At 36.7% G+C, this 123285-nt stretch overlaps 1 protein-coding gene and 1 pseudogene across 1 annotated transcript; one reads left to right on the top strand and one right to left on the bottom strand.

Annotated features, from left to right (window-relative positions):
* Positions 1-2245: 2245 nt before the first annotated feature.
* Positions 2246-106697, bottom strand: LOC145780679 (uncharacterized). The gene is made up of 40 exons (XM_082592299.1): positions 106549-106697; positions 106396-106457; positions 102934-103125; positions 93568-93738; positions 92214-92405; positions 89769-89939; positions 87520-87711; positions 85075-85245; positions 82827-83018; positions 80376-80546; positions 78128-78319; positions 72582-72752; positions 71223-71414; positions 68778-68948; positions 66533-66724; positions 61728-61898; positions 60377-60568; positions 57931-58101; positions 55687-55878; positions 46323-46493; positions 44962-45153; positions 42517-42687; positions 40268-40459; positions 37823-37993; positions 35579-35770; positions 33133-33303; positions 30889-31080; positions 28443-28613; positions 26199-26390; positions 23753-23923; positions 21507-21698; positions 18811-18981; positions 16567-16758; positions 14121-14291; positions 11877-12068; positions 9431-9601; positions 7187-7378; positions 4741-4911; positions 2494-2685; positions 2246-2274 (listed from the first exon to the last, which is right to left on the bottom strand). Exons 1-40 carry the CDS (start codon positions 106695-106697, stop codon positions 2246-2248), a joined length of 6966 nt encoding a protein of 2321 aa, XP_082448425.1.
* Positions 106698-117661: 10964 nt separating this feature from the next.
* LOC145780678 (uncharacterized) lies at positions 117662-118315 on the top strand (annotated as a pseudogene).
* The last annotated feature ends 4970 nt before the right edge of the window (positions 118316-123285 follow it).

The raw sequence follows: 123285 nt of genomic DNA, 5'->3' as shown, positions 1-123285 counted from the left end.
CAGACACGTGTTTAAGCGGTGGTCGAATAAATTTGTGGCAGAATACGGTGCGATACTGATGAGCCCAGCCTCATGGGCGAAACACGTGTCTGTCGCTGTCAATTCTTGCTACAAATCGGCTGCCGAGAAACATATGTGAGCATATTTTGCAATTTTAAGTCTGCGGTAAATTACCAACAATTATTGTCGCTTCTACATTTTTCTAGACCCTTACTACGTTTAGCATATATGCAGTTTTGTTTTTTGGTAATAGTCAGAAATAAACTGAACTGAATCTTCTTTTGGCATCGACGACCTCGGATGAATAATTAAACCAGGTATTCCAATGATATGTTATATAAATGATTGTTTTTGCCTTGTCGTTAAATTGTTTCAGATGAGTTTGTCTTTGTTCGCCGGGTGCCCGCTTTCCAAAAAAAATTACCAGTATAGAGAGATGGTCTAGCTTTGGCTTTCTTATCACATGGCTAAGAAATTTATATTATCAAAGAAATGGTTCACTATATAACTGATAAATTACAAATACACTAGGAGTTTCGGCTTCTTTTTTCGTTGTTATGACCATTGTTTTAGTTTTTTTTTCATTTAGTTCCATGCAAGCCATGGTTCCATGTCAAATATTTTGCTCTTCGTACACACAATATCCAATATGTTCTACAGTTTTACTTCTGAGTCAGCTATCAAAACGGTGTCGTCAGCATATCGCATGTGGTTAATGTTGTTTCCTCCGATGCTAATACCTCTTTTATTATCAATATGTATTAAAATATTTCACTGCATAATGAGAAAAGGGCAGATGATAGCGCACAGCCTTGTCTTACTCCTTTTTGAATGGGTGCGTTGTCACTGCAATCTTTATTGATCCTGGTAGCAGCTAATTGTCTGTAATTTAAATTTAGGATAATTCTTAGGTCTTTGTCGTCAATTCCAATTCGGTCGAGCATGCCTAACATTTCATTGTGTTGGACTTTATCAAAAGCTTTTTCATATTCGATGAAGCACAAGCACAGATCTTTTTGCATTTCGATTGATCTTTGAGCAAAGTTTTTCACAATGAAGACAGCATTCCTTGTTTTTTTTTTTATCAGGCATAAACCCATATTGGCATTTAGCTAGATAGATCAGAACTGACGATAGATCAGAACTGACGATGCACTGAATAAGTGCGAAATATATTTTCTGTAACATCTACTGACAACTGATCCCTGTTACCTTAGCAATTGAGGTTTTAGCTTTCTAGATATGGAACAGGGATCGTTTCAGAATAAGACTAGGTCAGAAAGCGAGGCAGACTCCGACGAAGCTCAGCATCAGCCAAGAGCAGTTAGCTACATATTGGCATTTGTTTATTTGTGGGTATAATTTGCTTCTAATTCTGTTCATGGTGACTCTCAGCAGTAGTATGAGACATTAGGCTAATTGTACGATATCTTGATCAAGTTTGACACACACAAAGCTTCGAAAACTATACTAAAATAAGCTTTCTATATATAAGGAGGTTAACGGTTTGTGAGATATAGCCTACTACATGATTTTCCATTCAGGCACGTTTTAAACCTTTCAAGGGTTTGCCACCTTTTCCAGTTTATTAACGTGCTGGTAGGTCTATAATCGATTTTTGTAGTAAGTATCTTTTTCGTCCCGCACTCGTTAATGACGAAAAATAAAATGACTCATTGATTGAGTTTAACAACCTTGCTAGGTTAGCCCTGCTGCCAGACATGACAGATCAATCATGTCATTAAACAATGCTTTAACAATTGTTTAACTGTGACGAAACAATAAACCAAATCAACATTCAACAATGCTTAGTTGTGACATAACAATAAACCATAGACCCTACATAACAAAATTTCAATCCGATAGAATCATTGTGTGTGCATAAGAGAAAATAGTAATGAATGAAATAACGCTTTTGTTTCCGCCAGTATCAGGAGGGCGGAATTAAATAATCCAACGGGCCGGATTTGGCCGCGGGCTGTAGTTTGCCCATATCTGTTATGGCGCATCATCAGTTTACTTTTTTAACAATACAGCTGTAAGAAAATGTAGTCTACTTAGCTTAGTTTAATGATTTTTCATTCAATAAACTATCCAGCCACGACAGTAAATAATGTGCTGTTTTTCACAAGCCTTAATTTTTAAAAAAATGCAACGTAGGCTCCAATTTAAATTCAAGTTTATCTAATTTGAACGCCTTAATAAGGATCATTGAATAAAATTTTGGAATGCCAGAATAACATTATCAGAAACTCAAAATTTCATTTGTTTTTTCTGAAACAGCAAGACAAAGCTGAAGTAAACATTTTTATGGTAAAAATTATTTTTCATCACTTTTGCTATCGACAAGTGTTTGGCAAGCTTAAAGCAAGGCAATTGCATCAGGCAAAGTTTTTAAAACACTTTTTTCTCTGCTGCATGCATTAAACTGTTGTTAGCTTCCTCTAACGATTGCACTTAGCCAACTTAAAAAACGTAAGGTTAAACACTTACTGCACTCAGGTAAATTAGTATTCGCCATAGATATTGACCAAGTCCCATCGTTCTGACACCTTGTTGGGGTACTGGGTACTGTTTCTCCGGCATTGCATACGTATGATACTTCTTCATTTATCATATAAACACGATTGGTGTCACGTGGGGGTACTTGACTAGAGAAATCCAACACATCGGGCGGGCCACAACCTTAAAAGTACATAAAAACGCTTCAACATAGAATAAAAATATATTTTTGATTTGAAGCACAAGTTAATTTTAAGATGCAGTTATTTCTTGAAGAGGTGAGGCTACATTTCACAAGCAACATCCCTGTATACTACTCAAAAAGTTTTAAAAACTTAAAAATAAACATTATAACAATGGGTAAGTATAGCAAAACAAAGCCGTCATTTTGAAATCCGGTCTCACAGGTAACAACGGCGTAATATATAATATGTAATTAACCTGACGTTGAATTTAAACTATCATTTTCATTTTTGTTATGTTCATACAACAACAACGTGTGGTATTTCTCGTGGAGCACAGTATTTATCATTAATATCTATGCTCTTAAATGTTTCTTTTAAAGATCACCTACTAAATTACTTAAGACTACCTAAGATTCTAAATGTCATATAAGACTAATACATTGATCCATCATCCAATAAACGCATCTGTAGTAAAACATGGCTATATTCACGTTTCTAATTTGGCCTATTTACAAACTCATACAATATGCAAAATACGAAAAAACCGCATAACATACAAAAGTGAAGATTTTTGCGCAATTCTTCCAGAGAGTCTTGGTTTATCTGAATTTGGCAAACATTTTTGAAAAAATAATTTACTGAAAGTAGCCGACAGTTCCTGCTTAATATGGTTGTTATCAGTGCCGGTCTTTGGGGTGTGCAAGCCGTGCGATCGCACAGGGCCGCAAATTAGGGGGCCCGCAATTTACTCAGAAAATGCAGTAATTTTTGCCATTTCCAATGGAAAAAATTCAATTCGATTCACAAGCAAGTACCGGTATCCTTGAAGTCAGTTGAGGCTTTAGGAATTAGCAACAAGAACACATGGAGACTCAGCTTTATTTCCGAAAAATGCCAGAGAAAACATAATCTTATCCTTTTGCTATGCCACCGGACAGCACCATTTTACAGTTAATATTCATACCCAAATTTCTGTTGAACATGCGCTCAGAATGCACCAAATTCAAAGTATTTTTTCAAAATTTTTTGGGGGAGGCCTCCCAGACCCACTCCACTTGGTGTCGCCTTTTCGCCCACCGGCCGTCAAACCCCCCTCCCCTTTCAAAATACTTTGCTACGCTACTGAATTGGATCATTGTCATTGGGGCACGCAAAGCACATTCCGCACAGGGCCCGAAATACCCTAAGACCGGCACTGGTTGTTATCATCGTGTGAGAATAATAATAGTCACAAAGCTAGAGAACCGAACTTTTAACTGACCAGTTGAGTATTATATACCATACACCTCTCAAGAATCTTCTTAATCATTAGCGTACACAGAAAATGTTTATTGGGGAGTTGAAATAATGCATGAAGTTACGCATAAAAGAACTATGATAATCAACTTTTACTCCACGACAGAAACAAATCTTGGCTTATATAAGGTTACAAAATGTAGGTTTGTAATTATGCTTATCATCAGAGGAGCAAGATTGTTCATTAAATCTATTCGACGTTACGCTTTTTGGTTGAGGACCAGACAATTTTTCCACCCCTTCCACGTTGGGTGTGTATTTATTATGATTGTATGGATGGTTTCTGACTATGTGCATGTATATTACACCAGGCTGTCTCGTAAACGACAGTCTTGCAACGGATTACTGTTTCTGCTGCGCAAAGCCGCAAATAATTTAAGAGAGTATAGAACTGTTGAAATATTTAGTTGAATGCTTGCTCTTCTGCTGTGCGGTCGGAAACATTTAGAGCTGTCCCGATTCTGAATCAGTTGAAGATGTAATGATGCTTGAATGCTTACTGGATCGTTGAGGTTGTTGCAGTGTTTCCAGAAAATTTTTGTGTTAATAGCAACATTTCTGGGAGCATGTATTGTCACAGTAAAAGGAGTAAATAATCGTCACTATTATCACGGCATGGCATACATGTCTGCGTTACTATTGTCGTGTGTCGGCGGTCACTCATCTTCAGTGCTATAGATGCTAATATGGTGAAAACGAAGAACTAACCACTCACTACAATAGACTGCAATACATAAAAAAAAAAGAACAAACTTACCACACATTTGAGGCGGGTCGTTATTTAATCCATCATTGTCACAAGTTGCCATGCCGACAGAATCAGTATTGCAAAAGTACTCAACCGGTGTACCGATCGTATAGCCGACCATACCCATAGCCACAGCTGGGGAGGTTGTGCAATCGAGAGTCGCGCACAAGTCGGTGCATCCTGTCAAAACAACAATATGAAAACTTCATCTCGCGTACCTACTGTACTGTAAAAACATTAAATACAGTTAATTCTAAACTGTTTAGCAAGGTTTTAGTTACGAATTAAAACCCAACCGATGAGCAATCATTTCGGGAGCCTATATGGAACATGTGAGCATATTTTGCAATTTTAAGTCTGCGGTAAATTACCAACAATTATTGTCGCTTCTACATTTTTCTAGACCCTTACTACGTTTAGCATATATGCAGTTTTGTTTTTTGGTAATAGTCAGAAATAAACTGAACTGAATCTTCTTTTGGCATCGACGACCTCGGATGAATAATTAAACCAGGTGTTCCTATGATATGTTATATAAATGATTGTTTTTGCCTTGTCGTTAAATTGTTTCAGATGAGTTTGTCTTTGTTCGCCGGGTGCCCGCTTTCCAAAAAAAATTACCAGTATAGAGAGATGGTCTAGCTTGGCTTTCTTATCACATGGCTAAGAAATTTATATTATCAAAGAAATGGTTCACTATATAACTGATAAATTACAAATACACTAGGAGTTTCGGCTTCTTTTTTCGTTGTTATGACCATTGTTTTAGTTTTTTTTCATTTAGTTCCATGCAAGCCATGGTTCCATGTCAAATATTTTGCTCTTCGTACACACAATATCCAATATGTTCTACAGTTTTACTTCTGAGTCAGCTATCAAAACGGTGTCGTCAGCATATCGCATGTGGTTAATGTTGTTTCCTCCGATGCTAATACCTCTTTTATTATCAATATGTATTAAAATATTTCCCTGCATATTGAGAAAAGGGCAGATGATAGCGCACAGCCTTGTCTTACTCCTTTTTGAATGGGTGCGTTGTCACTGCAATCTTTATTGATCCTGGTAGCAGCTAATTGTCTGTAATTTAAATTTAGGATAATTCTTAGGTCTTTGTCGTCAATTCCAATTCGGTCGAGCATGCCTAACATTTCATTGTGTTGGACTTTATCAAAAGCTTTTTCATATTCGATGAAGCACAAGCACAGATCTTTTTGCATTTCGATTGATCTTTGAGCAAAGTTTTTCACAATGAAGACAGCATTCCTTGTTTTTTTTTTTATCAGGCATAAACCCATATTGGCATTTGTTTATTTGTGGGTATAATTTGCTTCTAATTCTGTTCATGGTGACTCTCAGCAATAGTATGAGACATTAGGCTAATTGTACGATATCTTGATCAAGTTTGACACACACAAAGCTTCGAAAACTATACTAAAATAAGCTTTCTATATATAAGGAGGTTAACGGTTTGTGAGATATAGCCTACTACATGATTTTCCATTCAGGCACGTTTTAAACCTTTCAAGGGTTTGCCACCTTTTCCAGTTTATTAACGTGCTGGTAGGTCTATAATCGATTTTTGTAGTAAGTATCTTTTTCGTCCAGCACTCGTTAATGACGAAAAATAAAATGACTCATTGATTGAGTTTAACAACCTTGCTAGGTTAGCCCTGCTGCCAGACATGACAGATCAATCATGTCATTAAACAATGCTTTAACAATTGTTTAACTGTGACGAAACAATAAACCAAATCAACATTCAACAATGCTTAGTTGTGACATAACAATAAACCATAGACCCTACATAACAAAATTTCAATCCGATAGAATCATTGTGTGTGCATAAGAGAAAATAGTAATGAATGAAATAACGCTTTTGTTTCCGTCAGTATCAGGAGGGCGGAATTAAATAATCCAACGGGCCGGATTTGGCCGCGGGCCGTAGTTTGCCCATATCTGTTATGGCGCATCATCAGTTTACTTTTTTAACAATACAGCTGTAAGAAAATGTAGTCTACTTAGCTTAGTTTAATGATTTTTCATTCAATAAACTATCCAGCCACGACAGTAAATAATGTGCTGTTTTTCACAAGCCTTAATTTAAAAAAAAAATGCAACGTAGGCTCCAATTTAAATTCAAGTTTATCTAATTTGAACGCCTTAATAAGGATCATTGAATAAAATTTTGGAATGCCAGAATAACATTATCAGAAACTCAAAATTTCATTTGTTTTTTCTGAAACAGCAAGACAAAGCGGAAGTAAACATTTTTATGGTAAAAATTATTTTTCATCACTTTTGCTATCGACAAGTGTTTGGCAAGCTTAAAGCAAGGCAATTGCATCAGGCAAAGTTTTTAAAACACTTTTTTCTCTGCTGCATGCATTAAACTGTTGTTAGCTTCCTCTAACGATTGCACTTAGCCAACTTAAAAAACGTAAGGTTAAACACTTACTGCACTCAGGTAAATTAGTATTCGCCATAGATATTGACCAAGTCCCATCGTTCTGACACCTTGTTGGGGTACTGGGTACTGTTTCTCCGGCATTGCATACGTATGATACTTCTTCATTTATCATATAAACACGATTGGTGTCACGTGGGGGTACTTGACTAGAGAAATCCAACACATCGGGCGGGCCACAACCTTAAAAGTACATAAAAACGCTTCAACATAGAATAAAAATATATTTTTGATTTGAAGCACAAGTTAATTTTAAGATGCAGTTATTTCTTGAAGAGGTGAGGCTACATTTCACAAGCAACATCCCTGTATACTACTCAAAAAGTTTTAAAAACTTAAAAATAAACATTATAACAATGGGTAAGTATAGCAAAACAAAGCCGTCATTTTGAAATCCGGTCTCACAGGTAACAACGGCGTAATATATAATATGTAATTAACCTGACGTTGAATTTAAACTATCATTTTCATTTTTGTTATGTTCATACAACAACAACGTGTGGTATTTCTCGTGGAGCACAGTATTTATCATTAATATCTATGCTCTTAAATGTTTCTTTTAAAGATCACCTACTAAATTACTTAAGACTACCTAAGATTCTAAATGTCATATAAGACTAATACATTGATCCATCATCCAATAAACGCATCTGTAGTAAAACATGGCTATATTCACGTTTCTAATTTGGCCTATTTACAAACTCATACAATATGCAAAATACGAAAAAACCGCATAACATACAAAAGTGAAGATTTTTGCGCAATTCTTCCAGAGAGTCTTGGTTTATCTGAATTTGGCAAACATTTTTGAAAAAATAATTTACTGAAAGTAGCCGACAGTTCCTGCTTAATATGGTTGTTATCAGTGCCGGTCTTTGGGGTGTGCAAGCCGTGCGATCGCACAGGGCCGCAAATTAGGGGGCCCGCAATTTACTCAGAAAATGCAGTAATTTTTGCCATTTCCAATGGAAAAAATTCAATTCGATTCACAAGCAAGTACCGGTATCCTTGAAGTCAGTTGAGGCTTTAGGAATTAGCAACAAGAACACATGGAGACTCAGCTTTATTTCCGAAAAATGCCAGAGAAAACATAATCTTATCCTTTTGCTATGCCACCGGACAGCACCATTTTACAGTTAATATTCATACCCAAATTTCTGTTGAACATGCGCTCAGAATGCACCAAATTCAAAGTATTTTTTCAAAATTTTTTGGGGGAGGCCTCCCAGACCCACTCCACTTGGTGTCGCCTTTTCGCCCACCGGCCGTCAAACCCCCCTCCCCTTTCAAAATACTTTGCTACGCTACTGAATTGGATCATTGTCATTGGGGCACGCAAAGCACATTCCGCACAGGGCCCGAAATACCCTAAGACCGGCACTGGTTGTTATCATCGTGTGAGAATAATAATAGTCACAAAGCTAGAGAACCGAACTTTTAACTGACCAGTTGAGAATTATATACCATACACCTCTCAAGAATCTTCTTAATCATTAGCGTACACAGAAAATGTTTATTGGGGAGTTGAAATAATGCATGAAGTTACGCATAAAAGAACTATGATAATCAACTTTTACTCCACGACAGAAACAAATCTTGGCTTATATAAGGTTACAAAATGTAGGTTTGTAATTATGCTTATCATCAGAGGAGCAAGATTGTTCATTAAATCTATTCGACGTTACGCTTTTTGGTTGAGGACCAGACAATTTTTCCACCCCTTCCACGTTGGGTGTGTATTTATTATGATTGTATGGATGGTTTCTGACTATGTGCATGTATATTACACCAGGCTGTCTCGTAAACGACAGTCTTGCAACGGATTACTGTTTCTGCTGCGCAAAGCCGCAAATAATTTAAGAGAGTATAGAACTGTTGAAATATTTAGTTGAATGCTTGCTCTTCTGCTGTGCGGTCGGAAACATTTAGAGCTGTCCCGATTCTGAATCAGTTGAAGATGTAATGATGCTTGAATGCTTACTGGATCGTTGAGGTTGTTGCAGTGTTTCCAGAAAATTTTTGTGTTGATAGCAACATTTCTGGGAGCATGTATTGTCACAGTAAAAGGAGTAAATAATCGTCACTATTATCACGGCATGGCATACATGTCTGCGTTACTATTGTCGTGTGTCGGCGGTCACTCATCTTCAGTGCTATAGATGCTAATATGGTGAAAACGAAGAACTAACCACTCACTACAATAGACTGCAATACATAAAAAAAGAACAAACTTACCACACATTTGAGGCGGGTCGTTATTTAATCCATCATTGTCACAAGTTGCCATGCCGACAGAATCAGTATTGCAAAAGTACTCAACCGTTGTACCGATCGTATAGCCGACCATACCCATAGCCACAGCTGGGGAGGTTGTGCAATCGAGAGTCGCGCACAAGTCGGTGCATCCTGTCAAAACAACAATATGAAAACTTCATCTGGCGTACCTACTGTACTGTAAAAACATTAAATACAGTTAATTCTAAACTGTTTAGCAAGGTTTTAGTTACGAATTAAAACCCAACCGATGAGCAATCATTTCGGGAGCCTATATGGAACATGTGAGCATATTTTGCAATTTTAAGTCTGCGGTAAATTACCAACAATTATTGTCGCTTCTACATTTTTCTAGACCCTTACTACGTTTAGCATATATGCAGTTTTGTTTTTTGGTAATAGTCAGAAATAAACTGAACTGAATCTTCTTTTGGCATCGACGACCTCGGATGAATAATTAAACCAGGTGTTCCTATGATATGTTATATAAATGATTGTTTTTGCCTTGTCGTTAAATTGTTTCAGATGAGTTTGTCTTTGTTCGCCGGGTGCCCGCTTTCCAAAAAAAATTACCAGTATAGAGAGATGGTCTAGCTTGGCTTTCTTATCACATGGCTAAGAAATTTATATTATCAAAGAAATGGTTCACTATATAACTGATAAATTACAAATACACTAGGAGTTTCGGCTTCTTTTTTCGTTGTTATGACCATTGTTTTAGTTTTTTTTCATTTAGTTCCATGCAAGCCATGGTTCCATGTCAAATATTTTGCTCTTCGTACACACAATATCCAATATGTTCTACAGTTTTACTTCTGAGTCAGCTATCAAAACGGTGTCGTCAGCATATCGCATGTGGTTAATGTTGTTTCCTCCGATGCTAATACCTCTTTTATTATCAATATGTATTAAAATATTTCCCTGCATATTGAGAAAAGGGCAGATGATAGCGCACAGCCTTGTCTTACTCCTTTTTGAATGGGTGCGTTGTCACTGCAATCTTTATTGATCCTGGTAGCAGCTAATTGTCTGTAATTTAAATTTAGGATAATTCTTAGGTCTTTGTCGTCAATTCCAATTCGGTCGAGCATGCCTAACATTTCATTGTGTTGGACTTTATCAAAAGCTTTTTCATATTCGATGAAGCACAAGCACAGATCTTTTTGCATTTCGATTGATCTTTGAGCAAAGTTTTTCACAATGAAGACAGCATTCCTTGTTTTTTTTTTTATCAGGCATAAACCCATATTGGCATTTGTTTATTTGTGGGTATAATTTGCTTCTAATTCTGTTCATGGTGACTCTCAGCAATAGTATGAGACATTAGGCTAATTGTACGATATCTTGATCAAGTTTGACACACACAAAGCTTCGAAAACTATACTAAAATAAGCTTTCTATATATAAGGAGGTTAACGGTTTGTGAGATATAGCCTACTACATGATTTTCCATTCAGGCACGTTTTAAACCTTTCAAGGGTTTGCCACCTTTTCCAGTTTATTAACGTGCTGGTAGGTCTATAATCGATTTTTGTAGTAAGTATCTTTTTCGTCCAGCACTCGTTAATGACGAAAAATAAAATGACTCATTGATTGAGTTTAACAACCTTGCTAGGTTAGCCCTGCTGCCAGACATGACAGATCAATCATGTCATTAAACAATGCTTTAACAATTGTTTAACTGTGACGAAACAATAAACCAAATCAACATTCAACAATGCTTAGTTGTGACATAACAATAAACCATAGACCCTACATAACAAAATTTCAATCCGATAGAATCATTGTGTGTGCATAAGAGAAAATAGTAATGAATGAAATAACGCTTTTGTTTCCGTCAGTATCAGGAGGGCGGAATTAAATAATCCAACGGGCCGGATTTGGCCGCGGGCCGTAGTTTGCCCATATCTGTTATGGCGCATCATCAGTTTACTTTTTTAACAATACAGCTGTAAGAAAATGTAGTCTACTTAGCTTACTTTAATGATTTTTCATTCAATAAACTATCCAGCCACGACAGTAAATAATGTGCTGTTTTTCACAAGCCTTAATTTTAAAAAAAAATGCAACGTAGGCTCCAATTTAAATTCAAGTTTATCTAATTTGAACGCCTTAATAAGGATCATTGAATAAAATTTTGGAATGCCAGAATAACATTATCAGAAACTCAAAATTTCATTTGTTTTTTCTGAAACAGCAAGACAAAGCGGAAGTAAACATTTTTATGGTAAAAATTATTTTTCATCACTTTTGCTATCGACAAGTGTTTGGCAAGCTTAAAGCAAGGCAATTGCATCAGGCAAAGTTTTTAAAACACTTTTTTCTCTGCTGCATGCATTAAACTGTTGTTAGCTTCCTCTAACGATTGCACTTAGCCAACTTAAAAAACGTAAGGTTAAACACTTACTGCACTCAGGTAAATTAGTATTCGCCATAGATATTGACCAAGTCCCATCGTTCTGACACCTTGTTGGGGTACTGGGTACTGTTTCTCCGGCATTGCATACGTATGATACTTCTTCATTTATCATATAAACACGATTGGTGTCACGTGGGGGTACTTGACTAGAGAAATCCAACACATCGGGCGGGCCACAACCTTAAAAGTACATAAAAACGCTTCAACATAGAATAAAAATATATTTTTGATTTGAAGCACAAGTTAATTTTAAGATGCAGTTATTTCTTGAAGAGGTGAGGCTACATTTCACAAGCAACATCCCTGTATACTACTCAAAAAGTTTTAAAAACTTAAAAATAAACATTATAACAATGGGTAAGTATAGCAAAACAAAGCCGTCATTTTGAAATCCGGTCTCACAGGTAACAACGGCGTAATATATAATATGTAATTAACCTGACGTTGAATTTAAACTATCATTTTCATTTTTGTTATGTTCATACAACAACAACGTGTGGTATTTCTCGTGGAGCACAGTATTTATCATTAATATCTATGCTCTTAAATGTTTCTTTTAAAGATCACCTACTAAATTACTTAAGACTACCTAAGATTCTAAATGTCATATAAGACTAATACATTGATCCATCATCCAATAAACGCATCTGTAGTAAAACATGGCTATATTCACGTTTCTAATTTGGCCTATTTACAAACTCATACAATATGCAAAATACGAAAAAACCGCATAACATACAAAAGTGAAGATTTTTGCGCAATTCTTCCAGAGAGTCTTGGTTTATCTGAATTTGGCAAACATTTTTGAAAAAATAATTTACTGAAAGTAGCCGACAGTTCCTGCTTAATATGGTTGTTATCAGTGCCGGTCTTTGGGGTGTGCAAGCCGTGCGATCGCACAGGGCCGCAAATTAGGGGGCCCGCAATTTACTCAGAAAATGCAGTAATTTTTGCCATTTCCAATGGAAAAAATTCAATTCGATTCACAAGCAAGTACCGGTATCCTTGAAGTCAGTTGAGGCTTTAGGAATTAGCAACAAGAACACATGGAGACTCAGCTTTATTTCCGAAAAATGCCAGAGAAAACATAATCTTATCCTTTTGCTATGCCACCGGACAGCACCATTTTACAGTTAATATTCATACCCAAATTTCTGTTGAACATGCGCTCAGAATGCACCAAATTCAAAGTATTTTTTCAAAATTTTTTGGGGGAGGCCTCCCAGACCCACTCCACTTGGTGTCGCCTTTTCGCCCACCGGCCGTCAAACCCCCCTCCCCTTTCAAAATACTTTGCTACGCTACTGAATTGGATCATTGTCATTGGGGCACGCAAAGCACATTCCGCACAGGGCCCGAAATACCCTAAGACCGGCACTGGTTGTTATCATCGTGTGAGAATAATAATAGTCACAAAGCTAGAGAACCGAACTTTTAACTGACCAGTTGAGAATTATATACCATACACCTCTCAAGAATCTTCTTAATCATTAGCGTACACAGAAAATGTTTATTGGGGAGTTGAAATAATGCATGAAGTTACGCATAAAAGAACTATGATAATCAACTTTTACTCCACGACAGAAACAAATCTTGGCTTATATAAGGTTACAAAATGTAGGTTTGTAATTATGCTTATCATCAGAGGAGCAAGATTGTTCATTAAATCTATTCGACGTTACGCTTTTTGGTTGAGGACCAGACAATTTTTCCACCCCTTCCACGTTGGGTGTGTATTTATTATGATTGTATGGATGGTTTCTGACTATGTGCATGTATATTACACCAGGCTGTCTCGTAAACGACAGTCTTGCAACGGATTACTGTTTCTGCTGCGCAAAGCCGCAAATAATTTAAGAGAGTATAGAACTGTTGAAATATTTAGTTGAATGCTTGCTCTTCTGCTGTGCGGTCGGAAACATTTAGAGCTGTCCCGATTCTGAATCAGTTGAAGATGTAATGATGCTTGAATGCTTACTGGATCGTTGAGGTTGTTGCAGTGTTTCCAGAAAATTTTTGTGTTGATAGCAACATTTCTGGGAGCATGTATTGTCACAGTAAAAGGAGTAAATAATCGTCACTATTATCACGGCATGGCATACATGTCTGCGTTACTATTGTCGTGTGTCGGCGGTCACTCATCTTCAGTGCTATAGATGCTAATATGGTGAAAACGAAGAACTAACCACTCACTACAATAGACTGCAATACATAAAAAAAGAACAAACTTACCACACATTTGAGGCGGGTCGTTATTTAATCCATCATTGTCACAAGTTGCCATGCCGACAGAATCAGTATTGCAAAAGTACTCAACCGTTGTACCGATCGTATAGCCGACCATACCCATAGCCACAGCTGGGGAGGTTGTGCAATCGAGAGTCGCGCACAAGTCGGTGCATCCTGTCAAAACAACAATATGAAAACTTCATCTGGCGTACCTACTGTACTGTAAAAACATTAAATACAGTTAATTCTAAACTGTTTAGCAAGGTTTTAGTTACGAATTAAAACCCAACCGATGAGCAATCATTTCGGGAGCCTATATGGAACATGTGAGCATATTTTGCAATTTTAAGTCTGCGGTAAATTACCAACAATTATTGTCGCTTCTACATTTTTCTAGACCCTTACTACGTTTAGCATATATGCAGTTTTGTTTTTTGGTAATAGTCAGAAATAAACTGAACTGAATCTTCTTTTGGCATCGACGACCTCGGATGAATAATTAAACCAGGTGTTCCTATGATATGTTATATAAATGATTGTTTTTGCCTTGTCGTTAAATTGTTTCAGATGAGTTTGTCTTTGTTCGCCGGGTGCCCGCTTTCCAAAAAAAATTACCAGTATAGAGAGATGGTCTAGCTTGGCTTTCTTATCACATGGCTAAGAAATTTATATTATCAAAGAAATGGTTCACTATATAACTGATAAATTACAAATACACTAGGAGTTTCGGCTTCTTTTTTCGTTGTTATGACCATTGTTTTAGTTTTTTTTCATTTAGTTCCATGCAAGCCATGGTTCCATGTCAAATATTTTGCTCTTCGTACACACAATATCCAATATGTTCTACAGTTTTACTTCTGAGTCAGCTATCAAAACGGTGTCGTCAGCATATCGCATGTGGTTAATGTTGTTTCCTCCGATGCTAATACCTCTTTTATTATCAATATGTATTAAAATATTTCCCTGCATATTGAGAAAAGGGCAGATGATAGCGCACAGCCTTGTCTTACTCCTTTTTGAATGGGTGCGTTGTCACTGCAATCTTTATTGATCCTGGTAGCAGCTAATTGTCTGTAATTTAAATTTAGGATAATTCTTAGGTCTTTGTCGTCAATTCCAATTCGGTCGAGCATGCCTAACATTTCATTGTGTTGGACTTTATCAAAAGCTTTTTCATATTCGATGAAGCACAAGCACAGATCTTTTTGCATTTCGATTGATCTTTGAGCAAAGTTTTTCACAATGAAGACAGCATTCCTTGTTTTTTTTTTTATCAGGCATAAACCCATATTGGCATTTGTTTATTTGTGGGTATAATTTGCTTCTAATTCTGTTCATGGTGACTCTCAGCAATAGTATGAGACATTAGGCTAATTGTACGATATCTTGATCAAGTTTGACACACACAAAGCTTCGAAAACTATACTAAAATAAGCTTTCTATATATAAGGAGGTTAACGGTTTGTGAGATATAGCCTACTACATGATTTTCCATTCAGGCACGTTTTAAACCTTTCAAGGGTTTGCCACCTTTTCCAGTTTATTAACGTGCTGGTAGGTCTATAATCGATTTTTGTAGTAAGTATCTTTTTCGTCCAGCACTCGTTAATGACGAAAAATAAAATGACTCATTGATTGAGTTTAACAACCTTGCTAGGTTAGCCCTGCTGCCAGACATGACAGATCAATCATGTCATTAAACAATGCTTTAACAATTGTTTAACTGTGACGAAACAATAAACCAAATCAACATTCAACAATGCTTAGTTGTGACATAACAATAAACCATAGACCCTACATAACAAAATTTCAATCCGATAGAATCATTGTGTGTGCATAAGAGAAAATAGTAATGAATGAAATAACGCTTTTGTTTCCGTCAGTATCAGGAGGGCGGAATTAAATAATCCAACGGGCCGGATTTGGCCGCGGGCCGTAGTTTGCCCATATCTGTTATGGCGCATCATCAGTTTACTTTTTTAACAATACAGCTGTAAGAAAATGTAGTCTACTTAGCTTACTTTAATGATTTTTCATTCAATAAACTATCCAGCCACGACAGTAAATAATGTGCTGTTTTTCACAAGCCTTAATTTTAAAAAAAAATGCAACGTAGGCTCCAATTTAAATTCAAGTTTATCTAATTTGAACGCCTTAATAAGGATCATTGAATAAAATTTTGGAATGCCAGAATAACATTATCAGAAACTCAAAATTTCATTTGTTTTTTCTGAAACAGCAAGACAAAGCGGAAGTAAACATTTTTATGGTAAAAATTATTTTTCATCACTTTTGCTATCGACAAGTGTTTGGCAAGCTTAAAGCAAGGCAATTGCATCAGGCAAAGTTTTTAAAACACTTTTTTCTCTGCTGCATGCATTAAACTGTTGTTAGCTTCCTCTAACGATTGCACTTAGCCAACTTAAAAAACGTAAGGTTAAACACTTACTGCACTCAGGTAAATTAGTATTCGCCATAGATATTGACCAAGTCCCATCGTTCTGACACCTTGTTGGGGTACTGGGTACTGTTTCTCCGGCATTGCATACGTATGATACTTCTTCATTTATCATATAAACACGATTGGTGTCACGTGGGGGTACTTGACTAGAGAAATCCAACACATCGGGCGGGCCACAACCTTAAAAGTACATAAAAACGCTTCAACATAGAATAAAAATATATTTTTGATTTGAAGCACAAGTTAATTTTAAGATGCAGTTATTTCTTGAAGAGGTGAGGCTACATTTCACAAGCAACATCCCTGTATACTACTCAAAAAGTTTTAAAAACTTAAAAATAAACATTATAACAATGGGTAAGTATAGCAAAACAAAGCCGTCATTTTGAAATCCGGTCTCACAGGTAACAACGGCGTAATATATAATATGTAATTAACCTGACGTTGAATTTAAACTATCATTTTCATTTTTGTTATGTTCATACAACAACAACGTGTGGTATTTCTCGTGGAGCACAGTATTTATCATTAATATCTATGCTCTTAAATGTTTCTTTTAAAGATCACCTACTAAATTACTTAAGACTACCTAAGATTCTAAATGTCATATAAGACTAATACATTGATCCATCATCCAATAAACGCATCTGTAGTAAAACATGGCTATATTCACGTTTCTAATTTGGCCTATTTACAAACTCATACAATATGCAAAATACGAAAAAACCGCATAACATACAAAAGTGAAGATTTTTGCGCAATTCTTCCAGAGAGTCTTGGTTTATCTGAATTTGGCAAACATTTTTGAAAAAATAATTTACTGAAAGTAGCCGACAGTTCCTGCTTAATATGGTTGTTATCAGTGCCGGTCTTTGGGGTGTGCAAGCCGTGCGATCGCACAGGGCCGCAAATTAGGGGGCCCGCAATTTACTCAGAAAATGCAGTAATTTTTGCCATTTCCAATGGAAAAAATTCAATTCGATTCACAAGCAAGTACCGGTATCCTTGAAGTCAGTTGAGGCTTTAGGAATTAGCAACAAGAACACATGGAGACTCAGCTTTATTTCCGAAAAATGCCAGAGAAAACATAATCTTATCCTTTTGCTATGCCATCGGACAGCACCATTTTACAGTTAATATTCATACCCAAATTTCTGTTGAACATGCGCTCAGAATGCACCAAATTCAAAGTATTTTTTCAAAATTTTTTGGGGGAGGCCTCCCAGACCCACTCCACTTGGTGTCGCCTTTTCGCCCACCGGCCGTCAAACCCCCCTCCCCTTTCAAAATACTTTGCTACGCTACTGAATTGGATCATTGTCATTGGGGCACGCAAAGCACATTCCGCACAGGGCCCGAAATACCCTAAGACCGGCACTGGTTGTTATCATCGTGTGAGAATAATAATAGTCACAAAGCTAGAGAACCGAACTTTTAACTGACCAGTTGAGAATTATATACCATACACCTCTCAAGAATCTTCTTAATCATTAGCGTACACAGAAAATGTTTATTGGGGAGTTGAAATAATGCATGAAGTTACGCATAAAAGAACTATGATAATCAACTTTTACTCCACGACAGAAACAAATCTTGGCTTATATAAGGTTACAAAATGTAGGTTTGTAATTATGCTTATCATCAGAGGAGCAAGATTGTTCATTAAATCTATTCGACGTTACGCTTTTTGGTTGAGGACCAGACAATTTTTCCACCCCTTCCACGTTGGGTGTGTATTTATTATGATTGTATGGATGGTTTCTGACTATGTGCATGTATATTACACCAGGCTGTCTCGTAAACGACAGTCTTGCAACGGATTACTGTTTCTGCTGCGCAAAGCCGCAAATAATTTAAGAGAGTATAGAACTGTTGAAATATTTAGTTGAATGCTTGCTCTTCTGCTGTGCGGTCGGAAACATTTAGAGCTGTCCCGATTCTGAATCAGTTGAAGATGTAATGATGCTTGAATGCTTACTGGATCGTTGAGGTTGTTGCAGTGTTTCCAGAAAATTTTTGTGTTGATAGCAACATTTCTGGGAGCATGTATTGTCACAGTAAAAGGAGTAAATAGTCGTCACTATTATCACGGCATGGCATACATGTCTGCGTTACTATTGTCGTGTGTCGGCGGTCACTCATCTTCAGTGCTATAGATGCTAATATGGTGAAAACGAAGAACTAACCACTCACTACAATAGACTGCAATACATAAAAAAAGAACAAACTTACCACACATTTGAGGCGGGTCGTTATTTAATCCATCATTGTCACAAGTTGCCATGCCGACAGAATCAGTATTGCAAAAGTACTCAACCGTTGTACCGATCGTATAGCCGACCATACCCATAGCCACAGCTGGGGAGGTTGTGCAATCGAGAGTCGCGCACAAGTCGGTGCATCCTGTCAAAACAACAATATGAAAACTTCATCTGGCGTACCTACTGTACTGTAAAAACATTAAATACAGTTAATTCTAAACTGTTTAGCAAGGTTTTAGTTACGAATTAAAACCCAACCGATGAGCAATCATTTCGGGAGCCTATATGGAACATGTGAGCATATTTTGCAATTTTAAGTCTGCGGTAAATTACCAACAATTATTGTCGCTTCTACATTTTTCTAGACCCTTACTACGTTTAGCATATATGCAGTTTTGTTTTTTGGTAATAGTCAGAAATAAACTGAACTGAATCTTCTTTTGGCATCGACGACCTCGGATGAATAATTAAACCAGGTGTTCCTATGATATGTTATATAAATGATTGTTTTTGCCTTGTCGTTAAATTGTTTCAGATGAGTTTGTCTTTGTTCGCCGGGTGCCCGCTTTCCAAAAAAAATTACCAGTATAGAGAGATGGTCTAGCTTGGCTTTCTTATCACATGGCTAAGAAATTTATATTATCAAAGAAATGGTTCACTATATAACTGATAAATTACAAATACACTAGGAGTTTCGGCTTCTTTTTTCGTTGTTATGACCATTGTTTTAGTTTTTTTTCATTTAGTTCCATGCAAGCCATGGTTCCATGTCAAATATTTTGCTCTTCGTACACACAATATCCAATATGTTCTACAGTTTTACTTCTGAGTCAGCTATCAAAACGGTGTCGTCAGCATATCGCATGTGGTTAATGTTGTTTCCTCCGATGCTAATACCTCTTTTATTATCAATATGTATTAAAATATTTCCCTGCATATTGAGAAAAGGGCAGATGATAGCGCACAGCCTTGTCTTACTCCTTTTTGAATGGGTGCGTTGTCACTGCAATCTTTATTGATCCTGGTAGCAGCTAATTGTCTGTAATTTAAATTTAGGATAATTCTTAGGTCTTTGTCGTCAATTCCAATTCGGTCGAGCATGCCTAACATTTCATTGTGTTGGACTTTATCAAAAGCTTTTTCATATTCGATGAAGCACAAGCACAGATCTTTTTGCATTTCGATTGATCTTTGAGCAAAGTTTTTCACAATGAAGACAGCATTCCTTGTTTTTTTTTTCATCAGGCATAAACCCATATTGGCATTTAGCTAGATAGATCAGAACTGACGATAGATCAGAACATAGATCAGAACTGACGATGCACTGAATAAGTGCGAAATATATTTTCTGTAACATCTACTGACAACTGATCCCTGTTACCTTAGCAATTGAGGTTTTAGCTTTCTAGATATGGAACAGGGATCGTTTCAGAATAAGACTAGGTCAGAAAGCGAGGCAGACTCCGACGAAGCTCAGCATCAGCCAAGAGCAGTTAGCTACATATTGGCATTTGTTTATTTGTGGGTATAATTTGCTTCTAATTCTGTTCATGGTGACTCTCAGCAGTAGTATGAGACATTAGGCTAATTGTACGATATCTTGATCAAGTTTGACACACACAAAGCTTCGAAAACTATACTAAAATAAGCTTTCTATATATAAGGAGGTTAACGGTTTGTGAGATATAGCCTACTACATGATTTTCCATTCAGGCACGTTTTAAACCTTTCAAGGGTTTGCCACCTTTTCCAGTTTATTAACGTGCTGGTAGGTCTATAATCGATTTTTGTAGTAAGTATCTTTTTCGTCCCGCACTCGTTAATGACGAAAAATAAAATGACTCATTGATTGAGTTTAACAACCTTGCTAGGTTAGCCCTGCTGCCAGACATGACAGATCAATCATGTCATTAAACAATGCTTTAACAATTGTTTAACTGTGACGAAACAATAAACCAAATCAACATTCAACAATGCTTAGTTGTGACATAACAATAAACCATAGACCCTACATAACAAAATTTCAATCCGATAGAATCATTGTGTGTGCATAAGAGAAAATAGTATAATAATGAATGAAATAACGCTTTTGTTTCCGTCAGTATCAGGAGGGCGGAATTAAATAATCCAACGGGCCGGATTTGGCCGCGGGCCGTAGTTTGCCCATATCGGTTATGGCGCATCATCAGTTTACTTTTTTAACCTTACAGCTGTAAAAAAATGTAGTCTACTTAGCTTAGTTTAATGATTTTTCATTCAATAAACTATCCAGCCACGACAGTTAATAATGTGCTGTTTTTCACAAGCCTTAATTTTTTAAAAAATGCAACGTAGGCTCCAATTTAAATTCAAGTTTATCTAATTTGAACGCCTTAATAAGGATCATTGAATAAAATTTTGGAATGCCAGAATAACATTATCAGAAACTCAAAATTTCATTTGTTTTTTCTGAAACAGCAAGACAAAGCGGAAGTAAACATTTTTATGGTAAAAATTATTTTTCATCACTTTTGCTATCGACAAGTGTTTGGCAAGCTTAAAGCAAGGCAATTGCATCAGGCAAAGTTTTTAAAACACTTTTTTCTCTGCTGCATGCATTAAACTGTTGTTAGCTTCCTCTAACGATTGCACTTAGCCAACTTAAAAAACGTAAGGTTAAACACTTACTGCACTCAGGTAAATTAGTATTCGCCATAGATATTGACCAAGTCCCATCGTTCTGACACCTTGTTGGGGTACTGGGTACTGTTTCTCCGGCATTGCATACGTATGATACTTCTTCATTTATCATATAAACACGATTGGTGTCACGTGGGGGTACTTGACTAGAGAAATCCAACACATCGGGCGGGCCACAACCTTAAAAGTACATAAAAACGCTTCAACATAGAATAAAAATATATTTTTGATTTGAAGCACAAGTTAATTTTAAGATGCAGTTATTTCTTGAAGAGGTGAGGCTACATTTCACAAGCAACATCCCTGTATACTACTCAAAAAGTTTTAAAAACTTAAAAATAAACATTATAACAATGGGTAAGTATAGCAAAACAAAGCCGTCATTTTGAAATCCGGTCTCACAGGTAACAACGGCGTAATATATAATATGTAATTAACCTGACGTTGAATTTAAACTATCATTTTCATTTTTGTTATGTTCATACAACAACAACGTGTGGTATTTCTCGTGGAGCACAGTATTTATCATTAATATCTATGCTCTTAAATGTTTCTTTTAAAGATCACCTACTAAATTACTTAAGACTACCTAAGATTCTAAATGTCATATAAGACTAATACATTGATCCATCATCCAATAAACGCATCTGTAGTAAAACATGGCTATATTCACGTTTCTAATTTGGCCTATTTACAAACTCATACAATATGCAAAATACGAAAAAACCGCATAACATACAAAAGTGAAGATTTTTGCGCAATTCTTCCAGAGAGTCTTGGTTTATCTGAATTTGGCAAACATTTTTGAAAAAATAATTTACTGAAAGTAGCCGACAGTTCCTGCTTAATATGGTTGTTATCAGTGCCGGTCTTTGGGGTGTGCAAGCCGTGCGATCGCACAGGGCCGCAAATTAGGGGGCCCGCAATTTACTCAGAAAATGCAGTAATTTTTGCCATTTCCAATGGAAAAAATTCAATTCGATTCACAAGCAAGTACCGGTATCCTTGAAGTCAGTTGAGGCTTTAGGAATTAGCAACAAGAACACATGGAGACTCAGCTTTATTTCCGAAAAATGCCAGAGAAAACATAATCTTATCCTTTTGCTATGCCACCGGACAGCACCATTTTACAGTTAATATTCATACCCAAATTTCTGTTGAACATGCGCTCAGAATGCACCAAATTCAAAGTATTTTTTCAAAATTTTTTGGGGGAGGCCTCCCAGACCCACTCCACTTGGTGTCGCCTTTTCGCCCACCGGCCGTCAAACCCCCCTCCCCTTTCAAAATACTTTGCTACGCTACTGAATTGGATCATTGTCATTGGGGCACGCAAAGCACATTCCGCACAGGGCCCGAAATACCCTAAGACCGGCACTGGTTGTTATCATCGTGTGAGAATAATAATAGTCACAAAGCTAGAGAACCGAACTTTTAACTGACCAGTTGAGTATTATATACCATACACCTCTCAAGAATCTTCTTAATCATTAGCGTACACAGAAAATGTTTATTGGGGAGTTGAAATAATGCATGAAGTTACGCATAAAAGAACTATGATAATCAACTTTTACTCCACGACAGAAACAAATCTTGGCTTATATAAGGTTACAAAATGTAGGTTTGTAATTATGCTTATCATCAGAGGAGCAAGATTGTTCATTAAATCTATTCGACGTTACGCTTTTTGGTTGAGGACCAGACAATTTTTCCACCCCTTCCACGTTGGGTGTGTATTTATTATGATTGTATGGATGGTTTCTGACTATGTGCATGTATATTACACCAGGCTGTCTCGTAAACGACAGTCTTGCAACGGATTACTGTTTCTGCTGCGCAAAGCCGCAAATAATTTAAGAGAGTATAGAACTGTTGAAATATTTAGTTGAATGCTTGCTCTTCTGCTGTGCGGTCGGAAACATTTAGAGCTGTCCCGATTCTGAATCAGTTGAAGATGTAATGATGCTTGAATGCTTACTGGATCGTTGAGGTTGTTGCAGTGTTTCCAGAAAATTTTTGTGTTGATAGCAACATTTCTGGGAGCATGTATTGTCACAGTAAAAGGAGTAAATAATCGTCACTATTATCACGGCATGGCATACATGTCTGCGTTACTATTGTCGTGTGTCGGCGGTCACTCATCTTCAGTGCTATAGATGCTAATATGGTGAAAACGAAGAACTAACCACTCACTACAATAGACTGCAATACATAAAAAAAAAGAACAAACTTACCACACATTTGAGGCGGGTCGTTATTTAATCCATCATTGTCACAAGTTGCCATGCCGACAGAATCAGTATTGCAAAAGTACTCAACCGGTGTACCGATCGTATAGCCGACCATACCCATAGCCACAGCTGGGGAGGTTGTGCAATCGAGAGTCGCGCACAAGTCGGTGCATCCTGTCAAAACAACAATATGAAAACTTCATCTCGCGTACCTACTGTACTGTAAAAACATTAAATACAGTTAATTCTAAACTGTTTAGCAAGGTTTTAGTTACGAATTAAAACCCAACCGATGAGCAATCATTTCGGGAGCCTATATGGAACATGTGAGCATATTTTGCAATTTTAAGTCTGCGGTAAATTACCAACAATTATTGTCGCTTCTACATTTTTCTAGACCCTTACTACGTTTAGCATATATGCAGTTTTGTTTTTTGGTAATAGTCAGAAATAAACTGAACTGAATCTTCTTTTGGCATCGACGACCTCGGATGAATAATTAAACCAGGTGTTCCTATGATATGTTATATAAATGATTGTTTTTGCCTTGTCGTTAAATTGTTTCAGATGAGTTTGTCTTTGTTCGCCGGGTGCCCGCTTTCCAAAAAAAATTACCAGTATAGAGAGATGGTCTAGCTTGGCTTTCTTATCACATGGCTAAGAAATTTATATTATCAAAGAAATGGTTCACTATATAACTGATAAATTACAAATACACTAGGAGTTTCGGCTTCTTTTTTCGTTGTTATGACCATTGTTTTAGTTTTTTTTCATTTAGTTCCATGCAAGCCATGGTTCCATGTCAAATATTTTGCTCTTCGTACACACAATATCCAATATGTTCTACAGTTTTACTTCTGAGTCAGCTATCAAAACGGTGTCGTCAGCATATCGCATGTGGTTAATGTTGTTTCCTCCGATGCTAATACCTCTTTTATTATCAATATGTATTAAAATATTTCCCTGCATATTGAGAAAAGGGCAGATGATAGCGCACAGCCTTGTCTTACTCCTTTTTGAATGGGTGCGTTGTCACTGCAATCTTTATTGATCCTGGTAGCAGCTAATTGTCTGTAATTTAAATTTAGGATAATTCTTAGGTCTTTGTCGTCAATTCCAATTCGGTCGAGCATGCCTAACATTTCATTGTGTTGGACTTTATCAAAAGCTTTTTCATAGTCGATGAAGCACAAGCACAGATCTTTTTGCATTTCGATTGATCTTTGAGCAAAGTTTTTCACAATGAAGACAGCATTCCTTGTTTTTTTTTTTATCAGGCATAAACCCATATTGGCATTTGTTTATTTGTGGGTATAATTTGCTTCTAATTCTGTTCATGGTGACTCTCAGCAGTAGTATGAGACATTAGGCTAATTGTACGATATCTTGATCAAGTTTGACACACACAAAGCTTCGAAAACTATACTAAAATAAGCTTTCTATATATTAGGAGGTTAACGGTTTGTGAGATATAGCCTACTACATGATTTTCCATTCAGGCACGTTTTAAACCTTTCAAGGGTTTGCCACCTTTTCCAGTTTATTAACGTGCTGGTAGGTCTATAATCGATTTTTGTAGTAAGTATCTTTTTCGTCCCGCACTCGTTAATGACGAAAAATAAAATGACTCATTGATTGAGTTTAACAACCTTGCTAGGTTAGCCCTGCTGCCAGACATGACAGATCAATCATGTCATTAAACAATGCTTTAACAATTGTTTAACTGTGACGAAACAATAAACTAAATCAACATTCAACAATGCTTAGTTGTGACATAACAATAAACCATAGACCCTACATAACAAAATTTCAATCCGATAGAATCATTGTGTGTGCATAAGAGAAAATAGTAATGAATGAAATAACGCTTTTGTTTCCGTCAGTATCAGGAGGGCGGAATTAAATAATCCAACGGGCCGGATTTGGCCGCGGGCCGTAGTTTGCCCATATCTGTTATGGCGCATCATCAGTTTACTTTTTTAACAATACAGCTGTAAGAAAATGTAGTCTACTTAGCTTAGTTTAATGATTTTTCATTCAATAAACTATCCAGCCACGACAGTAAATAATGTGCTGTTTTTCACAAGCCTTAATTTTAAAAAAAAATGCAACGTAGGCTCCAATTTAAATTCAAGTTTATCTAATTTGAACGCCTTAATAAGGATCATTGAATAAAATTTTGGAATGCCAGAATAACATTATCAGAAACTCAAAATTTCATTTGTTTTTTCTGAAACAGCAAGACAAAGCGGAAGTAAACATTTTTATGGTAAAAATTATTTTTCATCACTTTTGCTATCGACAAGTGTTTGGCAAGCTTAAAGCAAGGCAATTGCATCAGGCAAAGTTTTTAAAACACTTTTTTCTCTGCTGCATGCATTAAACTGTTGTTAGCTTCCTCTAACGATTGCACTTAGCCAACTTAAAAAACGTAAGGTTAAACACTTACTGCACTCAGGTAAATTAGTATTCGCCATAGATATTGACCAAGTCCCATCGTTCTGACACCTTGTTGGGGTACTGGGTACTGTTTCTCCGGCATTGCATACGTATGATACTTCTTCATTTATCATATAAACACGATTGGTGTCACGTGGAGGTACTTGACTAGAGAAATCCAACACATCGGGCGGGCCGCAACCTTAAAAGTACATAAAAACGCTTCAACATAGAATAAAAATATATTTTTGATTTGAAGCACAAGTTAATTTTAAGATGCAGTTATTTCTTGAAGAGGTGAGGCTACATTTCACAAGCAACATCCCTGTATACTACTCAAAAAGTTTTAAAAACTTAAAAATAAACATTATAACAATGGGTAAGTATAGCAAAACAAAGCCGTCATTTTGAAATCCGGTCTCACAGGTAACAACGGCGTAATATATAATATGTAATTAACCTGACGTTGAATTTAAACTATCATTTTCATTTTTGTTATGTTCATACAACAACAACGTGTGGTATTTCTCGTGGAGCACAGTATTTATCATTAATATCTATGCTCTTAAATGTTTCTTTTAAAGATCACCTACTAAATTACTTAAGACTACCTAAGATTCTAAATGTCATATAAGACTAATACATTGATCCATCATCCAATAAACGCATCTGTAGTAAAACATGGCTATATTCACGTTTCTAATTTGGCCTATTTACAAACTCATACAATATGCAAAATACGAAAAAACCGCATAACATACAAAAGTGAAGATTTTTGCGCAATTCTTCCAGAGAGTCTTGGTTTATCTGAATTTGGCAAACATTTTTGAAAAAATAATTTACTGAAAGTAGCCGACAGTTCCTGCTTAATATGGTTGTTATCAGTGCCGGTCTTTGGGGTGTGCAAGCCGTGCGATCGCACAGGGCCGCAAATTAGGGGGCCCGCAATTTACTCAGAAAATGCAGTAATTTTTGCCATTTCCAATGGAAAAAATTCAATTCGATTCACAAGCAAGTACCGGTATCCTTGAAGTCAGTTGAGGCTTTAGGAATTAGCAACAAGAACACATGGAGACTCAGCTTTATTTCCGAAAAATGCCAGAGAAAACATAATCTTATCCTTTTGCTATGCCACCGGACAGCACCATTTTACAGTTAATATTCATACCCAAATTTCTGTTGAACATGCGCTCAGAATGCACCAAATTCAAAGTATTTTTTCAAAATTTTTTGGGGGAGGCCTCCCAGACCCACTCCACTTGGTGTCGCCTTTTCGCCCACCGGCCGTCAAACCCCCCTCCCCTTTCAAAATACTTTGCTACGCTACTGAATTGGATCATTGTCATTGGGGCACGCAAAGCACATTCCGCACAGGGCCCGAAATACCCTAAGACCGGCACTGGTTGTTATCATCGTGTGAGAATAATAATAGTCACAAAGCTAGAGAACCGAACTTTTAACTGACCAGTTGAGAATTATATACCATACACCTCTCAAGAATCTTCTTAATCATTAGCGTACACAGAAAATGTTTATTGGGGAGTTGAAATAATGCATGAAGTTACGCATAAAAGAACTATGATAATCAACTTTTACTCCACGACAGAAACAAATCTTGGCTTATATAAGGTTACAAAATGTAGGTTTGTAATTATGCTTATCATCAGAGGAGCAAGATTGTTCATTAAATCTATTCGACGTTACGCTTTTTGGTTGAGGACCAGACAATTTTTCCACCCCTTCCACGTTGGGTGTGTATTTATTATGATTGTATGGATGGTTTCTGACTATGTGCATGTATATTACACCAGGCTGTCTCGTAAACGACAGTCTTGCAACGGATTACTGTTTCTGCTGCGCAAAGCCGCAAATAATTTAAGAGAGTATAGAACTGTTGAAATATTTAGTTGAATGCTTGCTCTTCTGCTGTGCGGTCGGAAACATTTAGAGCTGTCCCGATTCTGAATCAGTTGAAGATGTAATGATGCTTGAATGCTTACTGGATCGTTGAGGTTGTTGCAGTGTTTCCAGAAAATTTTTGTGTTGATAGCAACATTTCTGGGAGCATGTATTGTCACAGTAAAAGGAGTAAATAATCGTCACTATTATCACGGCATGGCATACATGTCTGCGTTACTATTGTCGTGTGTCGGCGGTCACTCATCTTCAGTGCTATAGATGCTAATATGGTGAAAACGAAGAACTAACCACTCACTACAATAGACTGCAATACATAAAAAAAGAACAAACTTACCACACATTTGAGGCGGGTCGTTATTTAATCCATCATTGTCACAAGTTGCCATGCCGACAGAATCAGTATTGCAAAAGTACTCAACCGTTGTACCGATCGTATAGCCGACCATACCCATAGCCACAGCTGGGGAGGTTGTGCAATCGAGAGTCGCGCACAAGTCGGTGCATCCTGTCAAAACAACAATATGAAAACTTCATCTCGCGTACCTACTGTACTGTAAAAACATTAAATACAGTTAATTCTAAACTGTTTAGCAAGGTTTTAGTTACGAATTAAAACCCAACCGATGAGCAATCATTTCGGGAGCCTATATGGAACATGTGAGCATATTTTGCAATTTTAAGTCTGCGGTAAATTACCAACAATTATTGTCGCTTCTACATTTTTCTAGACCCTTACTACGTTTAGCATATATGCAGTTTTGTTTTTTGGTAATAGTCAGAAATAAACTGAACTGAATCTTCTTTTGGCATCGACGACCTCGGATGAATAATTAAACCAGGTGTTCCTATGATATGTTATATAAATGATTGTTTTTGCCTTGTCGTTAAATTGTTTCAGATGAGTTTGTCTTTGTTCGCCGGGTGCCCGCTTTCCAAAAAAAATTACCAGTATAGAGAGATGGTCTAGCTTGGCTTTCTTATCACATGGCTAAGAAATTTATATTATCAAAGAAATGGTTCACTATATAACTGATAAATTACAAATACACTAGGAGTTTCGGCTTCTTTTTTCGTTGTTATGACCATTGTTTTAGTTTTTTTTCATTTAGTTCCATGCAAGCCATGGTTCCATGTCAAATATTTTGCTCTTCGTACACACAATATCCAATATGTTCTACAGTTTTACTTCTGAGTCAGCTATCAAAACGGTGTCGTCAGCATATCGCATGTGGTTAATGTTGTTTCCTCCGATGCTAATACCTCTTTTATTATCAATATGTATTAAAATATTTCCCTGCATATTGAGAAAAGGGCAGATGATAGCGCACAGCCTTGTCTTACTCCTTTTTGAATGGGTGCGTTGTCACTGCAATCTTTATTGATCCTGGTAGCAGCTAATTGTCTGTAATTTAAATTTAGGATAATTCTTAGGTCTTTGTCGTCAATTCCAATTCGGTCGAGCATGCCTAACATTTCATTGTGTTGGACTTTATCAAAAGCTTTTTCATATTCGATGAAGCACAAGCACAGATCTTTTTGCATTTCGATTGATCTTTGAGCAAAGTTTTTCACAATGAAGACAGCATTCCTTGTTTTTTTTTTTATCAGGCATAAACCCATATTGGCATTTGTTTATTTGTGGGTATAATTTGCTTCTAATTCTGTTCATGGTGACTCTCAGCAATAGTATGAGACATTAGGCTAATTGTACGATATCTTGATCAAGTTTGACACACACAAAGCTTCGAAAACTATACTAAAATAAGCTTTCTATATATAAGGAGGTTAACGGTTTGTGAGATATAGCCTACTACATGATTTTCCATTCAGGCACGTTTTAAACCTTTCAAGGGTTTGCCACCTTTTCCAGTTTATTAACGTGCTGGTAGGTCTATAATCGATTTTTGTAGTAAGTATCTTTTTCGTCCAGCACTCGTTAATGACGAAAAATAAAATGACTCATTGATTGAGTTTAACAACCTTGCTAGGTTAGCCCTGCTGCCAGACATGACAGATCAATCATGTCATTAAACAATGCTTTAACAATTGTTTAACTGTGACGAAACAATAAACCAAATCAACATTCAACAATGCTTAGTTGTGACATAACAATAAACCATAGACCCTACATAACAAAATTTCAATCCGATAGAATCATTGTGTGTGCATAAGAGAAAATAGTAATGAATGAAATAACGCTTTTGTTTCCGTCAGTATCAGGAGGGCGGAATTAAATAATCCAACGGGCCGGATTTGGCCGCGGGCCGTAGTTTGCCCATATCTGTTATGGCGCATCATCAGTTTACTTTTTTAACAATACAGCTGTAAGAAAATGTAGTCTACTTAGCTTAGTTTAATGATTTTTCATTCAATAAACTATCCAGCCACGACAGTAAATAATGTGCTGTTTTTCACAAGCCTTAATTTAAAAAAAAAATGCAACGTAGGCTCCAATTTAAATTCAAGTTTATCTAATTTGAACGCCTTAATAAGGATCATTGAATAAAATTTTGGAATGCCAGAATAACATTATCAGAAACTCAAAATTTCATTTGTTTTTTCTGAAACAGCAAGACAAAGCGGAAGTAAACATTTTTATGGTAAAAATTATTTTTCATCACTTTTGCTATCGACAAGTGTTTGGCAAGCTTAAAGCAAGGCAATTGCATCAGGCAAAGTTTTTAAAACACTTTTTTCTCTGCTGCATGCATTAAACTGTTGTTAGCTTCCTCTAACGATTGCACTTAGCCAACTTAAAAAACGTAATGTTAAACACTTACTGCACTCAGGTAAATTAGTATTCGCCATAGATATTGACCAAGTCCCATCGTTCTGACACCTTGTTGGGGTACTGGGTACTGTTTCTCCGGCATTGCATACGTATGATACTTCTTCATTTATCATATAAACACGATTGGTGTCACGTGGGGGTACTTGACTAGAGAAATCCAACACATCGGGCGGGCCACAACCTTAAAAGTACATAAAAACGCTTCAACATAGAATAAAAATATATTTTTGATTTGAAGCACAAGTTAATTTTAAGATGCAGTTATTTCTTGAAGAGGTGAGGCTACATTTCACAAGCAACATCCCTGTATACTACTCAAAAAGTTTTAAAAACTTAAAAATAAACATTATAACAATGGGTAAGTATAGCAAAACAAAGCCGTCATTTTGAAATCCGGTCTCACAGGTAACAACGGCGTAATATATAATATGTAATTAACCTGACGTTGAATTTAAACTATCATTTTCATTTTTGTTATGTTCATACAACAACAACGTGTGGTATTTCTCGTGGAGCACAGTATTTATCATTAATATCTATGCTCTTAAATGTTTCTTTTAAAGATCACCTACTAAATTACTTAAGACTACCTAAGATTCTAAATGTCATATAAGACTAATACATTGATCCATCATCCAATAAACGCATCTGTAGTAAAACATGGCTATATTCACGTTTCTAATTTGGCCTATTTACAAACTCATACAATATGCAAAATACGAAAAAACCGCATAACATACAAAAGTGAAGATTTTTGCGCAATTCTTCCAGAGAGTCTTGGTTTATCTGAATTTGGCAAACATTTTTGAAAAAATAATTTACTGAAAGTAGCCGACAGTTCCTGCTTAATATGGTTGTTATCAGTGCCGGTCTTTGGGGTGTGCAAGCCGTGCGATCGCACAGGGCCGCAAATTAGGGGGCCCGCAATTTACTCAGAAAATGCAGTAATTTTTGCCATTTCCAATGGAAAAAATTCAATTCGATTCACAAGCAAGTACCGGTATCCTTGAAGTCAGTTGAGGCTTTAGGAATTAGCAACAAGAACACATGGAGACTCAGCTTTATTTCCGAAAAATGCCAGAGAAAACATAATCTTATCCTTTTGCTATGCCACCGGACAGCACCATTTTACAGTTAATATTCATACCCAAATTTCTGTTGAACATGCGCTCAGAATGCACCAAATTCAAAGTATTTTTTCAAAATTTTTTGGGGGAGGCCTCCCAGACCCACTCCACTTGGTGTCGCCTTTTCGCCCACCGGCCGTCAAACCCCCCTCCCCTTTCAAAATACTTTGCTACGCTACTGAATTGGATCATTGTCATTGGGGCACGCAAAGCACATTCCGCACAGGGCCCGAAATACCCTAAGACCGGCACTGGTTGTTATCATCGTGTGAGAATAATAATAGTCACAAAGCTAGAGAACCGAACTTTTAACTGACCAGTTGAGAATTATATACCATACACCTCTCAAGAATCTTCTTAATCATTAGCGTACACAGAAAATGTTTATTGGGGAGTTGAAATAATGCATGAAGTTACGCATAAAAGAACTATGATAATCAACTTTTACTCCACGACAGAAACAAATCTTGGCTTATATAAGGTTACAAAATGTAGGTTTGTAATTATGCTTATCATCAGAGGAGCAAGATTGTTCATTAAATCTATTCGACGTTACGCTTTTTGGTTGAGGACCAGACAATTTTTCCACCCCTTCCACGTTGGGTGTGTATTTATTATGATTGTATGGATGGTTTCTGACTATGTGCATGTATATTACACCAGGCTGTCTCGTAAACGACAGTCTTGCAACGGATTACTGTTTCTGCTGCGCAAAGCCGCAAATAATTTAAGAGAGTATAGAACTGTTGAAATATTTAGTTGAATGCTTGCTCTTCTGCTGTGCGGTCGGAAACATTTAGAGCTGTCCCGATTCTGAATCAGTTGAAGATGTAATGATGCTTGAATGCTTACTGGATCGTTGAGGTTGTTGCAGTGTTTCCAGAAAATTTTTGTGTTGATAGCAACATTTCTGGGAGCATGTATTGTCACAGTAAAAGGAGTAAATAATCGTCACTATTATCACGGCATGGCATACATGTCTGCGTTACTATTGTCGTGTGTCGGCGGTCACTCATCTTCAGTGCTATAGATGCTAATATGGTGAAAACGAAGAACTAACCACTCACTACAATAGACTGCAATACATAAAAAAAGAACAAACTTACCACACATTTGAGGCGGGTCGTTATTTAATCCATCATTGTCACAAGTTGCCATGCCGACAGAATCAGTATTGCAAAAGTACTCAACCGGTGTACCGATCGTATAGCCGACCATACCCATAGCCACAGCTGGGGAGGTTGTGCAATCGAGAGTCGCGCACAAGTCGGTGCATCCTGTCAAAACAACAATATGAAAACTTCATCTCGCGTACCTACTGTACTGTAAAAACATTAAATACAGTTAATTCTAAACTGTTTAGCAAGGTTTTAGTTACGAATTAAAACCCAACCGATGAGCAATCATTTCGGGAGCCTATATGGAACATGTGAGCATATTTTGCAATTTTAAGTCTGCGGTAAATTACCAACAATTATTGTCGCTTCTACATTTTTCTAGACCCTTACTACGTTTAGCATATATGCAGTTTTGTTTTTTGGTAATAGTCAGAAATAAACTGAACTGAATCTTCTTTTGGCATCGACGACCTCGGATGAATAATTAAACCAGGTGTTCCTATGATATGTTATATAAATGATTGTTTTTGCCTTGTCGTTAAATTGTTTCAGATGAGTTTGTCTTTGTTCGCCGGGTGCCCGCTTTCCAAAAAAAATTACCAGTATAGAGAGATGGTCTAGCTTGGCTTTCTTATCACATGGCTAAGAAATTTATATTATCAAAGAAATGGTTCACTATATAACTGATAAATTACAAATACACTAGGAGTTTCGGCTTCTTTTTTCGTTGTTATGACCATTGTTTTAGTTTTTTTTCATTTAGTTCCATGCAAGCCATGGTTCCATGTCAAATATTTTGCTCTTCGTACACACAATATCCAATATGTTCTACAGTTTTACTTCTGAGTCAGCTATCAAAACGGTGTCGTCAGCATATCGCATGTGGTTAATGTTGTTTCCTCCGATGCTAATACCTCTTTTATTATCAATATGTATTAAAATATTTCCCTGCATATTGAGAAAAGGGCAGATGATAGCGCACAGCCTTGTCTTACTCCTTTTTGAATGGGTGCGTTGTCACTGCAATCTTTATTGATCCTGGTAGCAGCTAATTGTCTGTAATTTAAATTTAGGATAATTCTTAGGTCTTTGTCGTCAATTCCAATTCGGTCGAGCATGCCTAACATTTCATTGTGTTGGACTTTATCAAAAGCTTTTTCATATTCGATGAAGCACAAGCACAGATCTTTTTGCATTTCGATTGATCTTTGAGCAAAGTTTTTCACAATGAAGACAGCATTCCTTGTTTTTTTTTTTATCAGGCATAAACCCATATTGGCATTTGTTTATTTGTGGGTATAATTTGCTTCTAATTCTGTTCATGGTGACTCTCAGCAATAGTATGAGACATTAGGCTAATTGTACGATATCTTGATCAAGTTTGACACACACAAAGCTTCGAAAACTATACTAAAATAAGCTTTCTATATATAAGGAGGTTAACGGTTTGTGAGATATAGCCTACTACATGATTTTCCATTCAGGCACGTTTTAAACCTTTCAAGGGTTTGCCACCTTTTCCAGTTTATTAACGTGCTGGTAGGTCTATAATCGATTTTTGTAGTAAGTATCTTTTTCGTCCAGCACTCGTTAATGACGAAAAATAAAATGACTCATTGATTGAGTTTAACAACCTTGCTAGGTTAGCCCTGCTGCCAGACATGACAGATCAATCATGTCATTAAACAATGCTTTAACAATTGTTTAACTGTGACGAAACAATAAACCAAATCAACATTCAACAATGCTTAGTTGTGACATAACAATAAACCATAGACCCTACATAACAAAATTTCAATCCGATAGAATCATTGTGTGTGCATAAGAGAAAATAGTAATGAATGAAATAACGCTTTTGTTTCCGTCAGTATCAGGAGGGCGGAATTAAATAATCCAACGGGCCGGATTTGGCCGCGGGCCGTAGTTTGCCCATATCTGTTATGGCGCATCATCAGTTTACTTTTTTAACAATACAGCTGTAAGAAAATGTAGTCTACTTAGCTTAGTTTAATGATTTTTCATTCAATAAACTATCCAGCCACGACAGTAAATAATGTGCTGTTTTTCACAAGCCTTAATTTAAAAAAAAAATGCAACGTAGGCTCCAATTTAAATTCAAGTTTATCTAATTTGAACGCCTTAATAAGGATCATTGAATAAAATTTTGGAATGCCAGAATAACATTATCAGAAACTCAAAATTTCATTTGTTTTTTCTGAAACAGCAAGACAAAGCGGAAGTAAACATTTTTATGGTAAAAATTATTTTTCATCACTTTTGCTATCGACAAGTGTTTGGCAAGCTTAAAGCAAGGCAATTGCATCAGGCAAAGTTTTTAAAACACTTTTTTCTCTGCTGCATGCATTAAACTGTTGTTAGCTTCCTCTAACGATTGCACTTAGCCAACTTAAAAAACGTAAGGTTAAACACTTACTGCACTCAGGTAAATTAGTATTCGCCATAGATATTGACCAAGTCCCATCGTTCTGACACCTTGTTGGGGTACTGGGTACTGTTTCTCCGGCATTGCATACGTATGATACTTCTTCATTTATCATATAAACACGATTGGTGTCACGTGGAGGTACTTGACTAGAGAAATCCAACACATCGGGCGGGCCACAACCTTAAAAGTACATAAAAACGCTTCAACATAGAATAAAAATATATTTTTGATTTGAAGCACAAGTTAATTTTAAGATGCAGTTATTTCTTGAAGAGGTGAGGCTACATTTCACAAGCAACATCCCTGTATACTACTCAAAAAGTTTTAAAAACTTAAAAATAAACATTATAACAATGGGTAAGTATAGCAAAACAAAGCCGTCATTTTGAAATCCGGTCTCACAGGTAACAACGGCGTAATATATAATATGTAATTAACCTGACGTTGAATTTAAACTATCATTTTCATTTTTGTTATGTTCATACAACAACAACGTGTGGTATTTCTCGTGGAGCACAGTATTTATCATTAATATCTATGCTCTTAAATGTTTCTTTTAAAGATCACCTACTAAATTACTTAAGACTACCTAAGATTCTAAATGTCATATAAGACTAATACATTGATCCATCATCCAATAAACGCATCTGTAGTAAAACATGGCTATATTCACGTTTCTAATTTGGCCTATTTACAAACTCATACAATATGCAAAATACGAAAAAACCGCATAACATACAAAAGTGAAGATTTTTGCGCAATTCTTCCAGAGAGTCTTGGTTTATCTGAATTTGGCAAACATTTTTGAAAAAATAATTTACTGAAAGTAGCCGACAGTTCCTGCTTAATATGGTTGTTATCAGTGCCGGTCTTTGGGGTGTGCAAGCCGTGCGATCGCACAGGGCCGCAAATTAGGGGGCCCGCAATTTACTCAGAAAATGCAGTAATTTTTGCCATTTCCAATGGAAAAAATTCAATTCGATTCACAAGCAAGTACCGGTATCCTTGAAGTCAGTTGAGGCTTTAGGAATTAGCAACAAGAACACATGGAGACTCAGCTTTATTTCCGAAAAATGCCAGAGAAAACATAATCTTATCCTTTTGCTATGCCACCGGACAGCACCATTTTACAGTTAATATTCATACCCAAATTTCTGTTGAACATGCGCTCAGAATGCACCAAATTCAAAGTATTTTTTCAAAATTTTTTGGGGGAGGCCTCCCAGACCCACTCCACTTGGTGTCGCCTTTTCGCCCACCGGCCGTCAAACCCCCCTCCCCTTTCAAAATACTTTGCTACGCTACTGAATTGGATCATTGTCATTGGGGCACGCAAAGCACATTCCGCACAGGGCCCGAAATACCCTAAGACCGGCACTGGTTGTTATCATCGTGTGAGAATAATAATAGTCACAAAGCTAGAGAACCGAACTTTTAACTGACCAGTTGAGTATTATATACCATACACCTCTCAAGAATCTTCTTAATCATTAGCGTACACAGAAAATGTTTATTGGGGAGTTGAAATAATGCATGAAGTTACGCTTAAAAGAACTATGATAATCAACTTTTACTCCACGACAGAAACAAATCTTGGCTTATATAAGGTTACAAAATGTAGGTTTGTAATTATGCTTATCATCAGAGGAGCAAGATTGTTCATTAAATCTATTCGACGTTACGCTTTTTGGTTGAGGACCAGACAATTTTTCCACCCCTTCCACGTTGGGTGTGTATTTATTATGATTGTATGGATGGTTTCTGACTATGTGCATGTATATTACACCAGGCTGTCTCGTAAACGACAGTCTTGCAACGGATTACTGTTTCTGCTGCGCAAAGCCGCAAATAATTTAAGAGAGTATAGAACTGTTGAAATATTTAGTTGAATGCTTGCTCTTCTGCTGTGCGGTCGGAAACATTTAGAGCTGTCCCGATTCTGAATCAGTTGAAGATGTAATGATGCTTGAATGCTTACTGGATCGTTGAGGTTGTTGCAGTGTTTCCAGAAAATTTTTGTGTTGATAGCAACATTTCTGGGAGCATGTATTGTAACAGTAAAAGGAGTAAATAATTGTCACTATTATCACGGCATGGCATACATGTCTGCGTTACTATTGTCGTGTGTCGGCGGTCACTCATCTTCAGTGCTATAGATGTTAATATGGTGAAAACGAAGAACTAACCACTCACTACAATAGACTGCAATACATAAAAAAAGAACAAACTTACCACACATTTGAGGCGGGTCGTTATTTAATCCATCATTGTCACAAGTTGCCATGCCGACAGAATCAGTATTGCAAAAGTACTCAACCGTTGTACCGATCGTATAGCCGACCATACCCATAGCCACAGCTGGGGAGGTTGTGCAATCGAGAGTCGCGCACAAGTCGGTGCATCCTGTCAAAACAACAATATGAAAACTTCATCTGGCGTACCTACTGTACTGTAAAAACATTAAATACAGTTAATTCTAAACTGTTTAGCAAGGTTTTAGTTACGAATTAAAACCCAACCGATGAGCAATCATTTCGGGAGCCTATATGGAACATGTGAGCATATTTTGCAATTTTAAGTCTGCGGTAAATTACCAACAATTATTGTCGCTTCTACATTTTTCTAGACCCTTACTACGTTTAGCATATATGCAGTTTTGTTTTTTGGTAATAGTCAGAAATAAACTGAACTGAATCTTCTTTTGGCATCGACGACCTCGGATGAATAATTAAACCAGGTATTCCTATGATATGTTATATAAATGATTGTTTTTGCCTTGTCGTTAAATTGTTTCAGATGAGTTTGTCTTTGTTCGCCGGGTGCCCGCTTTCCAAAAAAAATTACCAGTATAGAGAGATGGTCTAGCTTTGGCTTTCTTATCACATGGCTAAGAAATTTATATTATCAAAGAAATGGTTCACTATATAACTGATAAATTACAAATACACTAGGAGTTTTGGCTTCTTTTTTCGTTGTTATGACCATTGTTTTAGTTTTTTTTCATTTAGTTCCATGCAAGCCATGGTTCCATGTCAAATATTTTGCTCTTCGTACACACAATATCCAATATGTTCTACAGTTTTACTTCTGAGTCAGCTATCATTACGGTGTCGTCAGCATATCGCATGTGGTTAATGTTGTTTCCTCCGATGCTAATACCTCTTTTATTATCAATATGTATTAAAATATTTCACTGCATAATGAGAAAAGGGCAGATGATAGCGCACAGCCTTGTCTTACTCCTTTTTGAATGGGTGCGTTGTCACTGCAATCTTTATTGATCCTGGTAGCAGCTAATTGTCTGTAATTTAAATTTAGGATAATTCTTAGGTCTTTGTCGTCAATTCCAATTCGGTCGAGCATGCCTAACATTTCATTGTGTTGGACTTTATCAAAAGCTTTTTCATAGTCGATGAAGCACAAGCACAGATCTTTTTGCATTTCGATTGATCTTTGAGCAAAGTTTTTCACAATGAAGACAGCATTCCTTGTTTTTTTTTTATCAGGCATAAACCCATATTGGCATTTGTTTATTTGTGGGTATAATTTGCTTCTAATTCTGTTCATGGTGACTCTCAGCAGTAGTATGAGACATTAGGCTAATTGTACGATATCTTGATCAAGTTTGACACACACAAAGCTTCGAAAACTATACTAAAATAAGCTTTCTATATATTAGGAGGTTAACGGTTTGTGAGATATAGCCTACTACATGATTTTCCATTCAGGCACGTTTTAAACCTTTCAAGGGTTTGCCACCTTTTCCAGTTTATTAACGTGCTGGTAGGTCTATAATCGATTTTTGTAGTAAGTATCTTTTTCGTCCCGCACTCGTTAATGACGAAAAATAAAATGACTCATTGATTGAGTTTAACAACCTTGCTAGGTTAGCCCTGCTGCCAGACATGACAGATCAATCATGTCATTAAACAATGCTTTAACAATTGTTTAACTGTGACGAAACAATAAACCAAATCAACATTCAACAATGCTTAGTTGTGACATAACAATAAACCATAGACCCTACATAACAAAATTTCAATCCGATAGAATCATTGTGTGTGCATAAGAGAAAATAGTAATGAATGAAATAACGCTTTTTTTTCCGTCAGTATCAGGAGGGCGGAATTAAATAATCCAACGGGCCGGATTTGGCCGCGGGCCGTAGTTTGCCCATATCTGTTATGGCGCATCATCAGTTTACTTTTTTAACCTTACAGCTGTAAAAAAATGTAGTCTACTTAGCTTAGTTTAATGATTTTTCATTCAATAAACTATCCAGCCACGACAGTAAATAATGTGCTGTTTTTCACAAGCCTTAATTTTAAAAAAAATGCAACGTAGGCTCCAATTTAAATTCAAGTTTATCTAATTTGAACGCCTTAATAAGGATCATTGAATAAAATTTTGGAATGCCAGAATAACATTATCAGAAACTCAAAATTTCATTTGTTTTTTCTGAAACAGCAAGACAAAGCGGAAGTAAACATTTTTATGGTAAAAATTATTTTTCATCACTTTTGCTATCGACAAGTGTTTGGCAAGCTTAAAGCAAGGCAATTGCATCAGGCAAAGTTTTTAAAACACTTTTTTCTCTGCTGCATGCATTAAACTGTTGTTAGCTTCCTCTAACGATTGCACTTAGCCAACTTAAAAAACGTAAGGTTAAACACTTACTGCACTCAGGTAAATTAGTATTCGCCATAGATATTGACCAAGTCCCATCGTTCTGACACCTTGTTGGGGTACTGGGTACTGTTTCTCCGGCATTGCATACGTATGATACTTCTTCATTTATCATATAAACACGATTGGTGTCACGTGGGGGTACTTGACTAGAGAAATCCAACACATCGGGCGGGCCGCAACCTTAAAAGTACATAAAAACGCTTCAACATAGAATAAAAATATATTTTTGATTTGAAGCACAAGTTAATTTTAAGATGCAGTTATTTCTTGAAGAGGTGAGGCTACATTTCACAAGCAACATCCCTGTATACTACTCAAAAAGTTTTAAAAACTTAAAAATAAACATTATAACAATGGGTAAGTATAGCAAAACAAAGCCGTCATTTTGAAATCCGGTCTCACAGGTAACAACGGCGTAATATATAATATGTAATTAACCTGACGTTGAATTTAAACTATCATTTTCATTTTTGTTATGTTCATACAACAACAACGTGTGGTATTTCTCGTGGAGCACAGTATTTATCATTAATATCTATGCTCTTAAATGTTTCTTTTCAAGATCACCTACTAAATTACTTAAGACTAGGCTACCTAAGATTCTAAATGTCATATAAGACTAATACATTGATCCATCATCCAATAAACGCATCTGCAGTAAAACATGGCTATATTCACGTTTCTAAATTGGCCTATTTACAAACTCATACAATATGCAAAATACGAAAAAACCGCATAACAGACAAAAGTGAAGATTTTTGCGCAATTCTTCCAGAGAGTCTTGGTTTATCTGAATTTGGCAAACATTTTTGAAAAAATAATTTACTGAAAGTAGCCGACAGTTCCTGCTTAATATGGTTGTTATCAGTGCCGGTCTTTGGGGTGTGCAAGCCGTGCGATCGCACAGGGCCGCAAATTAGGGGGCCCGCAATTTACTCAGAAAATGCAGTAATTTTTGCCATTTCCAATGGAAAAAATTCAATTCGATTCACAAGCAAGTACCGGTATCCTTGAAGTCAGTTGAGGCTTTAGGAATTAGCAACAAGAACACATGGAAACTCAGCTTTATTTCCGAAAAATGCCAGAGAAAACATGATCTTATCCTTTTGCTATGCCACCGGACAGCACCATTTTACAGTTAATATTCATACCCAAATTTCTGTTGAACATGCGCTCAGAATGCACCAAATTCAAAGTATTTTTTCAAAATTTTTTGGGGGAGGCCTCCCAGACCCACTCCACTTGGTGTCGCCTTTTCGCCCACCGGCCGTCAAACCCCCCTCCCCTTTCAAAATACTTTGCTACGCTACTGAATTGGATCATTGTCATTGGGGCACGCAAAGCACATTCCGCACAGGGCCCGAAATACCCTAAGACCGGCACTGGTTGTTATCATCGTGTGAGAATAATAATAGTCACAAAGCTAGAGAACCGAACTTTTAACTGACCAGTTGAGTATTATATACCATACACCTCTCAAGAATCTTCTTAATCATTAGCGTACACAGAAAATGTTTATTGGGGAGTTGAAATAATGCATGAAGTTACGCTTAAAAGAACTATGATAATCAACTTTTACTCCACGACAGAAACAAATCTTGGCTTATATAAGGTTACAAAATGTAGGTTTGTAATTATGCTTATCATCAGAGGAGCAAGATTGTTCATTAAATCTATTCGACGTTACGCTTTTTGGTTGAGGACCAGACAATTTTTCCACCCCTTCCACGTTGGGTGTGTATTTATTATGATTGTATGGATGGTTTCTGACTATGTGCATGTATATTACACCAGGCTGTCTCGTAAACGACAGTCTTGCAACGGATTACTGTTTCTGCTGCGCAAAGCCGCAAATAATTTAAGAGAGTATAGAACTGTTGAAATATTTAGTTGAATGCTTGCTCTTCTGCTGTGCGGTCGGAAACATTTAGAGCTGTCCCGATTCTGAATCAGTTGAAGATGTAATGATGCTTGAATGCTTACTGGATCGTTGAGGTTGTTGCAGTGTTTCCATAAAATTTTTGTGTTGATAGCAACATTTCTGGGAGCATGTATTGTCACAGTAAAAGGAGTAAATAATTGTCACTATTATCACGGCATGGCATACATGTCTGCGTTACTATTGTCGTGTGTCGGCGGTCACTCATCTTCAGTGCTATAGATGTTAATATGGTGAAAACGAAGAACTAACCACTCACTACAATAGACTGCAATACATAAAAAAAGAACAAACTTACCACACATTTGAGGCGGGTCGTTATTTAATCCATCATTGTCACAAGTTGCCATGCCGACAGAATCAGTATTGCAAAAGTACTCAACCGTTGTACCGATCGTATAGCCGACCATACCCATAGCCACAGCTGGGGAGGTTGTGCAATCGAGAGTCGCGCACAAGTCGGTGCATCCTGTCAAAACAACAATATGAAAACTTCATCTGGCGTACCTACTGTACTGTAAAAACATTAAATACAGTTAATTCTAAACTGTTTAGCAAGGTTTTAGTTACGAATTAAAACCCAACCGATGAGCAATCATTTCGGGAGCCTATATGGAACATGTGAGCATATTTTGCAATTTTAAGTCTGCGGTAAATTACCAACAATTATTGTCGCTTCTACATTTTTCTAGACCCTTACTACGTTTAGCATATATGCAGTTTTGTTTTTTGGTAATAGTCAGAAATAAACTGAACTGAATCTTCTTTTGGCATCGACGACCTCGGATGAATAATTAAACCAGGTGTTCCTATGATATGTTATATAAATGATTGTTTTTGCCTTGTCGTTAAATTGTTTCAGATGAGTTTGTCTTTGTTCGCCGGGTGCCCGCTTTCCAAAAAAAATTACCAGTATAGAGAGATGGTCTAGCTTGGCTTTCTTATCACATGGCTAAGAAATTTATATTATCAAAGAAATGGTTCACTATATAACTGATAAATTACAAATACACTAGGAGTTTCGGCTTCTTTTTTCGTTGTTATGACCATTGTTTTAGTTTTTTTTCATTTAGTTCCATGCAAGCCATGGTTCCATGTCAAATATTTTGCTCTTCGTACACACAATATCCAATATGTTCTACAGTTTTACTTCTGAGTCAGCTATCAAAACGGTGTCGTCAGCATATCGCATGTGGTTAATGTTGTTTCCTCCGATGCTAATACCTCTTTTATTATCAATATGTATTAAAATATTTCACTGCATAATGAGAAAAGGGCAGATGATAGCGCACAGCCTTGTCTTACTCCTTTTTGAATGGGTGCGTTGTCACTGCAATCTTTATTGATCCCGGTAGCAGCTAATTGTCTGTAATTTAAATTTAGGATAATTCTTAGGTCTTTGTCGTCAATTCCAATTCGGTCGAGCATGCCTAACATTTCATTGTGTTGGACTTTATCAAAAGCTTTTTCATAGTCGATGAAGCACAAGCACAGATCTTTTTGCATTTCGATTGATCTTTGAGCAAAGTTTTTCACAATGAAGACAGCATTCCTTGTTTTTTTTTTATCAGGCATAAACCCATATTGGCATTTGTTTATTTGTGGGTATAATTTGCTTCTAATTCTGTTCATGGTGACTCTCAGCAGTAGTATGAGACATTAGGCTAATTGTACGATATCTTGATCAAGTTTGACACACACAAAGCTTCGAAAACTATACTAAAATAAGCTTTCTATATATTAGGAGGTTAACGGTTTGTGAGATATAGCCTACTACATGATTTTCCATTCAGGCACGTTTTAAACCTTTCAAGGGTTTGCCACCTTTTCCAGTTTATTAACGTGCTGGTAGGTCTATAATCGATTTTTGTAGTAAGTATCTTTTTCGTCCCGCACTCGTTAATGACGAAAAATAAAATGACTCATTGATTGAGTTTAACAACCTTGCTAGGCTAGCCCTGCTGCCAGACATGACAGATCAATCATGTCATTAAACAATGCTTTAACAATTGTTTAACTGTGACGAAACAATAAACCAAATCAACATTCAACAATGCTTAGTTGTGACATAACAATAAACCATAGACCCTACATAACAAAATTTCAATCCGATAGAATCATTGTGTGTGCATAAGAGAAAATAGTAATGAATGAAATAACGCTTTTGTTTCCGTCAGTATCAGGAGGGCGGAATTAAATAATCCAACGGGCCGGATTTGGCCGCGGGCCGTAGTTTGCCCATATCTGTTATGGCGCATCATCAGTTTACTTTTTTAACAATACAGCTGTAAGAAAATGTAGTCTACTTAGCTTAGTTTAATGATTTTTCATTCAATAAACTATCCAGCCACGACAGTAAATAATGTGCTGTTTTTCACAAGCCTTAATTTAAAAAAAAAATGCAACGTAGGCTCCAATTTAAATTCAAGTTTATCTAATTTGAACGCCTTAATAAGGATCATTGAATAAAATTTTGGAATGCCAGAATAATATTATCAGAAATTCAAAATTTCATTTGTTTTTTCTGAAACAGCAAGACAAAGCGGAAGTAAACATTTTTATGGTAAAAATTATTTTTCATCACTTTTGCGATCGACAAGTGTTTGGCAAGCTTAAAGCAAGGCAATTGCATCAGGCAAAGTTTTTAAAACACTTTTTTCTCTGCTGCATGCATTAAACTGTTGTTAGCTTCCTCTAACGATTGCACTTAGCCAACTTAAAAAACGTAAGGTTAAACACTTACTGCACTCAGGTAAATTAGTATTCGCCATAGATATTGACCAAGTCCCATCGTTCTGACACCTTGTTGGGGTACTGGGTACTGTTTCTCCGGCATTGCATACGTATGATACTTCTTCATTTATCATATAAACACGATTGGTGTCACGTGGGGGTACTTGACTAGAGAAATCCAACACATCGGGCGGGCCGCAACCTTAAAAGTACATAAAAACGCTTCAACATAGAATAAAAATATATTTTTGATTTGAAGCACAAGTTAATTTTAAGATGCAGTTATTTCTTGAAGAGGTGAGGCTACATTTCACAAGCAACATCCCTGTATACTACTCAAAAAGTTTTAAAAACTTAAAAATAAACATTATAACAATGGGTAAGTAACTAAGTATAGCAAAACAAAGCCGTCATTTTGAAATCCGGTCTCACAGGTAACAACGGCGTAATATATATAATATGTAATTAACCTGACGTTGAATTTAAACTATCATTTTCATTTTTGTTATGTTCATACAACAACAACGTGTGGTATTTCTCGTGGAGCACAGTATTTATCATTAATATCTATGCTCTTAAATGTTTCTTTTAAAGATCACCTACTAAATTACTTAAGACTACCTAAGATTCTAAATGTCATATAAGACTAATACATTGATCCATCATCCAATAAACGCATCTGTAGTAAAACATGGCTATATTCACGTTTCTAATTTGGCCTATTTACAAACTCATACAATATGCAAAATACGAAAAAACCGCACAACAGACAAAAGTGAAGATTTTTGCGCAATTCTTCCAGAGAGTCTTGGTTTATCCGAATTTGGCAAACATTTTTGAAAAAATAATTTACTGAAAGTAGCCGACAGTTCCTGCTTAATATGGTTGTTATCAGTGCCGGTCTTTGGGGTGTGCAAGCCGTGCGATCGCACAGGGCCGCAAATTAGGGGGCCCGCAATTTACTCAGAAAATGCAGTAATTTTTGCCATTTCCAAAGAAAAAATTCAATTCGATTCACAAGCAAGTACCGGTATCCTTGAAGTCAGTTGAGGCTTTAGGAATTAGCAACAAGAACACATGGAGACTCAGCTTTATTTCCGAAAAATGCCAGAGAAAACATGATCTTATCCTTTTGCTATGCCACCGGACAGCACCATTTTACAGTTAATATTCATACCCAAATTTCTGTTGAACATGCGCTCAGAATGCACCAAATTCAAAGTATTTTTTCAAAATTTTTTGGGGGAGGCCTCCGGCGGTCACTCATCGGCGGTCACTCATCTTCAGTGCTATAGATGCTAATATGGTGAAAACGAAGAACTAACCACTCACTACAATAGACTGCAATACATAAAAAAAGAACAAACTTACCACACATTTGAGGCGGGTCGTTATTTAATCCATCATTGTCACAAGTTGCCATGCCGACAGAATCAGTATTGCAAAAGTACTCAACCGTTGTACCGATCGTATAGCCGACCATACCCATAGCCACAGCTGGGGAGGTTGTGCAATCGAGAGTCGCGCACAAGTCGGTGCATCCTGTCAAAACAACAATATGAAAACTTCATCTCGCGTACCTACTGTAGTACTGTACTGTAAAAACATTAAATACAGTTAATTCTAAACTGTTTAGCAAGGTTTTAGTTACGAATTAAAACCCAACCGATGAGCAATCATTTCGGGAGCCTATATGGAACATGTGAGCATATTTTGCAATTTTAAGTCTGCGGTAAATTACCAACAATTATTGTCGCTTCTACATTTTTCTAGACCCTTACTACGTTTAGTATATATGCAGTTTTGTTTTTTGGTAATAGTCAGAAATAAACTGAACTGAATCTTCTTTTGGCATCGACGACCTCGGATGAATAATTAAACCAGGTATTCCTATGATATGTTATATAAATGATTGTTTTTGCCTTGTCGTTAAATTGTTTCAGATGAGTTTGTCTTTGTTCGCCGGGTGCCCGCTTTCCAAAAAAAATTACCAGTATAGAGAGATGGTCTAGCTTGGCTTTCTTATCACATGGCTAAGAAATTTATATTATCAAAGAAATGGTTCACTATATAACTGATAATAGGGGTAGGCTATACATATGGGGTATCTCAAAGTCAATTGGTGACACCTTCAAGTTATTCAGTATGCTCAGCTGATTGTTTTAAGACCTCAACCGGGTCATTTGAGTTATTTTCCAGACAGTGTCGGCAAAAACAGTGTTTCGGATTGCACACTATGAAAAATCCCAGATTTTACGCCAAAAAGCTAAATGCAGTCTTGAGAAAAGTACACACCAATACGCAAAGTTTGCAATTTCACTTCAGATATTCAATCGGTACTTGCAAACACATGTAGCAAAGCGGGCATCACATTTAAGCAATCACGGCAAGCTCTCCAAACAATCTCAAGGAGTTTTTACAACCATACATATTACCTCAAGGTCGATGATGTTCCAGGATATGTGCCTCCAACAGATGGAACTATGTCAAAAACATCTCGTTTATCAACGGACTATGAATCCTACAAGCATGTGTTGCCTTCTCTACAAGTCATTGATGGTATAAAACATTTACAAGCGATTCAAAGCAAGAAAAATTGTGCCCTTGCAATATTGGATGCGCATGACGAAGAAACAATAACAATACATTATGATAGTACCACAAGAAGAATCACAGGAGAATGGACATCCATAATAATGAAGTTCAGTGGTGGTAAACCATTTTGATTAAGACCTCTATCTTTTGCGGTGGAAACCAGAGAAAATATCACAAGATCAAAGTAAATCCGATTAACACGAAAGAACAAGGCGAAACTGAACCTGACCTTGATTCTAACTAAACAGTGTGACTCCGTGAGAGACCTTCCAGAAATTCCATTAGAAGAAGACATGTTGACTGCATTGCATTTTACATATGACAACGATAATTAATCAAGAACTGGGAGATGCTGATCTACAACGATCCAGGAAGGGAGATGTTGAGGTAAATGAGCCGTGCATTGTAATTTGGGGTGCTGGGAACAAAAGAAATTGGCATCTTGGAATTTGTATGAAGAACAATGGTGATACAACTTACACAATTGAGCATTTAGAAAGGGTAAGTCATCCCAATGACAGTGGGAATCAGAGGTAGAGATATCCAAGCAGACCTGATGTCCAATGTGCTGCGTCCATACAGATAATGCCATGTAATATACTTGGTTCATGGGATATGTCAAGAAGGAATATGACATTTTTCTTGGATAACTGCCACATCATTGAGGGATAATTCAAAGCATTTTACTACAAGTAGTTTCCTACGTAGTACTATTATCATAAATCAGTATAACTAGTATACAGAACAGTATAGGTATACTTATTAAATACTACCACATACATTGATTGCTTGCAGAAGCACAGTGGGCATTGCTAGTAGTGAATCCGATATTTTTACTATGTTAACCAGGCCTGCAAATTCGTCTTCAGTGGGGCAAGAGTCAAGCGTGCTTTAAATAATGGCGAGAATGCATATTTGTTTATTTTAGTAAAAAATATCACTTTTGCGTAAGTCTAGTTGGAATCTGGCGGAGTAATTACGTGAGTGCCGGCGAAAGTGCGGCTCTAATACTCTTCTTGAGTTTGCAAGACTGTAAACCAGTGTTTCTCAACCTTTTTTAGCCATTTTACTACCCCCCAACAAAAACGATTAATTACGAAAAGCAAATATAAAACAATAAATACTACAAAAAGTGCTCAATGCAAAGCAAAAAGCCAAGCAGAGCGATATAATTACGTCAAATATAGGCTAGTTACCAGTCTCTAAAACCCTTACAGCCTGTTTTACCCTAAAAGGGGGATCATCAGAAGGTCCTTATTCAAATATAATTATATTTCTGTTTTCACCCTTTTAGGGTGAAACAGGCTGTAAGGGTTTTAGAGACTAGTAAGTAGTAACTATATTTGATGAAAAGCAAATATATATTTGCGAGTCCTATAGGCCTACTGGTAGTCAGTGTGAACCCTGGGCTTGGTAACAAAGTGCCAGTTTCTTCACATCCGGTGTAAAGCCAGTGAAAAACATTCGAAGGTCACCTCTTATGGACATGTCAAGTGGGTTTCGCTGTTTGGTATGTAGCAGAACAACACAGCTGAATCACTTTTCCACCAGGTATGAGGTAGGAAATGCTACCACGAAGATACTAGCTCTTGACGAAATCGTTTACCCTTGACGAAATCGTATACCAGTCGAAAAGCCGAGGTAATCATACCGCCCCCCCCCCTCCTGCAAAATCAACCCCCCCTGGGGGCCGGTACCGCCCCTTTTGAGAACCCTGCTGTAAACAATGACCATCTTGAATGTCACCACTGTAAACAGTAAGGCCAATTGCTGGCTTATGGCGACATTATATACTGTATTAAATGCATTATTATCGTTAAAAGTGTCATTTTTGATTTTATGCATTCCGGACACCGTTTTTGCCGGCACTGCCTCAGTTTTTCTCCAAATTTATTGAATTATGGCTTAAAATGCTCAGGAGACAATATACTTCAAAATAGGGGTGTCACCAAAATGACCCAGAATGATAACTTTTTTAACGATATGTACAGCCTACCCCTACTGATAAATTACAAATACACTAGGAGTTTCGGCTTCTTTTTTCGTTGTTATGACCATTGTTTTAGTTTTTTTTCATTTAGTTCCATGCAAGCCATGGTTCCATGTCAAATATTTTGCTCTTCGTACACACAATATCCAATATGTTCTACAGTTTTACTTCTGAGTCAGCTATCAAAACGGTGTCGTCAGCATATCGCATGTGGTTAATGTTGTTTCCTCCGATGCTAATACCTCTTTTATTATCAATATGTATTAAAATATTTCACTGCATAATGAGAAAAGGGCAGATGATAGCGCACAGACTTGTCTTACTCCTTTTTGAATGGGTGCGTTGTCACTGCAGTCTTTATTGATCCTGGTAGCAGCTAATTGTCTGTAATTTAAATTTAGGATAATTCTTAGGTCTTTGTCGTCAATTCCAATTCGGTCGAGCATGCCTAACATTTCATTGTGTTGGACTCAGGGCCCGATTAACCATGAGGCACACGAGGCACAGGCCTCAGGCCCCCTGGTTTTGGGGGCCCCCAATTTTTTTTACATTAATACCGTAGGCGTCAATACTTTTATAGGTTTCAAGCAGTGCCGTGTCAAGGGGGGCCCGGATCCCAGGCCCACCATCTCAAGGGGCCCACAAATAATAGATTTTTGCATTTCAGAAAAGTGTTTTTTGAGTTGCTAAAGTTCACTGCATGTACTTGTCCATTAAGAAGATGATGTAGGCCCTTATTATACTAAAACATCTCAAATTTGGGCCTATTTTACAAATTTGGGCCCTAACTACACTGAAACATCTCTAAAAACACCATTGCTATCTAAAAACAAAATGCGATAAAGTTAGTAACATGTTCTGCAGAAATGTATTGGATGCAATTGAATATATGAATTCAAAAAGGGCCCAATTGCCACAAAGTGTTTTTGGCACAACTGTTTTAATTATTTTGGTCATTTACTTTTGTGGTGAAACTTCGATAATGATTACATGCTTAAACATACTGGTAAGAAGCATCATACCTAAAAAGTTCACTCATTGAGGATTCTGTGGAGAAACTATAGAGAAGTTGAAGTGCAATTGCTGTAGTTGGGCCCATTTCAAAATCAATGGAAAAATTTATAGAGTATTTTTTATGTGTTTACCAATATGTTTGAAAAATCTGGCTGTTTTTTTTTAAGTATCATTTAGAAGACATTGAAAGAAATTGGAAAGCACAAATAGTGAAATAAAAAAAAAAAAAACAACTGGAGGGCCCTTTTGAATTCACATATTCAGATTCTTTTCATCAATAAAAGTGCTTTGTTTTAAAAAATTGTAAGCTGTAAGCAAAATAGCATTTCAGATAGTTTAATTATCATTTCAATTTTAACATTTACAATACCATAATTATAAATAGTATAGCTTTGGTAGAGAGGTACTTTTTAAAAACCATAGACAGACAATCGATAACAACTTAATAACATTGAATTGCATAATTCAAAATTAATACAGAAATGAAATAGATACATAATTTCGAACGTTTTCGGCAAAACTTTCTGCCCTCTTCAGGAAAATATCTTAATTCATCTAAACAAAACAGTTATTCGTGAAATGTTAATAATAAATGACTGAAATTCAATAAAACTGCACTGACCTGCGTACAAGCAACAACTGACGAACAAACACAAAAGGTGGTAGCAATCTGTCATAATTATGCGGGAGTGTGGTCATGAGACGAGATAGTGAGCGGACAACATAACATAAAATAAACGTAAGCTAATACAAATTCAACAAAAAAGATGCCCCTCCAGCGAATAATTGTTTGTTGAGCCTGGGGTTGTGCTGCTTTATTTGGAGTGCCTCATGAATTTTAGTTTCAAACTCCGATTGACAGTTGCGAATTATTTTGAATGAATCTAATGTAAATTTGATGTTGGAACAAATACTGCAGTCATAAATGTGGTCTTTGATTGCACTGTGCTTATTGATGTCTGTTAAATTTAGGTGTTCCGTTGCTCTTGTTACCAAGTGTCTTGTGGACATACCTATGTATGTCATGTTCGTGTCGCACGAACAAGTGAATTTGTAGACAATGTTGGAACGAAGAGACTGCGGAACGGGAGATTTCAGCGAAAAATATCTACTGATTTTAAAGGTTTTGTACAGAGGAACAATGTCGATATCAAATTTACACTTAAAGAGTTTAGATAGTTTTTTAGCATATACGAGAGATTCCTTTCCTAGGAAAGGTATGGATATAGAGTTTTGGAAATTTATGACGTCAGTATTCGGTGAAGATACTGAATTGAAACGTTGTAGAACCTTATCAAAAAACTGCCCGGGATATCCATTCGCACATAACATGGATTTAATTTTGGCGATTTCATTCATGTAGTGGTATTTGTCTGAGCAGATAGAACGAGCACGATTAAGCAAACCTAACACCAACCCAAATTTCCATTTCATAGGACACACTGCGTTGAAATTTAATAATAATCCAGTGTTACTAGGTTTTCGCCAAACCCATGTGTCAAAAGTACTTTCGTTAATCTTTAGTTCAACATCCAAGAATGGTATAGTTTCTCTAGCTTTTTCCACTGTGAATTTTATGTTTTTATGTTGGGAATTTAGCACATTTAGAAAAGTTGAGCACGAATCTTCATCATCAAAAACAGCAAAAATATCATCTACATACCTAAGATAAAGTTTCGGATGGAAATCTTTAGACTCTTCAAGAACTTTTGTTTCAATATGTGCGAGGAAAAAATTAGCAATGGTAGGGCCTAATGGAGACCCCATCAGTAGATATTTTTCGCTGAAATCTCCCGTTCCGCAGTCTCTTCGTTCCAACATTGTCTACAAATTCACTTGTTCGTGCGACACGAACATGACATACATAGGTATGTCCACAAGACACTTGGTAACAAGAGCAACGGAACACCTAAATTTAACAGACATCAATAAGCACAGTGCAATCAAAGACCACATTTATGACTGCAGTATTTGTTCCAACATCAAATTTACATTAGATTCATTCAAAATAATTCGCAACTGTCAATCGGAGTTTGAAACTAAAATTCATGAGGCACTCCAAATAAAGCAGCACAACCCCAGGCTCAACAAACAATTATTCGCTGGAGGGGCATCTTTTTTGTTGAATTTGTATTAGCTTACGTTTATTTTATGTTATGTTGTCCGCTCACTATCTCGTCTCATGACCACACTCCCGCATAATTATGACAGATTGCTACCACCTTTTGTGTTTGTTCGTCAGTTGTTGCTTGTACGCAGGTCAGTGCAGTTTTATTGAATTTCAGTCATTTATTATTAACATTTCACGAATAACTGTTTTGTTTAGATGAATTAAGATATTTTCCTGAAGAGGGCAGAAAGTTTTGCCGAAAACGTTCGAAATTATGTATCTATTTCATTTCTGTATTAATTTTGAATTATGCAATTCAATGTTATTAAGTTGTTATCGATTGTCTGTCTATAATTATAAATATCCTTGACTAGTGATGTTGCGAGCAGGAAAAACCTGTCCTGTACTTTTAGCAGAAACGTTCTTCTGTATTTACTTTTTCTGAATATATGCACATGAAATTGCTCAATTATTTTCAAATACCTTATAAGCCTGGCATATCACATGTTGTACGGTACAAAACAAAAATCATTTTTAACACAAGGGACCTGTTTATTCTTGCCACTAACTTAGGCTACCATACCCTAAAAACTTTAATTAACTTGAATACCTACATAAAATTATGAAAGCTTTGCCTTGGAATGAAATAATGTTGAATAAAAATAATTGAACACCTGATCCTCAAAACGCTTTACACTGCTTTTGTTTACAAGTTACCGTACAATCACAATGTTTTCACCTTGGTTGACAGAACAAGTAATGTTGCCAGATAAAACATAAAAATAGTGAAAAACAATAATGTTATCAGATGACCAAATCTGAATGGAAATTAATAATTTCTACAGATTTGGTTTTATCCCCAGATTTTATCTGCGCGGTACCGGGCGGCAAAGCAGGGCAAAGTTAAAACAGTCAAAATTTTGTGTGGTACGATGGTATGACCGCGTCGTGACCGATAATGTTCCATTGCCAGTATTGGAGCTGGTATATAAGTCCCCCCCCACCCCCCTTGGCAACTCATGACAAAGACAGGACTCAACCAAACATATAGGGTGAAATTACTTTACCTTTGCTTTACTGTTCACACACTTCCATCCACATGTTTTGGTCAATTCCTCTTTATCATGAGTTGCCAAGGGTGGGGGGACTTGTGTACTAGCTCCCCAGTATTTTTTTTTTATTAGAAATTGTTAACACTTTTGGCTTTCATTCCTAGCAAAGGTGTAGCTTAGAAATGATAGACCTGTGTTTGCGGTTACTTACACTTGTGTTGTTTTCTAAACTGGTGAAAAAGTCTATTGAAATGAACCACATTTCCATGTCGATGCAGTGAAAATATACACAATATTATAGGTCTGCTTGACGATAGAGGGCCCAAAATTATTCTGGCCCCGGGGCCCACAAAAGGTTTAACACACCACTGGTTTCAAGGAACTATTAATAAACTCTGCTAGTTCAAATTCAAATGTAGCCTATATTTTGCTAGTGTTTCCTGTATGAAATTAAAATGAGCTCAATTGCCAATCTGTTAGAGAGATTTTTCATCCAATAATTTTTGTAGTAAGTATAAAAGTGTTCATACTGTTAGAAAGTTGTAGGTAAATTGGCTAAATTAATATGTATGAAGTTATAGTTTTGCTTGAACTATTTTTTAGCCAATATTTCATCATTCGCAGAGACTACGTACATGGCATTGCTTTGAAAGCGATTGCCAACAGGGGCCCCTAAACTTAGCTGTGCCTCGGGCCCCCATGAGCCTTAATCAGGCCCTGGTTGGACTTTATCAAAAGCTTTTTCATAGTCGATGAAGCACAAGCACAGATCTTTTTGCATTTCGATTGATCTTTGAGCAAAGTTTTTCACAATGAAGACAGCATTCCTTGTTTTTTTTTTTATCAGGCATAAACCCATATTGGCATTTGTTTATTTGTGGGTATAATTTGCTTCTAATTCTGTTCATGGTGACTCTCAGCAGTAGTATGAGACATTAGGCTAATTGTACGATATCTTGATCAAGTTTGACACACACAAAGCTTCGAAAACTATACTAAAATAAGCTTTCTATATATTAGGAGGTTAACGGTTTGTGAGATATAGCCTACTACATGATTTTCCATTCAGGCACGTTTTAAACCTTTCAAGGGTTTGCCACCTTTTCCAGTTTATTAACGTGCTGGTAGGTCTATAATCGATTTTTGTAGTAAGTATCTTTTTCGTCCCGCACTCGTTAATGACGAAAAATAAAATGACTCATTGATTGAGTTTAACAACCTTGCTAGGTTAGCCCTGCTGCCAGACATGACAGATCAATCATGTGATTAAACAATGCTTTAACAATTGTTTAACTGTGACATAACAATAAACCATAGACCCTACATAACAAAATTTCAATCCGATAGAATCATTGTGTGTGCATAAGAGAAAATAGTAATGAATGAAATAACGCTTTTGTTTCCGTCAGTATCAGGAGGGCGGGATTAAATAATCCAACGGGCCGGATTTGGCCGCGGGCCGTAGTTTGCCCATATCTGTTATGGCGCATCATCAGTTTACTTTTTTAACAATACAGCTGTAAGAAAATGTAGTCTACTTAGCTTAGTTTAATGATTTTTCATTCAATAAACTATCCAGCCACGACAGTAAATAATGTGCTGTTTTTCACAAGCCTTAATTTTAAAAAAAATGCAACGTAGGCTCCAATTTAAATTCAAGTTTATCTAATTTGAACGCCTTAATAAGGATCATTGAATAAAATTTTGGAATGCCAGAATAACATTATCAGAAACTCAAAATTTCATTTGTTTTTTCTGAAACAGCAAGACAAAGCGGAAGTAAACATTTTTATGGTAAAAATTATTTTTCATCACTTTTGCTATCGACAAGTGTTTGGCAAGCTTAAAGCAAGGCAATTGCATCAGGCAAAGTTTTTAAAACACTTTTTTCTCTGCTGCATGCATTAAACTGTTGTTAGCTTCCTCTAACGATTGCACTTAGCCAACTTAAAAAACGTAAGATTAAACACTTACTGCACTCAGGTAAATTAGTATTCGCCATAGATATTGACCAAGTCCCATCGTTCTGACACCTTGTTGGGGTACTGGGTACTGTTTCTCCGGCATTGCATACGTATGATACTTCTTCATTTATCATATAAACACGATTGGTGTCACGTGGGGGTACTTGACTAGAGAAATCCAACACATCGGGCGGGCCGCAACCTTAAAAGTACATAAAAACGCTTCAACATAGAATAAAAATATATTTTTGATTTGAAGCACAAGTTAATTTTAAGATGCAGTTATTTCTTGAAGAGGTGAGGCTACATTTCACAAGCAACATCCCTGTATACTACTCAAAAAGTTTTAAAAACTTAAAAATAAACATTATAACAATGGGTAAGTATAGCAAAACAAAGCCGTCATTTTGAAATCCGGTCTCACAGGTAACAACGGCGTAATATATAATATGTAATTAACCTGACGTTGAATTTAAACTATCATTTTCATTTTTGTTATGTTCATACAACAACAACGTGTGGTATTTCTCGTGGAGCACAGTATTTATCATTAATATCTATGCTCTTAAATGTTTCTTTTAAAGATCACCTACTAAATTACTTAAGACTACCTAAGATTCTAAATGTCATATAAGACTAATACATTGATCCATCATCCAATAAACGCATCTGTAGTAAAACATGGCTGTATTCACGTTTCTAATTTGGCCTATTTACAAACTCATACAATATGCAAAATACGAAAAAACCGCATAACAGACAAAAGTGAAAATTTTTGCGCAATTCTTCCAGAGAGTCTTGGTTTATCTGAATTTGGCAAACATTTTTGAAAAAATAAATTACTAAAAGTAGCCGACAGTTCCTGCTTAATATGGTTGTTATCAGTGCCGGTCTTTGGGGTGTGCAAGCCGTGCGATCGCACAGGGCCGCAAATTAGGGGGCCCGCAATTTACTCAGAAAATGCAGTAATTTTTGCCATTTCCAATGGAAAAAATTCAATTCGATTCACAAGCAAGTACCGGTATCCTTGAAGTCAGTTGAGGCTTTAGGAATTAGCAACAAGAACACATGGAGACTCAGCTTTATTTCCGAAAAATGCCAGAGAAAACATGATCTTATCCTTTTGCTATGCCACCGGACAGCACCATTTTACAGTTAATATTCATACCCAAATTTCTGTTGAACATGCGCTCAGAATGCACCAAATTCAAAGTATTTTTTCAAAATTTTTTGGGGGAGGCCTCCCAGACCCACTCCACTTGGTGTCGCCTTTTCGCCCACCGGCCGTCAAACCCCCCTCCCCTTTCAAAATACTTTGCTACGCTACTGAATTGGATCATTGTCATTGGGGCACGCAAAGCACATTCCGCACAGGGCCCGAAATACCCTAAGACCGGCACTGGTTGTTATCATCGTGTGAGAATAATAATAGTCACAAAGCTAGAGAACCGAACTTTTAACTGACCAGTTGAGTATTATATACCATACACCTCTCAAGAATCTTCTTAATCATTAGCGTACACAGAAAATGTTTATTGGGGAGTTGAAATAATGCATGAAGTTACGCTTAAAAGAACTATGATAATCAACTTTTACTCCACGACAGAAACAAATCTTGGCTTATATAAGGTTACAAAATGTAGGTTTGTAATTATGCTTATCATCAGAGGAGCAAGATTGTTCATTAAATCTATTCGACGTTACGCTTTTTGGTTGAGGACCAGACAATTTTTCCACCCCTTCCACGTTGGGTGTGTATTTATTATGATTGTATGGATGGTTTCTGACTATGTGCATGTATATTACACCAGGCTGTCTCGTAAACGACAGTCTTGCAACGGATTACTGTTTCTGCTGCGCAAAGCCGCAAATAATTTAAGAGAGTATAGAACTGTTGAAATATTTAGTTGAATGCTTGCTCTTCTGCTGTGCGGTCGGAAACATTTAGAGCTGTCCCGATTCTGAATCAGTTGAAGATGTAATGATGCTTGAATGCTTACTGGATCGTTGAGGTTGTTGCACTGTTTCCATAAAATTTTTGTGTTGATAGCAACATTTCTGGGAGCATGTATTGTCACAGTAAAAGGAGTAAATAATTGTCACTATTATCACGGCATGGCATACATGTCTGCGTTACTATTGTCGTGTGTCGGCGGTCACTCATCTTCAGTGCTATAGATGTTAATATGGTGAAAACGAAGAACTAACCACTCACTACAATAGACTGCAATACATAAAAAAAGAACAAACTTACCACACATTTGAGGCGGGTCGTTATTTAATCCATCATTGTCACAAGTTGCCATGCCGACAGAATCAGTATTGCAAAAGTACTCAACCGTTGTACCGATCGTATAGCCGACCATACCCATAGCCACAGCTGGGGAGGTTGTGCAATCGAGAGTCGCGCACAAGTCGGTGCATCCTGTCAAAACAACAATATAAAAACTTCATCTCTCGTACCTACTGTACTGTAAAAACATTAAATACAGTTAATTCTAAACTGTTTAGCAAGGTTTTAGTTACGAATTAAAACCCAACCGATGAGCAATCATTTCGGGAGCCTATATGGAACATGTGAGCATATTTTGCAATTTTAAGTCTGCGGTAAATTACCAACAATTATTGTCGCTTCTACATTTTTCTAGACCCTTACTACGTTTAGCATATATGCAGTTTTGTTTTTTGGTAATAGTCAGAAATAAACTGAACTGAATCTTCTTTTGGCATCGACGACCTCGGATGAATAATTAAACCAGGTATTCCTATGATATGTTATATAAATGATTGTTTTTGCCTTGTCGTTAAATTGTTTCAGATGAGTTTGTCTTTGTTCGCCGGGTGCCCGCTTTCCAAAAAAAATTACCAGTATAGAGAGATGGTCTAGCTTTGGCTTTCTTATCACATGGCTAAGAAATTTATATTATCAAAGAAATGGTTCACTATATAACTGATAAATTACAAATACACTAGGAGTTTCGGCTTCTTTTTTCGTTGTTATGACCATTGTTTTAGTTTTTTTCATTTAGTTCCATGCAAGCCATGGTTCCATGTCAAATATTTTGCTCTTCGTACACACAATATCCAATATGTTCTACAGTTTTACTTCTGAGTCAGCTATCAAAACGGTGTCGTCAGCATATCGCATGTGGTTAATGTTGTTTCCTCCGATGCTAATACCTCTTTTATTATCAATATGTATTAAAATATTTCACTGCATAATGAGAAAAGGGCAGATGATAGCGCACAGCCTTGTCTTACTCCTTTTTGAATGGGTGCGTTGTCACTGCAATCTTTATTGATCCTGGTAGCAGCTAATTGTCTGTAATTTAAATTTAGGATAATTCTTAGGTCTTTGTCGTCAATTCCAATTCGTTCGAGCATGCCTAACATTTCATTGTGTTGGACTTTATCAAAAGCTTTTTCATAGTAGATGAAGCACAAGCACAGATCTTTTTGCATTTCGATTGATCTTTGAGCAAAGTTTTTCACAATGAAGACAGCATTCCTTGTTTTTTTTTTTATCAGGCATAAACCCATATTGGCATTTGTTTATTTGTGGGTATAATTTGCTTCTAATTCTGTTCATGGTGACTCTCAGCAGTAGTATGAGACATTAGGCTAATTGTACGATATCTTGATCAAGTTTGACACACACAAAGCTTCGAAAACTATACTAAAATAAGCTTTCTATATATAAGGAGGTTAACGGTTTGTGAGATATAGCCTACTACATGATTTTCCATTCAGGCACGTTTTAAACCTTTCAAGGGTTTGCCACCTTTTCCAGTTTATTAACGTGCTGGTAGGTCTATAATCGATTTTTGTAGTAAGTATCTTTTTCGTCCCGCACTCGTTAATGACGAAAAATAAAATGACTCATTGATTGAGTTTAACAACCTTGCTAGGTTAGCCCTGCTGCCAGCCATGACAGATCAATCATGTCATTAAACAATGCTTTAACAATTGTTTAACTGTGATGAAACAATAAACCAAATCAACATTCAACAATGCTTAGTTGTGACATAACAATAAACCATAGACCCTACATAACAAAATTTCAATCCGATAGAATCATTGTGTGTGCATAAGAGAAAATAGTAATGAATGAAATAACGCTTTTGTTTCCGTCAGTATCAGGAGGGCGGAATTAAATAATCCAACGGGCCGGATTTGGCCGCGGGCCGTAGTTTGCCCATATCTGTTATGGCGCATCATCAGTTTACTTTTTTAACAATACAGCTGTAAGAAAATGTAGTCTACTTAGCTTAGTTTAATGATTTTTCATTCAATAAACTATCCAGCCACGACAGTAAATAATGTGCTGTTTTTCACAAGCCTTAATTTAAAAAAAAAATGCAACGTAGGCTCCAATTTAAATTCAAGTTTATCTAATTTGAACGCCTTAATAAGGATCATTGAATAAAATTTTGGAATGCCAGAATAACATTATCAGAAATTCAAAATTTCATTTGTTTTTTCTGAAACAGCAAGACAAAGCGGAAGTAAACATTTTTATGGTAAAAATTATTTTTCATCACTTTTGCTATCGACAAGTGTTTGGCAAGCTTAAAGCAAGGCAATTGCATCAGGCAAAGTTTTTAAAACACTTTTTTCTCTGCTGCATGCATTAAACTGTTGTTAGCTTCCTCTAACGATTGCACTTAGCCAACTTAAAAAACGTAAGATTAAACACTTACTGCACTCAGGTAAATTAGTATTCGCCATAGATATTGACCAAGTCCCATCGTTCTGACACCTTGTTGGGGTACTGGGTACTGTTTCTCCGGCATTGCATACGTATGATACTTCTTCATTTATCATATAAACACGATTGGTGTCACGTGGGGGTACTTGACTAGAGAAATCCAACACATCGGGCGGGCCGCAACCTTAAAAGTACATAAAAACGCTTCAACATAGAATAAAAATATATTTTTGATTTGAAGCACAAGTTAATTTTAAGATGCAGTTATTTCTTGAAGAGGTGAGGCTACATTTCACAAGCAACATCCCTGTATACTACTCAAAAAGTTTTTAAAACTTAAAAATAAACATTATAACAATGGGTAAGTATAGCAAAACAAAGCCGTCATTTTGAAATCCGGTCTCACAGGTAACAACGGCGTAATATATAATATGTAATTAACCTGACGTTGAATTTAAACTATCATTTTCATTTTTGTTATGTTCATACAACAACAACGTGTGGTATTTCTCGTGGAGCACAGTATTTATCATTAATATCTATGCTCTTAAATGTTTCTTTTAAAGATCACCTACTAAATTACTTAAGACTACCTAAGATTCTAAATGTCATATAAGACTAATACATTGATCCATCATCCAATAAACGCATCTGTAGTAAAACATGGCTATATTCACGTTTCTAATTTGGCCTATTTACAAACTCATACAATATGCAAAATACGAAAAAACCGCATAACAGACAAAAGTGAAGATTTTTGCGCAATTCTTCCAGAGAGTCTTGGTTTATCCGAATTTGGCAAACATTTTTGAAAAAATAATTTACTGAAAGTAGCCGACAGTTCCTGCTTAATATGGTTGTTATCAGTGCCGGTCTTTGGGGTGTGCAAGCCGTGCGATCGCACAGGGCCGCAAATTAGGGGGCCCGCAATTTACTCAGAAAATGCAGTAATTTTTGCCATTTCCAAAGAAAAAATTCAATTCGATTCACAAGCAAGTACCGGTATCCTTGAAGTCAGTTGAGGCTTTAGGAATTAGCAACAAGAACACATGGAGACTCAGCTTTATTTCCGAAAAATGCCAGAGAAAACATGATCTTATCCTTTTGCTATGCCACCGGACAGCACCATTTTACAGTTAATATTCATACCCAAATTTCTGTTGAACATGCGCTCAGAATGCACCAAATTCAAAGTATTTTTTCAAAATTTTTTGGGAGAGGCCTCCGGCGGTCACTCATCGGCGGTCACTCATCTTCAGTGCTATAGATGCTAATATGGTGAAAACGAAGAACTAACCACTCACTACAATAGACTGCAATACATAAAAAAAGAACAAACTTACCACACATTTGAGGCGGGTCGTTATTTAATCCATCATTGTCACAAGTTGCCATGCCGACAGAATCAGTATTGCAAAAGTACTCAACTGTTGTACCGATCGTATAGCCGACCATACCCATAGCCACAGCTGGGGAGGTTGTGCAATCGAGAGTCGCGCACAAGTCGGTGCATCCTGTCAAAACAACAATATGAAAACTTCATCTCGCGTACCTACTGTAGTACTGTACTGTAAAAACATTAAATACAGTTAATTCTAAACTGTTTAGCAAGGTTTTAGTTACGAATTAAAACCCAACCGATGAGCAATCATTTCGGGAGCCTATATGGAACATGTGAGCATATTTTGCAATTTTAAGTCTGCGGTAAATTACCAACAATTATTGTCGCTTCTACATTTTTCTAGAGCTAGACCCTTACTACGTTTAGTATATATGCAGTTTTGTTTTTTGGTAATAGTCAGAAATAAACTGAACTGAATCTTCTTTTGGCATCGACGACCTCGGATGAATAATTAAACCAGGTATTCCTATGATATGTTATATAAATGATTGTTTTTGCCTTGTCGTTAAATTGTTTCAGATGAGTTTGTCTTTGTTCGCCGGGTGCCCGCTTTCCAAAAAAAATTACCAGTATAGAGAGATGGTCTAGCTTGGCTTTCTTATCACATGGCTAAGAAATTTATATTATCAAAGAAATGGTTCACTATATAACTGATAAATTACAAATACACTAGGAGTTTCGGCTTCTTTTTTCGTTGTTATGACCATTGTTTTAGTTTTTTTTCATTTAGTTCCATGCAAGCCATGGTTCCATGTCAAATATTTTGCTCTTCGTACACACAATATCCAATATGTTCTACAGTTTTACTTCTGAGTCAGCTATCAAAACGGTGTCGTCAGCATATCGCATGTGGTTAATGTTGTTTCCTCCGATGCTAATACCTCTTTTATTATCAATATGTATTAAAATATTTCACTGCATAATGAGAAAAGGGCAGATGATAGCGCACAGACTTGTCTTACTCCTTTTTGAATGGGTGCGTTGTCACTGCAGTCTTTATTGATCCTGGTAGCAGCTAATTGTCTGTAATTTAAATTTAGGATAATTCTTAGGTCTTTGTCGTCAATTCCAATTCGGTCGAGCATGCCTAACATTTCATTGTGTTGGACTCAGGGCCCGATTAACCATGAGGCACACGAGGCACAGGCCTCAGGCCCCCTGGTTTTGGGGGCCCCCAATTTTTTTTACATTAATACCGTAGGCGTCAATACTTTTATAGGTTTCAAGCAGTGCCGTGTCAAGGGGGGCCCGGATCCCAGGCCCACCATCTCAAGGGGCCCACAAATAATAGATTTTTGCATTTCAGAAAAGTGTTTTTTGAGTTGCTAAAGTTCACTGCATGTACTTGTCCATTAAGAAGATGATGTAGGCCCTTATTATACTAAAACATCTCAAATTTGGGCCTATTTTACAAATTTGGGCCCTAACTACACTGAAACATCTCTAAAAACACCATTGCTATCTAAAAACAAAATGCGATAAAGTTAGTAACATGTTCTGCAGAAATGTATTGGATGCAATTGAATATATGAATTCAAAAAGGGCCCAATTGCCACAAAGTGTTTTTGGCACAACTGTTTTAATTATTTTGGTCATTTACTTTTGTGGTGAAACTTCGATAATGATTACATGCTTAAACATACTGGTAAGAAGCATCATACCTAAAAAGTTCACTCATTGAGGATTCTGTGGAGAAACTATAGAGAAGTTGAAGTGCAATTGCTGTAGTTGGGCCCATTTCAAAATCAATGGAAAAATTTATAGAGTATTTTTTATGTGTTTACCAATATGTTTGAAAAATCTGGCTGTTTTTTTTTAAGTATCATTTAGAAGACATTGAAAGAAATTGGAAAGCACAAATAGTGAAATAAAAAAAAAAAAAAACAACTGGAGGGCCCTTTTGAATTCACATATTCAGATTCTTTTCATCAATAAAAGTGCTTTGTTTTAAAAAATTGTAAGCTGTAAGCAAAATAGCATTTCAGATAGTTTAATTATCATTTCAATTTTAACATTTACAATACCATAATTATAAATATCCTTGACTAGTGATGTTGCGAGCAGGAAAAACCTGTCCTGTACTTTTAGCAGAAACGTTCTTCTGTATTTACTTTTTCTGAATATATGCACATGAAATTGCTCAATTATTTTCAAATACCTTATAAGCCTGGCATATCACATGTTGTACGGTACAAAACAAAAATCATTTTTAACACAAGGGACCTGTTTATTCTTGCCACTAACTTAGGCTACCATACCCTAAAAACTTTAATTAACTTGAATACCTACATAAAATTATGAAAGCTTTGCCTTGGAATGAAATAATGTTGAATAAAAATAATTGAACACCTGATCCTCAAAACGCTTTACACTGCTTTTGTTTACAAGTTACCGTACAATCACAATGTTTTCACCTTGGTTGACAGAACAAGTAATGTTGCCAGATAAAACATAAAAATAGTGAAAAACAATAATGTTATCAGATGACCAAATCTGAATGGAAATTAATAATTTCTACAGATTTGGTTTTATCCCCAGATTTTATCTGCGCGGTACCGGGCGGCAAAGCAGGGCAAAGTTAAAACAGTCAAAATTTTGTGTGGTACGATGGTATGACCGCGTCGTGACCGATAATGTTCCATTGCCAGTATTGGAGCTGGTATATAAGTCCCCCCCCCACCCCCCTTGGCAACTCATGACAAAGACAGGACTCAACCAAACATATAGGGTGAAATTACTTTACCTTTGCTTTACTGTTCACACACTTCCATCCACATGTTTTGGTCAATTCCTCTTTATCATGAGTTGCCAAGGGTGGGGGGACTTGTGTACTAGCTCCCCAGTATTTTTTTTTTATTAGAAATTGTTAACACTTTTGGCTTTCATTCCTAGCAAAGGTGTAGCTTAGAAATGATAGACCTGTGTTTGCGGTTACTTACACTTGTGTTGTTTTCTAAACTGGTGAAAAAGTCTATTGAAATGAACCACATTTCCATGTCGATGCAGTGAAAATATACACAATATTATAGGTCTGCTTGACGATAGAGGGCCCAAAATTATTCTGGCCCCGGGGCCCACAAAAGGTTTAACACACCACTGGTTTCAAGGAACTATTAATAAACTCTGCTAGTTCAAATTCAAATGTAGCCTATATTTTGCTAGTGTTTCCTGTATGAAATTAAAATGAGCTCAATTGCCAATCTGTTAGAGAGATTTTTCATCCAATAATTTTTGTAATAAGTATAAAAGTGTTCATACTGTTAGAAAGTTGTAGGTAAATTGGCTAAATTAATATGTATGAAGTTATAGTTTTGCTTGAACTATTTTTTAGCCCATATTTCATCATTCACAGAGACTACGTACCTGGCATTGCTTTGAAAGCGATTGCCAACAGGGGCCCCTAAACTTAGCTGTGCCTCGGGCCCCCATGAGCCTTAATCAGGCCCTGGTTGGACTTTATCAAAAGCTTTTTCATAGTCGATGAAGCACAAGCACAGATCTTTTTGCATTTCGATTGATCTTTGAGCAAAGTTTTTCACAATGAAGACAGCATTCCTTGTTTTTTTTTTTATCAGGCATAAACCCATATTGGCATTTGTTTATTTGTGGGTATAATTTGCTTCTAATTCTGTTCATGGTGACTCTCAGCAGTAGTATGAGACATTAGGCTAATTGTACGATATCTTGATCAAGTTTGACACACACAAAGCTTCGAAAACTATACTAAAATAAGCTTTCTATATATTAGGAGGTTAACGGTTTGTGAGATATAGCCTACTACATGATTTTCCATTCAGGCACGTTTTAAACCTTTCAAGGGTTTGCCACCTTTTCCAGTTTATTAACGTGCTGGTAGGTCTATAATCGATTTTTGTAGTAAGTATCTTTTTCGTCCCGCACTCGTTAATGACGAAAAATAAAATGACTCATTGATTGAGTTTAACAACCTTGCTAGGTTAGCCCTGCTGCCAGACATGACAGATCAATCATGTCATTAAACAATGCTTTAACAATTGTTTAACTGTGACGAAACAATAAACCAAATCAACATTCAACAATGCTTAGTTGTGACATAACAATAAACCATAGACCCTACATAACAAAATTTCAATCCGATAGAATCATTGTGTGTGCATAAGAGAAAATAGTAATGAATGAAATAACGCTTTTGTTTCCGTCAGTATCAGGAGGGCGGAATTAAATAATCCAACGGGCCGGATTTGGCCGCGGGCCGTAGTTTGCCCATATCTGTTATGGCGCATCATCAGTTTACTTTTTTAACAATACAGCTGTAAGAAAATGTAGTCTACTTAGCTTAGTTTAATGATTTTTCATTCAATAAACTATCCAGCCACGACAGTAAATAATGTGCTGTTTTTCACAAGCCTTAATTTAAAAAAAAATGCAACGTAGGCTCCAATTTAAATTCAAGTTTATCTAATTTGAACGCCTTAATAAGGATCATTGAATAAAATTTTGGAATGCCAGAATAACATTATCAGAAACTCAAAATTTCATTTGTTTTTTCTGAAACAGCAAGACAAAGCGGAAGTAAACATTTTTATGGTAAAAATTATTTTTCATCACTTTTGCTATCGACAAGTGTTTGGCAAGCTTAAAGCAAGGCAATTGCATCAGGCAAAGTTTTTAAAACACTTTTTTCTCTGCTGCATGCATTAAACTGTTGTTAGCTTCCTCTAACGATTGCACTTAGCCAACTTAAAAAACGTAAGATTAAACACTTACTGCACTCAGGTAAATTAGTATTCGCCATAGATATTGACCAAGTCCCATCGTTCTGACACCTTGTTGGGGTACTGGGTACTGTTTCTCCGGCATTGCATACGTATGATACTTCTTCATTTATCATATAAACACGATTGGTGTCACGTGGGGGTACTTGACTAGAGAAATCCAACACATCGGGCGGGCCGCAACCTTAAAAGTACATAAAAACGCTTCAACATAGAATAAAAATATATTTTTGATTTGAAGCACAAGTTAATTTTAAGATGCAGTTATTTCTTGAAGAGGTGAGGCTACATTTCACAAGCAACATCCCTGTATACTACTCAAAAAGTTTTAAAAACTTAAAAATAAACATTATAACAATGGGTAAGTATAGCAAAACAAAGCCGTCATTTTGAAATCCGGTCTCACAGGTAACAACGGCGTAATATATAATATGTAATTAACCTGACGTTGAATTTAAACTATCATTTTCATTTTTGTTATGTTCATACAACAACAACGTGTGGTATTTCTCGTGGAGCACAGTATTTATCATTAATATCTATGCTCTTAAATGTTTCTTTTAAAGATCACCTACTAAATTACTTAAGACTACCTAAGATTCTAAATGTCATATAAGACTAATACATTGATCCATCATCCAATAAACGCATCTGTAGTAAAACATGGCTATATTCACGTTTCTAATTTGGCCTATTTACAAACTCATACAATATGCAAAATACGAAAAAACCGCATAACAGACAAAAGTGAAAATTTTTGCGCAATTCTTCCAGAGAGTCTTGGTTTATCTGAATTTGGCAAACATTTTTGAAAAAATAATTTACTAAAAGTAGCCGACAGTTCCTGCTTAATATGGTTGTTTATCAGTGCCGGTCTTTGGGGTGTGCAAGCCGTGCGATCGCACAGGGCCGCAAATTAGGGGGCCCGCAATTTACTCAGAAAATGCAGTAATTTTTGCCATTTCCAATGGAAAAAATTCAATTCGATTCACAAGCAAGTACCGGTATCCTTGAAGTCAGTTGAGGCTTTAGGAATTAGCAACAAGAACACATGGAGACTCAGCTTTATTTCCGAAAAATGCCAGAGAAAACATGATCTTATCCTTTTGCTATGCCACCGGACAGCACCATTTTACAGTTAATATTCATACCCAAATTTCTGTTGAACATGCGCTCAGAATGCACCAAATTCAAAGTATTTTTTCAAAATTTTTTGGGGGAGGCCTCCCAGACCCACTCCACTTGGTGTCGCCTTTTCGCCCACCGGCCGTCAAACCCCCCTCCCCTTTCAAAATACTTTGCTACGCTACTGAATTGGATCATTGTCATTGGGGCATGCAAAACACATTCCGCACAGGGCCCGAAATACCCTAAGACCGGCACTGGTTGTTATCATCGTGTGAGAATAATAATAGTCACAAAGCTAGAGAACCGAACTTTTAACTGACCAGTTGAGTATTATATACCATACACCTCTCAAGAATCTTCTTAATCATTAGCGTACACAGAAAATGTTTATTGGGGAGTTGAAATAATGCATGAAGTTACGCTTAAAAGAACTATGATAATCAACTTTTACTCCACGACAGAAACAAATCTTGGCTTATATAAGGTTACAAAATGTAGGTTTGTAATTATGCTTATCATCAGAGGAGCAAGATTGTTCATTAAATCTATTCGACGTTACGCTTTTTGGTTGAGGACCAGACAATTTTTCCACCCCTTCCACGTTGGGTGTGTATTTATTATGATTGTATGGATGGTTTCTGACTATGTGCATGTATATTACACCAGGCTGTCTCGTAAACGACAGTCTTGCAACGGATTACTGTTTCTGCTGCGCAAAGCCGCAAATAATTTAAGAGAGTATAGAACTGTTGAAATATTTAGTTGAATGCTTGCTCTTCTGCTGTGCGGTCGGAAACATTTAGAGCTGTCCCGATTCTGAATCAGTTGAAGATGTAATGATGCTTGAATGCTTACTGGATCGTTGAGGTTGTTGCAGTGTTTCCATAAAATTTTTGTGTTGATAGCAACATTTCTGGGAGCATGTATTGTCACAGTAAAAGGAGTAAATAATTGTCACTATTATCACGGCATGGCATACATGTCTGCGTTACTATTGTCGTGTGTCGGCGGTCACTCATCTTCAGTGCTATAGATGTTAATATGGTGAAAACGAAGAACTAACCACTCACTACAATAGACTGCAATACATAAAAAAAGAACAAACTTACCACACATTTGAGGCGGGTCGTTATTTAATCCATCATTGTCACAAGTTGCCATGCCGACAGAATCAGTATTGCAAAAGTACTCAACCGTTGTACCGATCGTATAGCCGACCATACCCATAGCCACAGCTGGGGAGGTTGTGCAATCGAGAGTCGCGCACAAGTCGGTGCATCCTGTCAAAACAACAATATAAAAACTTCATCTCGCGTACCTACTGTACTGTAAAAACATTAAATTCAGTTAATTCTAAACTGTTTAGCAAGGTTTTAGTTACGAATTAAAACCCAACCGATGAGCAATCATTTCGGGAGCCTATATGGAACATGTGAGCATATTTTGCAATTTTAAGTCTGCGGTAAATTACCAACAATTATTGTCGCTTCTACATTTTTCTAGACCCTTACTACGTTTAGCATATATGCAGTTTTGTTTTTTGGTAATAGTCAGAAATAAACTGAACTGAATCTTCTTTTGGCATCGACGACCTCGGATGAATAATTAAACCAGGTATTCCTATGATATGTTATATAAATGATTGTTTTTGCCTTGTCGTTAAATTGTTTCAGATGAGTTTGTCTTTGTTCGCCGGGTGCCCGCTTTCCAAAAAAAATTACCAGTATAGAGAGATGGTCTAGCTTTGGCTTTCTTATCACATGGCTAAGAAATTTATATTATCAAAGAAATGGTTCACTATATAACTGATAAATTACAAATACACTAGGAGTTTCGGCTTCTTTTTTCGTTGTTATGACCATTGTTTTAGTTTTTTTCATTTAGTTCCATGCAAGCCATGGTTCCATGTCAAATATTTTGCTCTTCGTACACACAATATCCAATATGTTCTACAGTTTTACTTCTGAGTCAGCTATCAAAACGGTGTCGTCAGCATATCGCATGTGGTTAATGTTGTTTCCTCCGATGCTAATACCTCTTTTATTATCAATATGTATTAAAATATTTCACTGCATAATGAGAAAAGGGCAGATGATAGCGCACAGCCTTGTCTTACTCCTTTTTGAATGGGTGCGTTGTCACTGCAATCTTTATTGATCCCGGTAGCAGCTAATTGTCTGTAATTTAAATTTAGGATAATTCTTAGGTCTTTGTCGTCAATTCCAATTCGGTCGAGCATGCCTAACATTTCATTGTGTTGGACTTTATCAAAAGCTTTTTCATAGTAGATGAAGCACAAGCACAGATCTTTTTGCATTTCGATTGATCTTTGAGCAAAGTTTTTCACAATGAAGACAGCATTCCTTGTTTTTTTTTTATCAGGCATAAACCCATATTGGCATTTGTTTATTTGTGGGTATAATTTGCTTCTAATTCTGTTCATGGTGACTCTCAGCAGTAGTATGAGACATTAGGCTAATTGTACGATATCTTGATCAAGTTTGACACACACAAAGCTTCGAAAACTATACTAAAATAAGCTTTCTATATATTAGGAGGTTAACGGTTTGTGAGATATAGCCTACTACATGATTTTCCATTCAGGCACGTTTTAAACCTTTCAAGGGTTTGCCACCTTTTCCAGTTTATTAACGTGCTGGTAGGTCTATAATCGATTTTTGTAGTAAGTATCTTTTTCGTCCCGCACTCGTTAATGACGAAAAATAAAATGACTCATTGATTGAGTTTAACAACCTTGCTAGGCTAGCCCTGCTGCCAGACATGACAGATCAATCATGTCATTAAACAATGCTTTAACAATTGTTTAACTGTGACGAAACAATAAACCAAATCAACATTCAACAATGCTTAGTTGTGACATAACAATAAACCATAGACCCTACATAACAAAATTTCAATCCGATAGAATCATTGTGTGTGCATAAGAGAAAATAGTAATGAATGAAATAACGCTTTTGTTTCCGTCAGTATCAGGAGGGCGGAATTAAATAATCCAACGGGCCGGATTTGGCCGCGGGCCGTAGTTTGCCCATATCTGTTATGGCGCATCATCAGTTTACTTTTTTAACAATACAGCTGTAAAAAAATGTAGTCTACTTAGCTTAGTTTAATGATTTTTCATTCAATAAACTATCCAGCCACGACAGTAAATAATGTGCTGTTTTTCACAAGCCTTAATTTAAAAAAAAAATGCAACGTAGGCTCCAATTTAAATTCAAGTTTATCTAATTTGAACGCCTTAATAAGGATCATTGAATAAAATTTTGGAATGCCAGAATAACATTATCAGAAATTCAAAATTTCATTTGTTTTTTCTGAAACAGCAAGACAAAGCGGAAGTAAACATTTTTATGGTAAAAATTATTTTTCATCACTTTTGCTATCGACAAGTGTTTGGCAAGCTTAAAGCAAGGCAATTGCATCAGGCAAAGTTTTTAAAACACTTTTTTCTCTGCTGCATGCATTAAACTGTTGTTAGCTTCCTCTAACGATTGCACTTAGCCAACTTAAAAAACGTAAGGTTAAACACTTACTGCACTCAGGTAAATTAGTATTCGCCATAGATATTGACCAAGTCCCATCGTTCTGACACCTTGTTGGGGTACTGGGTACTGTTTCTCCGGCATTGCATACGTATGATACTTCTTCATTTATCATATAAACACGATTGGTGTCACGTGGGGGTACTTGACTAGAGAAATCCAACACATCGGGCGGGCCGCAACCTTAAAAGTACATAAAAACGCTTCAACATAGAATAAAAATATATTTTTGATTTGAAGCACAAGTTAATTTTAAGATGCAGTTATTTCTTGAATAGGTGAGGCTACATTTCACAAGCAACATCCCTGTATACTACTCAAAAAGTTTTAAAAACTTAAAAATAAACATTATAACAATGGGTAAGTAACTAAGTATAGCAAAACAAAGCCGTCATTTTGAAATCCGGTCTCACAGGTAACAACGGCGTAATATATAATATGTAATTAACCTGACGTTGAATTTAAACTATCATTTTCATTTTTGTTATGTTCATACAACAACAACGTGTGGTATTTCTCGTGGAGCACAGTATTTATCATTAATATCTATGCTCTTAAATGTTTCTTTTAAAGATCACCTACTAAATTACTTAAGACTACCTAAGATTCTAAATGTCATATAAGACTAATACATTGATCCATCATCCAATAAACGCATCTGTAGTAAAACATGGCTATATTCACGTTTCTAATTTGGCCTATTTACAAACTCATACAATATGCAAAATACGAAAAAACCGCATAACAGACAAAAGTGAAGATTTTTGCGCAATTCTTCCAGAGAGTCTTGGTTTATCCGAATTTGGCAAACATTTTTGAAAAAATAATTTACTGAAAGTAGCCGACAGTTCCTGCTTAATATGGTTGTTATCAGTGCCGGTCTTTGGGGTGTGCAAGCCGTGCGATCGCACAGGGCCGCAAATTAGGGGGCCCGCAATTTACTCAGAAAATGCAGTAATTTTTGCCATTTCCAAAGAAAAAATTCAATTCGATTCACAAGCAAGTACCGGTATCCTTGAAGTCAGTTGAGGCTTTAGGAATTAGCAACAAGAACACATGGAGACTCAGCTTTATTTCCGAAAAATGCCAGAGAAAACATGATCTTATTCTTTTGCTATGCCACCGGACAGCACCATTTTACAGTTAATATTCATACCCAAATTTCTGTTGAACATGCGCTCAGAATGCACCAAATTCAAAGTATTTTTTCAAAATTTTTTGGGGGAGGCCTCCGGCGGTCACTCATCGGCGGTCACTCATCTTCAGTGCTATAGATGCTAATATGGTGAAAACGAAGAACTAACCACTCACTACAATAGACTGCAATACATAAAAAAAGAACAAACTTACCACACATTTGAGGCGGGTCGTTATTTAATCCATCATTGTCACAAGTTGCCATGCCGACAGAATCAGTATTGCAAAAGTACTCAACCGTTGTACCGATCGTATAGCCGACCATACCCATAGCCACAGCTGGGGAGGTTGTGCAATCGAGAGTCGCGCACAAGTCGGTGCATCCTGTCAAAACAACAATATGAAAACTTCATCTCGCGTACCTACTGTACTGTAAAAACATTAAATACAGTTAATTCTAAACTGTTTAGCAAGGTTTTAGTTACGAATTAAAACCCAACCGATGAGCAATCATTTCGGGAGCCTATATGGAACATGTGAGCATATTTTGCAATTTTAAGTCTGCGGTAAATTACCAACAATTATTGTCGCTTCTACATTTTTCTAGAGCTAGACCCTTACTACGTTTAGTATATATGCAGTTTTGTTTTTTGGTAATAGTCAGAAATAAACTGAACTGAATCTTCTTTTGGCATCGACGACCTCGGATGAATAATTAAACCAGGTATTCCTATGATATGTTATATAAATGATTGTTTTTGCCTTGTCGTTAAATTGTTTCAGATGAGTTTGGCTTTGTTCGCCGGGTGCCCGCTTTCCAAAAAAAATTACCAGTATAGAGAGATGGTCTAGCTTGGCTTTCTTATCACATGGCTAAGAAATTTATATTATTAAAGAAATGGTTCACTATATAACTGATAAATTACAAATACACTAGGAGTTTCGGCTTCTTTTTTCGTTGTTATGACCATTGTTTTAGTTTTTTTTCATTTAGTTCCATGCAAGCCATGGTTCCATGTCAAATATTTTGCTCTTCGTACACACAATATCCAATATGTTCTACAGTTTTACTTCTGAGTCAGCTATCAAAACGGTGTCGTCAGCATATCGCACAGAGGTGGGCAGTAACTAGTTACAAAAGTAACTAGTTACTGTAACTAGTTACTTTTTGAGTAACTGTAACGGTAACTTCGTTACTATTTTCCAAAAGTAACGAAACGCGGTAACTAGTTCCTATTTTAGCACTTTTTCAACAGTTACAGTTACAAGTTACTTTTGTATTGAAATTTAAGTTTTTAATTGCCGTTGATTTCTCTGCACGTGGTTGTGTCTTGCTTAGTGCGTGTTTGCTGAGTTTTGCGCAATAATGCACTTTTCTCGCAGATATATCGGCGCTGCACTGCGCATGCGCGGTTCTACTTTTGTTTTGTTGTCTGTTGGAGAAGGGTTGCCATATTGGCGTATTTATCGCCAAAGTCCAGAAATCTGGCAATTTTTTAAGACGTTTAGCTTCATATTTATGATTTGGCTTTTTTTGGCGATTTTTGATAACCGATTTGGCTAAATTAGGCTAATTGTTTTTGGCGATTAATCAATATGTACCAAAGACAGGCAAGACACAACAATACAACAGGTTTGAGCATTAAAATAATTTTTTTTTGCGAAACTATCTAATTCTTTTAGTTTGGAACTAACGTCATTAAAAATTGTCTAAGAAAGTTTTTTTACGTACTGAAAGTGAACATTATTGAAAAAAAATTGTCTTTTCAAAAAAATTTTTCTAAGACATTTCATACAGAGACAAATAACTTTTTTTTATAATAATATATTTTACATATTTACAAATGAGTTTAACAGTCAAACGTTTTCGATTTAACTTAAGCCCTCATCAGGAACCTGAAAATATTTATAAAAATGCAGTAAATTTCAACTTCTTGAAGGTAACTACAGTAGAATTCGCCTATAGTGACTTTGGCTATAGTGACACTTCGCCTATAGTGCCACCTGTTGCAAAGTCCCGTTTGCAAACCATATGTTTTGCATAGAAATGACTTCGCCTATAGTGACTTCGTGTATAAGAACACTTTGCTTACAGTGACACCACATTTCTGTCCCTTGGGCTCAAAAATTTTCGTATAAGGACACTTTACGGTGTATTTCCAGTTTAAGTTGGAATCATATTTTGTCCTTATCGGCATTCGCCAGTTCCCAGCCAGCAAATCCATCTTTTTACATTGATTTAACGTATGCAGAGGTTGAACCATAAAGGATTGATTTGCTGACTGGGTTTGAATTAAACCAACATGGGATGCGCATGCGCAGATACTGCACAAGTGACGTTATCAACGACGTCATCATTTGTCTATAGTGACACTTCGTTTATAGTGACACTTTTTCCGCGGTCCCTTCAGGTGTCACTATAGGCGAATTCTACTGTATAACTAACTGACTATTAGCATCAAGAAACACGCAGCGATTAAAAGCAATTTGTTGATGCTTATAGTCAGTTTGTTAGTTACCTTCAAGAAGTTGAAATTTATTGCATTTAGTCTAACGCTTGCAATGCCTCTAAAAAGATTGTCTGACATTTAAACCAGCAACAGCATTGCTGTTTGCTTGCCGTTGGTAGACGTTCTTGTGGAAGCTATACAAACCAGATTTGGTCATTGGTTCGAGGACAGCGACTTTCAGCTTGCGAGTGCATTCCACCCACAATTTAGACTTATCTGTGTTTAATGCCTGATCATTAAGCGACACTGCTGAATTGAAGACCAAAATAAAACAGAACATGCTTCAAGCAATTGAAGAAGCAAACTGCTCTGCTGAAGAGGGGAGTAGCAGCGACACTGAAGTGGATGGTGGTAGCCTAGGTAAAGCCACGGAAGACTTTTTGCACCACTTTACGCAAAAACCAAGAAAAGAAAGCAATGCGCGTTGAATCTGTTACAGGAGTATTTGGAAGCGGACCCTGAGGACAAGTTAAGCGGATCCAGATTCACAATTGGACCGATAAAAAAACTGTTTTAAAAACATAACACTCCCATTCCGTCAAGTGATGCAGTAGAAATACTGTTTTCATTGCAGCACTTGTTCATCACCAGACTTTATTCGTTCATCCCCGACGCCGACACACACTCCATCGACCTGACACTACCAATTAAGACAGGCATGGGTGCGCCTCAATCGTCTCCGTATGGGCGTCGGGCTTTTCCGCTCAACCATGCACCAATGGGAAATGGCCTCTTCCTCCTCCTGTGAATGTGGTGCCGAGGAACAGACCGCAGACCACATCATTGATTGATTGATTAAATCTTTATCCTCGGACTGGGAAAGCTTCTTGCAGAACTTAATCCTGGCAGTTTTGCATACTTGTAGACTAAAGGCTTTAAATCACTGACGCAGGCCCGGTCACCGAGATTGACAGAGTGAAGTTTCCGATTGTTGAAGTCTTGTTGCCGGGAAATTATTCCATCTATTAGATGCCGCTAGATGAAGAGCAGTCCTTAACGTACGTTGCTCAAGCGCATGACCTGAGAGTCGAACTAGTGCCGCTTGATCTTGAAGCTTCTTCGTTCCAAAAGTGACGCGCTAACCAATTGAACTATCGGGGCGTGCATCATCAATGACTGTAACATCTTCAAGCCACCTAACGGAGTGGAAGGTCTGCGTGTCATGAATGATGAAACCAAAGACTGGCTGCTCTCTAGTAGCCTTCCAGTGTAGTCCGAAAACATCGTGAATCTGGGGCGGTAAAAGGATAGACTCTCGGCCCCAGAGGCTCACACGACGACGACGATTGGGCAAGGACATTTTAAAGCCCAAAAGGGCAGGCCTGAGTGACCAGCACTTTGAAATGCTCGTATTTCTTAAAGGAAATAAACATATAAGCCAGTGATTATTTTTTTTTAAATAAAACCTTGTTGGTTTTGTAGGCCTACTTGTGCTATTATGTTAGCATGGATGGCTCTAACACTATATATCAAACATTGCGGTTAAACTGGACTTGCACGCAGAGCTGGCCAGGTGCAGAATTTTATGTTCAGATTTGTGAGTAACTGAAAGTAACTAGTAACTGTAACTAGTAACGGTAACTAGCTACTTTTTAAAATCGGTAACTGTAACGGTAACTCAGTTACTATTTTGGCCAAGTAACTGTAACTGTAACTCAGTTACTTTTGAAAGTAACTTTGCCCACCTATGATATCGCATGTGGTTAATGTTGTTTCCTCCGATGCTAATACCTCTTTTATTATCAATATGTATTAAAATATTTCACTGCATAATGAGAAAAGGGCAGATGATAGCGCACAGACTTGTCTTACTCCTTTTTGAATGGGTGCGTTGTCACTGCAATCTTTATTGATCCTGGTAGCAGCTAATTGTCTGTAATTTAAATTTAGGATAATTCTTAGGTCTTTGTCGTCAATTCCAATTCGGTCGAGCATGCCTAACATTTCATTGTGTTGGACTTTATCAAAAGCTTTTTCATAGTCGATGAAGCACAAGCACAGATCTTTTTGCATTTCGATTGATCTTTGAGCAAAGTTTTTCACAATGAAGACAGCATTCCTTGTTTTTTTTTTTATCAGGCATAAACCCATATTGGCATTTGTTTATTTGTGGGTATAATTTGCTTCTAATTCTGTTCATGGTGACTCTCAGCAGTAGTATGAGACATTAGGCTAATTGTACGATATCTTGATCAAGTTTGACACACACAAAGCTTCGAAAACTATACTAAAATAAGCTTTCTATATATTAGGAGGTTAACGGTTTGTGAGATATAGCCTACTACATGATTTTCCATTCAGGCACGTTTTAAACCTTTCAAGGGTTTGCCACCTTTTCCAGTTTATTAACGTGCTGGTAGGTCTATAATCGATTTTTGTAGTAAGTATCTTTTTCGTCCCGCACTCGTTAATGACGAAAAATAAAATGACTCATTGATTGAGTTTAACAACCTTGCTAGGTTAGCCCTGCTGCCAGACATGACAGATCAATCATGTCATTAAACAATGCTTTAACAATTGTTTAACTGTGACGAAACAATAAACCAAATCAACATTCAACAATGCTTAGTTGTGACATAACAATAAACCATAGACCCTACATAACAAAATTTCAATCCGATAGAATCATTGTGTGTGCATAAGAGAAAATAGTAATGAATGAAATAACGCTTTTGTTTCCGTCAGTATCAGGAGGGCGGAATTAAATAATCCAACGGGCCGGATTTGGCCGCGGGCCGTAGTTTGCCCATATCTGTTATGGCGCATCATCAGTTTACTTTTTTAACAATACAGCTGTAAGAAAATGTAGTCTACTTAGCTTAGTTTAATGATTTTTCATTCAATAAACTATCCAGCCACGACAGTAAATAATGTGCTGTTTTTCACAAGCCTTAATTTAAAAAAAAATGCAACGTAGGCTCCAATTTAAATTCAAGTTTATCTAATTTGAACGCCTTAATAAGGATCATTGAATAAAATTTTGGAATGCCAGAATAACATTATCAGAAACTCAAAATTTCATTTGTTTTTTCTGAAACAGCAAGACAAAGCGGAAGTAAACATTTTTATGGTAAAAATTATTTTTCATCACTTTTGCTATCGACAAGTGTTTGGCAAGCTTAAAGCAAGGCAATTGCATCAGGCAAAGTTTTTAAAACACTTTTTCTCTGCTGCATGCATTAAACTGTTGTTAGCTTCCTCTAACGATTGCACTTAGCCAACTTAAAAAACGTAAGGTTAAACACTTACTGCACTCAGGTAAATTAGTATTCGCCATAGATATTGACCAAGTCCCATCGTTCTGACACCTTGTTGGGGTACTGGGTACTGTTTCTCCGGCATTGCATACGTATGATACTTCTTCATTTATCATATAAACACGATTGGTGTCACGTGGGGGTACTTGACTAGAGAAATCCAACACATCGGGCGGGCCGCAACCTTAAAAGTACATAAAAACGCTTCAACATAGAATAAAAATATATTTTTGATTTGAAGCACAAGTTAATTTTAAGATGCAGTTATTTCTTGAAGAAGTGAGGCTACATTTCACAAGCAACATCCCTGTATACTATGTACTCAAAAAGTTTTAAAAACTTAAAAATAAACATTATAACAATGGGTAAGTATAGCAAAACAAAGCCGTCATTTTGAAATCCGGTCTCACAGGTAACAACGGCGTAATATATAATATGTAATTAACCTGACGTTGAATTTAAACTATCATTTTCATTTTTGTTATGTTCATACAACAACAACGTGTGGTATTTCTCGTGGAGCACAGTATTTATCATTAATATCTATGCTCTTAAATGTTTCTTTTAAAGATCACCTACTAAATTACTTAAGACTACCTAAGATTCTAAATGTCATATAAGACTAATACATTGATCCATCATCCAATAAACGCATCTGTAGTAAAACATGGCTATATTCACGTTTCTAATTTGGCCTATTTACAAACTCATACAATATGCAAAATACGAAAAAAACGCATAACAGACAAAAGTGAAAATTTTTGCGCAATTCTTCCAGAGAGTCTTGGTTTATCTGAATTTGGCAAACATTTTTGAAAAAATAAATTACTAAAAGTAGCCGACAGTTGCTGCTTAATATGGTTGTTATCAGTGCCGGTCTTTGGGGTGTGCAAGCCGTGCGATCGCACAGGGCCGCAAATTAGGGGGCCCGCAATTTACTCAGAAAATGCAGTAATTTTTGCCATTTCCAATGGAAAAAATTCAATTCGATTCACAAGCAAGTACCGGTATCCTTGAAGTCAGTTGAGGCTTTAGGAATTAGCAACAAGAACACATGGAGACTCAGCTTTATTTCCGAAAAATGCCAGAGAAAACATGATCTTATCCTTTTGCTATGCCACCGGACAGCACCATTTTACAGTTAATATTCATACCCAAATTTCTGTTGAACATGCGCTCAGAATGCACCAAATTCAAAGTATTTTTTCAAAATTTTTTGGGGGAGGCCTCCCAGACCCACTCCACTTGGTGTCGCCTTTTCGCCCACCGGCCGTCAAACCCCCCTCCCCTTTCAAAATACTTTGCTACGCTACTGAATTGGATCATTGTCATTGGGGCACGCAAAGCACATTCCGCACAGGGCCCGAAATACCCTAAGACCGGCACTGGTTGTTATCATCGTGTGAGAATAATAATAGTCACAAAGCTAGAGAACCGAACTTTTAACTGACCAGTTGAGTATTATATACCATACACCTCTCAAGAATCTTCTTAATCATTAGCGTACACAGAAAATGTTTATTGGGGAGTTGAAATAATGCATGAAGTTACGCTTAAAAGAACTATGATAATCAACTTTTACTCCACGACAGAAACAAATCTTGGCTTATATAAGGTTACAAAATGTAGGTTTGTAATTATGCTTATCATCAGAGGAGCAAGATTGTTCATTAAATCTATTCGACGTTACGCTTTTTGGTTGAGGACCAGACAATTTTTCCACCCCTTCCACGTTGGGTGTGTATTTATTATGATTGTATGGATGGTTTCTGACTATGTGCATGTATATTACACCAGGCTGTCTCGTAAACGACAGTCTTGCAACGGATTACTGTTTCTGCTGCGCAAAGCCGCAAATAATTTAAGAGAGTATAGAACTGTTGAAATATTTAGTTGAATGCTTGCTCTTCTGCTGTGCGGTCGGAAACATTTAGAGCTGTCCCGATTCTGAATCAGTTGAAGATGTAATGATGCTTGAATGCTTACTGGATCGTTGAGGTTGTTGCAGTGTTTCCATAAAATTTTTGTGTTGATAGCAACATTTCTGGGAGCATGTATTGTCACAGTAAAAGGAGTAAATAATTGTCACTATTATCACGGCATGGCATACATGTCTGCGTTACTATTGTCGTGTGTCGGCGGTCACTCATCTTCAGTGCTATAGATGTTAATATGGTGAAAACGAAGAACTAACCACTCACTACAATAGACTGCAATACATAAAAAAAGAACAAACTTACCACACATTTGAGGCGGGTCGTTATTTAATCCATCATTGTCACAAGTTGCCATGCCGACAGAATCAGTATTGCAAAAGTACTCAACCGTTGTACCGATCGTATAGCCGACCATACCCATAGCCACAGCTGGGGAGGTTGTGCAATCGAGAGTCGCGCACAAGTCGGTGCATCCTGTCAAAACAACAATATAAAAACTTCATCTCGCGTACCTACTGTACTGTAAAAACATTAAATACAGTTAATTCTAAACTGTTTAGCAAGGTTTTAGTTACGAATTAAAACCCAACCGATGAGCAATCATTTCGGGAGCCTATATGAAACATGTGAGCATATTTTGCAATTTTAAGTCTGCGGTAAATTACCAACAATTATTGTCGCTTCTACATTTTTCTAGAGCTAGACCCTTACTACGTTTAGCATATATGCAGTTTTGTTTTTTGGTAATAGTCAGAAATAAACTGAACTGAATCTTCTTTTGGCATCGACGACCTCGGATGAATAATTAAACCAGGTATTCCTATGATATGTTATATAAATGATTGTTTTTGCCTTGTCGTTAAATTGTTTCAGATGAGTTTGTCTTTGTTCGCCGGGTGCCCGCTTTCCAAAAAAAATTACCAGTATAGAGAGATGGTCTAGCTTTGGCTTTCTTATCACTTGGCTAAGAAATTTATATTATCAAAGAAATGGTTCACTATATAACTGATAAATTACAAATACACTAGGAGTTTCGGCTTCTTTTTTCGTTGTTATGACCATTGTTTTAGTTTTTTTCATTTAGTTCCATGCAAGCCATGGTTCCATGTCAAATATTTTGCTCTTCGTACACACAATATCCAATATGTTCTACAGTTTTACTTCTGAGTCAGCTATCAAAACGGTGTCGTCAGCATATCGCATGTGGTTAATGTTGTTTCCTCCGATGCTAATACCTCTTTTATTATCAATATGTATTAAAATATTTCACTGCATAATGAGAAAAGGGCAGATGATAGCGCACAGCCTTGTCTTACTCCTTTTTGAATGGGTGCGTTGTCACTGCAATCTTTATTGATCCTGGTAGCAGCTAATTGTCTGTAATTTAAATTTAGGATAATTCTTAGGTCTTTGTCGTCAATTCCAATTCGGTCGAGCATGCCTAACATTTCATTGTGTTGGACTTTATCAAAAGCTTTTTCATAGTCGATGAAGCACAAGCACAGATCTTTTTGCATTTCGATTGATCTTTGAGCAAAGTTTTTCACAATGAAGACAGCATTCCTTGTTTTTTTTTTATCAGGCATAAACCCATATTGGCATTTGTTTATTTGTGGGTATAATTTGCTTCTAATTCTGTTCATGGTGACTCTCAGCAGTAGTATGAGACATTAGGCTAATTGTACGATATCTTGATCAAGTTTGACACACACAAAGCTTCGAAAACTATACTAAAATAAGCTTTCTATATATTAGGAGGTTAACGGTTTGTGAGATATAGCCTACTACATGATTTTCCATTCAGGCACGTTTTAAACCTTTCAAGGGTTTGCCACCTTTTCCAGTTTATTAACGTGCTGGTAGGTCTATAATCGATTTTTGTAGTAAGTATCTTTTTCGTCCCGCACTCGTTAATGACGAAAAATAAAATGACTCATTGATTGAGTTTAACAACCTTGCTAGGTTAGCCCTGCTGCCAGACATGACAGATCAATCATGTGATTAAACAATGCTTTAACAATTGTTTAACTGTGATGAAACAATAAACCAAATCAACATTCAACAATGCTTAGTTGTGACATAACAATAAACCATAGACCCTACATAACAAAATTTCAATCCGATAGAATCATTGTGTGTGCATAAGAGAAAATAGTAATGAATGAAATAACGCTTTTGTTTCCGTCAGTATCAGGAGGGCGGAATTAAATAATCCAACGGGCCGGATTTGGCCGCGGGCCGTAGTTTGCCCATATCTGTTATGGCGCATCATCAGTTTACTTTTTTAACAATACAGCTGTAAGAAAATGTAGTCTACTTAGCTTAGTTTAATGATTTTTCATTCAATAAACTATCCAGCCACGACAGTAAATAATGTGCTGTTTTTCACAAGCCTTAATTTAAAAAAAAAATGCAACGTAGGCTCCAATTTAAATTCAAGTTTATCTAATTTGAACGCCTTAATAAGGATCATTGAATAAAATTTTGGAATGCCAGAATAACATTACCAGAAATTCAAAATTTCATTTGTTTTTTCTGAAACAGCAAGACAAAGCGGAAGTAAACATTTTTATGGTAAAAATTATTTTTCATCACTTTTGCTATCGACAAGTGTTTGGCAAGCTTAAAGCAAGGCAATTGCATCAGGCAAAGTTTTTAAAACACTTTTTTCTCTGCTGCATGCATTAAACGGTTGTTAGCTTCCTCTAACGATTGCACTTAGCCAACTTAAAAAACGTAAGGTTAAACACTTACTGCACTCAGGTAAATTAGTATTCGCCATAGATATTGACCAAGTCCCATCGTTCTGACACCTTGTTGGGGTACTGGGTACTGTTTCTCCGGCATTGCATACGTATGATACTTCTTCATTTATCATATAAACACGATTGGTGTCACGTGGGGGTACTTGACTAGAGAAATCCAACACATCGGGCGGGCCGCAACCTTAAAAGTACATAAAAACGCTTCAACATAGAATAAAAATATATTTTTGATTTGAAGCACAAGTTAATTTTAAGATGCAGTTATTTCTTGAAGAGGTGAGGCTACATTTCACAAGCAACATCCCTGTATACTATGTACTCAAAAAGTTTTAAAAACTTAAAAATAAACATTATAACAATGGGTAAGTATAGCAAAACAAAGCCGTCATTTTGAAATCCGGTCTCACAGGTAACAACGGCGTAATATATAATATGTAATTAACCTGACGTTGAATTTAAACTATCATTTTCATTTTTGTTATGTTCATACAACAACAACGTGTGGTATTTCTCGTGGAGCACAGTATTTATCATTAATATCTATGCTCTTAAATGTTTCTTTTAAAGATCACCTACTAAATTACTTAAGACTACCTAAGATTCTAAATGTCATATAAGACTAATACATTGATCCATCATCCAATAAACGCATCTGTAGTAAAACATGGCTATATTCACGTTTCTAATTTGGCCTATTTACAAACTCATACAATATGCAAAATACGAAAAAAACGCATAACAGACAAAAGTGAAAATTTTTGCGCAATTCTTCCAGAGAGTCTTGGTTTATCTGAATTTGGCAAACATTTTTGAAAAAATAAATTACTAAAAGTAGCCGACAGTTCCTGCTTAATATGGTTGTTATCAGTGCCGGTCTTTGGGGTGTGCAAGCCGTGCGATCGCACAGGGCCGCAAATTAGGGGGCCCGCAATTTACTCAGAAAATGCAGTAATTTTTGCCATTTCCAATGGAAAAAATTCAATTCGATTCACAAGCAAGTACCGGTATCCTTGAAGTCAGTTGAGGCTTTAGGAATTAGCAACAAGAACACATGGAGACTCAGCTTTATTTCCGAAAAATGCCAGAGAAAACATGATCTTATCCTTTTGCTATGCCACCGGACAGCACCATTTTACAGTTAATATTCATACCCAAATTTCTGTTGAACATGCGCTCAGAATGCACCAAATTCAAAGTATTTTTTCAAAATTTTTTGGGGGAGGCCTCCCAGACCCACTCCACTTGGTGTCGCCTTTTCGCCCACCGGCCGTCAAACCCCCCTCCCCTTTCAAAATACTTTGCTACGCTACTGAATTGGATCATTGTCATTGGGGCACGCAAAGCACATTCCGCACAGGGCCCGAAATACCCTAAGACCGGCACTGGTTGTTATCATCGTGTGAGAATAATAATAGTCACAAAGCTAGAGAACCGAACTTTTAACTGACCAGTTGAGTATTATATACCATACACCTCTCAAGAATCTTCTTAATCATTAGCGTACACAGAAAATGTTTATTGGGGAGTTGAAATAATGCATGAAGTTACGCTTAAAAGAACTATGATAATCAACTTTTACTCCACGACAGAAACAAATCTTGGCTTATATAAGGTTACAAAATGTAGGTTTGTAATTATGCTTATCATCAGAGGAGCAAGATTGTTCATTAAATCTATTCGACGTTACGCTTTTTGGTTGAGGACCAGACAATTTTTCCACCCCTTCCACGTTGGGTGTGTATTTATTATGATTGTATGGATGGTTTCTGACTATGTGCATGTATATTACACCAGGCTGTCTCGTAAACGACAGTCTTGCAACGGATTACTGTTTCTGCTGCGCAAAGCCGCAAATAATTTAAGAGAGTATAGAACTGTTGAAATATTTAGTTGAATGCTTGCTCTTCTGCTGTGCGGTCGGAAACATTTAGAGCTGTCCCGATTCTGAATCAGTTGAAGATGTAATGATGCTTGAATGCTTACTGGATCGTTGAGGTTGTTGCAGTGTTTCCATAAAATTTTTGTGTTGATAGCAACATTTCTGGGAGCATGTATTGTCACAGTAAAAGGAGTAAATAATTGTCACTATTATCACGGCATGGCATACATGTCTGCGTTACTATTGTCGTGTGTCGGCGGTCACTCATCTTCAGTGCTATAGATGTTAATATGGTGAAAACGAAGAACTAACCACTCACTACAATAGACTGCAATACATAAAAAAAGAACAAACTTACCACACATTTGAGGCGGGTCGTTATTTAATCCATCATTGTCACAAGTTGCCATGCCGACAGAATCAGTATTGCAAAAGTACTCAACCGTTGTACCGATCGTATAGCCGACCATACCCATAGCCACAGCTGGGGAGGTTGTGCAATCGAGAGTCGCGCACAAGTCGGTGCATCCTGTCAAAACAACAATATAAAAACTTCATCTCGCGTACCTACTGTACTGTAAAAACATTAAATACAGTTAATTCTAAACTGTTTAGCAAGGTTTTAGTTACGAATTAAAACCCAACCGATGAGCAATCATTTCGGGAGCCTATATGGAACATGTGAGCATATTTTGCAATTTTAAGCCTGCGGTAAATTACCAACAATTATTGTCGCTTCTACATTTTTCTAGACCCTTACTACGTTTAGCATATATGCAGTTTTGTTTTTTGGTAATAGTCAGAAATAAACTGAACTGAATCTTCTTTTGGCATCGACGACCTCGGATGAATAATTAAACCAGGTATTCCTATGATATGTTATATAAATGATTGTTTTTGCCTTGTCGTTAAATTGTTTCAGATGAGTTTGTCTTTGTTCGCCGGGTGCCCGCTTTCCAAAAAAAATTACCAGTATAGAGAGATGGTCTAGCTTTGGCTTTCTTATCACATGGCTAAGAAATTTATATTATCAAAGAAATGGTTCACTATATAACTGATAAATTACAAATACACTAGGAGTTTCGGCTTCTTTTTTCGTTGTTATGACCATTGTTTTAGTTTTTTTCATTTAGTTCCATGCAAGCCATGGTTCCATGTCAAATATTTTGCTCTTCGTACACACAATATCCAATATGTTCTACAGTTTTACTTCTGAGTCAGCTATCAAAACGGTGTCGTCAGCATATCGCATGTGGTTAATGTTGTTTCCTCCGATGCTAATACCTCTTTTATTATCAATATGTATTAAAATATTTCACTGCATAATGAGAAAAGGGCAGATGATAGCGCACAGCCTTGTCTTACTCCTTTTTGAATGGGTGCGTTGTCACTGCAATCTTTATTGATCCTGGTAGCAGCTAATTGTCTGTAATTTAAATTTAGGATAATTCTTAGGTCTTTGTCGTCAATTCCAATTCGGTCGAGCATGCCTAACATTTCATTGTGTTGGACTTTATCAAAAGCTTTTTCATAGTCGATGAAGCACAAGCACAGATCTTTTTGCATTTCGATTGATCTTTGAGCAAAGTTTTTCACAATGAAGACAGCATTCCTTGTTTTGTTTTTTATCAGGCATAAACCCATATTGGCATTTGTTTATTTGTGGGTATAATTTGCTTCTAATTCTGTTCATGGTGACTCTCAGCAGTAGTATGAGACATTAGGCTAATTGTACGATATCTTGATCAAGTTTGACACACACAAAGCTTCGAAAACTATACTAAAATAAGCTTTCTATATATTAGGAGGTTAACGGTTTGTGAGATATAGCCTACTACATGATTTTCCATTCAGGCACGTTTTAAACCTTTCAAGGGTTTGCCACCTTTTCCAGTTTATTAACGTGCTGGTAGGTCTATAATCGATTTTTGTAGTAAGTATCTTTTTCGTCCCGCACTCGTTAATGACGAAAAATAAAATGACTCATTGATTGAGTTTAACAACCTTGCTAGGTTAGCCCTGCTGCCAGACATGACAGATCAATCATGTCATTAAACAATGCTTTAACAATTGTTTAACTGTGACGAAACAATAAACCAAATCAACATTCAACAATGCTTAGTTGTGACATAACAATAAACCATAGACCCTACATAACAAAATTTCAATCCGATAGAATCATTGTGTGTGCATAAGAGAAAATAGTAATGAATGAAATAACGCTTTTGTTTCCGTCAGTATCAGGAGGGCGGAATTAAATAATCCAACGGGCCGGATTTGGCCGCGGGCCGTAGTTTGCCCATATCTGTTATGGCGCATCATCAGTTTACTTTTTTAACCTTACAGCTGTAAAAAAATGTAGTCTACTTAGCTTAGTTTAATGATTTTTCATTCAATAAACTATCCAGCCACGACAGTAAATAATGTGCTGTTTTTCACAAGCCTTAATTTTAAAAAAAATGCAACGTAGGCTCCAATTTAAATTCAAGTTTATCTAATTTGAACGCCTTAATAAGGATCATTGAATAAAATTTTGGAATGCCAGAATAACATTATCAGAAACTCAAAATTTCATTTGTTTTTTCTGAAACAGCAAGACAAAGCGGAAGTAAACATTTTTATGGTAAAAATTATTTTTCATCACTTTTGCTATCGACAAGTGTTTGGCAAGCTTAAAGCAAGGCAATTGCATCAGGCAAAGTTTTTAAAACACTTTTTTCTCTGCTGCATGCATTAAACTGTTGTTAGCTTCCTCTAACGATTGCACTTAGCCAACTTAAAAAACGTAAGGTTAAACACTTACTGCACTCAGGTAAATTAGTATTCGCCATAGATATTGACCAAGTCCCATCGTTCTGACACCTTGTTGGGGTACTGGGTACTGTTTCTCCGGCATTGCATACGTATGATACTTCTTCATTTATCATATAAACACGATTGGTGTCACGTGGGGGTACTTGACTAGAGAAATCCAACACATCGGGCGGGCCGCAACCTTAAAAGTACATAAAAACGCTTCAACATAGAATAAAAATATATTTTTGATTTGAAGCACAAGTTAATTTTAAGATGCAGTTATTTCTTGAAGAGGTGAGGCTACATTTCACAAGCAACATCCCTGTATACTACTCAAAAAGTTTTAAAAACTTAAAAATAAACATTATAACAATGGGTAAGTATAGCAAAACAAAGCCGTCATTTTGAAATCCGGTCTCACAGGTAACAACGGCGTAATATATAATATGTAATTAACCTGACGTTGAATTTAAACTATCATTTTCATTTTTGTTATGTTCATACAACAACAACGTGTGGTATTTCTCGTGGAGCACAGTATTTATCATTAATATCTATGCTCTTAAATGTTTCTTTTAAAGATCACCTACTAAATTACTTAAGACTAGGCTACCTAAGATTCTAAATGTCATATAAGACTAATACATTGATCCATCATCCAATAAACGCATCTGCAGTAAAACATGGCTATATTCACGTTTCTAAATTGGCCTATTTACAAACTCATACAATATGCAAAATACGAAAAAACCGCATAACAGACAAAAGTGAAGATTTTTGCGCAATTCTTCCAGAGAGTCTTGGTTTATCTGAATTTGGCAAACATTTTTGAAAAAATAATTTACTGAAAGTAGCCGACAGTTCCTGCTTAATATGGTTGTTATCAGTGCCGGTCTTTGGGGTGTGCAAGCCGTGCGATCGCACAGGGCCGCAAATTAGGGGGCCCGCAATTTACTCAGAAAATGCAGTAATTTTTGCCATTTCCAATGGAAAAAATTCAATTCGATTCACAAGCAAGTACCGGTATCCTTGAAGTCAGTTGAGGCTTTAGGAATTAGCAACAAGAACACATGGAAACTCAGCTTTATTTCCGAAAAATGCCAGAGAAAACATGATCTTATCCTTTTGCTATGCCACCGGACAGCACCATTTTACAGTTAATATTCATACCCAAATTTCTGTTGAACATGCGCTCAGAATGCACCAAATTCAAAGTATTTTTTCAAAATTTTTTGGGGGAGGCCTCCCAGACCCACTCCACTTGGTGTCGCCTTTTCGCCCACCGGCCGTCAAACCCCCCTCCCCTTTCAAAATACTTTGCTACGCTACTGAATTGGATCATTGTCATTGGGGCACGCAAAGCACATTCCGCACAGGGCCCGAAATACCCTAAGACCGGCACTGGTTGTTATCATCGTGTTAGAATAATAATAGTCACAAAGCTAGAGAACCGAACTTTTAACTGACCAGTTGAGTATTATATACCATACACCTCTCAAGAATCTTCTTAATCATTAGCGTACACAGAAAATGTTTATTGGGGAGTTGAAATAATGCATGAAGTTACGCTTAAAAGAACTATGATAATCAACTTTTACTCCACGACAGAAACAAATCTTGGCTTATATAAGGTTACAAAATGTAGGTTTGTAATTATGCTTATCATCAGAGGAGCAAGATTGTTCATTAAATCTATTCGACGTTACGCTTTTTGGTTGAGGACCAGACAATTTTTCCACCCCTTCCACGTTGGGTGTGTATTTATTATGATTGTATGGATGGTTTCTGACTATGTGCATGTATATTACACCAGGCTGTCTCGTAAACGACAGTCTTGCAACGGATTACTGTTTCTGCTGCGCAAAGCCGCAAATAATTTAAGAGAGTATAGAACTGTTGAAATATTTAGTTGAATGCTTGCTCTTCTGCTGTGCGGTCGGAAACATTTAGAGCTGTCCCGATTCTGAATCAGTTGAAGATGTAATGATGCTTGAATGCTTACTGGATCGTTGAGGTTGTTGCAGTGTTTCCATAAAATTTTTGTGTTGATAGCAACATTTCTGGGAGCATGTATTGTCACAGTAAAAGGAGTAAATAATTGTCACTATTATCACGGCATGGCATACATGTCTGCGTTACTATTGTCGTGTGTCGGCGGTCACTCATCTTCAGTGCTATAGATGTTAATATGGTGAAAACGAAGAACTAACCACTCACTACAATAGACTGCAATACATAAAAAAAGAACAAACTTACCACACATTTGAGGCGGGTCGTTATTTAATCCATCATTGTCACAAGTTGCCATGCCGACAGAATCAGTATTGCAAAAGTACTCAACCGTTGTACCGATCGTATAGCCGACCATACCCATAGCCACAGCTGGGGAGGTTGTGCAATCGAGAGTCGCGCACAAGTCGGTGCATCCTGTCAAAACAACAATATAAAAACTTCATCTCGCGTACCTACTGTACTGTAAAAACATTAAATACAGTTAATTCTAAACTGTTTAGCAAGGTTTTAGTTACGAATTAAAACCCAACCGATGAGCAATCATTTCGGGAGCCTATATGGAACATGTGAGCATATTTTGCAATTTTAAGCCTGCGGTAAATTACCAACAATTATTGTCGCTTCTACATTTTTCTAGACCCTTACTACGTTTAGCATATATGCAGTTTTGTTTTTTGGTAATAGTCAGAAATAAACTGAACTGAATCTTCTTTTGGCATCGACGACCTCGGATGAATAATTAAACCAGGTATTCCTATGATATGTTATATAAATGATTGTTTTTGCCTTGTCGTTAAATTGTTTCAGATGAGTTTGTCTTTGTTCGCCGGGTGCCCGCTTTCCAAAAAAAATTACCAGTATAAGGAGATGGTCTAGCTTTGGCTTTCTTATCACATGGCTAAGAAATTTATATTATCAAAGAAATGGTTCACTATATAACTGATAAATTACAAATACACTAGGAGTTTCGGCTTCTTTTTTCGTTGTTATGACCATTGTTTTAGTTTTTTTCATTTAGTTCCATGCAAGCCATGGTTCCATGTCAAATATTTTGCTCTTCGTACACACAATATCCAATATGTTCTACAGTTTTACTTCTGAGTCAGCTATCAAAACGGTGTCGTCAGCATATCGCATGTGGTTAATGTTGTTTCCTCCGATGCTAATACCTCTTTTATTATCAATATGTATTAAAATATTTCACTGCATAATGAGAAAAGGGCAGATGATAGCGCACAGCCTTGTCTTACTCCTTTTTGAATGGGTGCGTTGTCACTGCAATCTTTATTGATCCTGGTAGCAGCTAATTGTCTGTAATTTAAATTTAGGATAATTCTTAGGTCTTTGTCGTCAATTCCAATTCGGTCGAGCATGCCTAACATTTCATTGTGTTGGACTTTATCAAAAGCTTTTTCATAGTCGATGAAGCACAAGCACAGATCTTTTTGCATTTCGATTGATCTTTGAGCAAAGTTTTTCACAATGAAGACAGCATTCCTTGTTTTGTTTTTTATCAGGCATAAACCCATATTGGCATTTGTTTATTTGTGGGTATAATTTGCTTCTAATTCTGTTCATGGTGACTCTCAGCAGTAGTATGAGACATTAGGCTAATTGTACGATATCTTGATCAAGTTTGACACACACAAAGCTTCGAAAACTATACTAAAATAAGCTTTCTATATATTAGGAGGTTAACGGTTTGTGAGATATAGCCTACTACATGATTTTCCATTCAGGCACGTTTTAAACCTTTCAAGGGTTTGCCACCTTTTCCAGTTTATTAACGTGCTGGTAGGTCTATAATCGATTTTTGTAGTAAGTATCTTTTTCGTCCCGCACTCGTTAATGACGAAAAATAAAATGACTCATTGATTGAGTTTAACAACCTTGCTAGGTTAGCCCTGCTGCCAGCCATGACAGATCAATCATGTCATTAAACAATGCTTTAACAATTGTTTAACTGTGATGAAACAATAAACCAAATCAACATTCAACAATGCTTAGTTGTGACATAACAATAAACCATAGACCCTACATAACAAAATTTCAATCCGATAGAATCATTGTGTGTGCATAAGAGAAAATAGTAATGAATGAAATAACGCTTTTGTTTCCGTCAGTATCAGGAGGGCGGAATTAAATAATCCAACGGGCCGGATTTGGCCGCGGGCCGTAGTTTGCCCATATCTGTTATGGCGCATCATCAGTTTACTTTTTTAACAATACAGCTGTAAGAAAATGTAGTCTACTTAGCTTAGTTTAATGATTTTTCATTCAATAAACTATCCAGCCACGACAGTAAATAATGTGCTGTTTTTCACACGCCTTAATTTTAAAAAAAATGCAACGTAGGCTCCAATTTAAATTCAAGTTTATCTAATTTGAACGCCTTAATAAGGATCATTGAATAAAATTTTGGAATGCCAGAATAACATTATCAGAAATTCAAAATTTCATTTGTTTTTTCTGAAACAGCAAGACAAAGCGGAAGTAAACATTTTTATGGTAAAAATTATTTTTCATCACTTTTGCTATCGACAAGTGTTTGGCAAGCTTAAAGCAAGGCAATTGCATCAGGCAAAGTTTTTAAAACACTTTTTTCTCTGCTGCATGCATTAAACTGTTGTTAGCTTCCTCTAACGATTGCACTTAGCCAACTTAAAAAACGTAAGGTTAAACACTTACTGCACTCAGGTAAATTAGTATTCGCCATAGATATTGACCAAGTCCCATCGTTCTGACACCTTGTTGGGGTACTGGGTACTGTTTCTCCGGCATTGCATACGTATGATACTTCTTCATTTATCATATAAACACGATTGGTGTCACGTGGGGGTACTTGACTAGAGAAATCCAACACATCGGGCGGGCCGCAACCTTAAAAGTACATAAAAACGCTTCAACATAGAATAAAAATATATTTTTGATTTGAAGCACAAGTTAATTTTAAGATGCAGACTTTATTTCTTGAAGAGGTGAGGCTACATTTCACAAGCAACATCTCTGTATACTACTCAAAAAGTTTTAAAAACTTAAAAATAAACATTATAACATTGGGTAAGTATAGCAAAACAAAGCCGTCATTTTGAAATCCGGTCTCACAGGTAACAACGGCGTAATATATAATATGTAATTAACCTGACGTTGAATTTAAACTATCATTTTCATTTTTGTTATGTTCATACAACAACAACGTGTGGTATTTCTCGTGGAGCACAGTATTTATCATTAATATCTATGCTCTTAAATGTTTCTTTTAAAGATCACCTACTAAATTACTTAAGACTACCTAAGATTCTAAATGTCATATAAGACTAATACATTGATCCATCATCCAATAAACGCATCTGTAGTAAAACATGGCTATATTCACGTTTCTAATTTGGCCTATTTACAAACTCATACAATATGCAAAATACGAAAAAAACGCATAACAGACAAAAGTGAAGATTTTTGCGCAATTCTTCCAGAGAGTCTTGGTTTATCCGAATTTGGCAAACATTTTTGAAAAAATAATTTATTGAAAGTAGCCGACAGTTCCTGCTTAATATGGTTGTTATCAGTGCCGGTCTTTGGGGTGTGCAAGCCGTGCGATCGCACAGGGCCGCAAATTAGGGGGCCCGCAATTTACTCAGAAAATGCAGTAATTTTTGCCATTTCCAAAGAAAAAATTCAATTCGATTCACAAGCAAGTACCGGTATCCTTGAAGTCAGTTGAGGCTTTAGGAATTAGCAACAAGAACACATGGAGACTCAGCTTTATTTCCGAAAAATGCCAGAGAAAACATGATCTTATCCTTTTGCTATGCCACCGGACAGCACCATTTTACAGTTAATATTCATACCCAAATTTCTGTTGAACATGCGCTCAGAATGCACCAAATTCAAAGTATTTTTTCAAAATTTTTTGGGGGAGGCCTCCGGCGGTCACTCATCGGCGGTCACTCATCTTCAGTGCTATAGATGCTAATATGGTGAAAACGAAGAACTAACCACTCACTACAATAGACTGCAATACATAAAAAAAGAACAAACTTACCACACATTTGAGGCGGGTCGTTATTTAATCCATCATTGTCACAAGTTGCCATGCCGACAGAATCAGTATTGCAAAAGTACTCAACCGTTGTACCGATCGTATAGCCGACCATACCCATAGCCACAGCTGGGGAGGTTGTGCAATCGAGAGTCGCGCACAAGTCGGTGCATCCTGTCAAAACAACAATATGAAAACTTCATCTCGCGTACCTACTGTAGTACTGTACTGTAAAAACATTAAATACAGTTAATTCTAAACTGTTTAGCAAGGTTTTAGTTACGAATTAAAACCCAACCGATGAGCAATCATTTCGGGAGCCTATATGGAACATGTGAGCATATTTTGCAATTTTAAGTCTGCGGTAAATTACCAACAATTATTGTCGCTTCTACATTTTTCTAGACCCTTACTACGTTTAGTATATATGCAGTTTTGTTTTTTGGTAATAGTCAGAAATAAACTGAACTGAATCTTCTTTTGGCATCGACGACCTCGGATGAATAATTAAACCAGGTATTCCTATGATATGTTATATAAATGATTGTTTTTGCCTTGTCGTTAAATTGTTTCAGATGAGTTTGTCTTTGTTCGCCGGGTGCCCGCTTTCCAAAAAAAATTACCAGTATAGAGAGATGGTCTAGCTTGGCTTTCTTATCACATGGCTAAGAAATTTATATTATCAAAGAAATGGTTCACTATATAACTGATAATAGGGGTAGGCTATACATATGGGGTATCTCAAAGTCAATTGGTGACACCTTCAAGTTATTCAGTATGCTCAGCTGATTGTTTTAAGACCTCAACCGGGTCATTTGAGTTATTTTCCAGACAGTGCCGGCAAAAACAGTGTTTCGGATTGCACACTATGAAAAATCCCAGATTTTACGCCAAAAAGCTAAATGCAGTCTTGAGAAAAGTACACACCAATACGCAAAGTTTGCAATTTCACTTCAGATATTCAATCGGTACTTGCAAACACATGTAGCAAAGCGGGCATCACATTTAAGCAATCACGGCAAGCTCTCCAAACAATCTCAAGGAGTTTTTACAACCATACATATTACCTCAAGGTCGATGATGTTCCAGGATATGTGCCTCCAACAGATGGAACTATGTCAAAAACATCTCGTTTATCAACGGACTATGAATCCTACAAGCATGTGTTGCCTTCTCTACAAGTCATTGATGGTATAAAACATTTACAAGCGATTCAAAGCAAGAAAAATTGTGCCCTTGCAATATTGGATGCGCATGACGAAGAAACAATAACAATACATTATGATAGTACCACAAGAAGAATCACAGGAGAATGGACATCCATAATAATGAAGTTCAGTGGTGGTAAACCATTTTGATTAAGACCTCTATCTTTTGCGGTGGAAACCAGAGAAAATATCACAAGATCAAAGTAAATCCGATTAACACGAAAGAACAAGGCGAAACTGAACCTGACCTTGATTCTAACTAAACAGTGTGACTCCGTGAGAGACCTTCCAGAAATTCCATTAGAAGAAGACATGTTGACTGCATTGCATTTTACATATGACAACGATAATTAATCAAGAACTGGGAGATGCTGATCTACAACGATCCAGGAAGGGAGATGTTGAGGTAAATGAGCCGTGCATTGTAATTTGGGGTGCTGGGAACAAAAGAAATTGGCATCTTGGAATTTGTATGAAGAACAATGGTGATACAACTTACACAATTGAGCATTTAGAAAGGGTAAGTCATCCCAATGACAGTGGGAATCAGAGGTAGAGATATCCAAGCAGACCTGATGTCCAATGTGCTGCGTCCATACAGATAATGCCATGTAATATACTTGGTTCATGGGATATGTCAAGAAGGAATATGACATTTTTCTTGGATAACTGCCACATCATTGAGGGATAATTCAAAGCATTTTACTACAAGTAGTTTCCTACGTAGTACTATTATCATAAATCAGTATAACTAGTATACAGAACAGTATAGGTATACTTATTAAATACTACCACATACATTGATTGCTTGCAGAAGCACAGTGGGCATTGCTAGTAGTGAATCCGATATTTTTACTATGTTAACCAGGCCTGCAAATTCGTCTTCAGTGGGGCAAGAGTCAAGCGTGCTTTAAATAATGGCGAGAATGCATATTTGTTTATTTTAGTAAAAAATATCACTTTTGCGTAAGTCTAGTTGGAATCTGGCGGAGTAATTACGTGAGTGCCGGCGAAAGTGCGGCTCTAATACTCTTCTTGAGTTTGCAAGACTGTAAACCAGTGTTTCTCAACCTTTTTTAGCCATTTTACTACCCCCCAACAAAAACGATTAATTACGAAAAGCAAATATAAAACAATAAATACTACAAAAAGTGCTCAATGCAAAGCAAAAAGCCAAGCAGAGCGATATAATTACGTCAAATATAGGCTAGTTACCAGTCTCTAAAACCCTTACAGCCTGTTTTACCCTAAAAGGGGGATCATCAGAAGGTCCTTATTCAAATATAATTATATTTCTGTTTTCACCCTTTTAGGGTGAAACAGGCTGTAAGGGTTTTAGAGACTAGTAAGTAGTAACTATATTTGATGAAAAGCAAATATATATTTGCGAGTCCTATAGGCCTACTGGTAGTCAGTGTGAACCCTGGGCTTGGTAACAAAGTGCCAGTTTCTTCACATCCGGTGTAAAGCCAGTGAAAAACATTCGAAGGTCACCTCTTATGGACATGTCAAGTGGGTTTCGCTGTTTGGTATGTAGCAGAACAACACAGCTGAATCACTTTTCCACCAGGTATGAGGTAGGAAATGCTACCACGAAGATACTAGCTCTTGACGAAATCGTTTACCCTTGACGAAATCGTATACCAGTCGAAAAGCCGAGGTAATCATACCGCCCCCCCCCCCTCCTGCAAAATCAACCCCCCCTGGGGGCCGGTACCGCCCCTTTTGAGAACCCTGCTGTAAACAATGACCATCTTGAATGTCACCACTGTAAACAGTAAGGCCAATTGCTGGCTTATGGCGACATTATATACTGTATTAAATGCATTATTATCGTTAAAAGTGTCATTTTTGATTTTATGCATTCCGGACACCGTTTTTGCCGGCACTGCCTCAGTTTTTCTCCAAATTTATTGAATTATGGCTTAAAATGCTCAGGAGACAATATACTTCAAAATAGGGGTGTCACCAAAATGACCCAGAATGATAACTTTTTTAACGATATGTACAGCCTACCCCTACTGATAAATTACAAATACACTAGGAGTTTCGGCTTCTTTTTTCGTTGTTATGACCATTGTTTTAGTTTTTTTTCATTTAGTTCCATGCAAGCCATGGTTCCATGTCAAATATTTTGCTCTTCGTACACACAATATCCAATATGTTCTACAGTTTTACTTCTGAGTCAGCTATCAAAACGGTGTCGTCAGCATATCGCATGTGGTTAATGTTGTTTCCTCCGATGCTAATACCTCTTTTATTATCAATATGTATTAAAATATTTCACTGCATAATGAGAAAAGGGCAGATGATAGCGCACAGACTTGTCTTACTCCTTTTTGAATGGGTGCGTTGTCACTGCAGTCTTTATTGATCCTGGTAGCAGCTAATTGTCTGTAATTTAAATTTAGGATAATTCTTAGGTCTTTGTCGTCAATTCCAATTCGGTCGAGCATGCCTAACATTTCATTGTGTTGGACTCAGGGCCCGATTAACCATGAGGCACACGAGGCACAGGCCTCAGGCCCCCTGGTTTTGGGGGCCCCCAATTTTTTTTACATTAATACCGTAGGCGTCAATACTTTTATAGGTTTCAAGCAGTGCCGTGTCAAGGGGGGCCCGGATCCCAGGCCCACCATCTCAAGGGGCCCACAAATAATAGATTTTTGCATTTCAGAAAAGTGTTTTTTGAGTTGCTAAAGTTCACTGCATGTACTTGTCCATTAAGAAGATGATGTAGGCCCTTATTATACTAAAACATCTCAAATTTGGGCCTATTTTACAAATTTGGGCCCTAACTACACTGAAACATCTCTAAAAACACCATTGCTATCTAAAAACAAAATGCGATAAAGTTAGTAACATGTTCTGCAGAAATGTATTGGATGCAATTGAATATATGAATTCAAAAAGGGCCCAATTGCCACAAAGTGTTTTTGGCACAACTGTTTTAATTATTTTGGTCATTTACTTTTGTGGTGAAACTTCGATAATGATTACATGCTTAAACATACTGGTAAGAAGCATCATACCTAAAAAGTTCACTCATTGAGGATTCTGTGGAGAAACTATAGAGAAGTTGAAGTGCAATTGCTGTAGTTGGGCCCATTTCAAAATCAATGGAAAAATTTATAGAGTATTTTTTATGTGTTTACCAATATGTTTGAAAAATCTGGCTGTTTTTTTTTAAGTATCATTTAGAAGACATTGAAAGAAATTGGAAAGCACAAATAGTGAAATAAAAAAAAAAAAAACAACTGGAGGGCCCTTTTGAATTCACATATTCAGATTCTTTTCATCAATAAAAGTGCTTTGTTTTAAAAAATTGTAAGCTGTAAGCAAAATAGCATTTCAGATAGTTTAATTATCATTTCAATTTTAACATTTACAATACCATAATTATAAATAGTATAGCTTTGGTAGAGAGGTACTTTTTAAAAACCATAGACAGACAATCGATAACAACTTAATAACATTGAATTGCATAATTCAAAATTAATACAGAAATGAAATAGATACATAATTTCGAACGTTTTCGGCAAAACTTTCTGCCCTCTTCAGGAAAATATCTTAATTCATCTAAACAAAACAGTTATTCGTGAAATGTTAATAATAAATGACTGAAATTCAATAAAACTGCACTGACCTGCGTACAAGCAACAACTGACGAACAAACACAAAAGGTGGTAGCAATCTGTCATAATTATGCGGGAGTGTGGTCATGAGACGAGATAGTGAGCGGACAACATAACATAAAATAAACGTAAGCTAATACAAATTCAACAAAAAAGATGCCCCTCCAGCGAATAATTGTTTGTTGAGCCTGGGGTTGTGCTGCTTTATTTGGAGTGCCTCATGAATTTTAGTTTCAAACTCCGATTGACAGTTGCGAATTATTTTGAATGAATCTAATGTAAATTTGATGTTGGAACAAATACTGCAGTCATAAATGTGGTCTTTGATTGCACTGTGCTTATTGATGTCTGTTAAATTTAGGTGTTCCGTTGCTCTTGTTACCAAGTGTCTTGTGGACATACCTATGTATGTCATGTTCGTGTCGCACGAACAAGTGAATTTGTAGACAATGTTGGAACGAAGAGACTGCGGAACGGGAGATTTCAGCGAAAAATATCTACTGATTTTAAAGGTTTTGTACAGAGGAACAATGTCGATATCAAATTTACACTTAAAGAGTTTAGATAGTTTTTTAGCATATACGAGAGATTCCTTTCCTAGGAAAGGTATGGATATAGAGTTTTGGAAATTTATGACGTCAGTATTCGGTGAAGATACTGAATTGAAACGTTGTAGAACCTTATCAAAAAACTGCCCGGGATATCCATTCGCACATAACATGGATTTAATTTTGGCGATTTCATTCATGTAGTGGTATTTGTCTGAGCAGATAGAACGAGCACGATTAAGCAAACCTAACACCAACCCAAATTTCCATTTCATAGGACACACTGCGTTGAAATTTAATAATAATCCAGTGTTACTAGGTTTTCGCCAAACCCATGTGTCAAAAGTACTTTCGTTAATCTTTAGTTCAACATCCAAGAATGGTATAGTTTCTCTAGCTTTTTCCACTGTGAATTTTATGTTTTTATGTTGGGAATTTAGCACATTTAGAAAAGTTGAGCACGAATCTTCATCATCAAAAACAGCAAAAATATCATCTACATACCTAAGATAAAGTTTCGGATGGAAATCTTTAGACTCTTCAAGAACTTTTGTTTCAATATGTGCGAGGAAAAAATTAGCAATGGTAGGGCCTAATGGAGACCCCATCAGTAGATATTTTTCGCTGAAATCTCCCGTTCCGCAGTCTCTTCGTTCCAACATTGTCTACAAATTCACTTGTTCGTGCGACACGAACATGACATACATAGGTATGTCCACAAGACACTTGGTAACAAGAGCAACGGAACACCTAAATTTAACAGACATCAATAAGCACAGTGCAATCAAAGACCACATTTATGACTGCAGTATTTGTTCCAACATCAAATTTACATTAGATTCATTCAAAATAATTCGCAACTGTCAATCGGAGTTTGAAACTAAAATTCATGAGGCACTCCAAATAAAGCAGCACAACCCCAGGCTCAACAAACAATTATTCGCTGGAGGGGCATCTTTTTTGTTGAATTTGTATTAGCTTACGTTTATTTTATGTTATGTTGTCCGCTCACTATCTCGTCTCATGACCACACTCCCGCATAATTATGACAGATTGCTACCACCTTTTGTGTTTGTTCGTCAGTTGTTGCTTGTACGCAGGTCAGTGCAGTTTTATTGAATTTCAGTCATTTATTATTAACATTTCACGAATAACTGTTTTGTTTAGATGAATTAAGATATTTTCCTGAAGAGGGCAGAAAGTTTTGCCGAAAACGTTCGAAATTATGTATCTATTTCATTTCTGTATTAATTTTGAATTATGCAATTCAATGTTATTAAGTTGTTATCGATTGTCTGTCTATAATTATAAATATCCTTGACTAGTGATGTTGCGAGCAGGAAAAACCTGTCCTGTACTTTTAGCAGAAACGTTCTTCTGTATTTACTTTTTCTGAATATATGCACATGAAATTGCTCAATTATTTTCAAATACCTTATAAGCCTGGCATATCACATGTTGTACGGTACAAAACAAAAATCATTTTTAACACAAGGGACCTGTTTATTCTTGCCACTAACTTAGGCTACCATACCCTAAAAACTTTAATTAACTTGAATACCTACATAAAATTATGAAAGCTTTGCCTTGGAATGAAATAATGTTGAATAAAAATAATTGAACACCTGATCCTCAAAACGCTTTACACTGCTTTTGTTTACAAGTTACCGTACAATCACAATGTTTTCACCTTGGTTGACAGAACAAGTAATGTTGCCAGATAAAACATAAAAATAGTGAAAAACAATAATGTTATCAGATGACCAAATCTGAATGGAAATTAATAATTTCTACAGATTTGGTTTTATCCCCAGATTTTATCTGCGCGGTACCGGGCGGCAAAGCAGGGCAAAGTTAAAACAGTCAAAATTTTGTGTGGTACGATGGTATGACCGCGTCGTGACCGATAATGTTCCATTGCCAGTATTGGAGCTGGTATATAAGTCCCCCCCCCACCCCCCTTGGCAACTCATGACAAAGACAGGACTCAACCAAACATATAGGGTGAAATTACTTTACCTTTGCTTTACTGTTCACACACTTCCATCCACATGTTTTGGTCAATTCCTCTTTATCATGAGTTGCCAAGGGTGGGGGGACTTGTGTACTAGCTCCCCAGTATTTTTTTTTTATTAGAAATTGTTAACACTTTTGGCTTTCATTCCTAGCAAAGGTGTAGCTTAGAAATGATAGACCTGTGTTTGCGGTTACTTACACTTGTGTTGTTTTCTAAACTGGTGAAAAAGTCTATTGAAATGAACCACATTTCCATGTCGATGCAGTGAAAATATACACAATATTATAGGTCTGCTTGACGATAGAGGGCCCAAAATTATTCTGGCCCCGGGGCCCACAAAAGGTTTAACACACCACTGGTTTCAAGGAACTATTAATAAACTCTGCTAGTTCAAATTCAAATGTAGCCTATATTTTGCTAGTGTTTCCTGTATGAAATTAAAATGAGCTCAATTGCCAATCTGTTAGAGAGATTTTTCATCCAATAATTTTTGTAGTAAGTATAAAAGTGTTCATACTGTTAGAAAGTTGTAGGTAAATTGGCTAAATTAATATGTATGAAGTTATAGTTTTGCTTGAACTATTTTTTAGCCAATATTTCATCATTCGCAGAGACTACGTACATGGCATTGCTTTGAAAGCGATTGCCAACAGGGGCCCCTAAACTTAGCTGTGCCTCGGGCCCCCATGAGCCTTAATCAGGCCCTGGTTGGACTTTATCAAAAGCTTTTTCATAGTCGATGAAGCACAAGCACAGATCTTTTTGCATTTCGATTGATCTTTGAGCAAAGTTTTTCACAATGAAGACAGCATTCCTTGTTTTTTTTTTTATCAGGCATAAACCCATATTGGCATTTGTTTATTTGTGGGTATAATTTGCTTCTAATTCTGTTCATGGTGACTCTCAGCAGTAGTATGAGACATTAGGCTAATTGTACGATATCTTGATCAAGTTTGACACACACAAAGCTTCGAAAACTATACTAAAATAAGCTTTCTATATATTAGGAGGTTAACGGTTTGTGAGATATAGCCTACTACATGATTTTCCATTCAGGCACGTTTTAAACCTTTCAAGGGTTTGCCACCTTTTCCAGTTTATTAACGTGCTGGTAGGTCTATAATCGATTTTTGTAGTAAGTATCTTTTTCGTCCCGCACTCGTTAATGACGAAAAATAAAATGACTCATTGATTGAGTTTAACAACCTTGCTAGGTTAGCCCTGCTGCCAGACATGACAGATCAATCATGTGATTAAACAATGCTTTAACAATTGTTTAACTGTGACATAACAATAAACCATAGACCCTACATAACAAAATTTCAATCCGATAGAATCATTGTGTGTGCATAAGAGAAAATAGTAATGAATGAAATAACGCTTTTGTTTCCGTCAGTATCAGGAGGGCGGGATTAAATAATCCAACGGGCCGGATTTGGCCGCGGGCCGTAGTTTGCCCATATCTGTTATGGCGCATCATCAGTTTACTTTTTTAACAATACAGCTGTAAGAAAATGTAGTCTACTTAGCTTAGTTTAATGATTTTTCATTCAATAAACTATCCAGCCACGACAGTAAATAATGTGCTGTTTTTCACAAGCCTTAATTTAAAAAAAAATGCAACGTAGGCTCCAATTTAAATTCAAGTTTATCTAATTTGAACGCCTTAATAAGGATCATTGAATAAAATTTTGGAATGCCAGAATAACATTATCAGAAACTCAAAATTTCATTTGTTTTTTCTGAAACAGCAAGACAAAGCGGAAGTAAACATTTTTATGGTAAAAATTATTTTTCATCACTTTTGCTATCGACAAGTGTTTGGCAAGCTTAAAGCAAGGCAATTGCATCAGGCAAAGTTTTTAAAACACTTTTTTCTCTGCTGCATGCATTAAACTGTTGTTAGCTTCCTCTAACGATTGCACTTAGCCAACTTAAAAAACGTAAGATTAAACACTTACTGCACTCAGGTAAATTAGTATTCGCCATAGATATTGACCAAGTCCCATCGTTCTGACACCTTGTTGGGGTACTGGGTACTGTTTCTCCGGCATTGCATACGTATGATACTTCTTCATTTATCATATAAACACGATTGGTGTCACGTGGGGGTACTTGACTAGAGAAATCCAACACATCGGGCGGGCCGCAACCTTAAAAGTACATAAAAACGCTTCAACATAGAATAAAAATATATTTTTGATTTGAAGCACAAGTTAATTTTAAGATGCAGTTATTTCTTGAAGAGGTGAGGCTACATTTCACAAGCAACATCCCTGTATACTACTCAAAAAGTTTTAAAAACTTAAAAATAAACATTATAACAATGGGTAAGTATAGCAAAACAAAGCCGTCATTTTGAAATCCGGTCTCACAGGTAACAACGGCGTAATATATAATTAACCTGACGTTGAATTTAAACTATCATTTTCATTTTTGTTATGTTCATACAACAACAACGTGTGGTATTTCTCGTGGAGCACAGTATTTATCATTAATATCTATGCTCTTAAATGTTTCTTTTAAAGATCACCTACTAAATTACTTAAGACTACCTAAGATTCTAAATGTCATATAAGACTAATACATTGATCCATCATCCAATAAACGCATCTGTAGTAAAACATGGCTATATTCACGTTTCTAATTTGGCCTATTTACAAACTCATACAATATGCAAAATACGAAAAAACCGCATAACAGACAAAAGTGAAAATTTTTGCGCAATTCTTCCAGAGAGTCTTGGTTTATCTGAATTTGGCAAACATTTTTGAAAAAATAATTTACTAAAAGTAGCCGACAGTTGATATGATCTTCCATGGTCAACTACCCAACAGATAGAAAAATAACCTGCTATCCTTAACCTTGATCAAAGTAGCAAAACACACCATTATCCAAAACAATTATCTAATAAAACTATTTTGTTTTTGTGAACCAACCCAGCAAACTGCCACTTGAAGTGGTTGACTGTCTCGTATATCATTAATATAAGCCTTGTGAATTACTTAACAAACAGTTTAACAGCCTTGTTTTTTTAATCATAAATCGATTTTTCGCCATCACTGCATCGCCATCAAGAGATGAAAATTAAACAGGGTAGCCTTTGATTGCAATGAAATTGTAGGACAGCTAAGAGCAAAGCTAGATTACATGTGGACGGGAAAATCATTTCAATACAAACTTAAGTGAATTTTGGGCCTCGGCAAAAATAGGTTTGAAATGCATTGTTATAGCGGAAAGCAGAGGACAATATAAACGGATTTTAAAATTTTTTGCTGTAACAAAATTATAAAAAACACAATCCAAAGTTTGTGCAAATGGTGGTTGCAATAGTCCATCAAAGTTAATTGGTGGTACAGAACTTGAATATGGTGAGAAGGTTTATCTTTGCTCGAAGCTGCAATACTTTTCTACTGGCTCTCTTCAGGCACTTATCGTCAGAGTAATAGTAATTTTATGGTTTATTTATTGTAGCTCCACAACTGCTCTCGCTTAGCGACAGAACCTGTTTACAATTTTTTTTTTATCAAATTACAATGTTACCACATTATTACCTGACTTATTCTCACTACGGTTTAAAACATCAAGCTGAAGAAAGCTTCTAACTCATCCAAAACCAACTACTGATGAACCTGTGATTGCTTACAACGCAATTATTTGTTCAGTGGGATTTGAAGAATATAACGACCATCGATAAACCTATGTTTTATGATTTCTAAAGGTACTTTCACTTTATTTTTATGTTTAAATTTGACGTGACGAAATAATAATCAATTATTTAGGTTATATATACTTAAGTAAAATCTGTAAATGTCTAAAATGAATAAGCATTGCATTAACAATAAACCGAAAAATCAGCCAATCTTTGCAAAAATACAAAAAAAAACGTAAATGCTTTCTGCATAATTGTTTTTCCAGTGTTAAGGTGAAAAATAATTTCAGACTATTCATTATATTACTCCCGTGATTTGTCACAACCTAATATCCGCCATTTTCAAGTTTTCGAGATAAACGACTTTTTGTGTTTATAGCTGTAAAATTAACAAGGTAAAACACTCGAAGTTGACTTTTGGAAGGCTGGAGCGGACAACCAAACAAAATTTTTAAGAATGAAATTTGAGCCAGATTTTTGTTTGTTTATTAAAATATGGCTTTTTTGGTTTTGCCAGATAACTAGTTATAAAAAAAGTATTAGGTTTGTATGATAAAATCTAATATATACTCTAGATGTGGACTTTAACCGCCTTATTGACTTATTTAATGTTATGTTTTTGTATGATAAAGTCTCATATAAGCTAAATGTTGACTTTGACCACACTATGTTGGCTTTGTAAGCCTAAATCAAACCTAAAGTACCGGAAAGCCTCTGGATTTCTCCCAGAACTGTGTATCATTTCATCACTGTCATCTCTAGATGACTTTGCTGATATCACAAAAGCCTGCTAGGTTAAAGGCTATTGCTGACTCAAAATTAGTTGCTGGTAGCCTACTTAATAACCATGCCTTCATTTAAGGCAGAGGTGACGAACCTGCGGGCCGCGTGCGGCCCGTCAAAGAGTTTTGTGAAGCCCGCAAAACGATTTGACAATCGCTCATGCATTAAAGACAAAAGACATCTCAAAGCTGTTTTATGCATTCACTGGTACACCTTTCCTTTGCTATTTTCTTGCCCTAAACACTAACTTTCAAGGTTTAAAGTTAGAAAATAGGAAAGCTATAAGACAAAGTTGTTCACTATTCACCAACTTCACCTTGTATTTTTGGTCGATTCCAATCTATGACGTCATATAATTTTGACAAGCGCTAAGTTGTGTGGCCCGATAACTCATGCGTAATTGACAAAGTGGCCCGCGACCGCAAAAAGGTTCGTCACCCCTGATTTAAAGTGCAACTGCACGATCGAATTAACATTGGTTAGAATCCATTGCCAAGACATCCAGTACGGGTTGAAAAACTTACTTCCTTACAATTGAGGCCCACAGCCAAGAAACCAACCGTTTTCCCACGCTCTCTAACGCTTCTCTCTCACGCTACCTGGAAGTGACAAACTCGTCTACGCCACCTAGCGATATGACGTCACGTGTAGTCGAACTTAGTGGAGACTAAACTAGACGCGATAGGTAAATGCGCAAATTTACAAGGTATCTATAAGGAAGACGCATCTTTCAGCCAGTATATTATACAAATTTAGTTGTTGATGCCTGTGTGCCAGGAGTGGTTTGCGATGCCCATCGCCGAAGGCTAGTTTCGTAGATTGGAACCGGCAATCTTGGTTATATCGAAAAGATTTTGTATTGTACAATAACGCTTCAACAATCATCGGGGCTATTTTCTGAATCCAGCATAATCCCCATCGTCGCTAGGGTATTTCCTGCGAATAAAAGAGACAATGCAGGATGGCAGCACGACTCTGTTCGACTTGCCCAGAACTTCTCCATCCAACAGCCACTCCTGCACGTGCCTATAAGCGACCAGCCTGAATTGCCTGAGAGAAATAACAGCTTCGTTAAGTATGAATGGAACAATTATGCAATTAGCTTTTGAAAGGCTGTTGAACAGTAAACAAGATTACTCACTCATTTGACAACTTTCCATTGCGTTGTCTGGGCTTGTCATCTTTTTCCCAATTTTCTCTATCAACCCTGAAGAAGGTTTGTAGGACTGCTGGATTGACCAGTGCATGGAAGTCGTCCAACAGAGTGATGCAAGAGGTGCTCTCCGCCATGCCATTGAGCACCCTAACACACTGCCCGATTTCATGGCAGAAGACACATTCCTCCGCACCCAACACAACAATTTTGTGTGACAGATAGAGCAAATTTTCACCATTTTAAATATTTAGCTCAGAACTACAATAATCTAAGAAATGAAGTTGCTAAAGAAATTTTTTCTTTTAAAAGTTCATTTTTTCAGGAGATACATTTGAACGAAAGACTTGAAACTTACAAGAATGTTACATAACATTGGTTAAGACGTACCTCGCATGCTTTCCTTATGGGCCTGTGACAGCTTTGGTCAGTCTCTTAAACCAACAATCTCAATAAACAAGACAACAGACCTGGCTTATTTTTTCAAACTTGAGATTGCAAAGAGCCTATACTACTTGCTTTCACATAAAAAGCACGTGCAACAAGATAGAAGCAGCGAAAAAAAGTCTCTTCCCTCTAAGACAGCGTTTCTTAACCGGGGGTGCTAGCACCCCTTGGGGGTGCTGGAATTGACTTTAGGGGGTGCTAAATGCATGCAGTATAATATCAAAAAATGCCCTTTTACTTTTCTGCATTTTTTCGTCTTTCTGCCAGTATCAGCAGATTCGCAAATGGAGTGACGAATATGTCAAGTATGGCTTTACTGTATTCCTGGACAATCGAGGAGGACCAGACCGGGCACAGTGTATGACCTGCCATTTCGTCTCTTGCAACTCAAATTTGAAGCCTGCTAGACTTCGGCAACACCAGTTGAAGCATCCAACCGCAGAACGTGAACAGACTCTCGTTACCCTTTTTACATTGCTTTCCTTTCAATAATGCAGGCCAAAGTTCAATGGCGGCACCGAAATTTTGACATGCTTTTTGCTCGCTGGCGGTATATTTTATAGTGAAGTTTCTTGTTGTTTAACAAACTGTGCTGTCGTTTCAAGAGAGTTGATTCACTTACATATGGTTATTGAATTTCTGTTGGAAAATGAAAGTCAAATACCAAATCATGAATCAAAACAGCAGTACAGTTTGTTAGACAACAATAAAAGACATCATTACAAAGTATATCGCCGTCGATGTGAAAGCATGTCAAGATTTCGGCCTCTACTAAACTTTTGGCTGGCACTGTAGTAGTTGTATGTTAATGATAGTTAGGGGGTGCGAGACTGTTCAAGCTTGTTTACAGGGGTGCTAGAGTCAGAAAAGGTTAAGAAACGCTGCTCTAAGACGAAGACAACCAAAGGACTTGCAAAACCGCGCTCCGAGGTCTGACTACAAGTGACGTCATAAACCGCGTGTTGCGCAATGCAATCCTCTATTGCAGGAACGTGGCCAAAAATACAAGCGCGTGGAAAACCATGGTTTTGATAATTTTTATTGAGATAAATATAACCTTAAAATGCAAGGGCGAGGTTGGTATTTATAGATTGAAACATGCTCTTTCAGATAATGTGAGGTCAAAGTCATCGTGCAGTTGCACTAAGGCTTCCGTACTACAATGGCTCATTGGCTGTACAGCATCCGGGACGGTTGATTAAAAATGACCAAACACACTGAGTAGCGTACTCCCGGGCCTCTGCTTTAAAATCTTAATAATCAAATGCAAGCTAAGCTATTTAGAGTACGGTACCGTAAAGTCCACGAAGCCATCAATACACCAGTAGGCTACGAAAAATCAAACTGATCGGCGAGACGTAAATGATACGGCATTTAATGAAAAGAAAAGCTAGTGCATTCGGATGGACATTTTTAGGCTAGCCTACATAATTAAGCTTAGTTAGTGCTTGACAACATTTTCGCCTAATCTACTTTATCAAACGCTTTTAAATCCGCTTCATGCAACTCAAGAGATGTAAGATGTTGTGAAATAGCTTGTTGCAATTGCTTCTGAAATTATGGCTGTCACGTGACTATATCCTGTTACGTGATTGGAGTAGATGAATATGTTAGGTTTCAGAAAATTATTCTTGCACAGAATAGAATGTGTTAGGTTTTACCCACCAATTATCTCGAAAACCATACTACATTAGGGCACAAATTTTTGTCAGGAGATGCATGAAGTCTTTAAACGAAAAAAAATGCAAAAAAGTCATTTTCGACAAAATGGCGCATATTAGGTCTACCAAAATCACGGGAGATTACATACCTTGACAGTTTTCCAAAGTACAGCTTTCAGAATCAAATGATTCTCCAGGACGACAAGTTGTACCATACAGACAATTTCTGGTGCGTAATCGCACCGCATATTGACACGTGCCCATACAACTTTCCCAGTTTTGCCAATCAGCCCATTCTGGAAAAAAAAGTATTGCAAGTTTTGTTGTACGGGGGATGTGAGACGTATGGATGCTATAGGACCAATGGAACATCGGATTATTTAGCCCTCTGTTAAATATACAGATTTTTTTTTATTGGAAAACGAGTTTTTGATCTCTGTAGGCTATGTAGGGAATTTTTTTTAGTCTGATTAAACCAATACCCAAAAGTTGTTGCGAATTGACAAGTAAAAGTATTAACTTTAATGACGAATACAAGTTTAGCCTACCCAAACTGAGCTTACACAAGTTAAAATGTCGTTTTTTATTTATTGGCTATGTGGGACCAATTGAACAGACTATTCCAAAGCGTTTTATCGGTCCCTTGTCTTTTAGGTTGAGCTTACTTTTAAGCCAAATAAATCAAAAAGGTCTATTTTCTGAACAACAACTGTAGAAAACTATAACTGGTGATTTTTTTTTCAAATACAATGAATCTAATCTACATTGTACGTTTGTTTATTTATTTTTTTTCAATTTGTATTTCTTTTATATTTATTTGAAAGACTCAAAAACAATACTTCGTTTGTGGCTCTCCTGTTTTGTTCGCTGAACATGTTTTGCAAATGATACAAAAAAAATAATTTAATTGCCAGATTGCATGTTTTACAGGAGTGTTAAAATACTGTCCAAAGACCCCATTGGGTGTTCTATTGGTGACACATAAATGGGACCTTTGGAAGACTTAGCAACTTTTTAAGCTTTCTTGTCAAGTTAAAAAAAAGTTAAAAACTACACTATTAAGTTAAAAAAAAGAAAGAAAATTAATTAGTTGTGTAATGTATATGCAGGTTACTACCACAACAATGTAGAAAAAAAATCAGGAAATTTTAATTCAAATTGTAGACAAGGTGGCCAATTAACAAAAACCGTTCCATGGTTCCATGCGTACAAAAGCAAGGCTAGTGTGATTTCTAATAACGCATCTAGTGACATTATGAAAGTAGTGAAATTTTAACTGAAAAAAAATGATCTAAAAGTGTTAGATAAGCGCTCGACTTTGCTAAAATGAAAAAAAATACGTCAAAACTAAGCAAAGTTAGTCCAATTCTTAAGGTATACGATTCAGCAATGCACTTCAAGAAGAGCTTTTCATTTACCGACAGCTGCTGGATAGAATAACTCATAGACAAACAGCAGTAGCCCACACAAGCGGAAAACTTCACTCTGTCAACCTCGTTGACCCGACCTGTGGCAGTGAGTAGTTTTTACTGCAATGAAGTAGTTTTCTCTTTCTAGAAGTAGTTTTCTCTTTCTAGAAGTAGTTTTACTTCCTTTACTTGGTTTTTATTTCTTAAATAGTTTTTACTTTCTTGAACAGGTGCCTTGTTTTGTTTTTTATTTTAAAAATTATTTCTACAAATATGCGAAACTTATAGATATTATAAAATAGAATGAAAAAAAAAGTAATTTGAAGCATACTGTTTATCAGGACAACAGACCATTTGTCAATGAGAGTTTCTAATACACCTTAAAAGTTTCAACGTTCAGCAATATTTAATGACTGTCAGTATTTTTGACAGGAGATGCTTTTGAAATGATTTCAGGGGCACTGAAGCTGTTCAGTGGCCCTTTAGGCTTGAGAAAATCATTTAGTATTCTATAGCCGTAGATTAACTCCTTCGCATTCATTGTATGTTTTTCGGAGACAATCTATGATTTTTTGGAAAAAAAAATTATCGTCCAGGTATATTTTACCAGTATTTTTGTATTATTTCTTTCCTTCGAGTAGTTTTTCCCCCCTTGGAGTAATTTTTATTTTCTTGAAGCAGTTTTCACTTCCTTTACGGAGTTTTACTTTCTTAAATAGTTTTTATTTTCTTGGAACAGGTGACTTGTTTTGTATTTTATCTCTACAATATTTTGCTTGTTTGTCAGTCCAAAACTGGTGGCAACTTTACCATAATAACTTTTGTAAGCGCATGTAAAGCATAAACTAATCAGAAGCGGTGTTGTCTCAGACATTAGGGTCGAATGCAGAAAGGTAGCTCAAAACTAGTTTTAAGCAAGCCGGGCTTAAATAGTGGCTTGAGCCGAGTTTTGCGCTGCAGAAACTATTCTTACTTTAAGCTTAGCTTAAAACTCGTTTCATTTCAGGTTTTGAGCCACCAATTTAAGTCGCCAAAAATGGCGACTTAACAGCGGCAGATCTTGACTTAAGCATTTTTGCAAACTGGATTTCAAAGGATTCCGGTGAAGTTGTGTGTTCGGTGGAAGTTCCTGGCCATGATGCGAAAATATTTGCAATGCGTAATTCTGCATCAACAATGCACTGGGTATTTATTGAGAAATCGCCTTTCCTGTTCCAGAAAATTTCAGCGTTTTCACCAATTGCATCTATCACACAAGGAAAATAGGCAATACCATAAAACTTCTGTTTGGTATTTAGAATTTCTGCTGGCGATGATGGAAACTTTATGTATGTGTTTTTCCTTGCAACAATATATGCTGAAAATTTTTTTACTATACGCAGGGCCGTAGCGGCGTAGCCAGACTGCAGAGCAAGGGGGGCCAAATTTTTTTTAGGGGGGGGCGAAAAAATTTAAATGGGCAAAGTCATTATATTTGTAGCTGTTGCTCGAGAATGTTTGGATTTTGCCAGGGGGGAAAAGGCCCCCCTGGCCCCCGGCTGGCTACGGGCCTGACTGTACGGCATACAGTCGTTTGGTGACATTGAATCAAGTCACCATCACTCCGTTTAAAATGTCCAGTTGCATAGAATCTTAAGGTAACAAGCAACTGTAGCATTGGTGAGAGGGATTGACTTCGCTCTGTGAAACTATCGGATAGTTGCTGGCACAGTTCTACTACAACAGCTTTGCTAAATCTGTAGCGTGCATGAAACTGGTCATCATCATAATAGTCAAATGGATTTTGTGCATCCCTAATCATCCTGCGTGATAAGTTAACCGTTGGTTCTTCATCTTCAATGAATCTTTTAAGCAAGTCTAATGTCTCCATAAAGTATGTTATTGCTAAAAAGTAAACCGTTTTCAGGTAAAAAATAAACAAATGTTTGTTATCCTCCTCTTGCTAGCAAGCAAAATATTGGATGCATGATTAACCAATGCTTATCACTTCGGCAATTTTATGTTTTTGTTGTAAAAACTATTTCCAAAGTATACCTGCAGAGGCTGTAGTGCAGCATGCAGGTGAGCTATTTTATGGCTATACATTCAGTAAGATGAGGCTCTGCCTTTCTACAACCATCTTTTATCAACGAAGTTCTCTAGATATAAAAAAAAAAAAAAAAACTCTACTTGTACAAGTTGCTGTTTGTTCATACTTGCTCGTTGCTTTTTTTTTCGCTCTTGTAAAGAATAATCCCTCTCTAGCCATTATGTAAACTTCAATAATAATTCTAATTCTTGTTTTTATTAATACCCTTCCCTATTTAGCCCCTTGACAAACCTCCAGATATTTATGGTTCACTGCCATTTTTCATTTAGCCTACAAAGTTGTAAAAAAACAACTGCTACTTGTAGCCTACAAATTGTTGTCTACTTATGCTTGCTATAGTTGCTGTCAATATATGCTTGTCTTGTAACAGGCTACTAAGTACTAACTTGCTACCACCAACTGGAAACTGCGTTTCAAATTCAATTGTGATGTAACAAAAGATATTATGATGTCATTAATAAAGCATCCCTATTTACACGAACAACTTTCTAAACTGACAATTACTTTATTTGTCGGGTAGGTTTCAGAAATCGCCATGGCAAGTCGAGTGACGTCACACTTTGCGTCAAAAACGTGGCTTAAAACCAGTTTTATGATGAAGCTCAGCTCAATGAGTGGCTTGGCCAAGCGACCTTGCAAATTAGTTTCTGCAGCGCGCTCAAGTTTTAAACCGAGCTTGACTAAAACTCCGCTTGCCTGAGAAGAGCTTGGCGTTAAGCTAGGTTTATTTTGAGCTACCTTTCTGCATTCGACCCTAAGTAAATGACTGGTAGAGGTGAACCAGAGAAAAAGCGCAAACAGTTCTGATAAAAAGTTAGTGAACTTTCCGTCGTAGTCAGCGTGTCTAGAAGGTTAGGGCAAGGGAATACAACCGATGGCGTGAGTTCGATTCCCACCCTCGTCATAACTCTTTTTTGTTCTGTAATTACCAAACAACGTTCAAAGCACTGATCAAATCTCTGAGTCACAATTGGACGGTAGCCACTTAAACCATGCTTTGGTTTGGTTCATACAATCTCTTACAAAAGTTGTTAGCCTACGTTGCAGTGGCCCCAACTAACCTCACTGCTCTGTTGGTTGTAGACAAAATCTTTAAATTATTTACTGCTAATTTACATAATTCTCTGTATAGCCGAGTGGCGAGAGCCTTGGTCCGGCGTTCCAAAGAACACCGGTTCGACACCACTCAATAGCAAGCGACTGTGTCCCTTGCAATACATTTAAAAACCTGCCTTAGAATGAACACGAAAAATACCTTCCTTCATTCAATCTAAATATTCAACCACTGGATAAGACAAAAAAATCTCTGTTCAATTATTGCAGCATTTTCACCAATAACAATACTTACTCAATAGATTGAGTTTCGCTTCTAACAGCATGATCGTTGCTACTATGTAGATTCTACATAATGATTAGTGAAGTAGCAACGGTCAAGCTAATCTACATAGTGAAGTAGCAAACATAGTTTCCTAGTCATGTGCTTCGTCATAGCAACTGTGTCCCGAAAGCTGGTTCATATCGCTACTACCACAGCAAACTCGCAGCATCAGGCTAAAACAGGTTGCTAATATCTACATTGTGAAATGTGCTTACTGTATACCTACACAATTTAACACTTTGACAAATTCATTTTTTAATTTCTGCCCCTTCATCGCTACAATTTTTGGAAAACTTTAACTAAAGACCTTGTTTATAGCTTTTATTGAAAAACACTGCGTCATGCTCTAATTAAGTAAAATCAAATTAGTTTTGATCAGCGTATATACCAGCGCAATGCACCGATATTTAAATTATATTACGTTGTAGTAAACTTACCAGGGCATATTTGCGTATTGCATGGTCTCGACTCGGTCAAGGGACCACTACAAGGAACACTGAGAAGACATACTCTTCTTCTCGTTTGTGTTCCTCCTCCACAAGTTACATCGCATTGCTCATATCCAGTCCAACGGGAAAATTCTAAAATAAAAAAAGTAATTTTCTGTTAAACCTCAATTCAAGAAATATTTAAACAAGTTTCCAGTTTTATTGAATTTCTGACCATCAAAGCCAAAATAATACTTGTCGTATCGTAGAAGAATCAAGTGACAAAACACAACAGACAGAGCGTGCTGGGGACCAAAATGGCAACGTACAGCGATAGACACGTGTTTCGCCCATAAGGCTGGGCTCGTCAGTATCGCACCACTAATTCATGCCACAAGAGTATTCGACCATCGTCTTTAGTTCAATTTTTCTATACCTTATTGGTTGATTTGAATGTGGCCTAGGCTTATGCTCATGCTTAGGTTTTACGATATCATATTTCATACCGTTAGCTTTCAAAAACAATTGAAAAAAGTTTTGGGAATATTCATGTTTGGTACATTTTTGTTGAAGATACCAAACAGCTTCTTGTTGATCCTCTGACAGTTTCCTCCCCGTTTGTTTGTTTTACAACATCTACTCTATAATTCGAGCGGTTGCAATTTTTAACAAGTTGTTGCAAATTTAACAAGTTTTGTCGAAATTTTTCTTGTTGCTGGAGATAATAATGTAGCTTAGGTGAGAATCGCAAAATTGTTATTCTTTTTCGTTTGAAGAACGGTAAGCGTAGCATCACCATACTTCTTCACAGCCCGATCCTTCAGTTGTCGCACTGTTACACTCATTTCATATTTATCAAACTAGCAACAAAATTAAAGCAAAGGCAGCTTACTAAAAACCATGACTAAAATTTGAAAAGAAGTGAGTCTGAAAGTGAAACAAATTTTTAATTGTATCTTTAGTTATTTTCTAAGGTATAGTTTCATTAACTTGAGCCGATACACATTCATTCCTATCGTTAACTTAAATCGTAATTATCTCCCAACCAAAAGCGCGACACGTGGCAGCATACCCTGCGCGGCTGATGACACTAGTTCGCACGCTATTAACAATTGATTTTCAATCATTATCGTGGGCTTGGAAGCTTGTAAGAGAGCTTTATCCTGGCAAGTTTGCATACGTCCAGAGACTTTCAACCACTGACACAGGCCCGCTCACCGAGATTGACACAGTGGAGTTTCCGATATTTGTTGAAGTGTTGTTGCCGGGAAATTGTTTCATCGACTAGGTGGTTTCAATGGTTTTAATAATTAATCAAGGTCTTGTAAACTAAACCAGACCAATTTTACAAGCACTTTCACGCAGGAAAGTAAAATAATTTTCAAGAATTGTAGAGCAAGCGTGTTTTAAATAGTGAGTGTAAGAGTAATACTGTAGAGCAGTGGTTCCCAACCTGGGGTTCGCGGACCCCTTGGGGGTCCGTGAGAAAGCATTTGGGGGTCCATGATTACCTTGAGGAATTTTGGAAAAAAAAATTTGTTCTATATGCACGGATTGAGCACCAGCTATGCTCGGGAACAAATTTGGATTTGCTGCTTTAGTAAAAAACGAAGCTCCTCGCGTGGTTGTTACCCATTGCTTCTTGCACAGGTACGCCTTGGCAGCAAAAACTTTACTACCGTAGCGATTCTCAAAGAAATTCTGACGAATTGCGTAAAAGTCGTTAATTTCATCAAAAGCAGAGCTGTAAACCACCGTACTTTCAAAGCGCTCTGTCAAGAAGTAGAGTCAGATGACGGAGTAGGCCTTGTACGTTGGTTATCTAGAGAAGTTTTAAAACGACTGCAGCAGCTAAAACATGAAGTATCAACTCTTTTGAAAGCAAAAAGAAGTCCCCTCTCAACATTGTTCGAGAGTAAAAGTTTTCTATGCGGCATGGCCTATACGGCCTTAGCCGATATGGCCTTAGCCGTCATGGCCTTAGACGAGCATATATAGATGGCATGGCCTTAGCCGATATTTTCGGTCATATTAACAATGTTAATCGTGGCATTCAAGGACCAGGTGTGACAATAATTGATGCAACTGAAAAACTGAAAGCGTTTTTAGCCAAGTTGCCGGTTTAGAAACGCAGATTGGAAGCAGGTAATTACGCTAACTTTCCAATGTTAGAAGATCTTATCCTGATGGATGAAACTCAAAGAGAACGTACTCTTTTGATCTCTATGAGAGAAAAATTTTGCGCACACTTGGAAACCCTGCAAATCTCATTTCAACGTTATTTTAATCTAGAACACCTGTCGAACGAATTTGAAACATGGATTCGAAATAATTTTCTTTTTGACTTGAACAACATTAGCGATGACGATCTCAGTAAAGATGACCTAATTGATTTGAGATCAAAAGATTTATTACGCATTGAGTTTCATTCAAAAACTGTGGAAGAGTTTTGGTGCTCACAACTGCAAACCTACCCATTCTTGGCAAAGCAAGCGATTATTGTTTTGTTACCATTCATAACCACTTAACATTTGCGAGGCAGGATTCTCAGCTCTTGTTACAATAAAAACAACATCGAAATCGCCTGGACAGTGGACGTTGAAGATGACATGCGTGTTGCATTGTCAAAAACTCAACCGCAGTTCAGTCGTTTAGTTCAGGAAAGGCAACAACAACCATCTCATTAAATTTGCTTACGTTGAAAAAGTTTCGGCATGGCACTTTGGGTCACCTTAATATTCAAATGCTGCTGACATTTCTTGAACAATGCATTCATTTTCTTATTTGAGCATCTGTTTAACCTGATATTTGCCGCAGGAGTCACAGCGGCAATGCAATATGACACCATACAGTAGTTGGGTAGCATAATTATTACAATAGTCAATAGTAGCCTACTGTGATTGAACTGACTCGTGTGAACATAAATTTCTTTGCAATAGTCAGTAGTATGTTAATTGAGTTTCAGGCAAAATGTAGGTAGGGGTCCGCAGAATTAATAATTTGTTTAAAGGGGTCCGTGACAACAAAAAGGTTGGAAACCACTGCTGTAGAGCTTTGATTTGTAGTTCAAATAGTAAAAAAAATAATAGGCTACTGTACAATACTTCAAATATTGCTCACTCCACACTCCACTGGTTAACAAATTCATCAATCTATTCCAGTATTGATAAATGCATGGGTGAAATGTGCGTGGCATACTTTAGAGAAAGATAGGGAAACCTGGGACGGAGTTTTGAATTTTGCTGAAAGATTACACTGTGCTGCTTTAATTTTAAGGTTACTAAAGTATTGACGGTACTTAGTGTACTTTTTGATGCTGAATCCAAAACTGTTATCCGTTTTCTTCCATCAGGTCTAATTTTTTGGCAAATTGCATTTGAAATTTTCGACAACTGCTGCTTTCAGCGTCTTGCGATTGAGATTTGTGATGTCATAAAAATGATTTAGCAAATGAAGTAAGTTTTGATGAAACTTCAGTGACATCACAATGAGAAAAACATGACGAATGCACCCGATGCTTGAAAAGTTAAACATATGAACTGGTTTTTACAGGCTGCGTTAGTGTGCAGTTAAGATGATAGTTATTGTATTTTATTTGGAAATTAGCTATGTAAAGACTTATGTGCACTCAATACTTTACCACGTCAGTATATTTGACACGTTTGTGTAATAATGATAAGTTTTGTTTTTACAGTACAATGAGAAAGTGCAAAAATGATGCAGACAGGTTCTGTTATATAATGTGGCAAGGTCACCCTGCATAGTCGCCAAGCAAAAATTATGCAGTTTGTTAATAAAGCATATTATGAGTATTTTGGAGTAAAACTAATTAAAAGCGATCAGGACAAGGCATTTGCTTCGCACATATGTTGTAGAGCATTCGTTGAAAGCTTGAGATTATGGAGCCTAATGAAAATAAAGAGCTTTCCTTTTGGTATTCCTATGGTATGGAGAGAAGGAAAAGACCATGTCATTGATTGTTATTTTTGCATGACCAACTTACAAGGTATGCTGATACTTGTACTGTATGGAGTCATTTTCATTTATTGTTTGATTTAAGAGTAACAGTGTTCTTTTTCATTTCAGGAATAAACCGGAAGAACAAACAACATGTGCAGTACCCTGATGTTTCTTCAGCCATGAAACCAGCATCACATGGCCCTGGTATCCCTGTTCCAGAACCACCTGGAAAAATAAGTGAAATGGAGTGTTCTTCATCTGCAGAGAGCGAAGCGAGTGAACAAGGCACATGGGATGCAGAGCAAAGTACAAGCCAACCCAAGCCTCTTACACAGCTTGAGCTGAATGACCTAACACGAGATTTAAATCTCACCAAAGAATAGAAGCATAGAAGCCTTGATTAGAAAGCATTGAAGCCCTGATTACGAAGCACAGGTTAAAGAGCTGCTTAAAAGCTTTCAACCCTTGGAGCCCGGATGTCTGTGAAAATGCACTTTCTGAGTTCGCATTCGGATTACTTTTCTGACAACTGTGGTGACTACAGCGAAGAACATGGAGAGAGGTTCCACGAAGACCTTCGCCAGATGGAAGAAAGGTACCAAGGATACTGGGACGTAAACATGCTTGCAGATTACTGTTGGTGCTTAAAAAGAGATCTTTCCAATTCCACACATAGAAGAAGATCTTTGAAGCGACAATTTTTGTCAGCATAAATAATTTGTAATTGTATTTATATTGTTATTGTATTTATTGTCGGAATATCATCATGTGCCGAACAACGCTTTCTGTGTTAAGCTATTTTGAACACTTCGTTTTTATTTCACACATTGATGTTGGCCAGTATTTCGCATTTAAAACACATTTGTGATGTTAAGTGTTTACGTGTCTATAGTGTACATATTAACTTCTACTGTTAGGTTGATCGCCGTTGAACAAAATTATGTGTTAGGAAGCTTTCTTGGTTAGTTGTAAGTGCCTTTATTTCAACTGTGTCATTATATTTTTTGTAGTATTTAAAATGGCTGTCATTGCAAAAACCTTGCATTCAAATAAAAATACCATCTTGGGAAAATTGACTACATGCATGACCAATTAAGCTACCACAGAAATTAGTTTCTCTTTGCACAATAATGACCAAAGCTAGCATAATTAAATATGTAATAAAAAAAAAACTTGACCTGATTGAAAAAAACTGGTTGCATTTTTGACTTCAGCGCAAAAAATTGATTCAGAAACACTTAAAACATCTTTGACCTTTGAGAAAAAATTTTCAAACGCATCACAGTGTTATGCAGCACTATACTAGGCTACACAAAACTTGGTAAAAAAATTAAATGATGGAAATTCATCTTTGGGCATGAAAAAAGAATATGACACTTGGCTACGGTTTTATAACAAACCTTAAAATTTTACAACTGCAATTTTACACTAAACCTTGTAACTCCAAGTGCCATTAGCAATCTAGCTTTCACTTGAATTTGATCAAACACAAGCTGTTCGTTTTTCGAGGAGCAAGCCAAGAGCTCCGACCAATCTACAGTATTCGTTTCTTCGTACTTCACCTTTCGCATATCTTTATTATGTTGGAACTTTGGTTCCCCCAATTTTTTCTATATTTGTTACTAAAAAGAAATGACTTACAAACAGGCAAGTCAAATATAAATAAGTAAACTTGCACAAAGAGATATATGTAATGATCCATATATCTACCTATAGAGATGAGCTAGTTTGTTACATCCTGCAAACTTTTCCATTTTTTGCAAACTTTTGGTAACTGTTTGAACATTCTTTTTTAGATAGTGTTTTAACCTCTTTTTTACTGTCTTATTCAAGTGGCCATTTGGATTTTTAACACCACCAGACTTTAAAAAACAAAAATAACTTGATTCCGAAAAATTGCAGTCTGACTGTTAGCGGCTTGCTAACAATCTGATTAAACGTTTTTAACGTAGTTTTTTTCATTTTTACTGCTTCGCAAAGCAACAAAAACCTCTTATATCATTACGAGTCAGCAAAAGTTAAAAAAATTGAAGATTTTAGTCAGACAGTTGCGGTAAATAACTAACACTATAGCTTAAACTGTGACAACTTAGTGAGTTACACACACAATACAAAGGTAGTAGATCCATGAGTAGATTTAAAACGAACCTTCGAGGCAAGTTGGGGCTTCTGGTGCAAAAGTCCCGAAAGATGTGCACGTTAAAGTTGCTTCACCAAAAATTCTATAGCCACTGGCGCACATGTAGGTTATTGATTGAAGGGTGTTGAAAGGCCCTTGCAATGTCCTATCGGCTACGGCATTGTTAACAAACGGCGCATTTCCACATACTGTAAAATATAAATTTGTGTGTTTAAATATTATTTGGATTAATTAGTAGGTTAAAAATGATGCAAAACCAATAATATCTTACATCAATAGCAATTACAATAAATTACTGTATATCTCAAACTATTGTGTTTAGATACATTTCGAAATTTACTTGCTTAGGCTATAGGCCTACCAAGTGTAAAGATGCCATTAAAATAAGTGAAAAAAGATGATTTTGTTCTTTTATTTACTATTTATTTTGCTTCAGATATGTCACACATCCATATGGAGGTGTACGAAAAATATACACGTACAGCGAAAATATAAATAATATTGAATGCGAAAATATAAATAATATTGATAAATAATAAATATTGACTTTCAATTTGCACCAGGTGTTTTGGAGAGAGCGTCAAAGTTATGAAAAAACAAATGCTCTTCAAAATTCGGAATTTTTTTTATTTCTGCCAAAAATTCATCTATGATTGGGAATCTAAGTGGTGTCACTTGGGCGCAATATTTATTCGGAGCATGTGCCATATAACAGCATTTGTGATTCTTTTGTTTTCTGAGTGCCTGATATAGCCTATGTTGAACTGACTTTTGTGTGTTGCAACGTGGTGATTTTTAGTTCACTCTTCAGCATGTTTTTGAATAAAAATAATCATTTATTTGTGTTTTGTATACTTCTTGTTGGCTTTATATATCAAGAGTTTTCAAAATAGGCCACTGAACATTTCAGCTATAAAACTGTATCAACTTGCCTTCCGCGGAAAGAAAATAAAAATTTCAAAAGATTGTACCAAAAGTTTTAAACTATACTGTTGTAAGTCTATTCTAAAATCAGCCATCACTTTAGAACAGCGGTTTTCTACCTTTTTTTCGTGGCCCATGTTCGTTCCATAAACATTCTGTAGCTCACTAACTATTCATGCAAGGAAAAAAAACTAATAAATAGGACTACTTGATAAAAGCAACTAAATTGAATCACCTTCGTTGCAGAATGTTCCTCGGCTTGGTGGGACGCAGTCGCACCTCCATCCTCCGATCAGGTTGACGCACACCCCATTGTTTTGACACGGATTGCTGACGCATTCGTCGATTTCTTAGTTCAATCAAATTTAAAAAATAAAAATAAAAAACTGTATTGCATATTACAAAACTAAATCGTACATATCCACATTTTTACAAAATAGCAATTGTAATTAAAGCAAGACAAGAATATATTCTCACTACTAAATAATACAAGTACAAGCAAAAAAAGAAAGTCCGAAAATCAGTAGCCTACTGTACCCTAGGGCCTATAGCTATATCACTACTTGACATCCAACATGGTTCTGTGTATCAGTTTTCAACTGCCACAAAGAATGATTTGTTAAGGATTAACGTCATTTTCATCATCATCATCATCGGCCATGCCTGAATAAGGCGTCGGCTACCGTGAGTCTCCACAACGATCGATTGTCCATAGTTCTTATTAAGTTTTCAAAAGTTTGGCTTGTCCTTGTTGAAAGATTTTTGAAGATTTACAAACGTGGACGCCCCCGGTGCCTCTGACCAGGAAGTCGCCTCATCATTGCCGAGTGTTCAATTTAATCACTAAATTGTTAATTTTAAAACAGTATTTCATCGCTTTTTAAATTAATTTACATGTCATGAACGTATTTTAATGGACGCTTGTATTTACGATTTTTTAAGTACTTACCTAAACAAGCAGGAGGTCCAGTAAATCCTGGTGCACATGCCCTTCTAAGATACGTCACTGCAAAAAGATGCACAAGAACGACCACAATAAACAATGTCACAATTGTGCTACAGACTTCACCCATCACACACAATCTTTCTTAAATTTTTGTGGTTTATAAGTGGTCTACCTCTATTGTAGCCTATAGGCCAAGGTAGGGACGATACATTACGGGACGCGCAACTCCGTTGTTCCTTCAACATTAGAAGGGTCAATTGCCAATTTGACATTTTTTTTACGCTTTGCTGCAGGCTTGCTTTCTACTAAAAACCTTAAATTACTTTAAAACCAACTTAACTCTTCGTATATAACCCATAAAAAGTAAAATATTTTGTAAATTAGAAAAAAACGTAACCCTTCTAGTGTTGCGGATAAGCCAAAAGCGGATCAAGTTTCGCATCCCTAGCCAAGGGTCACCAAACTTTTTTCTCTGAGGGCCGGATTGCTGCGAGATTAACAGCTGCCGGCCGGATGCAAATTGTGAAAAGATATAGGCTACAACTATTTAGAATCGCCATTGACTTGAATTGAGCACAATAAACAACAAAGTCAGCGGTGGAATAGCAAAGTTGTGATGAAAATCGAAAGGTTGCTGGAAAAGTTATCCCCTGCTGTGATACATTACATGGCATCGTGCTCTTGAAAAAACACTACATCTTTCCAAATTTGGCCTAGGCTGTCCCATTTTTGGTGGCCTAATGATAAAAACAGAACACCAACATGTAGGCTGCCTGGTGGAAAAATGTACAAATTCAACATACAACAACGAACTATAAGAACAAACAATTTTAACAAAGAAGTCTCTACTGTATTACCGTACACAAAAAGGCAAAGTCAAATACGGTTGCTAATGCCAAGGGAAGCACATGTACAGAATTGTAGTGCAGCTTTAATTTCCGCAGCACGTGGCGGATTGGATAAAATCAGTTCGCAGGCCGGTTCTGGCCCGCGGGCCGTAGTTTGGTGACCCCTGGTATAGCCTAAGGATCGGCTAAATCTTCTCTCGTGTTGTCGCTATATGTCAGGGCATCCGTTGGTTAGCCACTGCCTGGTGCTGTCATCGATAGAAACTAGGCCTTCCATACCATGAGGTGGTTTGTATGGCCGGCAATCCTTGATAATGTGGGCTGCCGTCTGCATTTCACCACACTCACAAGCAGCACTCTCTGCCAAGCCCCAGCGCAACATGTCTCCACCATGGCGTCCAACACCAGTGAGCAAACGGTTACGCCTTGATGAGGCAAGTCTAGAGAGGCCATGGCCCAGCTGGCTCTCGGGCGGGGATGTGAATACTTGGCGAA

Source organism: Aplidium turbinatum, chromosome 12 (assembly GCF_918807975.1).
Source record: "Aplidium turbinatum chromosome 12, kaAplTurb1.1, whole genome shotgun sequence".
Classification (NCBI taxonomy): Eukaryota; Metazoa; Chordata; class Ascidiacea; order Aplousobranchia; family Polyclinidae; genus Aplidium; species Aplidium turbinatum.
This window is presented reverse-complemented; position numbering and strand designations above follow the sequence as displayed.

Coding starts and splice junctions, on each gene's coding strand:
- LOC145780679 (XM_082592299.1), bottom strand. CDS start 106,697: ATGGCGGAGAGCACCTCTTGCATCACTCTGTTGGACGACTTCCATGCA. Junction 78,320..80,375: donor CGACCCGCCTCAAATGTGTG/GTAAGTTTGTTC, acceptor TGTACTTTTAAG/GTTGCGGCCCGCCCGATGTG. Junction 66,725..68,777: donor CGACCCGCCTCAAATGTGTG/GTAAGTTTGTTC, acceptor TGTACTTTTAAG/GTTGCGGCCCGCCCGATGTG.